Source organism: Phyllobates terribilis, unplaced genomic scaffold (assembly GCF_046119375.1).
Source record: "Phyllobates terribilis strain yellow unplaced genomic scaffold, ASM4611937v1 Scaffold_1__5_contigs__length_1240528914, whole genome shotgun sequence".
Taxonomy (NCBI): Eukaryota; Metazoa; Chordata; class Amphibia; order Anura; family Dendrobatidae; genus Phyllobates; species Phyllobates terribilis.
Genome location: NW_027362761.1, coordinates 710,362,506 through 710,506,684, shown reverse-complemented (window position 1 = coordinate 710,506,684; position 144,179 = coordinate 710,362,506). Strand labels below are relative to the sequence as shown.

General features: G+C 44.6%; 1 protein-coding gene across 2 annotated transcripts; it reads right to left on the bottom strand.

Moving 5' to 3' along the window:
- Positions 1-29,856: 29,856 nt before the first annotated feature.
- APC2 (APC regulator of WNT signaling pathway 2) lies at positions 29,857-127,501 on the bottom strand. Of its 2 annotated transcripts, none has more exons than XM_073686260.1 (16): positions 127,363-127,501; positions 126,454-126,523; positions 100,679-100,837; positions 95,677-95,761; positions 76,321-76,507; positions 65,199-65,307; positions 63,947-64,060; positions 54,395-54,475; positions 54,133-54,219; positions 53,603-53,981; positions 52,922-53,017; positions 52,558-52,697; positions 52,193-52,270; positions 51,983-52,099; positions 50,481-50,695; positions 29,857-35,498 (listed from the first exon to the last, which is right to left on the bottom strand). In XM_073686260.1, the coding sequence occupies exons 2-16, from the start codon at positions 126,457-126,459 to the stop codon at positions 30,320-30,322; spliced, it is 7,032 nt and encodes a 2,343-aa protein (XP_073542361.1). In that variant the 5' UTR covers positions 126,460-126,523; positions 127,363-127,501; the 3' UTR covers positions 29,857-30,319. The 2 variants fall into 2 exon arrangements, with proteins under 2 accessions (XP_073542361.1, XP_073542362.1); XM_073686261.1 differs by lacking the exon at positions 127,363-127,501 and adding an exon at positions 127,015-127,079.
- Between the last annotated feature and the right edge of the window lie 16,678 nt (positions 127,502-144,179).

Genomic DNA, 144,179 nt, shown 5'->3' with positions numbered 1-144,179 from the left:
CGAATGCCTAGCCAGCGGTGTGTTCTCTTGTTGGCGATATCTCGCAAGTGCTCTCCCAGCCTCCTTCTGAACTCTCTTTTTGTCTTACTGACATACTCAATGCCGCATATACAATTAAACTTATAAATGATGCCTTTGGATCTACAGTTAATAAAGGTTCTAATGTCAAACGATTTGCCTATAATATTGCTTTTGAACATTTTGGTTTGTGCTATAGACCCACAGGCAACGCAGCCACTACACCTAATACAGCCTTTCACCGCACTCTGAAGCCAGTTCTTCTTGATATCTGGAGCGTAGTGGCTATGAACAAGGCGATCCCTCAATGACCTGCCTCTTTTATATGTGACCTGTGGGGTAGTTTGGACAAGATCCCCAATGTCCTCATCAATTTGTAGTATCGGCCAGGGTTCTCTTCAAATATTTTTAACCTGATCAGATTTGTTCGAGAAGGTAGTAATAAATATGCATACACTCTCCCTCTCACCTTCTCTCTCGGGGGGATTCAAAACACTGGACTGACCTTTCGCCCGAATCTCTTTGTAAGCCTTAGTCAAAATTCTTTTGGGGTAACCCCTGTCCACAAATTGATCTCTCAATTCAGCAGCCTGTCTCACGAAAGTCGTGTCGTCCGAATAATTTCTCAGTCTGGTGAACTATCACTCGGCGTCGGGCACCCCTGCGTACTATGGGACCCGTGAGCGGAGGAGTGCGGTGCCGATGCCAGCACCCGCCCCCCTGCTGGCTCAGGGCCCCGGCAGCCGGCACAATACTTACTTCTCCCCGTGCCTCCGCTGCAGCTCCGGTGTCTTCCGCGTCCTCTGACTGTGACGTCTCAGGTGACGTCTTTCCACCACGCCCTCTGCTGAGCCGTTGCAGGCAGCGCAGATCGGGAAGACGGCGGCGCGGGTAAGGAGTCCGGTCGGAGCAGGTGAGAACTGAGGTGAGTATTTGATTTTTTCTTTATGTATGGACGCATGGGGAATTATATGGGGGGGAATGACATCCTGCATGTGGCATTATATGCGGGGGAAGTGACATCCTGCATGGGGCATTATATGGGGGGGGGAATTACATCCTGCATGGGGCATTATATGGGGGGGAATTACATCCTGCATGTGGCATTATATGGGGGGGGATTACATCCTGCATCGGGCACTATATGTGGGGGAAGTGACATCCTGAATGGGGCATTATATGGGGGGGGAGTGACATTCTGCATGGGGCATTATATGGGGGGAGTGACATCCTACATGGGGCATTATATGGGGGGTGAGTGACATCCTGCATGGGCCATTATATGGGGGGGGAGTGACATCCTGCATGAGGCATTATATGGTGGGTGGGAGTGACATCCTGCATGGGGCATTATGTAGGGGGGGAACAGCCTGCATGGGGCATTATGTAGGGAGGGGGAGAAACAGCCTGCATGGGGCATTATGTGTGTGGGGGGGGGAACAGCCTGCATGGGGCATTATGTGGGGGGCCATTATCCTGTATGGAGCGTTATATGAGGGCCAGTATCCTGTATGGAGCATTATATGGAGGCCAGTATTCTATTCTGTATGGAGCGTTATATGGGGCCCATAATACTGTATGGAGGACTTAGTGGTGCCCATAATACTGTATGGAGGACTATGTGGTGCCCATAATACTGTATGTAATACTATAATGTCCGGTCTGCACTGTGCGCTGCGAGGATTTGCCGGTTTCTGAGCTATTGTAGAATTTACTATAAAATCTTTGGCATTGTACTATATATATATATATTTCTCTGCAGTATCTTTGCATCATGAATCGTGGTATGTGTTAAAGGGGCCCACTGAGACTCTTTCGCCCAGGGCCCACAAAAACCTGGAGCCGGCCCTGGGCGCATGGGCTCCCCATCGCTGTACCCCTGAGCTGGTGGAAGTACTTACCCCCGAAGACAAAGACGTTTCTCGTTAGACAAGAGTTAAGGGTTTCAAGTACAAATTCCTTGTGTTTCACGAATCGCCGAACCCTACTTTTCAAAAAATAGTCGGCTGCAAATAGCCATTTATCATGTGGGATTGATGAGTAATAATAATAATAATAATAATTTTTATTTTTATAGCGCCAACATATTCCGCAGCACTTTACAATTTTAGGGGGAACTTATACAGACAATACAGAATAAGCATATCTCATGTCGAAAGGAGTGAGGGCCCTGCTCGCAAGCTTACAGTCTATGAGGAAATTTACAGTCTATGAGGAAATAATTGTACATAGACGTCTGTGTATACATTATGTATGTGATACTGCAACTGGTGTTTATACATTATATAGATGATGCTGCGACTGCTGTGTATAGCCGCAGTATAACCTGTTTACATATACACTACAAGAACTCTACATCGATGCTAGCCAGCATCATGTCAGAGTCCAAGGTAAGTCCGTCTATTTTTCTGAGCAGATCGCCAGTGTCACAGATATATGAATTAAGGCCGGTAACAAAAGGTTTAAGGACCCTGTTCAAATACACCCCCAGGTTCTGAGTCACGCTATCCACCCCTGCCACTATCGGGTGGCCTTTCGACGGGCATGTGCCCTTATGGATCTTGGGCAGGCAGTAAAATGTGGTCACAATGGGGAACTTAGTACATAAGAATTCCCGTTCCTGCCTGCTCAAGATCCGATTGTACAAACCGTCTTTAGCCAGTCTATCTAGTTCCAATTGGAACTTTTTCAACGGACTGGCTTCGAGAATATTATAACAGTCTCTGTCCTGTAGAAGTCCTTGACAGACCTGATAGTAGTCAGCTGTATCCATGACCACCAAAATACCCCCTTTGTCAGATGGTTTTATGGTGATCATGTTGTTCTTCTCAAGACCATATAATGCCATCATCTCTAATTTGGTCATGTTAAAGCATCCCCTTTTAGGCTCTAACTCGAGTTTCCTAAGGTCATTCGATACAAGTTTAAGGAAAACATCAATTGGACCTAAATCATATTGTACTGGTGGCATCTTAACGCTTTTTGCCTTGAGGTCAGTAAATGGACCACAGCCCTCCAAATTCGGGACAGGTTCATCAAGACTGAATAGGAGTCTGATATCTTCCAAAAGTTCGTCAGACACCCCCAATTCAGAGCAGGTCTGTTTATTTTCCCTTATGTAGTGCTTGCGCCATTTAAGTTTGCGGACAAACAAATTTAGGTCTTTAACCGTATTAAAAGAGTCGTAGTCCGTTGTGGGAACAAAGGTCAGCCCTTTACTCAGAACCGAAGTCTTAATGCCGGATAGAACCCTGGAGGATAAATTAACCACCTGCGAGGCCATTATGGATGAGGGTTTGAGAAGTTGAAGCGACTCCTTAAGGGATATCCTTCTAAAAAATGCCCTCGTGGTGGGGATCTTCTATTATTGTTTCTCCCCCTTGCCCTCTCCCTCTTTGCCTGCCTCTCTGATTCTTAGATTTGCCCTCAGTATCCGATAGTTCTGTGTCGGTAGAAGAAATGTCAGTGTCAATATTTCTATTACCTCTATTAGTAGGGAATGTATAAGCCTTGTTATCTTTGAATTCTTGTAAGTCCCTAATAAAATAATGATGTTTCCTTTCTTTTAAATGAAACTGGAAACTTTTTAGTGTGTTTTGAAGTGACACTTCTTGGCAAAATCAGGTTCAGTGGAGAATTTTTTAGTAATGTCTATTTGGGTTTTGACTGCCTCATTCAGGACTAGTAAATTCTGATTTTCTTCCTCCAAAAGTAACTTCATGAAAGTGGGAAGCAGGGTAATCCTCAAATTACGAGGGACTATCCCTGCCTTTATGTAGCTTTCTAAGCTTTGGACTTCAAAAATCATTCAGTAATTGTGAAACCTCTCACTGGCATGACAAGGAAGGTGTCTGATTTTCCTAAATGGTCAAATGCCACCCAGCAGGCTTTCTCCTCCCTAAAGAGTTGTTTTGCCACAGCACCTATACTCAGTCAACCCGATGTTTCTCAATCTTTTATCGTTGAAGTTGATGCGTCGGAGGTGGGGGTTGGGGCTGTGTTGTCTTAGGGTCCATCCCCTGGTAAATGGTGTCCGTGCGCTTTCTTTTCCAATAAATTATTTTCGGCTGAGAGAAATTATGACGTGGGTAATAGGGAGCTTTTGGTGATTAAATTAGCGTTCGAAGAATGGCGACATTGGTTGGAGGGGGCTGTCCATCCTATTACTGTTATCACTGACCATAAGAACCTGTCATATCTTCAATCTGCTAAACGTCTCAGCCCTAGGCAAGCTAGATGGTCCATGTTTTTTACTAGGTTCAATTTTGTTGTCACTTTCCGTCCAGATGCTTTGTCCTGGAGCTTCCCTGGTAGTGGTGATCATGAGGACCCTGCCCTGATTTTGCAGAAGGGGCTAGTCATTTCGGCATTATACCCTGACCTGGAGGGTGAGGTGTTAGAGGCTCAGGGGGATGCCCCTGCCTCCTGCCCTTTGGGGAAGTTATTTGTACCATCTAATCTGCTCCGCAAAGTAATTAGGGAAACAAAAGGTACGGGAGGCCCAGCTAAAAATGGGAGTGTGATGGGTGCTACAAGTAGCCTGTGAGATACATATAGTGTGAAGCATGGAAAAAGCCACAGGCAAGGAAAGTCGAGCACACCCAAGATAACGAAAAATAATTGTAAACTTTATTGAACAATAATTAACCACTTTTAACAGCTAGACGGGTACCGAATTTGGCCGACAAACTGGTGAGGAGTCACTATAAGCAACCTACTACGGCCACATCAACGGACACTCGACTCAAAGGCTCCTACCCCTGTGGCGAGTGCTCGATTTGTCCTCTCATGCAGCCAACTAAGTCTTTCACAAATCCCATTGACCAATCGACTTTCCATCTTGGAGACTTTGTAAACTGTAAAACCCAGAATGTGGTTTATGCATTGATTTGTCCTTGCCCTAAAGTTTACGTTGGACAAATGGGTCACGAACTACACAAATGGGTTAAGAAACATATTTCCAACATTAACTTGGCAGATCAGGATTTACAAAAAGGAAAAAAGATTTCTACAGTGGCAGCACATTTTTTATACACGCATGGTGGTACTCCCCGCGGCGAGCTACGTGTGGTTGGACTTGAAAAGGAGGTCCAACCCAATCCACGTTGCTCGGATTATTTTAGTCAGCTCTTAAAATTATAATCAAGGTGGATTTACACCTTGGACTCTGTGGCGCCTAAAGGCATTAATGAGAACCATTCTTTTACAGGGTTTCTAATAAAATAAAAAGTCAAATAAAATAAAACAATATGTTGTCTCGATGATGTCCATGGTGGCCTACTATATAAAGTGTATTTTCTTTGGAGTCACTGATTCATGTGCTCTTTCAATAGTACTCTGTGACTTGGAACCTTTGATGTGTGTTTTTTCTGGGTTCCAATTCTGGCCTCTTGGCCGCTTATTGGAGTGTGTGGTTCAGTCTTCCTATATTTGGAAGGCTGATTCTACATTGCTGTGTTTTTGCATTCTGGTCTATTATGCACAAATGTTGTGATATTGTGTTTCTTTTAAATTGGGCAATAGGGACCTTTGGAGTCTCGGTTGAAAAAAATGTTTTTTGATTATGCTATATGCCCTATTGGTTGGGCTCTGGTTTTTGGATTAGTGTTTTTTTGGCTGATGATCCCTCTCTTATCAGAGAAGGGTTGTGTGTCTTCCCATTATTTAGCTGTGATGGATTTGGTTCACATGCATTTTCCTGGGTCCATCTGGGCATGGTGACCGTTTTGTATATCATCATTCATTTTATTATTTCTCTCCTTTTCTTTGTTTTATCCTCCTCTCCTTTACTTTATGTCTGTGCAGTGTTCTCTTATATCTACCTTACTGGGGCTACTATTTACAGGGGAGCTTGCATTCCACGCTGCTGAATCGCACACATCGCCTCCTGATGATATGCACTAATTGCTGCGCGCGCTACTCACCTGTGTCACTTCCGGCCGGAAGTGACGTCTATTGCGTTCCACCACTATCTGACGGTGGAGCGCATACTTCCTGACCCGTGTATAAAAGGACAATTCACCACACTTGTGGATTACCCCTGATGAAGCTGCCAGTGGGCGGCGACACGCATAGGGTACATGCAGCAGATAAACTACACTGACTCCTTGATTATGCATATGTATTGTGTTTGTGCATCTTTTACCTTATGTTCTTCTAGTACTAAGTACTGATCTGTTATTTACAACAGTCCATTAGTTTGTACACTCTTCTATTCATAGATAATTATAGGGCAAAGTAACATCATAACTCGGTGCTTGCTGGACATCCAGGTGGTAAGGCAACTGCGGACCTTCTTTCTCGTCGTTTTTGGTGGCCGGGGTTGCATCAGGATGTGGTTGAACATGTGTCTGCTTGTAGTATTTGCGCACGTTCTAAAGTATCGCAGTTCGTCTGGTCCTCTTCTTCCACTACCTATTCCTAGTAGGCAATGGACACACTTATCCATGGATTTTATTGCTGACTTATTGGTATCTGCAGGCAAGACTGTGGTTCTGGTGGTTGTAGATAGGTTCAGTAAAATGGTTCACTTCGTTGCATTACCGGCACTTCCAAACGCCAAGAGTCTTGCTCAGGTATTTATAAATGAGATCATGAAGCTTCACGGGGTTCCCTCCAATGTGGTGTCCGATCGGGGAACCCAGTTAGCTTCTAAGTTCTGGAAAGCTTTCTGTACTCGACTGGGGGTGTAGCTATCGTTTTCCTCTGCTTTCCAGTCGAGGACGAAGTGCATTAATCAGAATTTAGAGACTTACCTCAGGTGTTTTATCTCCAAGAACAGGGAGGATTAGGTTTCTTACTTACCGTTGGCCGAGTTTACTATTAATATTCACCAAGAATCTACCGGCAGGTCACCGTTCTTTGGTGCATACGGTTTCCATCCAGAGTTTGGTACTTTTAGAGGGGAAGGGGCTTTGGGAGTTCCTGAGGAGGAACATTTTGCTTCTTCTCTCTCCTGTGTGGTGGTGGGTTCAGAGTAATTTGAAGATCATGGGAGACAGGTACAAACGTATGGCTGACAGGAAACGCTCGATGTGAATGACTTTGTGTGGTTGTCTACCAGGAATATCAAGTTGAAGGTTCCTTCCTGGAAGCTGGGACCTAGATTTATTGGTCCCTATAAAATAACCGCTGTCATTAACTCAGCAGCATTTCGTCTTGAGTTACGTCAGGTCCTTAAAATGCACAATGTGTTTCACAGTTCTCTCCTCAAGAAATATGTGGAACCTCTTGAGTCCTCTCCCCTACCGCCGCCCACAATCATAGTTGATGGTAATTTGAAGTTTCAGATTTCGAGGATTGTAGATTCTCGTCTCCAGCATCGTTTCCTACAGTACTTGGGGTATGGTCCAGAGGAAAGGATGTTGGTTTCGGCATCAGAGTTGAATGCCCCTAGGTTGGTTCGTGCATTCCACACCTCATATCCTGAGAAACCTGGTCCGGAGGCCACTCGTAGAAGGGGGGGTACTGTCACGGGTGTGTCAGGTGTAATAGACAATCGCTCTGGATCTGGCTGTAGAAGGTCACTGCGCTTGGCATTACAGATGCCTTCTTGATCCTTCTTCCTTTAGGACACAGCGGCAACTTCCCTCCTGCTGCTGTTTGACACACCCTTGCCTGGGAGTTAAAGACACTCAGTTTTCTCCAGGGAATCGCCGGTGATACTTCTATGTACCTTTGTGCAGGCTTGGAGCACTAGCAGTCGGCTAGCTTCTTCTCTAGTGCCCTTGGAGGACAGTTGGCGTTACTACTCTGGTGTCTGCTCAAGCTAAGTTCATCCTCTTTGTTTATATACCTTGTTGTCTTTAGTTTGTAGTGGAGCCTGACCAGTGCTCACCCCTCCCCCTCCCTATCTAGGGCCAAGCTCTAGAGACATCCAGGGCTTAGGGTCCTGCTCGGCGATAGGGACAGTAGGGTAGGCAGGGTGATATTAGATCTGCCTAGGGGTCTCCACTCGCCCTTTCCCTAGTGTTTGGGCTTCCTCCCCCTCTTCCCTTCGTGTTGCACTTAGTCTTTCCCACACCTTGCGTTACAGCACCTGCCTCTAACAACAACAATTGACACTTGCTGCAATCGCCGCTGTTTAACCCCTTTTATGCTACTCAGTTACTGACAGAGGCCTTTACATGAAATCTGTCACCAGGTTTTTGCAATTTAATCTGAGAGCAGCATAATATTGAGACAGGAGCCCTGACTTCAGTGATGTATCCCTTACTGGGCTGCTTGGTGTGTGACTGTGCCATCTGCTCACAGTTTTATCAACAGGAGATTATCACTAGCGGACTAGTAAATATGCTGCCATGTAGTCCTCCATATTCATGAGCTCTGTATATCCTGCTTCCACCACTGATTGGCAGCTCCCTGTGTACACTGTGCATAGGCAGAAAGCTGCTAATCAGTGGTGTGGGTGGGGTTATACAGAGGTCAGCATTCAGAGAACTGGTAGATCAGCAGGTAACACAGGGATTTTATCAAAACTACAACAAGCAGCCCAGTAAGTGATACATTGCTTAAATCAGGGTCTCTGCTTCTACACCATGATGCTCTTCCGTGGGGTAGCAAAAACCTGGTGAAAGATTCTCTTTAAGTCACGACATCCCATTGGGAAGCCCATTGCCTGGCGCGGGTAAAAAGGGTACATAAAGTGTAATAATGTAAGACAAAAATAAAGATTTCAAAATATAAATAAAAAAAACACAAAAACATTCAAATAACCCTGATTTTAAAAAATAAGCATATTCGGTGCTTGCGTGTCTATAAGGCCACAGCTCTACTATCAGTATTTGATCAGTATTCGGTCAGTATTTTTTCTCAGGAGTGGGAGCCAAAACCAGGAGTGGGTGATAAATGCAGAATTGGTGACTTGTTTCTATTACACCTTTTCTCTGATTGCCCCTCACCTGATTTTGGCTCCCACTCCTGAGAAAAAATACTGACGAATACTGAACAAATTCTGATAGTGACCTTAGACCTCTGAAAATATAAAATGATTTAATCCAAAGGGTAATTTTTTTCCTTTTTTTAAGCTACCATTACCACACCGAGAAAGGTCCAATAAAAAGCTATAAAAAAATGACACTATTGAAAAACTACACCTTGGCAAGCAAAAGACAAGCCTTCACATAACTCCTTCAACGGAAAAATTTGAACATTATGGTTCCTGGAAAATGTTGACACAAACCATTTTTTTTTCTTTAACAAAATACTTCATGTGAAACAGAAATTTTAAATCCTTACAGAGATAAGAGCTTGCCATCTACTAGTCACCTTCACATAACGCCCTCTATGTAGCTGACCCCCTCCTTTGGAAACTAGGTTGTTCCGTTTGCGGTTTTTTTTGTTGTTTTTTTTTACATAAAAATGTGTATTTATTGGTATAAATTTTTTTCATTATTATTTTGTTTTTAAATATTTTTACAATTTTGTTTTTACTTTTTTATTAAGTTCCTCTTTGGGAATTTCACTTTTTTTATTTCGATCGCAGATATAATGCATTGCAGAAGCTTCTTAGACCATGCTCTGAGCATGATCCAAGAAGCTTTCGGTAGCTTGGGGACCCAGGGTCACCATGGCAACGATCGGGCCCCCGCTATGACGTTGCAGGTGCTGGCACCGTCAAAGCATGAGCTCAGCCACTAGCAGCGCTGATCTCCTGCTGTGATCGTGCTGGGGGTGCTGATATTTCAGCACCTGCTGCGCAATCATGCTGTGATCGGTCAGTCAGATTGACTGATTGATCACAGTGCCCTGAGTGCGGGGACAGATGGCATGGGTCCCCGCATCTCTTCCCGTGCCACTCAGCTGTCAGTGACAGCTGTCAGCATGGAACTGTCACTGCGTGTTTACATGCAGTGACAGTTTAAATGCATGACGGACATAGCACGTCATGATGCGGGAACTGACACCTGCTCATGACATGCTATGTCTGTCATTGGTCATTAAGGGATTAATCCAACCTTGTGTGTCGCAGAATTATTCAGTTCTGAATGCTGCGTGCATCCCGGTGCTTTGTGCAAAGGGCTGACAGCCGTAAAAAATGTGACTGTGGCCCACTATGCAGTTTAGCACTGCAGTCCACCGTGAATCTGTATTGGGCCACATTCATAGCCATTCATGTTAGACAACCCTTTTCTAAACAAACATCTGACTGCAGCATATTTATCAAAAAAAAAAACACTGTAAAAACTCCAGAAAATTATACACAGAAAAACATGGAGTTTTTTTAGGTGTCTGTAAGTCACCAACGCTTAGGCTGGGACCACACTACTATTTTGGTTTTGACACACATCTCATGTCCAGATATTATTTTATGCTGTTGATTCATTGCACTATAGAGTAAGTGAATGCTATAACGCAGGTTGTATGAATGCAAATGTTTTTTTCCACTAGTATGCTGTGTTCTTGCAACCACAATCATTAAATTGAATCTGTCACCCCCTGGGAGATATGAGACCTCTAATATGGGCATACAGGTTATAGTAAAGTAAATCTATACATACCTGTATGGCTAATAGTAGAGGTCTACTTGCAGAGAAATTTATTTTTATAAAATCGGTTTTCACATGCTTGGCGCCCAGGGGACACCAAGAAATCCCCGCCTATCTGCTTAGGAAGCCCAGAAATGACCTCCTATCAGTTTATTTTGCATATTCCCCCCTTCCCCTGCACGTCAAAGGCGCCTGTGACGTGCAGTCGTCTCACTAACTTCCCGCGCATGCACAAATCGCCCGATGATGGTGTCAGTAAAAACACCACCGCGAGCCACCCAAGACACTGGACGCACCGTACAGGAGACCGAGGGCCATGAGAAGGTGAGTATAATGTTTTTTTTTATATTTTTTACCATTTTTATTCTTTTTTTTGTGACCCCCTGTGATGTTGCCCAGGCCCCAGCCATCTCTGATTGGTGTGATCTATGTCATCATCGTTTGCACCAATCAGAGTACCTGACCGGGTGGTGACCGCCTATCACCCCCTTGTGACCGCCCTGCAGCTCCTCACTCTTGGTGAGGATTTCTACAGAGCGGTCTCACTCCTGATCGCTTTGTGCTGGGCCTTGTGGTGCCACAGCATTTGTGATACCACAAGACCTTCTCCTACCTGCTCCAGGCTCCTGCTCCGGTCTCCAGGCTCCTGCTCCGTTCTCCAGGCTCCGCTCTCCAGTCTCCAAGATGCAGTCTCCAGCTCCGGTATCCAGTCTCTTGCTCTGGTCTCCAGGCTCCAGTCTCCTGCTCCGGTCTCCAAGCTCCTGCTCCGATCACCACCCTATCACCCCCCTGTGACCACCCTGCAGCTCTTCACACTTGGTGAGGATTTCTGCAGAGCGGTCACACTCCTGATCTCTCTGTGCTGGACCTTGTAGTGCCACAACATTTGTGACACCACAAGACCTTCTCCTACCTGCTCCAGGCTCCTGCTCCGGTCTCTAAGCTCCTGGTCTGGGATCCTGCTTCGGTCTCCAGGCTCCTGCTCCGGTCTCCAGGCTCCGGTCTCTGGGCTCCGTTCTCCAGGCTCCGGTCTCCAGGCTCCTGCTCTGGTCTCCAGGCTCCGGTCTCCAGGCTCCTGCTCCAAAGCGTGCTCCTGCTGCTGATCCTGCTGCTCCTGCTGAAAGAAGAACAGAGAAGACTTTGGTAAGTCCATCTCTGATCTCCCCTCATCCACCCCAATCCTCCCCCCCCCCTCCCCCCTCTTTTTACCCCTCTTCCCACCCCAATCCCCCTCCAGTTTTTTTTTTGCGCGTCCTGCAGCGGCCGAGCGGTGACCAGTGACTACGTCACTGATCAACGTCCGTACTCGCTGCTTTTTAGGACTTTGTATTGTCCCTGTCAATTCTTCCCCCCCCCCCCCACTTTGCACCACGCTCGCCACTTTTTTTTCCACTAACCTTTTTCTTTTCTAGAGGGCGGTCGCGCTGTCCGATTGTGCGCCATGCTGGTGTGGCGCCCCTGAGGGTTCGGTCGTCACAGAGGTACTGCATCTCACCCAGAGGTGTAGTATCTCACTCTCAGGTAAGGAAGGAGTACAGCTCGGGACCCTAACACCTGCATCCAACACATACCCGCAGTGGGGGTAGGGCGAGATTGCTCCTAAGGGAGAGCACAGTCCCGGGTCCCTAGCTGTGGGAGGGGCTATGTAGTGGGTGTGGGTGGAGGAAGTAACTTAGGGGAGCACATGGAGGAAAGGTATAAATAGAGAAGCCATCTTGTTTAGAGAGATCAGTCCAGTCAGAACAGTGAGGAGTGAGTGAGAACAGTCTACAGTGAGTGGAGCAGGGCTCTGCTGGAGCTCTGCTCAGGCAGAGGGCCTGAGGAGAGGCCCAGGACTGAAGGAAGAGGAGAGGGAGCAGGAAGGGCTCCAGGAACAAAGGAAGGGACCCCAGGGGTACGGGCAGTGCTGGAGGCCACCCGTACGCCCAAATCTACCAGGTGGTGGAGGGGTCAGGCCACAGAAAGGGGACCGGTCCCTCAACTAGCAGTATTTCAAGTCCTGTAGCCAACAGTCCATATCAGTCTCACCAAGAAGGTAGCTATAGAGGACCCAGGGGACGGAACAGACATCGCCCCACAAGGCCCGCAGGTACCGGATTAGGACACTTGGTATGAGGTGCAGGCAGACAGCCAGAGAGAGGACATAGAAGGGGGTCCCGTTAAGTACTCCGGAGCTATCTGAGGTTTGCGCGAACCCCTCCCTGAGTAAGCGCAGCACGACTAGGGAAGTTACACTGGTACCTGTAACTTGGACTGCAATAACCGTGAGTAAAGACCCTGAGGACTGCACTCCATTGTCTCTGTGATTATTGCTGCGCCATCAAACCCTGCACTACAACTCCCAGCACAACCTATACCATCTACACTGCCCTGGAGCTAAGCTCTACCTGTGGAGAGCTGAACCAACCCTGCTGCACTAATACCAGCTCCAGAGGTTCTGCCCAGCAGCAGCTCCACATAGCCGCATACCACAGGTGGCATCACGAACTTTGTACATAAATCCCCTGTAAATATTCCCCTGTTGAATGACCGCCCTGGGTCATGGACCGGGTCACTGCCACTGTGACATATCCCTTAACGACGACCGGCCCGGCACCGAGTACCCCACGGCCCAGGGGGCGCATCATCTTTGGTGTCACGAACAGAATATGAGCCCACCCGTTATCACCGGGTATTGTGCGCCTAGAGACTGTGTTTTATACTGAATGTGGCGCCTGCCCCAGAAGAACGGGCGCAATTATGTGCGAGCCAAAAGACAACAAGAAACTGCCTCCCATCGTGGTCCGGGTTCCAGAATGGCGCCAAAAGCGAGGCCTGCCCCGAGCAACAGTGACCATGTATGTGGATGTGTCTATCAAGCTGGGGGTCCGCCCCAAAGTGTGTCCGACAGCAAGTTGCCATGGAACCGCCCCCAAAAGGGGAGAGGAGAGAAGAAACCTGGGAGACAGGGCGGAGTCTCCAGGAGTCCAGACAGACCGCACCCAGAGGGCAAGATGGAGAGTCAGGAGCCAGCTCCCATCTGTGGTCTGCAACAGGCAACAAGGCCTCTTACCTTGGAGGAGGCAATTGCAGAGCTATCCCTGGAGGATACTGAATTCCTCCAGACTGAAAACCAGGAGCTGGGCCGGAGGATGGAGAGGGTCCAGCAGAACGCCATCGCCGGCTGGAAAAAGGAGCTGCTGGAGAAGCTGATGATCCGGCAGCAGCCAGCGCTGCACTCCACCAGCAGCGCCCCAGCCCCGGAGGAACCTGAACGGAGCCAGGAGGCAGAGGACGGCACAAGCGCGGCTGCGGGAGCAGGGAAGGAGAGACTCCCTGTCCCGGGAGCTGAGAGTGCTAACCTGCTCTTGGGCTCCCCGGCGGAACCTCCGATTCCGGGCACCTGCTCTGCCGATCTGCTCCCCGGTCTCCAGGCGGAATCTCCCGTCCCGGACATCTGTTTCTCTGACTGGCTCCCATGGCGGAAACCCCGTACCCGGGCGCTTGCTCCGCCGATTTGCTCCTGGGTCCCCTACCGGAGCCACCTGCCCCCGCACCCAAGTGGGTCTACGGAAACACTGCCTATGACTGGTCCGCCCGATATGAGGACCAGCAAGGACCCACGCTAGCACCTGCGCCTGCACCTGTTAGAACCCTCCTGTTGTTTTTTTTTCTATTTTGTGGTCACGTGACCTGCTGCCTATTTATTCCAGCTCCGCCCTTCTGGCTTTGCTGGACTTCAGTGTTACTTTGACTCTTAATCTAGCCAGGTACCTATCTCTATAGTTTGCTTGGTCTTTGGACCTCAAAGTATTTTTGTCTGTTTGTCTTTTTGCTCCGCTACAACTTCTGCTTGGAGGTGTCCAATTTTGTCCCAGTCCTTAGTACTTTTAGGGACCCCTCCCTTATATCTATAGGTCTGCGTTCAGACTAGCTGAGGACGAAGGCGGGTCTGTTCACAAGGAACAGGTTGCCCGCTGCATCGTAGGGAATCAGCTTAGTCCTATTGTAGGGACAGTTTTCCTATCTTTCCTTAGTTCTTGTAGCAGATCATAACAGTAAGTCCAGCCCAAAATAAAAAAAATCCTAAGGAACGAGATCCGGAGATCAGCATGGTGTCTGTTCAGGAATTGGCTCAACGCCTACAGGGATTGTCTCTTGAGGTGGCCGAGCTCCAGCAACACGTGAGTAGCTGTCCTGGAGCGCATTTTGTTGAACCGAAGGTAGGACTGCCTGATTTTTTTTATGGTAAACAACAAGATTTTTTTTCCTTTAAAAATGCTTGTTCATTATATTTTCGTTTGAGACCCAGGTCCTCTGGGAATGAATCACAGCGCATTGGGTTTATCATGTCACTTTTGCGCAAGGAACCACAGGGATGGGCCTTTTCTCTCCAACTTAATGATCCGTGTTTTAGATCAGTGGAATATTTTTTTTCTGCTATGGGGTTGTTGTATGACGATCCTGATCAAGTCTCTTCTGCTGAGACACAACTGAGACGTTTAAAGCAGGGGTCAGGGGATGTTGAAAATTATTGAACACACTTCAGAAGGTGGTTTTCTGAAGTGAGATGGAATGATTTGGCGTTAAAATGTTTGTTTCTTGCTGGTCTAAGTGAAAGGGTTAAGGATCTGCTGATTGCTTTCCCTGCACCTGGAAACTTGCAAGAAGTCATGCAATTAGCTATACGGGTGGACAGGAGACTGCGTGCCAGGGTTAATGAGGAGAAAACTCCTGCTATAGCAGCTCCTAGTCATCAGAGGGTCTGCTCGGACGACGGAGAACCGATGGAGATTGGGGCAATGCCACTCCACTCTCTGGAAACAGACCGCAGGTTTTCCAAGGGATTGTGTTTTTACTGTGGTAAATCTGACCATTTTGTTAAGAACCGTGAGCTTCTGTTAAACAAAGAAAAAAAAAAAAGGTCAGTTACGCCCGTATTGCTTGTTTTAACTCTAAGGGAGTATTTCTTTCAGGGAGTACCTCATTGCAGGAGGAGTTGATTGAATTTCAGGTATTTGTGGATTGTGGTTCTACACTGAATGTGATTGATAAGGGATTTTTGGAAAAACTTAAATTGGAGCCTAAACCTTTGTCATCTCCTATTTCTGTGGTTGCTGTTGATAACACTCCTTTGAAATGTGTTACTCACAAGGTTTTTGAATTTCCCCTCACTATTAATGGTATTCACCAAGAGAATTTGGATTTAGTGGTATTAAATAATTTACCTTCTCCAGTAGTGATAGGTTTGCCTTGGTTAAAACTGCACAATCCTTTACTGGACTGGCCTACTAATGAGATTAAATCTTGGAGTCCTAAGTGTTATGATAAATGTTGTAAAGGTCGCATTGCTGCTGTGGAAAGAGGGGAATTACCTGTACCTATTCAGGATTTTTGGAAGTTTTTTTTCAGAGGAGGAGTCGCAAATTCTACCTCCTCATAGGGACTATGATTGCACCATTGAGTTTGTTCCTGGAGCTACCCTTCCCAAGAGTCGCTTATTTAATCTTACTATCCCTGAAAGAAAAGCCTTGGAGGAATACATACAGACAGGGGTGGATTAAGAATAGCCAGGGCCCCGGGCAGTTTAGAAGGTGTGGGCCCCCCCCCCAGGTACCCGATGTATCATGTGACCTGTCACTTGATCCCTTTTTGATAGATCATGTGATAGGTCATGTGAGTAAGGCTGTGTGCCCACTATTCATTTTTTAAGCATTTCTGCAGCGGCAATTCCACTGCAGAAATGCTTAAAAAACGCTTGGCAGAAGGTCTGCCATGTTCCCCAATGAAAATCCGCATGCACATGCTGCAGAAATTTCCGCTGCGGATTATCATTGAGGAAAAATCCGCAGCACTACCAATTATTTTGCGGAATTGCGGTGTTTTTGCCGCCATTGACTTGCCTAACATCCGCATCACTATATGTGCACATGCGGATATCATGCGGTTCAATGTGCGGATGGTACCCGGGTTTGGAGAAGAGGAGACTCTCCTCCAGACCCGGGTACCATAGTACCTGTAAAAAAAATAAAAAATATACATTATACTCACCTTCTGATGGCCCCCGGTGTCCTTGTCCGATCCGTCCTGGCTTGCCGGCAGCTCGCGATGGTCTAAAAGGACCTGCCATGACGTCATTTAGTCATGTGACGGGTCACACGACCGCTGACGATGGCGGTTGCGCGACCCGTCACATGACTAAATGACGTCATGGCAGGTCCTTTTTAGACCATCGCGAGCTGCCAGCAAGCCAGGACGGATCGGATAAGAACACCAGGGGCCATCAGAAGGTAAGTATAATATTTATTTTTTACCATTCTTTTAGAGTCACACTATATAAATCCATGCCGGTTGCATGGATTTATATAGTGTGACCAAGTTGTCAAGCACTTTCCAAGTGATGCTAAAATCGCTTGGAAAGCGCTTGACAACCCGCATGCAGAAATGCATGTGAAGAACGCTTCACTTCCGCTTGTCCCTAGCAGGAAAAACGCATGTAAAATCCGCATGCATTTTTTTTGCTAGGGAGATGCAGAAACGCTCAGGAAAAATCTGGAGCATTTCTGCATCATGGGCACATAGCCTAACACACAGGTGCTCTGGTGCAGATCTGTAGATGGAAAAAGACAGATAGTGGCGTGCATAACGCACTGCGCAAATGTTTCCCTTGTATACAGCACTATACATAGCACAGCACTATATAAAATAGAGCAGCGGGGGAGATTCATTTTCCCGATGGGCCACATGAGAGACCGTGACTGTTGTGGAGGCCGAACCAATAGGCTAAAATTAATTCTGCTCAATATTAATAGTAACTTATTAATTATAATAATTTTAATTTAATTGCATGACTTAATATTGAGCACAATTAAGTATGCGGACATCCCCTTATTTACAGTATGAGTCCCCACATAGCTCCCTATATACAGTATAAGCCCCCACATAGCTTCCTATATCCAGTATGGGCCTCCATATGGCTCCCTATATACAGTGTGAGGCCACACGCAGCTCCCTTTATACACTGTGAGGCCACACGCAGCTTCCTATATACAGTGTGAGGCCACACGCAGCTCCCTACATACAGTGTGAGGCCACACGCAGCTCCCTACATACAGTGTGAGGCCACACGCAGCTCCCTACATACAGTGTGAGGCCACACGCAGCTTCCTATATTCACTGTGAGGCCACACGCAGCTTCCTATATACAGTGTGAGGCCACACGCAGCTTCCTATATACTGTGTGAGGCCACACGCAGCTTCCTATATACAGTGTAAGGCCGCACAGAGCTCCCTATATACACTGTGAGGCCACACGCAGCTTCCTATGTACACTGTGAGGCCACACGCAGCTTCCTATGTACACTGTGAGGCCACACGCAGCTCCCTATATACACTGTGAGGCCACACGCCGCTCCCTATATACACTGTGAGGCCACACGCAGCTCCCTACATACAGTGTGAGGCCACACGCAGCTTCCTATATTCACTGTGAGGCCACACGCAGCTTCCTATATACAGTGTGAGGCCACACGCAGCTTCCTATATACTGTGTGAGGCCACACGCAGCTTCCTATATACAGTGTAAGGCCACACGCAGCTCCCTACATACAGTGTGAGGCCACACGCAGCTCCCTACATACAGTGTGAGGCCACACGCAGCTCCCTACATACAGTGTGAGGCCACACGCAGCTTCCTATATTCACTGTGAGGCCACACGCAGCTTCCTATATACAGTGTGAGGCCACACGCAGCTTCCTATATACAGTGTGAGGCCACACGCAGCTTCCTATATACAGTGTAAGGCCGCACAGAGCTCCCTATATACACTGTGAGGCCACACGCAGCTTCCTATGTACACTGTGAGGCCACACGCAGCTCCCTATATACACTGTGAGGCCACACGCCGCTCCCTATATACACTGTGAAGCCACACGCCGCTCCCTATATACACTGTGAGGCCACACGCCGCTCCCTATATATAGTGTGAGGCCGCACGCAGCTCCCTATATTCACTGTGAGGCCACACGCAGCTTCCTATATACAGTGTGAGGCCACACGCAGCTTCCTATATACTGTGTGAGGCCACACGCAGCTTCCTATATACAGTGTAAGGCCACACGCAGCTCCCTACATACAGTGTGAGGCCACACGCAGCTACCTACATACAGTGTGAGGCCACACGCAGCTCCCTACATACAGTGTGAGGCCACACGCAGCTTCCTATATTCACTGTGAGGCCACACGCAGCTTCCTATATACAGTGTGAGGCCACACGCAGCTTCCTATATACAGTGTGAGGCCACACGCAGCTTCCTATATACAGTGTGAGGCCACACGCAGCTTCCTATATACTGTGTGAGGCCACACGCAGCTTCCTATATACAGTGTAAGGCCGCACAGAGCTCCCTATATACACTGTGAGGCCACACGCAGCTTCCTATGTACACTGTGAGGCCACACGCAGCTCCCTATATACACTGTGAGGCCACACGCCGCTCCCTATATACACTGTGAGGCCACACGCCGCTCCCTATATACACTGTGAGGCCACACGCCGCTCCCTATATACACTGTGAGGCCACACGCCGCTCCCTATATATAGTGTGAGGCCGCACGCAGCTCCCTATATTCACTGTGAGGCCGCATGCAGCTCCCTATATATACACACACACATACATACACGCACAGACGCACACATCTACAAATACACACAATTCAACATACATAGATATATTCACATATATGCACACAAGCATACATTAGCACATATATACAACCTCAGCTACATACAAATACATTTTGGATGCTTTTACAGCCCTTGATTGGAGCATCCAGACACATAGGGCTCACCTGCTGGGAGGCTTGCCTCCGGTCCTGCCCATACTCCTGGATCCTGTTCTTCAAGTCTCCCGCGCTCCGTGACATGGAGACTGGCAGACATGACCGCGCACAGCGGGGTGCGTCATGCGGCTGCGTCTGCTATCCCATGATGCCGCTGGCCGGGCACAGCAGCACGCAGAAGTACAGTGCCAGCCGGTGGCTGCTAAGACTGCGGGCCCCTCAGTTGGTTGGGGAGGCTGGCAGACATGACCGCGCACAGCGGGGTGTATCATGCTGCGTCTGCTATCCCATGATGCCGCCGGCCGGGCACAGCAGCACGCAGATGATGCCGCCGGCCGGCGGCTGCTAAGACTGTGGGCCCCTCAGTTGGTTGGGGAGTGGCGCAGCTCCCCTCTGCTCTGCACGGTTAAGTGCGGTAATAGTCACAGGAGGTCTGGGGCTCAGGCAAAGAAGTCCCTGGATTTACAGCGACACCACTTGCGCTACCAATGGCAGCGCACAAAACATTATAGTGAGGGCAATCTGGCCATGGGCCCCCCGCAGTCCCGGGCCCCGGGCGGTAGCCCAAATTGCCCTCATTATAATCCATCTATGCATACAGACGAGCTTGGCTGCTGGTCACATTAGACCTTCTAAGTCGCCTGTGGCTGTTGGATTTTTCTTTGTAAAAAAAAAAAGACGGCGGTTTACGTCCATGTCTGGACTTTCAAGTAATTAATAAAATTACCGTACGCAATTCCTACCCACTGCCGTTAATTCCTGACTTGTTTAACCAGTTAGTGGGGGCCAAGTGGTTCTCTAAAATTTGATCTCCGGGGGGCATACAATTTGTTGCGAATGAAGGAGGGTGATGAATGGAAGACTGCTTTTAACACTCCGGTGGGTCATTTTGAGAATCTGGTTATGCCTTTTGGTCTTACCAATGCACCAGCATTTTTTCAGAACCTTATTAATGACATCCTGAGACTTTTGATTGGTAAGAATGTGGTGGTGTATTTGGATGACATTTTGATTTATTCGCCAGATCTGGAGTCTCATTGGCAGAGCGTACGTGAGGTATTGCAGTTATTAAGTGACAATTCACTTTTTGCTAAGCTGGAGAAATGCGAGTTCGCTGTGCAGAGAATTAGTTTTTTGGGCTACATTATCTCCAGCGAGGGCTTTGAGATGGACCTGGTGAAGGTTCAGGCTGTGCAGGAATGGCCTAGGCCTATTGGTTTAAAATCGATACAGAGATTTTTGGGTTTCACCAATTATTACAGAAAATTCATTAAGAATTTTTCTGTAATTGTTAAGCCGCTGACCGATCTCACCAGGAAAGGTGCGAATACGGTCCAGTGGACTACTGAGGCCATTGAAGCTTTTGTGTATCTCAAGGAGAGGTTCAGTTCTGCCCCCATCCTTATTCAGCCTGATGAGACAAAGCCTTTTTTGGTCGAGGTTGATGCTTCTTCGGTGGGGGTCGGTGCGGTTTTGTCTCAGGAAAACAAGGATGGGGTTCATCCCTGTGCTTTTTTTTCGAAAAAAAATTCTGAAACCGAACTTAATTACGATGTTGATAATTGGGAACTGCTGGCTATCAAACTCGCGTTTGAACATTGGCGTCATTTCTTGGAAGGTGCTAAATTTCCCATTCAGGTTTTCACTGATCATAAGAATCTGATCTATCTAGATGCTGCCAAGCGCTTGAATGCCCGTCAGGCTAGGTGGGCACTGTTTTTTTCGCGGTTTAATTTTTCTGTTACCTACATCCCGGGTACTAAGAATGTTAAAGCTGATGCTTTATCTCGCAGCTTTTCTCCCATGGTTAGTACCGAGGAGGAGGAGAGCATTTTACAGGAAGGAGTTGTGATAGCAGCATTGGACTCCGTTGTGGAAGATGGGATTCTGAAAGCCCAGGAGGATGCCCCATCTAACACTCCCCATGGGAGGTTGTTTGTACCTAGAATCTTTAGGAGAGAGTTGTTTGTGGAGTATCATGAGTCTCGGTTGGCAGGTCATCCAGGAATTTCTGAGACTAAGAGACTGGTAGGTCGCAGTTTTTGGTGGCCTGGGTGGCAGAAGGAAATCATTAAATGGGTGCGTCAATGTACGGTGTGTGCTAGATCAAAGGCTTCACATGCTCCTGCTGTGGGGTTGCTTTGCCCTCTGGAGGTTCCTAGTGCACCTTGGACACATCTTGCAATGGATTTTATTACTGACCTTCCTGTGTCCGAGGGTTTCACTGTCATCTGGGTGGTCGTGGACCATTTTAGCAAGATGTGTCACTTGGTTCCTTTCATTAAACTACCCTGCGCTAAGACACTCGCTAAGGCTTTTGTCAAGGAAATTGTCAGACTCCATGGCGTTCCCACCGACATTGTTTCTGATAGGGGACCTCAATTTGTTGCTCGTTTTTGGCGTGCCTTTTGTGACAGGTTGGGAGACCATTTGTCATTTTCATCTGGGTATCATCCTGAGTCTAATGGACAGACAGAAAGAAAGAACCAGGATGTTGAGCAGTTTTTGCGTTGTTTTGTGGCAGACAATCAAGAGGGGTGGTCTGAGTTTCTGCCACTTGCTGAATTTGCTCTTAACAACCATACATCCTCTTCTGCTGGGTGTTCTCCGTTTTTTTGTTGTACTGGGAGACATCCGTCGTTTGGTTCGTTCTCCAAATTGGTGTCGGCTGTGCCGGAGGAGGAGAATTTTTCCGGTGATTTGGAGAGAGTTTGGACTGATGTACGTTGTAACCTTCAAGAGGCTAACAAAAAGTCTAAGAAGTATTTTAACAGGAAACATCAAGAGGTTTTGTTTACTGTTGGTGACATGGTTTGGTTGTCCTCAAAGAATCTGCGATTGAGGATTCCTTCTAAGAAATTGGGTCCGAAGTTTGTGGGACCATTTAAGGTGCTTCAGGTGGTTAACCAGTCTGCTGTTAGGTTGGAGGTTCCTCCTCCTGGAAGATTAATCCGGTGTTTCATGTTTCCTTGTTGAAAAAAGCTGATGTATCGGATAGGGATGCCACTGTCACAGTTCCTCCGGTGGTGGAAGACGGTGAATATGAAATTTCTTGTATCCTGAATTCCAGAAGGCATAGAGGGAGATTGCAGTATCTCGTCGCTTGGAAAGGTTTCGGTCCTGAGGATAACTCCTGGGTAAGGGCAGATGATGTCTCTGCTCCTAGACTTATCAGAGCGTTTCACAGGAGGTTTCCTGATAGGCCTGGGCCTAGAGGAACCGGAGGATCCTCATAGAAGAGGAGGTACTGTTAGAACCCTCCTGTTAGTTTTTTTTCTATTTTGTGGTCACGTGACCTGCTGCCTATTTATTCCAGCTCCGCCCTTCTGGCTTTGCTGGACTTCAGTGTTACTTTGACTCTTAATCTAGCCAGGTAGCTATCTCTATAGTTTGCTTGGTCCTTGGACCTCAAAGTATTTTTGTCTGTTTGTCTTTTTGCTCCGCTACAACTTCTGCTAGGAGGTGTCCAATTTTGTCCCAGTCCTTAGTACTTTTAGGGACCCCTCCCTTATATCTATAGGTCTTCGTTCAGACTAGCTGAGGACGAAGGCGGGTCTGTTCACAAGGAACAGGTTGCCCGCTGCATCGTAGGGAATCAGCTTAGTCCTATTGTAGGGACAGTTTTCCTATCTTTCCTTAGTTCTTGTAGCAGATCATAACAGCACCCCCGGTTACCTGCCCAGGAGGAGAAGAGTTCCGGTGGGATAACCGGGAAGGGGACCTCATGGGGTTCCCGTGGGAGACGCAGGCCCTCCGGAGGGAAGAGTACTGCAGGAGGAAGCTCCTGCAGCTGGAGTGGGAACGTCACGACCGACAGGTGCGGTGGGAACGGATGGAGGCCCAGAACATGGAGGCCAAAACCCGGGCCCGCCAAGCAAGAGCTGCCACCCCTAGTCCCCGTCTGGAGGGGATAGTTGTCAAATTCGATCTAGATGCCGGGTGGGGCTTTGTGAGGGAACCGCACACCGACAGAGATGTGTTTGTGAACCGGCGGGATGTAGAACCCCACCTCCAGCAGGGGCATCCCGGCCGAAACCTCTATCCAGGTGACTACGTCACATTTACCCGTCACAAGGGCGAGCGCGGCTGGTATGCCCTGCAAGTGTACCGGGTGGCAAAAAAAAGAGACCTGCCCCCGCAGCCACAGGCTGAAGACCCGGCTGGGTCAGCCTGCAAAAATCAGGAATTTCCTCCCCGGAGGGAACCTCATTGCTAAACTGTTTGCTCTAAAAGCTGCTTGTATATAGTTACCTGGAAAAGTATGGCAGAGACACTGCAAGTTTGACTGATTTATGTGTGTGTTCATTTAGTTACCCGGTAAGGGTACCAGAACTTGTAGGCTGAGGACTCTGAGCAGCCAAAAACTCTCCATTGTAAATAGTTGCACTTCTTAAAGTGCCCCTTATTGGTTTTATATATACAAAGTTGACCTCAGAACAAAAACCCGTTTGGCGTGGCCGAAGACGTGGTCCAACACCTGGATCAATTATGTCCTGCAGCCACGCCCAGGGCCTACGTTGAGGGTTTTCAGACGGGTCCCTCATGCTCATGGTTGCTTGTTTGCACCCTAATAAAGAAAATGGACACCTAGTTGCAGATCGTGCTGTGACCTGGTAAAGAATGTTTAATAAGAAAAATGTTTTATGTGAAGAAATGTTTATAAGTGAAGAAAAATGTTATTTAAAAATTCTTATAATGTTTTGAAAAAAAAAAAAAGTGTAACCAGTAACGTTCATGAAAAAGTGCCTCCCATAAAGGGAAGAAAAGATGTTATGTTTATGATCTTCTATGTGATGCATCTAAAAAAATTTGTATGTCTGTAACATACCCTGTTTTTACTCTGTTCCAGCCCGCGGACGTGCTGTGTTTTACCAAGGGGGTATGTGGCGCCCCTGAGGGTTCGGTCGCCACAGAGGTACTGCATCTCACCCAGAGGTGTAGTATCTCACTCTCAGGTAAGGAAGGAGTACAGCTCGGGACCCTAACACCTGCATCCAACACATACCCGCAGTGGGGGTAGGGCGAGATTGCTCCTAAGGGAGAGCACAGTCCCGGGTCCCTGGCTGTGCGAGGGGCTATGTAGTGGGTGTGGGTGGAGGAAGTAGCTTAGGGGAGCACATGGAGGAAAGGTATAAATAGAGAAGCCATCTTGTTTAGAGAGATCAGTCCAGTCAGAACAGTGAGGAGTAAGTGAGAACAGTCTACAGTGAGTTGAGCAGGGCTCTGCAGGAGCTCTGCTCAGGCAGAGGGCCTGAGGAGAGGCCCAGGACAGAAGGAAGAGGAGAGGGAGCAGTAAGGGCTCCAGGAACGAAGGAAGGGACCCCAGGGGTACGGGCAATGCTGGAGGCCACCCGTATGCCCGAATCTACCAGGAGGTGGAGGGGTCAGGCCACACAAATGGGACCGGTCCCTCAACTAGCTGAGCACTTTATGTCTCAACAAGAAACCGGAGGCTGCAGTATTTCAAGTCCTGTAGCCAACAGTCCATATCAGTCTAACCAAGAAGGTAGCTATAGAGGACCCAGGGGACGGAACAGACGTCGCCCGACAAGGCCCGCAGGTACCGGATTGGGACACTTGGTATGAGGTGCAGGGAGACAGCCAGAGAGAGGACACAGAAGGGGGTCCCGTTAAGTTCTCTGGAGCTATCTGAGGGTTGCCCAAACCCCTCCCTGAGTAAGCGCAGCACGACGAGGGAAGTTACACTGGTACCTGTAACTTGGACGGCAATAACCGTGAGTAAAGACCCTGAGGACTGCACTCCATTGTCTCTGTGATTATTGCTGCGCCATCAAACCCTGCACTACAACGCCCAGCACAACCTATACCATCTACACTGCCCTGGAGCTAAGCTCTACCTGTGGAGAGCTGAACCAACCCTGCTGCACTAATACCACCTCCAGAGGTTCTGCACAGCAGCGGCGGCTCCACATAACCGCATACCACAGGTGGCGTCACGAACTTTGTACATAATTCCCCTGTAAATATTCCCCTGTTGAATGACCGCCCTGGGTCACGGACTGGGTCACCGCCACTGTGACATCTCCCTTAACGACGACAGGCCCGGCACCGAGTACCCCACGGCCCAGGGGGCGCGTCACTGGGCCTTTCGGTGTCATAGAAGCCTGTGACGCCACAATCGCCGCTTCTGCTACAGAAGACATCTTACAGAAGACAACCGAAAGACGACATGTGAAAGACGACAACTGTAAGTGGGATTTTTTGATCCCTCCTCATCCTCTCCAATCCCCCTCTCTCCCTTCCCCCTTTCTGCCACCAAGTGCTGATCATTACTTGATCAGTACTTGATCGCTCGACTTTTGTCATTTTTTTTCGTGCTTCCTGCAGCGGCCGAGCACTTATCAGTGACCACAGATCACTGATCCACACTCGTGCTCGCTGTTTTACACAGCGTCGTCCTTTGCACCACATCCACGCGCACATGCAGCAGCCACCGCGTGTTGATCGGTGACATAGTTCACCGATCTGCACTCGTGCTCGCTGTTTGCACCACCTACGGTAGTTCCTTTTTTTCTCTTTTTTTTCAGAAAAAAAAGTTCACACCAAGCACACTGACACACACACACACAATGTAAATAAAGTACTGACACACACGCACCACATAACAAAAAAAAAATGGCCCGCTCATCCCAAACTCGCTATTTAGCGGAGAAGGCATATGCTTTTCTTGCCTCCAACATTGACAGCGAGGGCGAGGATCCCACCTTTCTTTATTTCTCTGATTCCTCGTCGTCCTCCTCTTCTTCCTACTCTTCCTCCTCAGGTGCTGCTGAACTGCCACGCAGTCTCCCCAGAAGAGAAGATAAACCAGCGCCCCCCACTACTGACCCCGTATGGACCTCGCCCCCCGAAAATTATGAGCCACTGATTTCTGATTTTGTGGCAGAATCGGGAATCAAGTTTGACACCACCGGCCTCACAAAAACAGACTTTTTCAAAGTCTTTTTCTCTGAGGATTTCGTAAACCTCATGGTGGGCCAAACTAATTCATACGCTCATCAATTTTTGGAACAAAACCCCTCTTCATCATTTTCTAACTGGTCTCCTGTAGACGCAGTAGAAATGATGAAGTTTTGGGGCCTGGTCCTTCATATGGGGATTCTGAAGAAGCCAGAACTTCGGCAATACTGGAGTGCTGATGTTTTGTATAACACTCCAGTGTTCCGAATGGTCATGATCTGGAAACGTTTTCAGGCCATCCACAAGTTCTTGCATTACCACGATAATGCAAGGTGTCCTGCACGCGATGATCCGAACTTTGATAGTCTTTTCAAAGTCTGGCTGGTCATCAATCACTTCAACAACAAGTTTGCTGAAGTGTACGTGCCCCAAAGGGACATCTGGGTGGAAGAGTCCTTAATCGCTTTTAAGGGGCGGCTTGGATTCCGGCAGTACTTGCCCAGTAAGAGGGTCAAGTACGAAATCAAGCTGTATAAACTTTGAGAGAGTACCTCAGGGTACACACACAAGTTTAGAGTTTATGAAGGGAAGGACTCCCGGATTGAACCCCCTGAATTCCCCCCTGTTCTGGGAGTAAGTGGGAAAATTGTGTGGGACTTGGTGCACCCACTGCAGGATAAAGGTTATCACTTGTACGTGGATAACTTTTATACCAGTGTCCCTCTCTTCAAGTCCCTCTCTGCGCGAGGTACCGCAGCCTATGGTACTGTCTGCAAAAATCAGAGAGGCCTCCCAAAGATGCTAATTGGGCAGCTGCTCAGAAGGGGTGAGAACAGAGCCCAATGTAGCGACCACCTTCTGGTGGTCACGTACAAGGACAAGAGGGATGTCCTTTTCTTGACCACCATACATGGTGATGGCAGCACCTTCAGCACTGTACGAGGTTCCACTACACAGGTCATCAAACGAGACAGTAGTGGGGTACAACAAGTACATGGGGGGAGTTGATCTCTCTGATCAAGTCCTCCAGCCATACAGTGCTTTGAGAAATGCCAGAGTGTGGTACAAGAAGCTGGCCGTGCACATCGTTCCGATGGCAATGCACAATGCTTTCCTTCTGTCACAATGTGCAGGCCAAACTTCTGCGTATCTTCAGTTCCAGGAGGTAGTGATCAAGGCCCTGATATTCCATCAAAGTCTGCGTTCCAAAATCGTCACTCCTTCCCTTCCGAGCCCTGATGTGCGCCGAAACAATAGTTTTCTCCAACACATGGGGTATCAGCGTACTCAGGAAGAATTGGACAACAGATTTTCAGGTCTACTTTCTCCTGTTACCCTTGTAAAATATTTTTTTTTAACATTTTTGTGGAAAAAATGTTTTTTTTTTTATTTTCACAAGTCAACGTTATCATTTTCTGTGAAGCACCTGGGGGTTCAATGTGCTCACCACACATCTAGATAAATTCATTGGGGGTCTGGTTTCCAAAAAGGGGGCACTTGTTGGGCATTTCCATTGTTTAGGCACATCAGGGGCTCTGAGAACGTGACATGACGCCCACAGACCATTCCATTCCATTCCAAGTCTGCATTCCAAAGCGAAATTTCTTCCCTTCCGAGCCCTGCCGTGCGCCCAAACAATGGCTTTCCCCCACATATGGGGTATCAGCATATTCAGGAGAAATTGCACAACAACTTTTGGGGTCCAATTACTCCTCTTACCCTTGTGAAAATAAAAAAATTGGGGTCTAAAGTAAAATTTTAGTAAAAAGAGTTAAAGGTTAATTTTTTCCTTTCACGTTCGATTAATTGCTGTGAAGCACATGAAGGGTTAATAAACTTCTTAAATGTGGTTTTGAGCACCTTGAGGGGTGCAGTTTTTAGAATGGTATCACTTTTGGGTATTTTCTGTCATATAGAGCCCTCAAAGTGACTTCAAATGTGACGTGGACCCTAAAAAAAATGGTTTTGTAAATTTTGTTGTAAAAATGAGAAATCGCTGGTCAACTTTTAACCCTTATAGCTCCCTAACAAAAAAAATTTTGGTTCAAAAATTGTGTTGATGTAAAGTAGACATGTGGGAAATGTTAATTATTAACTATTTTGTGTGACATATCTCTCTGATTTAAGGGCATGAAAATTTGAAAATTGTGAAATTTTAAAAAAATTTGCCAAATTTCCGTTTTTTTTTTTTACAAGTAAACGCAAGTGATATCAAAGAAATTTTACCACTATCATGAAGTACAATATGTCACGAAAAAAAAAATCTCAGAATCAGTGGGATCCGTTGAAGTGTTCCAGAGTAATTACCTCATAAAGTGACAGTGGTCAGAATTGTAAAAATTGGCCTGGTCATTAACGTGCAAACCACCTTGGGTGGTAAAGAGGTTAAGCTGCTCTCATATTAGGTGGCAAAACTTGATGACAGATTCCCTTTAAAAAAAATATCCAAAAGATGTCCATATTTTCCTAACTCATATGGGAATTATCTTTTTTTTTGTGTGGATTTTTTGTCAATTAGTTGAAGTTTTTACCTACTCACAAGTTAGGTATTAATTGCTAGATCTGTGGGGGTTGCGGAGCTGTGCCCCCCACCTTTTGTGAGGAACTTCTATTCCTGGTTACATGGAGCGGTGGTCAAGCTTGAATAAAGTTGCAGTTCATATACTCAACCACTCCATTCAAGCATGGACAGAAGTCCTCTGCTCTGACGATGAGTGGGAGTCTCAACTTGTTATGACTTATCCTGTGGTTAAGCCATAACTGTATCTCACAGGAGCCCCTGGCTCAATTTCTTGTCCTGTCTCCTGGTAGAGCCCAAGGTTACATTTCAGAACCACATACTATAGCAAGTTACCACCGCTAGAAATTTCCTCCAATGACCATAATGAGATGGTATGCACAGTCACAACAATTTAAATTTCATAAACTGCAATATTTATTTTTACATTTCATACATTGAATAAACTAAAATGGCATTTCATCTATTCATAAAAGAAAGCTTGAAATGTAGATACTGAGATGCAAACTCCTGTATTGTGCTAACATTACAAGTGTAGCCTTTATCACCTTCCTTCCTGCATCAAATGCCCTTTAATGCCCATAACAAGATTAAAGCGAAGGCCCGCAGGGAATAATAGTCTTGATAATATTTGCAAATTGAAAGGAGTTGGCTCATTCACTCCATCTTTTCTTCTAGCATTATGAACGTGATTTATGTTTTTTTAAAGTAGGGTATGAATTTGTCTCTGACCTTGACTCAAAGATAGAACATAAATATCTCTACACGTGTTTAAAGTAAATTCTAAAATATTGGCACATGGCGTAGCTATCTATGTGACACAAAAGAGCAAAAATGTTTCATATATACAAAGTTCAGTACTCCTCCAACTTCTCAACTGGTGTCCTCCAGTGTTGTTAAATTGAAATAATTTTCATTTGGCAATATAAAAAAGAATTACTGAAGCATTTACTTCTGCTTTTCTTCAAGGTTAGCAAAAATGTATTTTCAGCCATGCTTTTTCTGGGTCCATATTCTTAAACTGAAACAACATATAAAGAATTTTATAGAAACGTGCAGCCTGCATTTGGATTAAGGCTTTGCTCAAAGCATTTTTAGGTCTTTTATTGGGTGTGATTGTAGGTAGCATAAGTAGGAACAATCAATGCAAGCCAATATTGTATAATGTCTTAGAAATGTGGCTTTTGTATGTGGTTTGTGTCATAAATAATACTATATAACTGTTTTTTTTCTGTAACAACAAAGCCTTAATAATACATCTTTCAATGGAATGGCAAGTTTTTGTTTTATTGCCCTTTAGAACATATGCAGGTTCTCCAGTATTCATAAAGTGCCAAATGACATTGCAACAAAAGTCTATGGTGTAGCCACCCTCAGGAAGCGTTTGTGGTACTATAAGTGGTAAGCCTTATTTTCAAGGTGCACTTTTGAAGGGTTGGTTGAAGTGAGAAAACAAACAATCCAGGCATCCAAGACCAGCACATCTAATCCAAATAAAATTATCTGTGCAGTTGTTTTTCAGAGCACCTAGACAAGACTTGTTCATTTCCACAATCACTCACTGGTCACCTTTCCTGCAGCTTCTTCTGTGACCGTCACAATAGGACTTGGCACATAATTAAATGGAGTAACTCTGGCTGCCCTACTGGGAGAACTGTGCCTGCTTGTGGGTAAGTTTACTACACCTAAGGCTACTTTTCCTGATTCAGGCATTGCTGTGGAAGTACCAGGTCTGTTTCTGCTTTCTATTGTGGGTGAGGTGCTAGAATTTGTCTTGTTAATAGTAAAATCCTCTGTCTGCACTACGGCATCACTTGTTTTTCTACGTGGCTCAATAGACTCCTCTGAAAGTGGTAGAGCGCACGCAGGCAACGTGCTTCTCAAAATATGTGGGATATCTTCATCTCTTATCCGTCTCCAAGTTGCTCTGCCTGAACCAGAAGGGCTGTCAATCCTTGGAACTCTTGTACTTACAGTTTTTGATGTGCCCTGGCCACCCCTACCTTCTGCACATGACCATGGGAGATTGATGTGAGGAGAGGAAGAGTACCTTTTGAAAGGTTCAGGTGGAGGTGGCATATTTTTGATAGGTAGGCGAGATGGACTTTCAGAACTTGTCCTTCGTGGAGGACGGTTTGGTGATAAGGGAACTTTAGGTTTTGAAGACTTGTGCACTTTTAGCTCCTCACATCGTGAGGAGCAGAGAAAAACAGCAGGTAAAGCAGCATTGCTTCGGGGAGCAACTCTGTGCTGTCGTTGTGATATAGAGAGGTCAGAATGCTGACGCCTAATCCCCCCTGCCGATTCCTTTATGAAGGTAAGCTGACGCAAGATTCCAGATTTCTCTGACTCACTGTTTCGCATTTGGTTAAGACGGCTGCCCTGAGCAGTGGGTCTTTTGCTAGGACTTTGTCGAGGACTTGTACTAATAGATTCTATAGCCAAAGGTGAAGGACCAGGTGGACCACGAGGACTTGGCTTTTTCATATAAGGAATTCGCACAGGTGATTTTTGTGTTTTATTGCCAGGACCCTGGGAGTTCCTTACTCCCACTGACTTTGGAGATGGTGGAGTCACTGGTGATTGTGCTTTCTGTGATGGGGTGGAATTTCTTAAGGAGCTACAAGTAGGACCAGTATTGATTCGAGCTGGAGGTGTAGCACTTCTTTTCGGTAAAGCCATATCAACTCCAATATCTGCAGACTTTCCTAAACGATGAAGACTTCTGGAACGCATACTGTTAGTGACTTTTGAGATTTCCTGAGGTGCATTATTCTGGTTTGATTGCTTGGTTGATGTTATTTTCTCTTGTGCAGGCATGTAGATCACTGTCCTTCCACGGTAAACCATGGGTATATTGGAAGATGATTTTTGGCTGGTATTAGCTACTTTTCTTCCTATATTACTTTTTGACCCTTCACTACTGCTTGATATTTGACTTGATGCAGAGATTTTAGAGCGCTGAGGTCTGTTTCGGTTTTGTTTATGCTGTCCATATAAAGGCTGCCGGGTTGATATAGAAGGGCTAGACATAAGTGAGTCTGAAGAAGGACCTCCGGAAATAGTTGAGGATTCCCTGGAAATAGAAGCAGATGCTTGATGTATCCAGCTGATTATGGAGTTAGCCCCTTCCTTGATTGCTTCCCAGTCCACACTGTCCAGATCAGACATATCGTCATTTTCTGCTTTGCTTTTAGTGACATGCAGAGTTTCCTCTCTGTTCTCATTATTCCTATGGTTATGTTTCCTTTTGCGAGCCGACAATCGTCTCCTTCTAGGCATCATTGAACTTGCACATTTTTCTTCATCTGATGTATGGCTGGGTGAGGATTCACGATTCCCAACATGATTACTGTATTTCCTTACTTGTAGCCTTGAAGGCTGCTTAATAGGTTTATCAATCATTTCTTGGGTATACATAGGCTCAAGATCACTAAGAGAGCTCATGGAAGAGCTGAGAGAATAGCAAGGCATTGGTTCATCCTCAATCAGATTACTAAACTGAGTAGTAGCTTGACCTTTTTTGTCTGCACGAATAGGTTCTTTGATTTCTTGACGTTCAGGGTACTTACATTTTTTTCTTGAGGGTTTTGATGCTTCTGTTTTCTTCCTTGGAGAATCTTTGCTTGAATTTACAATATTAATTTCATCTTCATAGAAACAGTAAACTTCTTCTTCTGTTGGTGTAGTGTGACAAAATGACTGGAAAGCTAAGTTCTCATGGGAATGTTCTCCTTGTTTTATGTCTAGTCTTCTTGGATGACTAGAAGAACTAGTACTTCTTTCAATATTTTGAATATAATGAGAAGGAAGATTGTGAAGTGCATCAAGGCTTCTACCTACGTCTGTTTTTTTATGTGTTTTCAACATAAAACTTGCATTGGAAGGTCTATTGAAATTGTTGCTAGTTTTTGGAGAACCAACACAGAAAATATTTTTTTCTTCTGCAAATGCTACATTTTCAAGGGAAATTTTTCTTCTTCCTTCTGTGTGATGATGACTATCTAACATAGTTCCATAGTCTCTAATTTCCATTCGGCTTTTCGGCCTATCTCTCTGGTCTTGATTTTCTTTAAAAGAATACTGAAGAGTTTCATCACTAAGAGAAGCAGCACTCGAGAAATTTACAGGAGTTCCCGCTGCTGAGTCTGTGAAAGAAGAATCATCATTAATTAAGTCTTTTTTAGAATGGAAAGTTTTTGCTAGCTGTGTATTAGCTGGAACTAACATGTACACTGGTAACTGGACTGGCTTTTTTGTCTGAGAGTTCACAAGATGTCCAGAAAGAACTGATGTTTTCATTTTACGTAACCTGGGAGGCATAGCTGAGTTGATGCATTCTTTTAAAATATCTATATCATCATCTGATACAAGTTCCATCTCTGACTTTTTCATAAATCCTAAAAGCCGTTCTTCACGGTTGTCTCCTTGTTTCTCATGTGCTACAAAGTTCAAACTGTTTTTCTCAGGAAATGGTGGAATAAGTTTGAGCTCAACATCTTTTTGAATATAATGTTCATGCAAGGGCAATGCACTTAGACTAGATGCACATGAGAAATTTTCAGTTGGCTTTTCCACGGTAAAATAAATCATTGAGTCAATATCCCTAGGAATCTGGAACCTTTCTTTGAAATCTGTTATTTCCATGAATTTTTTCACATTGTTTTCCCATTGGATATTAAACTGACTTGCTTCCTTTTCAAGGTGGATACTTGGGTCAAAGCTTGGTGTTTTGCTTCTGCTTGGTGGCATGGTCTGTCCAGGGCTGTCTGGCAATTCACTGGGACTAATTGTTCCACTGATCATCTCACTACATGGGTCACTTTGAATAGAACTAGCAATAGAGGGGCTCTCAAAACTACCCAAAGAACTGACAGAACTGCATCGGCTCATCACTAATGGTGTCTCCTGAATGTAGTTTTCTGAGGAGCTAGATGGAGTCATATCTTCATTCCTAGATGGTGAGGCATCATATGGAAAATGCTTGTCTGATTTTTTCAGAGGAATAGCAATGGGCTGAGAGATGTTGAGGGTGCTTCCTTCTCTCTCGACTGCTTTAGACTTGCCTGGTGTCCTCTTATCACCACTCGTGCAGCCACCTTCTTCTAGTATTTCCAAGGAAGAGTCACTATCTATCTCATTTTCACTGCGGCTTGGTCCATCCAGAAGGTTGTCTCCAGAAGAAAGAGAGGAAAGGGAGCTACAGCGGGAGAAACATATTGGAGTACCTTCTACTGCATACTTTTGCAGTGATTCCTGCTCTCCTGTTGAGGAGGAATGAAGAGAAGTCTTATCTAAAGGTTTTGAAAATGTATCAGAATTCTGTGATGAAAGCATCCATGCTTTCTTCTTTGCAGAAAGAGCCTGCTGAAAAATGTTGACAGGTAATCCTGACCCATTATTTGCTAAATTGTCAATACCTGAAATGTGCTTGTAAGATGGAGATAACTTTATAGTATGCACCAATGTCTCTCCAGAAAGTTTATTACTGGCATCATATACTACCTGCTCATTATTTTTTTCTGTGCTATCCATAATTTGAGCTCCTGGAAGAGAGTGTTTTCTTTTCCTCAGATCATAGAGTTCCTTTGAATCTTCTCTTGACGACCCTTGTTTCACATCACTTTCATTAGACTCCTTTCTCTCTGGCTTAATAACTAGTACATTTTTTAAATCAAGACGACTTGGCCGTTTCTGATACCTTTGAAACTCTTCCTTGTAGTCAAGTAAAGCAGCTCTGCTACATGGTCTCATATGTTCTTTTGGGCAGTATCCATCACTTGTGCTACCACTGTTTAGACTGTCATTAGAGAGGCTAGTGTAAGCAGTTTTTAAGCGCAAAAGTGCTTGAGCTCGACTTAAGTTATCTCTTCTCATCATTCCACTGTTGTCAGAAAATCTACAAGGAGAACAGGACTGAGCTCTGCCCTCATGTAGTTCATCTGAACCATATGGCCAGTCAATACAGTGATCCTCAGAGCTAAGACTGAAGCTATCATCAGAGGATGTGTGCATTGTGGAAATGTCTTCCACCAGTCTTTCTATTTTTGCTGCTGTACAAGTTGCCAGTTTCTCAGCAAGGATCTCATCTTGAGTCTTTTTCAACTCATGTTCATTGTTATCTGATTTTTCTGACTCTACACCCCTTCTTAATGAGGCAGTTTTTGACACAGTCTGTCCCTGGGTGATAGAGGAGTTAAAGTACATGGAAAGTACAGAAGAATTCCCTGTATCTGCACTGATAGATGTATTTGGAATTTCATCATCATCAAAGCAGCCAGAATCGGATGCATAATCTTTAACCAGGCTTTCTATGTGCCTTAAAGGTCCCTTTACTGGCTGAGATTTTAGCCCTTGTTTGTCCATAGAGTCAAAAGTCTCTGCTAAGTGCTTTGCATCAAGCTCAGCTTCTAGAGCTTTCTGTTTTCTCATGTAAAGAGATGGCATGCAAGACCCTGGTGAAATAACAGAAGCATCCTTGTACTTGAGAGGTCTGTGTGCCAACAAGTTTCTCAGGGCAGCCGCACTTCCCATGGCAATCATTTTGTGCTTGGAATGGATAAGATTGCGCAGCATGCTGACACCTCCCAAATCCCAAAGTAGTTCCTGGTCTTGAGGACACCTAGCAGATAGATTCCACAAAGTTCCACAAGCATTGCTAACAATGGTCAGGCTGTGGGATTTGAGATGCTGCAGAAGAGTCTGAAGACAGTTGTGATCACGCAGAATGTGCCTGTAAAAAAACAAATGAAAAAAATCTTTTTAGAAATTTAGCACAAAGATTCTTTAAACCTAATGAAACATGAATATTGTTGAAAGATATTGTGCTTATAGCTAGTAATATTTATAGCCATCAAGGTGTTGATGGTTATTTCATTGTCCAAAAACAATATATATGCAATGTAGGATGGCGGTAACAAGGTACCGTAGATCATCTTATTGATTTAATTTGTATTTGTACTCTATATTTTTGTTAGGCTGTGAAATCTTATAAAAACATTATTCAATACACAGCCAACTAATAATTTAAACAACAATACAGGATATTGAAAAAGGGGTTTCCAGGTGTATCGGTGCTCCTTAACGGGAATCTGTCAGTAGGATCAACTCTCCTAACTCGTCTGTATTGGCATGTTCAGGGTGGGCCATTTATATGGATACACCTAAATTAAATGGGAATGGTTGGTGATATCAACTTCCTGTGTGTGGCACATTAGTATATGGGAGGGGGGAAACTTTTCCAGATGGGTGGTGACCATGGCGGCCATTTTGAAGTTGGCCATTTTGGATCCCACTTTATTTGTTTCAATGGGATGAGGCTCATGTGACACATCAAACTTATTGAGAATTTCATAAGAAAAACAATGGTGTGCTAGGTTGTAACGTAACTTTATTCTTTCATGATTTTTTTGCAAGTTTATGATCACTTATAAAATGTGTTCAAAGTGCTGCCCATTGTGTTGGATTGTTAATGCAACCCTCTACTCCCACTCTTGACACGCTTATAGCAACACCGCAGAAGAAATGCTAACACAGGCTTCCAGTATCCTTTGTTTCAGATGCTGCACCTGTCCTGAGGAAGTGGTGTGATCACCACAAAACGCGTAGAAATAAAGTCTATTTTATCATTACATCGACTTGGATTCCTCTGGTACATAATTCTGACAGGCGAGCAGCGCAGTCTGATGCCCCATTCTCTTCACCCAACAAAGGATCATTGCTTCGGGGTTTGCAGCAGCCGCCAATGCTAAGTACAGTGGTTGTGTCTTACACAACCCTAATAAATGAGTGAATTTGATTTATCTTTCACATATATTCCTTTTATCTCGGATAAGACCCTATGTGCGCTCTATATTCCTTCTAGTTACCTTATGCCAAATTTGTTAAAATTCTCATGCTCTTTGCTTCTACCGTAATATGGAATGTTACCCCACAAATGTGGAGAGAAAAGCCGCAGCATATTTGCTACGTGTGAACATACCCTCAGGCCAGGTTCAGATGGCCATATGGAAAACTGCAGACTTAATTGGGTATATACACAACTCTGTGTGCGCTTCCACAGTATAGACAGGTGCAGGCAGGCCTGTATTTGCCATTAGGCTCTGGGGTCCGGTGCCTAGAGCGGTGGATTGGATTGCAGGGGGTGGCGCCTGGGTCGAGATGTAAAAAAATAAATTAAATCTCCCTCCTCCAGACTTTTTAAGAAAACCGGCGTCTTTCTGGAGGAGGGAGGGGGCGCGCCGCATTATTTGTATTTGTGTCCTTAAGATGCGAATACAAATGATCCTCCATCACGCCGGCACTTCCGGGGTCAGTGGAGCTCCAATCAGCTCCACTGACCCCACGTGGGATGGCGTGCACACACTGCTGACGTCACAGCAGCACGATGAGGAGACCTCATCACGCTGCCAACATCAGTGCAGAGTGCCACAGAGGAGAACAAACTGGAGCATAGAGCAGGTAAGCGGTCACAGAGCCAAAGATGCAGCCTGGAGGGGGGAAGTTATGGAGAACATGGGGGAATGTACGCTATGGATTACATGAAGAGGGAAGGAAGCTATGGAGAACATGAAGGGGGGAGGAAGCTATGGAGAACATGAAGGGGGGAGGAAGCTATGGAGAACAAGCGGGAAAGCACGCTATGGAGAGCATTGGGGTATAGGAAGCTATGGAGAACATGAAGGCGGGAGGAAGCTATGGAGAACATGAGGGGGGAGCTCGGCATGGAGAACATGAAGGGGGAGCTCAGTATCGAGTGGGGACAACATGAGGGGGCAGTAAAGAGGGGGATTCATGGAGTGGGGACAATGTGGACATCACAGCTCATATGGGAGGATGGTGTGGGTATAATTCAAAATGGGTAGGACAGTGTGGTGGTTTTCATTTATGAGGGGGTGGTGTGACTGTCATATTTCACTAGGGCAGACAGTGTGGTGGGAATATTTTATAGGAGAGAACTGTGTACCATAAGTGAGACAGTGTCGGGTAATTTATTGCGCAGGGAGCACAGTGAGGGACAATTATTTATTTAGGGGCACAACATAGGGGTTATTTAGGGCACAGCATGGGTGGGCATTCTTATTCAGGTACATCAGAGGTCCCCAACCGCCGGTCCGCGGACCAGGACCGGGCCGTTGGGGTTTTTCAGCCGGTCCGCGGGGAGAGGGGGCCCCTCCAGCCTCCAGCAGGGCCGCCATCAGGGCATGACTGCCCTGACTCCAGTATGGGGCCCGGCCGGTAGGAGCCCCCTCGGAGCCCCCCTCTTGTGCGTCTCTCTCCTCATGGGGCCCCCGGCCCCATGCTAAGCGCCGGGTCCGGGACATCTTAGCGCTGCGCTGCTGCGGCAGCACCTTCATGATTCCCCTGACTTCCGGTCATGTGACGGCGCCGTCACATGGCCGGAAGTCAGGAGAACCTGGTGTCAGCGATTTGGACGAGCGCCAGGATTCTGCAGGGATCGCATGGGGGTAAGTATAACAAGTTTTATTTTTTTTTAAATACAATTAACTAGGAGTGGGGGGAATGGGAGATGCACATGGGGGGAGGGGAGAGATGAGAGATGCACATGGGGGAGGGGAGAGATGAGAGATCCACATGGGGGGGAGGGGAGAGATGAGAGATGCACATGGGGGAGGGGAGAGATGAGAGATCCACATGGGGGGGAGGGGAGAGATGAGAGATGCACATGGGGGAGGGGAGAGATGAGAGATGCACATGGGGGGAGGGGAGAGATGAGAGATGCACATGGGGGGAGGGGAGAGATGAGAGATGCACATGGGAGGGAGGGGAGAGATGAGAGATGCACGGGGGGGTGAGAGATGCACGGGGGGGTGAGAGATGCACGGGGGGGATGAGAGATGCACGGGGGGTGGATGAGAGATGCACGGGGGGGTGAGAGATGCACGGGGGGGATGAGAGATGCACGGGGGGTGGATGAGAGATGCACGGGGGGGTGAGAGATGCACGGGGGGATGAGAGATGCACGGAGGGGATGAGAGATGCACGGGGGGTGGATGAGAGATGCACGGAGGGGGATGAGAGATGCACGGAGGGGGATGAGAGATGCACGGGGGTGAGCTGCACATGGGGGGGTGAGAGATGCACATGGGGGGGTTATGTTTACATAACTTTGTTGCCTTATGAAGGGCGGGGGGGGCCCCCAAAAATTTCTTGCACAGGGGCCCACTACAGTCTGTGTCCGCCCCTGGGATGAAGTAAATGCAGCTGAACAGCAGCTGTCAGGACAGCTGCCCTGTCCTGCTGCAGGGCGTGATGGGGCCTCAGTGATGCGGCTCCTGGCACAGCACATTATGTGGGGCTCCTGGCATAGCTCCTGGCGGGGACCTGGTCTACACTATATGATAAGTATGCACTAAACTCCAAATCCCTCCATTACCCCGCCCCCATATGACCAAAGCCCCGCCCACCCCACCCCCTCCTTGCTGGGCCATGGAAAAATGATCTTGCTTCAAGCCGGTCCCTGGTGCAAAAAAGGTTGGGGACCACTGAGGTACATTATAATGACACTGTTATTTTTAAGGTCACTGTTTTGGAATGTGCTGCAAAAGACCGGAGAAGATGTAAGCCTGCAGAGATGAGCTGTGGCTGTGAGAAGTCATCATGGAGTCAGGTACTTAGATCTAAGGTGCACGTACATTGGTCAGTTGCAGCCTTTAAACAACCGCTGAGCTGCTATAAGAAGCCGATCAGTAGTTGCTTAGTAACCTGTTTAGACAGGATGTGAACTAAATTTCATGAGCACAGAACGATCGTTAACATGATCATCCTGTGCACATAGAAAAGCATTGTTCTGAGCAGCACATGTGTACACAGGAGAACATGTTGCTAAGAACGATGATATATAAATGGAGTCTTTCTCCCCCAAAATGGCAATTATTCTGCATACACATTTATATAGGGGACATAGCCCAGGCATATACAGTTTTAACTTAGCTTAATATTTTATTTTGTATATGCAGATGAGGTTGCTTTTGTGCCCACTTGGCGTGGCGTATGCCTTGGTGCACCGTTACACCCTCCTATTTGCATATTAAAGCCATTCCCTTGTTATAATTGACAGAGGTCCTTTGGTAAGAGTAAGTGGTGTGCATTTCTGCGCTTGTGCCCTGATACTAGAGGAGTACAGTACCACTCTGACTGTCAATGTGAACGCGCACACAATGTGACTGTAGGCGCGTTCTGACGCCTGCTTGCTGCCTGCTTTTGGCTGCGGATTCAATGAGGAGGAAGGGCATTGAGGTGAGCAGACAGCACATCACAACGCCTTGTGCCCCTCCTCACTGAAGCCGCTCGCGACTTCCAGGTGCACCGAGTGGCAGCCGCAGACAGACAAGATCCTGGCGTCAGAACGCGCCCAGAGCCACGTAGTGTGCACACCTGCATTGACACTTGGAGCGTGCTACTGTGTCCTCCAGTCTGCAGACAAGTGAACTGATGTTAGCCTGTGTTCGCTCTTACCAACGGATCAGTAGTAAGACAAAGGACTGGCTTTAAAGGGAGCCTGTTACCAGATTTTCCCCATAAAAAGTATGGACAGCACCTATAAGCCCTCTGTTACAGCATTCTAGTATGCTATATATACAGTTAGGTCCATATATATTTGGACAGAGACAACATTTTTCTAATTTTGGTTCTAGACATTACCACAATGAATTTTAAACAAAACAATTCAGATGCAGTTGAAGTTCAGACTTTCAGCTTTCATTTGAGGGTATCCACATTAAAATTGGATGAAGGGTTTAGGAGTTTCAGCTCCTTAACATGTGCCACCCTGTTTTTAAAGTGACCAAAAGTAATTGGACAATTGACTCCAAGGTTATTTCATGGACAGGTGTGGGCAATCCCTTCATTATGTCATTCTCAATTAAGCAGATAAAAGGCATGGAGTTGATTTGAGGTGTGGTGCTTGCATTTGGAAGGTTTTGATGTGAAGTAAACATGCGGTCAAAGAAGCTCTCCATGCAGGTGAAACAAGCCATCCTTAAGCTGCAAAAACAGAAAAAACCCATCCGAGAAATTGCTACAATATTAGGAGTGGTAAAATCTACAATTTGGTACATCCTGAGAGAGAAAGAAAGCACTGGTGAACTCATCAATGCAAAAAGACCTGGGCGCCCATGGAAGACAACAGTGGTGGATGATCGCAGAATGATCTCCATGGTGAAGAGAAACCCCTTCACAACAGCCAACCAAGTGAACAACACTCTCCAGGAGGTAGGCGTATCAATATCCAAATCTACCATAAAGAGAAGACTGCATGAAAGTAAATACAGAGGGTTCACTGCACGGTGCAAGCCACTCATAAGCATCAAGAATAAAAAGGCTAGACTGGACTTTGCTAAAAAACATCTAAAAAAGCCAGCACAGTTCTGGAAGAACATTCTTTGGACAGATGAAACCAAGATCAACCTCTACCAGAATGATGAAAAGAAAAAAGTATGGCAAAGGCGTGGTACAGCTCATGATCCAAAGCATACCACATCATCTTTAAAACAAGGCGGAGGCAGTGTGATGGCTTGGGCATGCATGGCTGCCAGTGGCACTGGGTCACTACTGTTTATTGATGATGTGACACAGGACAGAAGCAGCCGAATGAATTCTGATGTATTCAGAGCCATACTGTGTGCTCAGATCCAGCCAAATTCAGCCAAACTGATTGGTCGTCGTTTCATACTACAGATGGACAATGACCCAAAACATAAAGCCAAAGCAACCCAGGAGTTTATTAAAGCAAAGAAGTGGAATATTCTTGAATGGCCAAGTCAGTCACCTGATCTCAACCCAATTGAGCATGCATTTCACTTGTTAAAGACTAAACTTCAGACAGAAAGGCCCACAAACAGACAGCAACTGAAAACCACCGCAGTGAAGGCCTGGCAGAGCATCAAAAAGGAGGAAACACAGCGTCTGGTGATGTCCATGAGTTCAAGACTTCAGGCAGTCATTGCCAACAAAGGGTTTTCAACCAAGTACTAGAAATTAACATTTTATTTACAATTATTTAATCTGTACAATTACTTTTGGTCCCTTTAAAAACAGGGTGGCACATGTTAAGGAGCTGAAACTCCTAAACCCTTCATCCAATTTTAATGTGGATACCCTCAAATGAAAGCTGAAAGTCTGAACTTCAACTGCATCTGAATTGTTTTGTTTAAAATTCATTGTGGTAATGTCTAGAACCAAAATTAGAAAAATGTTGTCTCTGTCCAAATATATATGGACCTAACTGTAAGTTCCAAATCTCCTTTGCAAGGCACAAAAAATAGCTTTTATTATATCCATAAATGGCGCAGTCCGGTCCGATGGGCGTCTCTGGTCTTGATCCAATGCTTCCTCTCTTCTTACGATCGCCTCCCTGTTTTATGTGGATGATGCATCCATATCATCATCACAGTGTGCCCCATTGCGCTCCTGCACAGTCGCACTTCTCTCTGCCCTGCTGAGAGCAGAGCAAAGTTTGGTAGTGCGCATGTGCTGGCTTTAACTACGTGTCATCAGCACTCTTTTGCTTTTCTTGGCTCATGCGCACTACAGTACTTTGCTCTGCTCTCGGCAGGGCAGAGAGAAGTGCGGCTGCGCTGGAGCGAGATTGGGTGACACAGTGACAATGATATGGATGCGTCATCCACATGAAGGAGGGAAGGAGGATGATGATTGTAAGAAGAGAGGAGGCGTTGGATCAAGACTAGAGACGCCCATCGGACCAGACTGAGCCGTCTGTGCCTTGCATGGGGGATTGAGGACATACGTACAGCATTCCAGTATTCAGTAACAGAGGACTTATACGTGCTGGCCGTACTTTACATGGGGAAAACCTTGGTGACAGGCTCGCTTTCATATTTAAATGTTGGGTCCTAACAGTGCACCAAGTCTTAGGCCATACCAAGAGTGCACAGAAGTGTCTTCATGTGCATATTAAATGTCGCTTTTTCAGCAAATATTACACAAAACTGTATATGCCTGGTATTAATTTAGTAGGGGCTATGTTCCCTATGTAAATCTTTATGCAGTCGAATTGTCATTAAAGGTATTGTCTGGTCTAAAACTACAAATCTGCAGTCACTCTATGTGACTGCTGACTTGTGAATCCTCACATCACACACTGCTTACTGTGAGGATTCTCCGGTGTCAATGTTGGGAACGGCAGTCATGTGACTGCAAGTATGTGATTTGCATACTTCCGGCCACAATGCACATCGCATACTTACTGTCACACAACCACAGTTCCCGATGCTGACACCAGAGAGTCCTCACAGCAAGTAGTGCGTGATGTGAGGAGTCACAAGTCTGCAGTCACAAAGATTGACTGCAGATTTGTAGTTCTAGACTGACAACCCCTTTAATGCTTCTTAAAGGGGTTGTTTCAAGTTGGAAAGTTATCCCCTCTGCGTGGGGTCGGACTCCCAGCGTTTCCGAGAACTGAAGCAGAGGTCGATCATCAGCACTAACGCTCCATTCTTTCTTGATGGGAGTGCGAAGATTACTGAACGCAGCACTCTACTGATCTTTGGGGTTCCCATTAGAATGAATGGAACAGTAGTGCGGATGCCTCTGCTCCATTCAACCAGGGCTCTTCAGGTCCCCGGTCCTTAGGATCGGTGGGAACCACTGCGCTTTTACCCCCAGTATTCGGAAAGTTATTCCATATTCTATGTATAGGGAATAACTTTCAAACTTGAGATATCTAAACTTTTGGGATTTTTTTTACGTTTTATGCCCATTCTGAGCATATCAGTGGGTCACCCAGTTCTGAGGCCCCCAAAGACCTCCTAAAAGACTGCAGCTCAGGAGACAGGAGAGCATACACACAGCGCACAGTGGATCCAGTGAGTAGAATTTCCTAGCCTTGTCCCATGAGCTGTGCACTTCTAAGAGGTCTTTTGAGCAATCGGTAGGGATCTCAGGTCCCACCCCATGATGCGCCTTCTCCATACTGAGCCAACTTCAGACTTACACCAATCTGCTGAGAATTAATGGCCCTAAAACATATAAGATATCTTCTAAAAGTTAAGTTACTCTTTAAATGTTTAATAAATCTCCTGTCTAGGACCAAGCAGTACTGTGATTCCCGTATGATCCGCAGTCTGTTGATGGTTGGTAACAACAAATTCAAGCATCTCTTTACCATTGTTTAAAACATACTGGGAGTTGTAGGTCAATGCAATACAATTGTATATGGGGCTGACCTGACACTACATTTGATTGCTGTACTTAGCTTGGCAATGTATTCATGTACTGATGGAGACTCTTGTGATGTATTACTATGCTGACAGTGATTGTGCTAATGTATTACTGTACTGATGGTGGTTGTGGTGATGTATTACTGTATCGACAGTGGTTCTAGTGATGTATTACTATATTGACGGTGGTTCTGGTGATGTTTTACTGCACTGACGGTGGTTCTGGTGATGTACTACTGTATTGTTGGTGGTTCTGGTGATGTATTACTGCACTGACAGTGGTTCTGGTGATGTATTAATGTATTGTTGGTGGTTCTGGTGATTTACTGTACTGAGGGTGCTTCTGGTGATGTAATCATGTAGATGTTGTAATCTTTAATTTATCAGACTTGATATAAAAACATTATAAGGTCAGTGTGCTGGATTAAAAATACAGCTGTCTAAATGTGTGTCACCTGAGCAAGAAATTGACTAAAGCCCCCATACACTATAGACAACTGTCCGATCGTTCGGCTGGCAGCTATCTTGCCCGACTCTCCCGTATACAGGATTGCTCACTCTGCCGAGCATTCCTGTGTTCTTTATGAGAACCGTTGTTGAACATCTCTGGCAGTAGCTTATTGTTAGAACTCTCCTGTTAGGTTTTTTCTATTTTGCTGGTCACATGACCTTTTTGCCTATTTAATCCTGCTCCGCCCTTCTGGCCATGCTGGACTTCATTGTAATTTCTATTCTTTAGCTAGCCAGGTTCTTTGTAACCTTTCTCCCTCAGTTTAGCTAGGTTCTTTTGACCTTTATATTCTATGTTGTGTGTTTGTCTTTTACTGCTACAATTTCTGCTAGGAGGTGTCCATCTTTCTAGCAGTCCCTAGTTCTTGTAGGGATCCCTCCCTCACATCTATAGGTCTTCGTTCAGACTAGCTGAGGACTTTAGCGGGTCTGATTGCAGGATCAGGTTCCCCGTTACATCGTAGGGATCTAGCTTAGTTCTATTGTAGGGACAGATCTCCTGTCTTTCCTTAGTGCTTGTAGCCTATCATAACAGTAAGTCCAGCCCAAAAATATCTCTAAGGAAAGACCTCCAGTTTCCATCATGGTGTCGATTCAGGATTTGGCTCAACGCCTGCAGGGACTCTCTCTGGAGGTGGCCGAGCTCCAACAACACGTGAGTAGCTGTTCTGGAGCGCATTTTGTGGAGCCAAAGGTACGATTGCCTGATTTATTTTTTGGTGAACAACAAGATTTTTTTTCCTTTAAAAATGCTTGTTTATTGTATTTTCGTTTGAGACCCAGATCCTCTGGTGATGAATCACAGCGCATAGGGTTCATAATGTCACTTTTGCGCAAAGAACCTCAGGGATGGGCCTTTTCTCTCCAACCTAGTGATCCGTGCTTTAGATCAGTGGATAGTTTTTTTTCTGCTTTGGGGTTGTTGTATGATGATCCTGATCGTGTCTCATCAGCTGAGACGGAATTGAGACTTTTGAGACAGGGATCAGGTAATGTGGAAAATTATTGTACTCACTTCCGTCGGTGGTCTGCTCAGGTGGGGTGGAACGATTCAGCTCTGAAAAGTTTGTTTCTTGCTGGGCTAGGTGAAAGGGTTAAGGATCTGCTTATTGCTTATTCTACACCTGGAAACTTGCAGGAGGCAATGCAATTAGCTATACGAGTGGACAGGAGACTGCGTGCAAGGGTTAATGAGAGTAAATCCTTTGCCATGTCAGCTCCTAGTCTTGAGAGGGTCTGTAATGACATTGGAGAGCCGATGGAGATTGGGGCGATGTCACCCCGCTCTCAGGAAAAAGACCGCAGGTTTTCTGAAGGTTTGTGCTTTTATTGCGGAAAATCTGACCATTTCATTAAGAACTGTGTGCTTCATATGAACAAAGAAAAAAAAAAGGTCAGTTACGCCCGTATAGCCTGTTTAAACACTAAGGGGGTATTTCTTTCTGCTACTACTGCAGCTCAGGAAGAATTAATTGAATTTCGGGTATTTGTGGATTGTGGTTCTACTCTGAATGTGATTGATGGGGGATTCTTGGAAAAACTTAAATTAAAACCCAAACCTTTGTCATCCCCTATTGCCGTGGTTTCTGTCGATGGCTCTCCCTTGAAATGTGTTACTCCCAAGGTTTATGAATTTCCCCTCACTATTAATGGTATTCACCAAGAAAATTTGGATTTGGTACTATTAAATAATTTGCCTTCTCCTGTAATTTTGGGGTTACCCTGGTTAAAATTGCACAATCCTGTACTGGATTGGTCGACTAATGAAATTAAGTCCTGGAGCCCTAAGTGTTATGACAAGTGTTGTAATGGGCGCATTGCTGCTGTGGATAAAGGGGAATTACCTGTACCTATTCAGGATTTTTGGAAAGTTTTTTCTGAGGAGGAGTCGCAAATTTTGCCTCCCCATAGAGACTATGATTGTACCATTGAATTTGTCCCTGGAGCGACTCTTCCTAAAAGTCGTTTATTTAATCTTACTATTCCTGAGAGAAAGGCTTTGGAGGAATACATACAGACGAGCTTGGCCGCCGGTCATATCAGACCCTCTAAGTCACCTGTGGCTGTTGGATTTTTTTTTGTTAAAAAAAAGGACGGCGGTTTACGTCCTTGTCTGGACTTTCGCGAGATTAATAAAATTACTGTACGTAATCCCTACCCACTGCCATTGATTCCTGATTTGTTTAACCAGTTAGTGGGGGCCAAGTGGTTCTCTAAAATTTATCTCCGGGGGGCATACAATTTGTTGCACATGAAGGAGGGTGATGAATGGAAGACTGCTTTTAACACTCCTGTGGGTCATTTTGAGAATCTGGTTATGCCTTTTGGTCTTACCAATGCACCAGCATTTTTTCAGAATCTTATTAATGACATCCTTAGACCTTTGATCGGCAAAAATGTGGTTGTGTATTTGGATGACATTTTGATTTATTCGCCTGATCTGGAGTCTCATTGGCGGAGCGTACGTGAGGTATTACAGTTATTAATTGACAATTCGCTTTTTGCTAAGCTAGAGAAATGTGAGTTCGCTGTACAGAGAATTAGTTTTTTGGGCTACATTATCTCCAGCGAGGGCTTTGAGATGGACCCGGTGAAAGTTCAAGCTGTGCAGGAATGGCCTAGGCCTATTGGTTTGAAATCGATACAGAGGTTTTTGGGTTTCGCCAATTATTACAGAAAATTCATTAAAAAATTTTCTATTATTGTTAAACCACTGACCGATCTCACCAGGAAAGGTGCTAATACGGTTCAGTGGACTACTGAGGCCATTGAAGCGTTTGTGTTTCTAAAGGAGAGGTTCAGCTCTGCTCCCATCCTTATGCAGCCTGATGTGACTAAGCCGTTTTTGGTTGAGGTTGATGCTTCTTCTGTGGGGGTCGGTGCGGTGTTGTCTCAGGAAAACAAGGATGGAGTACATCCCTGTGCCTTTTTTTCAAAAAAATTTTCTGAGACTGAACTTAATTACGATATTGGTAATCGGGAATTGCTGGCTATTAAACTCGCATTTGAACACTGGCGTCATCTCTTGGAAGGTGCTGAATTTACCATTCAGGTTTTCACTGATCATAAAAATCTGATCTATCTTGATGCTGCCAACGCTTGAATGCCCGTCAGGCTAGGTGGGCACTTTTTTTTTCGCAGTTTAATTTTTCCGTTACTTACATCCGGGGTACCAAGAATGTTAAAGCTGATGCTTTGTCTCGCAGCTTTTCTCCCATGGTCGGTGCTGAGGAGGAGGAGAGCATTTTACAAGAAGGTGTTGTGATTGCTGCATTGGACTCCATTTTGGAAGATGAGATTCTTAAAGCACAGGAGAATGCCCCATCTAACACTCCCCATGGGAGGTTGTTTGTGCCTAGGACCTTTAGGAGAGATTTGTTGAGTGTCATGAGTCTCGGTTGGCAGGTCATCCAGGAATTTCTGAGACCAAGAGACTTGTGGGTCGCAGTTTTTGGTGGCCTGGATGGCAGAAGGAAGTCATTAAGTGGGTGCGTCAATGTACTGTGTGTGCTAGATCTAAGTCTTCTCATACTCCTGCTGCGGGGTTGCTTTGCCCTCTGGAGGTTCCTAGTGCACCTTGGACACATCTGGCTATGGACTTTATTACTGACCTTCCCTCCTGAGGGTTTCACGGTCATCTGGGTGGTCATCTGGGTGGTCGTGGACAGTTTTAGCAAGATGTGTCACTTGGTTCCCTTCATCAAACTGCCCTGCGCTAAGACACTCGCTAAGGCCTTTGTCAAGGAAATTGTCAGACTCCATGGTGTTCCTACTGACATTGTTTCTGATAGGGGACCTCAGTTCGTGGCTCGTTTTTGGCGTGCCTTTTGTGACAGGTTGGGAGTTCATTTGTCGTTTTCATCTGGATATCATCCTGAGTCTAATGGCCAGACAGAAAGGAAGAATCAGGATGTTGAGCAGTTCTTGCGTTGTTTTGTGGCAGACAATCAAGAGGGGTGGTCTGAGTTTCTGCCGCTTGCTGAATTTACTCTTAACAACCATACATCCTCTTCTTCTGGGTGTTCGCCTTTTTTTTGTTGTTCTGGGAGACATCCGTCTTTTGGGTCATTCTCCAAATTGGTATCGGCTGTGCCTGAGGAGGAGAGTTTTTCCGGTGATTTGGAGAGAGTTTGGACGGATGTGCATGGTAATCTTCAGGAGGCTAACAAAAAATCTAAGAGGTACTTTGACAGGAAACGTCAAGAGGTTTTGTTTACGGTTGGTGACATGGTTTGGTTGTCCTCTAAGAATCTGCGGTTGAGGATTCCTTCTAAAAAATTGGGTCCCAAGTTTGTAGGGCCCTTTAAGGTGCTTCAGGTAGTTAATCAATCTGCTGTTAGGTTGGAGGTTCCTACCTCCTGGAAGATTGATCCGGTGTTTCATGTTTCTCTATTGAAAAAAGCTGATGTATGACATAGAGACGCCACTGCCACTGTTCCTCCGGTGGTGGAGGACGGGGAATATGAAATTTCCCGCATCCTTAATTCTAGATGGTATAGGGGGAGTTTGCAGTATCTCGTCGCTTGGAAGGCTTTCGGTCCCGAGGATAACTCATGGGTGAGGGCGGATGATGTTTCTGCTTCCAGACTTGTCAGAGCGTTTCACAAGAGGTTTCCTGATAAGCCTGGGCCTAGGGGATCCGGAGGATCCTCTTAGAAGAGGGGGTACTGTTAGAACTCTCCTGTTAGTTTTTTTCTATTTTGCTGGTCACATGACCTTTTTGCCTATTTAATCTTGCTCCGCCCTTCTGGCCATGCTGGACTTCATTGTAATTTCTACTCTTTAGCTAGCCAGGTTCTTCGTAACCTTTCTCCGTCAGTTTAGCTAGGTCTTTTGACCTTTATGTTCTATGTTGTGTGTTTGTCTTTTTACTGCTACAATTTCTGCTAGGAGGTGTCCATCTTTCTCCCATTCCCTAGTTCTTGTAGGGATCCCTCCCTCACATCTATAGGTCTTCGTTCAGACTAGCTGAGGACTTTAGCGGGTCTGATCGCAGGATCAGGTTCCCCGTTACATCGTAGGGATCTAGCTTAGTTCTATTGTAGGGACAGATCTCCTGTCTTTCCTTAGTGCTTGTAGCCTATGATAACACTTATGACTTAGAGAATTAAAGGATCTACAATCCGAAACAATCCGGACATGCTGGATTCTTATCTTCCCTGATAATCATCAGTCAAAGCCACCCATACACTTTGGACTGTCAGCGAAACTTGTTGATATTGGCGGGTTTAGTCAAATTTAGTCTGTGTATGGGGGTCTTAACTACTATCTGAAGGGTATGAGCACTGTCAGGGTATGTGCACACAATGACTTTTAAACATCTGCGAATGTGAATCTGCGAATAAATAGTTTCATTTATTTATTTCTTTAATAAACTAGTAAGCGGCTTCAAAACAGAAGACGCCCATATAATGAACTGGTCTCTTCTTTTACCACTTCATGTCTTAGGAAACCTGAAATGGTTAAAAAACTCAAAGAACTGAACATATGGACATCGAGTCATCTTGCAGTGTATAGGTTCATTGCTTTTACCATATATTTAGCACTTTATAGGGCAGGTTACAGAGCGGATCTGACTGAAAAAGAATCTGTGTGCATACCCTTAGTCTGACTGATCAGTAGGGGGCGTACCACTTAAAGTGCCTAGTGGAGCATGAGTGCCAAACACGGCCCTGGGTACAGGAGTTGCCTTCTGTTACATGCACTAGTGTGGTCTGTAAAATTAACCAGACACGAAAATCGCTAGTTTGCAGTGGCACATAAACTATTGTTGGCCAGTGCACTGTCCATGTGGTGTCGTTTGAGTACATGGACAGCACGTGTTACCAAAAACATGCTTGTCTAAACAAGCACTTAAGGCTGGGGCAAGAGTGAAGACACCAGCATTGTATAAAAATTACATACCTTATATGAGCCACTAATTCACAATGCTAGTTTAAACTAAAATGTAAAATATACTTAATTGCGCACACAGAAGAAGAGGGAAATGGTAGGACAGTCCTTACCTGTAGTCATCACGTGTGGCAATTAGACTGGATACGTTTCTGAGGATACCTCCTCCACTCTCTATGATAGACAAAGAGTTGCTCTGACACTTGTAAGTCAGGGTGCTCACCAAAAAACCAAGTGATCCATCAACGGAACAGACAGATGCCTTGTTCTCAGTGCTATGGGCAGACAAATTCCACAAGGCGCTCAACACACTTTTCAATGTAGACTCCTAATATGACAAAAATCACCTGTAAATTATTATACCAAAAGTGTTCCATAAGACAAGTACAGTTATATGAAAAAGTTTGGGCACCCCTATTAATCTTAAGCTTAATGTTTTATAAAAATTGGTGTTTTTGCAACAGCTATTTCAGTTTGATATATGTAATAACTGTTGGACACAGTAATGTTTCTGCCTTGAAATGAGGTTTATTGTACTAACAGAAAATGTGCAATCTGCATTCAAACAAAATTTGACAGGTGCATAAGTATGGGCACCCTTATCATTTTCTTGTTTTAAATACTCCTACCTACTTTTTACTGACTTACTAAACCACTTTTTTTGGTTTTGTAACCTCATTGAGCTTTGAACTTCATAGCCAGGTGTATGCAATCATGAGAAAAGCTACTTAAAGTGGCCACTTGCAAGTTGTTCTCCTGTTTGAATCTCCTCTGAAGAGTGGCATCATGGGCTCCTCAAAACAACTGTCAAATGATCTGAAAACAAAGATTATTCAACATAGTTGTTCAGGGGAAGGATACAAAAAGCTGTCTCAGAGATTTAACCTGTCAGTTTCCACTGTGAGGAACATAGTAAGGAAATGGAAGAACACAGGGATATGCTGGCACCGGGAATCTTGTTAAAGTGGAGGAATGCATGGATTCCACTCAGTATCAGCAGATTCTTGACAATAATGTTCAAGAATCAGTGACAAAGTTGAAGTTACGCAGGGGATGGATCTTTCAGCAAGACAATGATTCAAAACACCGCTCCAAATCTACTCAGGCATTCATGCAGAGGAACAATTACAATGTTCTGGAATGGCCATCCCAGTCCCCAGACCTGAATATCATTGAACATCTGTGGGATCATTTGAAGAGGGCTGTCCATGCTCGGCGACCATCAAACTTAACTGAACTGGAATTGTTTTTTAAAGAGGAATGGTCAAAAATACCTTCATACCGGATCCAGGAACTCATTAAAAGCTACAGGAAGCGACTAGAGGCTGTTATTTTTGCAAAAGGAGGATCTACTAAATATTAATGTCACTTTTCTGGTGAGGTGCCCATACTTATGCATCTGTTAAATTTTGTTTGAATGCAGATTGCACATTTTCTGTTAGTACAATAAACCTCATTTCAAGGCAGAAACATTACTGTATCCAACAGTTATTACATATATCAAACTGAAATAGCTGTTGCAAAAACACCAATTTTTATAAAACATTAAGCTTAAGATTAATAGGGGTGCCCAAACTTTTTCATATAACTGTATCTCCTTAGACATGCTTCTTACCTTGCTGGCACGTAATGCACATTGCATTAAACTGACAACACTGCCTATTTCACGCAAAATCTTCTTACTGTTGATATCTGCTCGCCACGACAAATTTCTCAAAATACTTGATGCCACCTGGAAAATAATCATATAAAGTAAATATACACTATATGCACAATGTATCAAATAATGAACAAATAATGTGCAGAAAATATACAAAAAATGTACCTGCTGAAGTTCTTCACTCTCAGATGCCAAGTGAGCCACAATTGCCTGCATGCAGCCACGTCGGGAGCACAAGGTAGCCTGTGTGATAGGAAATAAGTAGTGATAACAGTTATTGTCATTACCCACTGAAGATTTCACATATAAAACTACACAAAATTTCATATAAACTGACATGTTCAATAACAGAGAAGAATATTATTAGTAATGAATGTTTGCATATTCAGTAAGTATAACTTCCCTCTAGTGGTGACTATATACAGCCAGAATTATATAGTTGGCAATGAACGTCTTAGTATTATGATCAAATGTATACATCAGACATATGCTATAATGCCAGAGTTAATGCTAAGCTATTCTTCACTTACCTTGTTCACCACATCTCCAAAAGTGAGATTGGTGAGTGCCATCCCTGCATAGCGCCGCAGTGCCAAGCTAAGGAGATCATTGGTCATACGGTGCATCTGGTAGTCTACCTCTAAAAGCTCTGCAATTGATTGCAGACCACCTAAAAATCCAAAACAAAGAAAATGAGATACAGCTTATAAAGTCTCAGGGTATATTTTCTATATCTGCATTTCTCCTACTGCAGCCATAGGACTTATACATTCTTCTGGAGAATCTATCCTCCATGCTGCTGCCTTTCTGTCTGTGCAGATACTTATTGCATGCAGGTAAAGATGAATCTTTAGGAATTACAAAGATGAAAATGGTTCAATATGAAACACTTACCTAGCTCATTCATTGCTCTTCGATATTCTTCATCAAATGATAATTTCATAATGGCACAGCTGGCTTGACAGATTTGGGGTTCTATGGGCACTGGTGCTGAAAGAAAGACCTTATTTGACTTCTAGGATGTCTTCCTTATATACTCTTGTTAAGTGTATACCACAGAATATAGGAACTAAAAGACCTGACTTTCCATTCTTTATATTCACATTTCTCAAATCATCAAACAGTTTCAAGAATAAAAATAGCAATGTAGTCTCCTATCAACGACAGGGATATTACACACTGAAATGTATTTTTTTATATTTATGTCCGAATGCAATGAATATTAAGGTTTTGAAATTTGATCCATTAGATGGAGGGATTTGCAGCTAATTCTCACACTAAATTCTTAAATTTTATTATTATATCTATTAGACGTTCAACAACATTGCTAAGTTAGGCTGTTCGTATAATTTATTATTAAATCCCTTTACACTCTATCACCAGCCCAAAACAGAACAGGGGTATGGGGATGAAAACTACTCAAAAACACCTGATTGGCAAAATAATGTTTTGTGAGCCAGGCAACGGAAACCAGAGTAGAGAAGCCCAGCATAAACCAGACACATAACACTGAATGTGACCTAAACCAGGCAGGGGATCTTACTGACAGGTTGCCTGCAATAGATATAGGTATACCTGGACTACTATCATGCACACCATCCTTCTGCTCATGACTTAGCATCCAATCCCAGCAGGTCTCTGTGTATGAACGTATCTGTTCCAGAATGTGGAGGACTCTCATCTCCTTTTTAGCTTGACCTTCATCTGGTTGGGAGAAGATGACATTGTGAAGAGCAGCATTTGCTCGCATGCGGGCATCTTTGAAACTCTGTGATTCAAGCGTTCTTCCATCCCGTTCTGTTTCATGCAGGATCTGCAGTAGTAGTGGGAGACAGCCAGATCTACGCATTGCCTGACAACTGTCTTGTGAGCTGGACATGGCCAACAAAGTACGTGACATGTCATCTTTATCACGTGTGGCCAACATGGACAAAAGCCAGAACACAACCTCAACCTGCAAGGAAGAGTAGGTATTGTATTATTCAGTATTACAATTTGTGCAAGAATTTGTCATTGTACACACATAAGTTCACTTCTAAGGTCAATACATGCTTTTACTCATCTGCCTAAAAATTTTAATGTTTTTGCCTTCATTATACAGTTACCTTGTTTTCCGGTTGAGCAGAGTTGTCCTCAGCTTGGGAGATGGTCTCTGTAAAAATTTTCTCTGTAGGTTCATGACTTACGCTGGGCTGTGAAAGATAATTATATACATAGTACATGAATCCTCTTTCATGTGTTAAGGAATGTTGGTGTGTGGCATAAATCAGCAGAAGGATTTTTATAGAGCCCTCTTCTGTATAGAAATGCTCCATACAGATAACCTAAATAACAATGTAATGTTTCTCCTTGTAGGAGGGTTTTTACCTCTGTAGACTGTTCTCTGTTTTCAATTTTCCGTATTTCTTCCAGCTGCTGCTCTATTTGCTCCACACGGGACGCTCGAATCTGTCAGACAGAAATATGTGTCAGGGTTCTTGTTTGTATTGTGTTATATAAAACGATATCAATCCAATTATTACAATAAATCTAATCATATGGTTTATGTTTTATTAATAAGATAATAACAAAATATAGATCCATTTATCCAGAAAAGATAGCAGTCCAAAAAAGATAGCAGTTTTTAGAATGGCTTACTGTTTCCTATGATTTCATTTAGATGGGAAATAGTGGACGCATGTTCCATCAGGTTCCATAATACAGAACCTTCCCAAGAGTATTTTCTACATATTTCTGAACTGCTAGTTCTCCATGCACATAGCTTTGTCATGTGTATGATGCCCTACTGTACATGAGTTGTGAGCACTTGTCAACCACATAAGAACTATTTAACAACTTAATACGTTGGAGTCGCTCCTTGTTATATCTTCAGTTCCATTTTTATTAGACCTAGTGTGATGGCTCTAGGTGGCGCTGCTTAGCCATGTGAACACTGATGTACTCTACAGCAGCTTTTACAGAAAAGACCCAACAATACAGCACACGTTGGTTCGATAGAGGAAGGTGCTCCCACCATTCGCACCCCATAACGTGAACGCACAGCATAAATCGGATGCCATGGAATTTAAAGGGAGCATGTCATGTAAAATAATCCAATTAACCTGCAGATATGGGGTTAATCTGCAGGCTAATAGTGTTCTGAAGCCGTGCGGGCACAGCACTGAGGGCCCCGCTGCCGGAAGGAAATGAACTTTATTCCCCTCTGGCAGCTTTACTCTTTCAGTCACAGAGGTGTTTCACTAAGTTAGCCACCAAAGACATATGGCTGTAGTGACCTTTAAAGGGGTTGTTCATTACTGGACAACCCATTTTTAAATGGTAAAGTGCCCTAGATAAAATAAAGAAAACACATACTCCCCTCCTGGACCGGCACTGTTCTAGTGATAGTGATGTGTATCCCATAAGCAAACCAAAGAAAAAAAGGTGTGCATATATAGGGATCAGCGGAAATAAATTAATAATACACATTTTTATTACACATGATTCATTACAAACAAAAGACCACAAAAGTTAAAAACAATTAAAAAAGTCTCATGGCTAGGAAAAATCAATAACAGCTTGGTATGACTGTAACATTCCCTGACCCGGCCCAAATCGTGCCTATATAATGCTAGCTAGGGGGTACATGAATGAACTACCCAAATAGTGGAGAGCACAATATAGTGTACATGCTGTAGGGAAAATACCCTAATCACAGATACCAAATACCAGCGATGTAAAAGCATAATAGCTCTCCACAAACAAATGGTATATAAACAGTGGCAACAAACAGCAAAACTTAGTCCTCCATGATTAGTAGCCCCCTAGACACACAACATGGTTAGAGCAGGAAATGAGAACCTAGCCCCGGGGCTAGGTCATTGAATGTTACAGTCATACCAGGCTGTTATTGATCTTTTCTCCCATGGGGCTTTTTTTTTAACTATTTTTGTCTTTTGTATGTAATGAATCATGTGTAATAAAATTTGTATTATTAATTTATTTTTGGTGATCCTTTGGTTTGTTTATGGATAGTTAGTGTGCATAAGGTAAATCCCATTATCTATTCGGTGGTGCCCGCTACATTTCTTTATCTCTACAGTGATGTGTATCCCAGCAGTTACATGATGTTATGTCTTGTGACTGCTGCAGCCAATGGGCAACCACTGATCGACTGCAACCTTCTGTCAAACTAAACTGTTCTGTCTGAAGGAACTGTGAAGGCTGCAGCTCATCAGCATCTGCTGCTAGAATTATTTCCTACTATTAGATTGTTTTGGGTAATAACTTTACTGTATATTCAAATATTGTCATTTATTTAATCATCTATGTATTATATTCTATCCCTTTTCTGACATACAGGAGCCACTACAATCTGAAAAGTAATAGTAGGAATAGTGGATTTTATTATTTCATGATTTGCTTTCATAGCTTTTTCACAATGTTCAAAATAACCTGAGCACCAACACTTTAGCTAAGTGTCTGTTTATGAAAATTTAATGAAAGTTTCCATCAAGTAACTATCCATCCAGCTTTTAGACTATATTCTATTCCTTTTTAACTTTTGAATCTTAAAAAAGCTTTATGTATGGTTTTGAATCATCTGTTCTTTCTACCTCTATTAAGCAGTTAAACTAAACTCAATAGTTGCTGGGGTGTTATACTCCCATTTGTGTACAACTATGACTGAGCAACCTAGACAAGATACAAATGAGCTCACTATTTACCATCAGTACCTGATATCCCTGGATTTGGAATTATTTATTTATTTTACTCACATAGCGCCAGTAATTTCACAGCGATGTACAGACATGATCAGCAATTACACTCATTCTACTAAGTATAAGGTTACATGCAGGTGCCGTATTACATCCTAATAGTATGAAATTGTGATATGGTAGCCGAAGCACTTTGTGGGACCCTACTTTTCCTTGATATGTCTTTAAACATCATTGGATTCTCTATTAAGGAGGTATTCTGCCTTATACACACAAAGTGCCTTTGGCTCCATCCTTCTAAACATATTCTAAGTGCATAACTTCTGGATCCAATCCAGTACGGTTGTGTTCACACTGCATTTTAAACCTTCCATTGGAGGTATACTTTGGAAAGACTCCAAACACGTACCTCTGACTGAGAGCTGGGATACATACAGTGGTTACGGAAAGTATTCAGACCCCTTTCAATTTTTCACTCTTTGTTTCATTGCAGCCATTTAGTAAATTCCAAAAAGTTCATTTTTTTTCTTATTAAAGTACACTCTGCACCCCATCTTGACTGAAAAGAAACAGAAATGTAGAAATGTTTGCAAATTTATTAAAAAATAAAAATTGAAATATCACATGGCATAAGTATTCAGGCCCTTTGTTCAGTATTGAGTAGAAGCACCATTTTGAGCTAGTACAGCCATCAGTCTTCTTGGGAATGATGCAACAAGTTTTTCACACCTGGATTTGGGGATCCTCTGCCATTCTTCCTTTAAGATCCTTTCCAGTTCCGTCAGGTTGGATGGTGAACGTTGGTGGACTGCCATGTTCAGGTCTCTCCAGAGATGCTCAATTGGTTTAGGTCAGGGCTCTGGCTGGGCTAGTCAATAATGGTCACAGGATTGTTCTGAAGCCACTCCTTTGCTATTTTAGCTGTGTGCTTAGGGTCATTGTTTTGTTGGAAAGTGAACCTTCGGCCAAGTCTGAGGTCCAGAGCACTCTGGAAGAGGTTTTCATCCAGGATAACTCTATACTTGGCCGCATTCATGTTTCCTTCAATTGCAACCAGTCATCCTGTCCCTGCAGCTGAAAAAACACCCCCATAGCATGATGCTGCCACCACCATGTTTCACTGTTGGGATTGTATTGGGCAGGTGATGAGCAGTGCCTGGTTTTCTCCACACATACTGCTTAGAACTTTTTGGTAATAATTCTATCTTCGTCTCATCAGACCAGAGAATCTTATTTCTCATAGTCTGGGAGTCCTTCATGTGTTTTTGAGCAAACTCTATGCGGGCTTTCATATGTCTTGCACTGAGGAGAGGTTTCCATCGGGCCACTCTGCCATAAAGGCCCGACTGGTAGAGGGCTGCAGTGATAGTTGACTTTGTGGAAGTTTCTCCCATCTCCCTACTGCATCTCTGGAGCTCAGTCACAGTGATCTTGGGGTTTTTCTTTACCTCTCTCACCAAGGCTCTTCTCCCATGATTGCTCAGTTTGGCTGGACGGCCAGGTCTAGGATTGCTGGACGGCCAGGTCTAGCAAGACTTCCGGTGGTCCCAAACGTCTTCCATTTAAGGATTTTGGAGGCCACTGTGCTCCTAGGAACCTTGAGTAATGCAGAAATTCTTTTGTAACCTTGGCCAGATCTGTGCCTTGCCACAATTCTGTCTCTGAGCTCCTTGGGCAGTTCTTTTGAGCTCATGATTCTCATTTGGTCTGACATGCACTGTGAGCTGTGAGGTGTTATATAGACAGGTGTGTGCCTTTCCAAATCAAGCCCTATCAGTTTAATTAAACACAGCTGGACTCCAATGAAGGAGTAGAACCATCTCAAGGAGGATCACAAGGAAATGGACAGCATGTGACTTAAATATGAGTGTCTGAGCAAAGGGTCTGAATACTTATGACCATGTGATATTTCAGTTTTTCTTTTTTAATACATTTGCAAAAAATTTCTACATTTCTGTTTTTTTTCAGTCAAGATGGGGTGCAGAGTGTACTTTAATGAGAAAAAAATGAACTTTTTAGACTTTACCAAATGGCTGCAATGAAACAAAGAGTGAAAAATTTAAAGGGGTCTGAATACTTTCCGTACCCACTGTATATATTATACAGCTCTCTCCACCAGCTTTCTCAAAACTTTACTCAACAGGGCAGCAGGATTTGGAGTAAAGCATGCAAATCGTTTGCATGCAGTAAAATGACTCACCAACATAGGGAATAGAGAGGAATCATGACGGTGTGTGTGTAACACCCTGTCACCATTCGGCAGCCTGCAGTCACATAGAGTGGTTGCACACTTTGTTTCCTAGACCATGCAACCCCTTTATATTTTCAGCTACAGTCAATACTGTGTGTCACGACACAGCTGCTGGGTAACCAGGGACCAGGGGCTCCTACCCTGTCCCTAACACTAGAGGGAGCCCTAACTTGCCCTTTTCCCCAGGATACCTCTGAAGGTGAGGATGCCGGGGCCTCCACCCTCACCCTAACTCCTGAGTAAGCCCTCCGTCTGTTCGCTCCCCCCACCCAGAGAAGGGGGCACTACTGTGCACTGTAGTACACCAACCCGACAAACAGGGTTACAAAGACAGGGGTAAACAGAAAACTCCAGGCACACAAAATATTCACTCACATATAACAGAGGAAAGCACCGGGGTGTGAAGGTAGGGGAATAAACCAAAAATGGAGAAGGATAAGGAATTACCACGCGTACAAACCAGACTACAGTCACAAATAATTCCTTCAACACTCCTTCTCCCTCTGTTAGCCATGCAGCAAAAGCTAGCTCTGACAAGGATTTGTATCAGAGCCCAGATTACAAAGGAAAAAGGAGTGGCTAACCGAGCTCAGCTGTGAGCACAGGGAATTCCAACATGGCCGCTTAACTCCTGTTCTGCCGGAAGAAATAAACACACATTTAAAATGACGGAGAAGTGCTTCTTCTGGGAGCTGGAGTAGGAGCCATCCGACGCTGAGGTCTTCTGGCTCCACACTGTCGCGGTAACCCCTTGACACTGTGTGAGAGAATCTCATCAGATCCAGTCAGTGTGAGCCAATAATCAGGTTAGCAGACATTGCTCCCTTCATTCCCAGGACACTTTTTTGGGGCAAATTAAGGTAATATGGCACTATCCCCTGAAAAAACTCTAAAGGACGGGTGCCCAGTCTTTTGGAGTCTTTGGGCCACATTGGAAGAAATAGAGTTGTATGTCCACACATTAAATATTCACACACTAATGAAAGCTAATGGGCAAAAATAAGATCCATACATAATTTTCGTTATACCGCCACCACAGATAAGCAAGAAAATCCTAACATTATTGTCCTAATTATGCAGTGGCCCAATCGGAGAATATAATAAAATTGTGGAGAAAGTCCTAAGTTTGTGATCACTAATATAGAAAATATAGATATTAGTAATAAAATGTCATTGATTTTTTTTATTATTATAAAAGTAAAAGTGACTGGTTTTATGTTGCCCATTTTCTTTTACTTTTATAATAAAGATAATAAAAAAATTCCTTAAAGTAGTTGTCTCAAGGTTTGAAGGTAACCCCTATTATTAGGATAGGGAATAACTTCCCGATAAATTGAGGTCTAGGTTGAGGGTCAAGCGGTCAGGCCCCAATGATTGAGAAGTTATTCCATATCTATGATAACTTCTAAACTTGAGATAACCCCTTAAAACAGGTTGTCCTTGATAATATTTATTGCCCATAGTCTTCCATATAGAAAATCAGAAATACACAAATACTAAGGTATTGGTAAGATAATCTGAAAAAGCTATGTATATATCACATAGGATACATTGAGATCGCTGTATATTCATCACATTGTTTACATTGAGACTGCTGCATACGCCACTTAGTATAACTGAGACTGCTTTATACATCACATGGGGTACACTGAGATTTTGCTACATATACAAAAAAGAAAAAATAGGGCCCACACACCTTTAGCATTAAATTAATGCACAGGTGCACAAATATGCTATGTGGTCAATATACTAACATATGCATACACTATGCGTCAGCACACTGAGATTAATGAATACATGAACTCCAATGTTGCTGCAAATGTTAAAAACATAAAGGTACTTAGTTACCATTTCTTGATCAAAGAGCACAAAAGCCATCCAACCACGTCAAGGTGACATTTTAATATGGATGATCCCTAAACACTAAATGTCTTACCTCTCTATGTGCCAAACCAGCCACATGTGAATGGGGAGTGAAAAGGAAACCAGACATAGCTCCTATAAACCTTAAATGGGAAAAATGGGTGGATAAGGGTGCTGAACAATGGAGGGGGCCACCTCCCCAATATGTATTATGTATGTACAGTACAGACCAAAAGTTTGGACACACCTTCTCATTTAAAGATTTTTCTGTATTTTCATGACTATGAAAATTGTACATTCACACTGAAGGCATCAAAACTATGAATTAACACATGTGGAATTATATAGTTAACAAAAAAGTGTGAAACAACTGAAAATATGTCTTATTTTCTAGGTTCTTCAAAGTAGCCACCTTTTGCATTGATGACTGCTTTGCACACTCTTAGCATTCTCTTGATGAGCTTCAAGAGGTAGTCACCGGAAATGGTTTTCACTTCACAGGTGTGCCCTGTCAGGTTTAATAAGTGGGATTTCTTGCCTTATAAATGGGGTTGGGACCATCAGTTGTGTTGTGCAGAAGTCTGGTGCATACACAGCTGATAGTCCTACTGAATAGACTGTTAGAATTTGTATTATGGCAAGAAAAAAGCAGCTAAGTAAAGAAAAACGAGTGGCCATCATTACTTTAAGAAATGAAGGTCAGTCAGTCCGAAAAATTGGGCAAACTTTGAAAGTGTCCCCAAGTGCAGTTGCAAAAACCATCAAGCGCTACAAAGAAACTGGCTCACATGAGGACCGCCCCAGGAAAGGAAAACCAAGAGTCACCAGCCTCAGAAATCATAGGTTAACAGCAGCTCAGATTAGAGACCAGGTCAATGCCACACAGAGTTCTAGCAGCAGACACATCTCTTCAACCACTGTTAAGAGGAGACTTTGTGCAGCAGGCCTTCATGGTAAAATAGCTGCTAGGAAACCACTGCTAAGGACCGGCAACAAGCAGAAGAGACTTGTTTGGGCTAAAGAACACAAGGAAAGGACATTAGACCAGTTGAAATCTGTGCTTTGGTCTAATGAGTCCAAATTTGAGATCTTTGGTTCCAACCACCGTGTCTTTGTGTGACGCAGAAAAGGTGAACGGATGGACTCTACATGCCTGGTTCCCACCGTGAAGCATGGAGGAGGAGGTATGATGGTGTGGGGGTGCTTTGCTGGTGACACTGTTGGGATTTATTCAAAATTGAAGGCATACTGAACCAGCATGGCTACCACAGCATCTTGCAGCGGCATGCTATTCCATCCGGTTTGCGTTTAGTTGGACCATCATTTATTTTTCAACAGGACAAAGACCCCAAACACACCTCCAGGCTGTGTAAGGGCTATTTGACCAAGAAGGAGAGTGATGGGGTGCTACGCCAGATGACCTGGCCTCCACAGTCACCAGACCTGAACCCAATCGAGATGGTTTGGGGTGAGCTGGACCGCAGAGTGAAGGCAAAAGGGCCAACAAGTGCTAAGCATCTCTGGGAACTCTTTCAAGATTGTTGGAAGACCATTTCCGGTGACTACCTCTTGAAGCTCATCAAGAGAATGCCAAGAGTGTGCAAAGCAGTCATCAAAGCAAAAGGTGGCTACTTTGAAGAACCTAGAATATAAGACATATTTTCAGTTGTTTCACACTTTTTTGTTAAGTATATAATTCCACATGTGTTAATTCATAGTTTTGATGCCTTCAGTGTGAATGTACAATTTTCATAGTTATGAAAATACAGAAAAATCTTTAAATGAAAAGGTGTGTCCAAACTTTTGGTCTGTACTGTATGTGTCAGTATATTGGCCACATTGCGTATTTGTGCACCTGTTCATTAATCTAATACTAAAGGTACTAAATTTAATACTAAAGGTGAGCGGGCCTTTCTTATTTGTATGTACAGCAAAGTCTTAGTGTACCTGATGTGACGTATAAAGCAGTCTCAGTTATACTAAGTGACGTATTCAGCAGTCTCAATGTATCCTATGTAATGTGCATACAGCAGTCTCAGTGGATGTCAGAACCATGATTGGACTACATGAGGATATGATTTCCGTGTCCATTAGGGGTAACCCAGAATCATCAGATGAGTACAATATTGATACTTTTATATATTCATATGTCATGAACGCAACAGCATGTATTTGCTTGCCTATTTTTCAGTACAGGGAATTAATATAGGGGTAGTAATCGGTGAGTGGCGGTGGAACATTGATTTCTAGGGTGCCAACCTCCACGGAAAGGTAGGGAACAGTTTTAGGGATACCATTAGGGTTAGGTCTTATTTTCAGGGGATGTCTTATTTTTTTCCAAGAAAAGCAATCCACATTTTTTCTTGAACAAAAAATGAACATTTTTTCAAATATAATCATGACATCACACACACACTGCACTTACACATGTGTATACACATGCACAATGCACATACACAGGTAAATATACACACACTGTACATACCAGCAGGTCTCCTCTTCAATTCCTCTAGACTTCTGCAGTTAAAAGACCTTTGGTGACATCATGGTCACATGACCGTGATGTCACCAAAGGCCTTAAGCAGTCTTAACCTCAGAATAGAAATGCTGGGGGCCGCTAAGAGAGTGGGGGCCCTGAGAAATTGCCCAGATTGTCCCCCCCCTTACCCCTAACGCCGTCCCTGCATACCAGCCTGTCTACTTTTTAGTTCCTCTAGACTCTTGCATTTAAAGTACTTTTTGCAACATCATGGTCACTTGACTGTGATGTCACCAAAAGATCCTTAAGGATATTAAACCTTGGAATAGAAATACTGGCGGCCCCTAAGGGAGTGGGGGCCCTGGACTATTGACCAGTTTGCACACCACCCAGATGCTGATCCAGACTGTAACTATGGCTTATATTTCAAGCATACTCCAAAAATCCTGTAAAATCATGCTAGGGCTTAATTTCAGGGAAACACAGTAGCAGATGTAGGACCAGTTACAGCCTTGCATAAGGATCCAGGAGCCTCAAATTAAGCCACTGGTTGTCAGTGTTTTTTATATAGTTCTCCTTGTCGTAATAGCTCCCATTAATTAGACTTTGGTTTTATGCTTAACTCCTACCTGAGCTCTCTGCACCATTTCATCTGCCGTACCAAATCTTTCTTCCAGCACACAACGCAAGTGCTCTGACTCAAACTCCAACTGTTGTCGGATAAGATCGATCTGCAGGGAGAACTGAAAGAGTACACTTAGTCATCAGGATGAATAAGCATGAAATTAGAAAAAAAAAGCATTAGAGTATAGAGAAAAGACAAGCAGCACAAAATAAAGGCATACCGTATTTTTTGGACTATAAGACACACTTTTCCCTCCAAATTTGGGAGGAAAAGGGGGTGCATCTTATAGTCTGAATGCACCTGTTATAATGCTGACTGTGGTGTGGTGCGGGGCAGCGGCAGCAATGGAGAGGGGTCGCACGGCAGGGAGCGGGGTCGCATGACCGCCATGAATTCATTACGGCCGCACTAGACAGGAGGAAGTGGGCGGTCTCCCGTCCAGATCACGTGCTGCAGCGACGTTACAAAGAGGCAAAGTCGGGGGGACTGCACACTGTGCTGTTCTGTGTTGCTACGGCCCTGCCTCACCTCTTTGTAACGTCACTGCAGCACGTGATCTGGACGGGAGACCGCCCACTTCCTCCTGTCTAGCGCGGCTGTAGTGAATTCATGGTGGCGCTGCTGATCGCTGCCGTGTGACCACATTCCTTGCCTACTGCCTAGCACGGGTCCAGAAAGGAGAGGCAAGCATACAGTAGTTTAAGTGAAACAAAGCACATGCAGTAAAACACTGTACAACTGTGGTGAGCTATAACTCCCAGCATGCCATAGGAGCTGCAGGTCATGCTAGGAGTTATAGTTCTCCTCAGAGCAACAACATGACATAAATGTGGTGAACTACAACTCCCAGCATGCCATAGGAGCTGCAGGATATACTAGGAGTCATGCATACCAGGATGGGGGGCCATGTATACCAGGATGGGGATGGGGGCCACGTGTAACAGGAATGGGGGCCATATATACCAGGATGGGGGCATATATATATACCAGGATGGGGGCATATATATATATACCAGGATGAGGGATATTAGTATAGAATTGGGGGACATTACTACTATGTCAGTGTCAGCAGCAGACCCCCTCCCCCAATAACAGTGCATCATGACCACATATTTTGCTTCAATTTTTTGTCTATTTTCCTCCTCTAAAACCTAGCTGCGTCTTATGGTCCCGTGCGTCTTATAGTCCGAAAAATACTGTACTTAGAATTGGTGCATATGAATCAAGGTCCTTCTCTAAGTCTCAAAGCATCTTACCGTCTCAACCTGGGGCAGCTCCTCCAAGCGCTTGGACAGGCTTTGAAGCTGAGAGTAATACCATAGTTTCTCTTTTTCCTCCTTATCAATCTCTGCCAGCAGCAGAGCCCTGACAAAAGAAATATTGCATATCAAATATTGCATATCAAATATTGCATAACTGCTGCTTGTGTAAAGATTGTTGACTGCTAGAATCAATCCAAGCTGAACATTAATCCTAGATAACAATGTATCTTAATACAGATTGTAAATCTGCTGCTCATTTACCAAAATATGTGTACAATACAATAGTTGATAGTACTCATAACCGATACAGTGGCTTGCGAAAGTATTCACCCCTTTGGCTTTCTACCTATTTTGTTACATTTCAACCTGTGTCTAAATATTTTTGTAATCCTATTTGTGTGTGATACATCAACACTAAATAGTCTAAGTTGGTGAAGTGAAGTGAGAAAAATATAGGCTGTGAAGAATGGCACCAGAGAGATCCCGCAGAATCCCACCGCTGCCACCACTTGGGACGAATCCACACCTCGCCACCATAGGCGGATTATAATGAGGGCAATCCGGGCTACCGCCCGGGGCCCTGAGCCTGCAGGGGGCCCGCGGCTCCGGGCGGGGTGTCTAATGCCGGATTGCCCTCATTATATGTGCGGGCTGCTGCGGCACATACCGGTAGCAGTGGCGGGAGGGGGGGCCCCGGACCGCTCCCCCAGCAGTGGCGCACGGCCGCTACTTCTTCATCGGCCGGGCCAGCACTGCAGCAGTTAACTTCCCTGTGCTGGCCCGGCCGCGTCACTGCCAGGAGACACGGCCCTGTGCGCGGCCGTGTCTCCTAGCTGTGACGTCACGCAGTGCGCGCCCGGCCTGCACTGCTGCAACGGAGAAGTCAGAGCAGGCAGGAGGAATGGAGCCGGGGGATGGTGAGTCTGTGTGTGTATGTGTATGTGTGTGTATGTGTGTGTGTGTGTGCAGGCAGATATCATTGTGTGATGTCTGTTTATATGTATTTTTGTGTTTCAAATGTGTTTATGCGTGTATGTATGTGTCTGTATATGTTTGTGTGTGTGCGTGACTGCATGCGTGACTGCGTGCGGCCTCCCGCTGAGTATAGTTGGCGCCGTGCGGCCTCCTGCTGTCTCTGGGGGGGGCGCCGTGCGGCCTCCTACTATGTATAGATGGCGCCGTGAGGCCTCCCGCTGTGTATAGATGGTGCAGTGCGGCCCCCTGCTGTGTATAGATGGCGCCGTGCGGCCCTCTGCTGTGTATAGATGGCGCCGTGTGGCCCCCTGCTGTGTATAGATGGCGCCGTGCGGCCTCCTGCTGTGTATAGATGGTGCCGTGCGGCCCCCTGCTGTGTATAGATGGCGCCGTGCGGCCCCCTGCTGTGTATAGATGGCGCCGTGCGGCCTCCTGCTGTGTATAGATGGCTAAGTGCAGCCTCCCGCTGTGTATAGATGGCTACGTGCGGCCTCCCGCTGTGTATAGATGGCTACGTGCGGCCTCCCGCTGTGTATAGATGGCACCGTGCAGCCTCCCGCTGTTTATAGATGGCTACGTGTGCTCAATATTGATTCATACAATTAATGTAAGGCTATGTGCCCACGATACAGAAATGTTCCGGATTTTTTTTGAGCGTTTCTGCATCTCCCTGGCAGAAAAAACGCATGCGGATTTTACATGCGGATTGTACATGTGGATTTTACATGCGGATTGTAAATGCATTTTCCTGCCAGGGACATGCGGATGTGAAGCGTTCTTCACTTGCATTTCCGCATGCGGGTTGACAAGCACTTTCCAAGCGATTTTAGCATCACTTGGAAAGTGCTTGACAACTTGGTTACACTATATAAATCCATGCAACCAGCATGGATTTATATAGTGTGACCGTAAAAGAATGGTAAAAAATAAAAAATATATACTTACCTTCTGATGGCCTGCTGACGTCAGCGGTCGCGTGACCCGTCACATGACTAAATGACGTCACGGCAGGTCCTTTTCAGACCATCGCGAGCTGCTGGCAAGCCAGGACGCATCGGATAAAGACATCGGGGGCCATCAGAAGGTAAGTATAATATTTATTTTTTATTTTATTCTTTTTTTACAGGTTCTATGGTACCCGGATCCGGAGGAGAGTCTCCTGTCCTCCACACCCGGGTACCATCCGCACATTGAAACGCATGGATTCCGCATCTACAGATGCAGGGATGCGGATTCCATGCGTTCTAATGCAAGTCAATGGCGGCGAAAATGCCGCGCTTCCACAAAATAATTGGTAATGCTGCGGATTTTTCCGCAATGATAATCCGCAGCGGAAATTTCCGCAGCATGTACACAGCACATGCGGATTATCATTGGGGAACATGGCAGACCTTCTACCAAGCGTTTTTTAAGCGTTTCTGCAGCGGAATTTCCGCTGCGGAAACGCTTAAAAAACGCATAGTGGGCACACAGGCTAAAAAAAAATATTATAATTAATATTGTGCCAAATTAATTTCACGTGAACTATCACATGATCTATCACAGGGGATCATGTGGCATGTCACGTGATAAATCAGGTGTGTGTGTGTGTGGGGGGGGCCCGCGCCTTCTAAACTGCCCGGGGCCCTTGCTACTCTTAATCCACCCCTGCTCGCCACCCGCCTGACGTCACAATTACGTCAGACGGATCACAAGATACGGATCTGCCCTTTGCACGAACGTGATGTTCCACACCACCTCGGGGACACGTAAGGTCAGATTGATATAGTTCTACACAGACACCCCCTGTCCACACGGGTACAGGAAGGCACCGGGAGTGAGAAGAGGTGGCCCACACAGTCACTAACGTGGCACCACACTCGCTCACACCCCTCACAGGCTGAGAGGTCCCTTCACTAGCCCCAGTGAAGCAGAACCTTGTCGGCCTGGTAGAGCTGCCACCAGTTCCTATTAAATATAATTCCCGCTAGCAGACCAGGGGATTGTATCGGGCCAGGAACCAGCCCCGGTGGCGTGTTCGTTGGACCGAACAACGGACGTGAGAGTTTGTGAATCGAGATAAAAGAGCAGCCCAAGGTTAAATTATATATTTAATCGCCTTAATGGCACACTAGACAATACACTATGTACATAAGAGTTATACATACATAATGGTCAGAAATGCAAACACAATAGTAGTGGTACAAAAGATATAAGCAGTTATTGAGAGTTATTTACCAGTCAGATGGAAGGCCTGGCTTGTGGGGGAGGGGCTGCCACATGGGAGGCTGGTGGTCCCCTTTGTTGCAGGACTTCTCCCACATGATGTGTTGTCGCTGTTAGAACCCTCCTGTTTGTTTTTTCTATCTTGTGTTTTGCGGTCATGTGACCATCTACCTTTATATTCCAGCTCCGCCCTTCTGGCTGTGCTGGACTTCAGTGTTTAACTGTTTCTCTAGCTTGGTGCTTCAGTGCCTTTCTCTGTCAAGTTCGCTGGGTCCTCTGGGACCTCTAGTACATTTTTGTCAGTTTGTCTTTTTGTGTTCTGCAACAACTTCTCTGTTTAGGAGGTGTCCCATTTTTGTCCCAGTCCTTAGTTCTTTTAGGGACCCCTCCCTTAATTCTATAGGTCTTCGTTCAGACTAGCCGAGGACTAAGGCGGGTCTGTTCACTAGGAACAGGCAGCCCGCTACATCATAGGGATTCAGCTTAGTCTTACTGTAGGGACAGCTTTCCCCTATCTTAGTTCATGTTGCAGATCATAACAGTAAGTCCAGCCAAAAAAAAACTAAAAGGAAAGAAATTCAGGGATCAGTATGGTTTCCGTCCAGGATTTGGCTAAACGCCTGCAGGGATTGTCTTTGGAGGTAGCCGAACTTCAGCAACACGTGAGTAGCTGTTCTGGAGCGCATTTTGTCGAACCCAAGGTAGGACTGCCTGATGTTTTTTATGGTAAACAGCAAGATTTTTTTTTCCTTTAAAAATGCTTGTTTGTTATATTTTCCTTTGAGACCAAGGTCCTATGGGAATGAATCACAGCGCATTCGTTTTATTATGTCACTTTTGCGCAATGAACCACAGGGGTGGGCCTTTTCTCTCCAGCCTAATGATCCGTGTTTAAGGTCTGTTGAAGAATTTTTTTCTGCTATGGGGCTATTATATGACAATCCTGATCGAATCTCATCTGCTGAATCAGAACTTAGACGTTTGAATCAGGGGTCAGATGATGTTGAAAATTATTGCACACACTTCAGGAGATGGGCTTCAGAAGTTAAGTGGAATGATCCTGCGCTGAGATGTTTATTTCTTGCTGGTCTGAGTGAAAGGGTTAAGGATTTGCTAATTGCATTCCCTGGACCTGAGACTCTGCAGGATGCTATGCAGTTAGCTGTTTGTATAGACAGGAGGCTGAGGTGCAGGCTCAATGAGGTAAAGACTCCTGTAATGTCAGTTCCTAGTCCCCAGAAAATCTGCTCTGACGGCGGGGAACCGATAGAGGTTGGGGGGATGTCACTCCGCTCTCAGGAAAGAGACCGGAGGTTCGCCGAGGGATTGTGTCTTTATTGTGGTAAAGCTGACCATTTGAATAAGTATTGTGAGCGTCGTTTAAGTAAAGAAAAAAAAAGGTCAGTTACGCCAGTATAGCTTGTTTACGCTCTGCAGGAGTATTTCTTTCTGGGAGTACTACTCTGCAGGGAGATTTGATTGAATTTCAGGTATTTGTGGATTGTGGTTCAACACTTAATGTGATTGATAAAGGGTTTTTGGAAAACCTTAAATTGAAATCCAAACCTTTGTCATCACCTATTTCAGTGGTTGCAATTGATAACACTCCTTTGAAATGTATTACTCACAAGACTGCTGCATTTCCCCTCACTATCAATGGAGTTCACCAAGAAATTTTGGACTTGGTTGTTTTGGATAATTTGCCCTCTCCAGTTGTTCTAGGATTGCGTTGGTTAAAACTGCACAATCCTTTATTGGACTGGACTACTAATGTGATTAAGTCTTGGAGTCCGAAGTGCTATGATAAATGTTGTAATGGTCGCATTGCGGCTGTGAAAAAAGGGGAATTACCGGTACCTGTTCAAGATTTTTGGAGGGGTTTTTTCGGAGGAGGAGTCGCAAGTTTTACCTGCTACTCTTCCCAAAAGTCGCTTGTTTAATCTGACTATCCCTGAAAGAAAGGCCTTGGATGAGTACATAGAGACTAGCCTGGCAGCTGGTCACATTAGACTTTCTAAGTCGCCTGTGGCAGTTGGATTCTTTGTTAAAAAAAAGGACGGCGGTTTACGTCCATGTCTGGATTTTCGTGAAATTAATAAGATTACCGTACGCAATTCATACCCATTGCCGTTAATTCCTGACTTGTTTAAAGAGTTAGTGGGAGCCAAGTGGTTCTCCAAAATTGATCTCCGGGGGGCATACAATTTGTTACGAGTGAAGGAGGGTGATGAATGGAAAGCTGCTTTTAACACTCCGGTAGGTCATTTTGAGAATCTGGTGATGCCTTTTGGTCTTACCAATGCACCTGCATTTTTTCAGAACCTTATTAATGACATCCTGAGACCTTTGATTGGTAAGAATGTGGTTGTGTATTTGGATGACATTTTGATTTATTCACCAGATCTAGAGTCCCATTGGCAGAGTGTACATGAAGTTTTGCAGTTATTGAGTAATAATTCACTCTTTGCTAAGCTGGAGAAATGTGAGTTCGCTGTGCAGAAAATTTGTTTTTTGGGCTACATTGTCTCCAGCGAGGGATTTGAGATTGACCCTGTGAAGGTTCAGGCTGTGCAGGAATGGCCTAGGCCTATTGGTTTGAAATCTATACAGAGATTTTTGGGTTTTGCCAATTATTACAGGAAATTCATTAAGAATTTTTCTGTAATTGTTAAACCTCTAACCGATCTCACCAGGAAAGGTGCGAATACGGCCCAGTGGACTACTGAGGCCATTGAAGCATTTGAGTATCTCAAAGAGAGGTTCAGTTCTGCCCCTATCCTTATGCAGCCTGATGAAACCAAGCCTTTTTTGGTCGAGGTCGATACTTCATCGGTGGGGGTCGGAGCAGTTTTGTCTCAGGAGAACAAGGGTGGAGTACATCCTTGTGCCTTCTTTTCGAAAAAAATTTCAGAAACCGAACTGAATTATGATGTTGGAAATCGGGAGTTGCTGGCTATTAAACTTGCGTTTGAACATTGGCGTCATTTTTTGGAAGGCGCTAGATTTCCTATTCAGGTTTTCACAGATCATAAGAATTTGATCTATCTGGATGCTGCCAAGCGCTTGAATGCCCGTCAAACTAGGTGGGCACTTTATTTTCTCGGTTTCATTTTTCTGTTACCTATATCCCTGGTACTAAGAATGTTAAAGCCGATGCTTTATCTCGTAGCTTCTCTCCTACGGTCGGTGCCAAGGAGGAGGAGAGCATTTTACAGAAAGGAGTTGTGGTGGCGGCTTTGGACTCCATTTTGGAGAATGGGATTCTGAAAGCTCAAGATGATGCTCCATCTAACACTCCCCATGGGAGGTTGTTCGTGCCTACAGCCTTTAGGAGAGATTTGTTTGTGGAGTGTCATGAGTCTCGGTTGGTAGGTCATCCAGGAATTTCGGAGACTAAGAGACTTATCAATCGCAGTTTTTGGTGGCCTGGATGGCAGAAGGAAGTCATCAAGTGGGTGCATCAGTGTACTGTGTGTGCTAGGTCAAAGGCTTCACATACTCCTGCTGCGGGGTTGCTTTTCTCTCTGGAGGTTCCTAGTGTGCCTTGGACGCATCTCACAATGGATTTTATTACTGATCTTCCTGGGTCCGAGGGTTTTACTGTCATCTGGGTGGTCGTGGACCGTTTTAGTAAGATGTGTCATTTGGTTCCATTCATTAAGTTGCCCTGCACCAAGACACTTGCTAAGGCGTTTGTTAAGGAGATTGTCAAGCTCCATGGCGTTCCCACGGATATTGTTTCTGATAGAGGACCTCAGTTTGTGGCTCGCTTTTGGCGTGCTTTTTGTGACAGGTTGGGAGTCCATTTGTCATTTTCGTCTGGTTATCATCCTGAGTCTAATGGACAGAGTGAAAGAAAGAACCAGGATGTTGAACAGTTTTTGCGTTGTTTTGTGGCGGACAATCAAGAGGGGTGGTCTGAGTTTCTGCCTCTCGCAGAATTTGCTCTTAACAATCATACATCCTCCTTTGCTGGGTGTTCTCCTTTTTTTTGTTGTACTGGGAGACATCCGTCTTTTGGTTCGTTCTCCAAATTGGGGTCCGCGGTGACGGAGGAGGAGAATTTTTCCGGTGATTTGGAGAGAGTTTGGACTAATGTACGTTGCAACCTTCAAGAGGCTAACAAGAAGTCCAAGAAGTATTTTGACAGGAAACGTAAAGAGGTTTTGTTTACTGTGGGTGACATGGTTTGGTTGTCCTCGAAGAACCTGCGGTTGAGGATTCCCTCTAAAAAACTGGGTCCTAAGTTTGTGGGTCCATTTAAAGTGCTTCAGGTTGTTAACCCGTCTGCTGTTAGGTTGGATGTCCCTACTTCCTGGAAGATTAATCCTGTGTTTCATGTTTCCTTGTTGAAAAAGGCTGACGTATCTGATAGGGACGCCACTGTCACATCTCCTCCCTGTGGTGGAAGACGGCGAATATGAAATTTCTCGTATCTTGAATTCTAGATGGCATAGAGGGAGATTACAGCATCATGTCTCCTGGAAGGGTTTCGGTCCCGAAGACAACTCCTGGGTAAGGACGGATGATGTCTCTGCTCCTAGGCTTGTTAAAGCTTTCCACAGGAGGTTTCCAGATAGGCCTAGGCCTGGAGGATCCTCATAAAAGAGGGGGTACTGTTAGAAACCTCCTGTTTCTTTTTTCTATCTTGTGTTTTGCGGTCACGTGACCATCTGCCTTTATATTCCAGCTCCGCCCTTCTGGCTGTGCTGGACTTCAGTGTTTGACTGTTTCACTAGCCTGGTGATTCGGTGCCTTTCTCTGTCAAGTTCGCTTGGTCCTCTGGGACCTCTAGTACTTTTTTGTCAGTTTGTCTTTTTGTGTTCTGCAACAACTTCTCTGTTTTGGAGGTGTCCCATTTTTGTCCCAGTCTTTAGTTCTTTTAGGGACCCCTCCCTTAATTCTATAGGTCTTCTTTCAGACTAGCCGAGGACTAAGGCGGGTCTGTTCACTAGGAACAGGCAGCCCGCTACATCGTAGGGATTCAGCTTAGTCTTACTGTAGGGACAGCTTTCCCCTATCTTTCCTTAGTTCGTGTTGCAGATCATAACAGTCACGACCTCCCAAGGAAAAAGACACTGGGCTATAGCTGATGAAGCTCTTAACCCCTCTGGGTCACTCCCACTCCTGCCCCCTGGCTGGACCTAAATCTCCACCCCTGGTCTCTCTCAGCTACAAACTCCAAAAACTAAAATGGGCTATAGTTGTTTAATGGACAGTCCTAGGGAGCCGGTTCTGGTGTCATCGGATCCAGCCGGACCCCTGCTATGCGGGGAGACCAAACACAGTGGCCCTAGGGGTTTCTGAAAGGCTGTGCCGTGTATCTCCCCATCCCTATGCGCTAGACTGTTCTGGAAGCTAGAGTGACATTCCTTCTGTTCATATGATTTGAAAAATCTATTTGGTGTATCGCTGGGATGTATCGTATTCCAATAACTCGGTATTGAATTATACTTGTCTAACACAAAGGACATGCCGCATGGCTGGGGTTCACAGGGGGTCTTCCTGTGGCAGCTCCATAGCAGAAGGTGGGGGTTTTGTCACTCACTGTCCCTCAGCCCCCTCGCTTCTTGTTAGCTGCAGAAGTGTCCGATTACTGCTGTACATTGTAGACCTCTATGACAATGATTGACATGGGATTATATCTTCAATATCTTCACATAGGCATAAATTAAATTTATGGGATCAAAAAACTAAAAATTGGCATGTGCAGATATATTCATCCCTTTTGCGATGAAGCCCCTAAAATTTTTTTGGTGCAAGCAAATACCTTCATAAGTCACATGCTTAATGAAAGGAAGTCCACTGGTGTGCAATCTAAGTGTCACATGGTCTGTCAGTATATACACATCTTTTCTGAAAGACCACAGAGGTTTCAACACCATTAAGCAAGAGGCTCCAATAACCAAACAACATCATGAAGACCAAGGAGATCTCCAAAAAAGTCAGGGACAAAGTTGTTGAGAAGTACATGTCAGGGTTAGGTTATAAAAAAATCCCAATCTCTGATGGTCTCCCTGAGCACCATCAAATCCATTATCATCAAATGGAAAGAACATGGTACCACAACAAACCTACCAAGAGAGAGCCGCCCACCAAAACTCTCTGCCCAGGCAAGGAGAGCATTAATCAGAGAGGCAGCACAGAGACCAAAGGTAACACTGAAGGAGCTGCAGAGTTCCCAGAGACTGGAGTATTTGTCCATACGACCAAATAAGCCGCACACTCCATAGAGGTGGCCTTTATGGAAGAGTGGGCAGAAAAAAACATTTACTTACACAAAAAAATTGTAAATGCTCATTTTGAGTTTGCCAAAAGACATGTGGGAGATTCCTCAAATGTATGGAGGAAGGTGCTGTGATCAGATGACACCAAAATTGAACTTTTTGGCCACCAAGATAAATGCTGTGTCTGGCACCAAATCAACACAGCTGATCACCCCAAGAACACCATCCCCACAGTGAAACATGGTGGTGGCAGCATCATGCTGCGGGCATGTTTTTGGCAGCAGGGACAAGGAAAATTGTCCAAGTCTAGGTGAAGATGGATGGAGCGAAATACAGGGATATGCTTTAGCAAAACCTGTTACAGTCTGTTAGTGATTTGAGACTAGGACGGAGGTTCACCTTCTAACAAGGCAATGGCCCAAAGCATACTGCTAAAGCAACACAAGAGTGGATTAAGGGGAAACGTGTAAATATTTTGGAGTGACCTAGTCAAAGCCAAGACCTTAATCTAATTGAGAAGCTGTGGTCAGACTTGAAGATTTCTGTTCACTAGAGGAAATAACCTAACTTTAAGGAGCTGGAGCAGTTTTGACTTGAGGAATGAAAAATCCCAGTGATGAGATTAGATAGCTCATAGAGACTTATCCAAAGCGAATTGTAGCTGTAATTGCCTCAAAATCAGGCTTTTCAAAGTACTGACTTTAGGGGCGGGAATAGTTATGAAGGTTTCAATTATTTTGTCCTATTGTTGTTTGCTTCACGAAAAAAAAAAGAAAACCAGATATTTACAGTTGTAGGCATGTTCTTTACATGAACTTATGCAAACCCTCAAAAAACTGAAATTCCAGGTTGTGAGGTAGCAAAACACTAAAATGCTAAGGGGGTGAATAGTTTCGCAAGCCACTCTACATGCATAAAAGCCATATTATAAAAAGTTAAATTACATAAAAGTAGATATTTGCTTTGAAGATCAACCTTATGGTAAACAAAACATGCAAGTTTAAAGAGAGCCTGGCAGTATGATGTTGTAATGTGAGGTAAATACATGGCTGTAATGGTGCTGTAATGCAGATTAAATTGATACCTTTGGTGAAGAAATCCCCTTTATTGTTCTTCTTTAATCACCATTTGAAGACTTCTGCTAATTCGATTTCGGTGCACAGGACTGTATTCTGGGTCTTTTCCTCCCTGTCTTTGATTCCCCAGCCCACCTGCCTTCCTCTGGTTTTTGAATGACCTGCCTCCTCTGTATGAAATCTCAGCAGTGACCAGTCAATCAAAGACTTCAGGCAGAAGAAGGGTTTAGGGAATCACAGACAGGGAGGAGAAGACCACTGTACAGTCCAGCTCCTGTGCACCGAAATCTAATTAGCAGAAAACTTCAAATGCTGATTACAGAAAAAATAGAAAGCGGATTTCTTCACCAAAGGTATCAACGTAATCATCATTACAGCGTCATTACAGCCATGTGTTTACATTATAAAATTGTGATGACAGGTTCTCTTTAAAGTATACACAATACATATGCTAAAAAATTTTATCCATTTGATTTACATGTAAAACATCCAAACATAACTATTATAGGTAAGGGTAAATCAATGGACATTTGAACATACTTTCAATAAATCAATAGATGGTCTTCTTTCTCCATCATGAATTTTCCTGTCAAAAACTCTTTATTGATTTTTTGCCTTTGTAAAGTTCCTCACCTTTCCTTATCCAGTTCTGTTTTCATTGTCACACTGGACCGACTTTCCACACGGCGTTTCTTCTGAGAACTGTCTGTGTATAATGATGATGTTCCAGAAACCCGACCCAAGACAACAGAGGGATCAGGAGGACCAATCCCTGAAGATGTATACTGATTATATAAACCAGGAATATCACCTTGCAGAGCTGAAATAGAATGAAGCCATGTGAGTGTTAGTTAAACTTCTCAAAGAAGAAGGTTGTTAGAAAAGTCTGATTTACATAAATCAGTAATGCAGTGTTCATTTTTTTTTATTTCTTCTGTAACTAGCGTTCTAATGTATACAATTTGGCTAGTGTTGTAGTCTAGAGATCATGGATTCTTTTTACAAAGTTTGATCATCTGCTCTTATGGTGACATCCTGGGAATCACATGCTTTTTTGATCCCTTAAAGGGGTCACCAGATTTGCTTGTGTGATCAAACTGCATGGACTGTACCACACAAGTTCTCTACAGAAAAGTCAGAGAAAATGGTGATAGAAACTTTCATCACAGTTACTGATGATTAGAGATGAGCGTTGTTCGACTCGAACTGTTCGCCAATCTCAAATTTGAGCTGTTTTGGGCGGTGTTCGAGCCGTTCGGCGAACACGAACGATTTGAGAAAAATTCGGCTGTTCAAGGTTATGTTCGATAACTGTTCGTGCACCAAAATCATAACTGGATTTTTTCTCAGTAATGATGAAAATTAATGTTAATACGCAGTTTGAGTGTACAGCGGGGTGGGGGGAGGGGCAGGGGATGGATCTCTGCAGGAACAATGAAGATCTCCATTTTTTTTTTCTCTTTCCCGCATTTACAGTGGGGAGGTGCAATCTGTCAGCCTATCAGCAGCGCACACACGGAGCGAAGTGCTTTTTTTCACACAAGCAAGGGCATGTGTCATTGGCAGTGTATGTCACATGTCCTTGCTGTTATGTTCTGCTACCAGAGCTAAGGAAAGAGAGGAGATCTGTCCCTACGATAGAACTCAGCTTAATCCCTACGATGTAACAGGGGACCTGATCCTGCGATCAGACCTGCTAAAGTCCTAAGCTAGTCTGTACGGAGACCTATAGATGTGGGGAAGGAATCCCTACAAGTACTAAGGACTGGGAGGAATAAGGGACACCTCCTAACAGAAATAGTAGCAGACAGACGAACAAACAAAATATATAGAACATAGAGGTCAGTAGACCAAGCAAACTAACAGAGCAAGACACAGAGCACAGGCTAGCTAGAAAGTAGATATACAATGAAGTCCAGCAAAGCCAGAAGGGCGGAGCAGGCTTAAATAGGCCAACAAGGTCATGTGACCAGCAAAGGAAAAAAAAACCTAAGAGCAAGGTTCTAACAGTACCCCGCCTTCTAAGAGGGTCCTCCGGATCCCCTAGGACCAGGCTTATCAGGAAATCTCCTGTGAAACGCTCTGATAAGTCTGGACGCGGAAACATCATCCGACCTCACCCAAGAGTTATCCTCGGGTCCAAAACCTTTCCAGGCCACAAGATACTGCAAACTACCTCTATACAGTCTAGAGTTAAGGATGCGAGAAATTTCATATTCCCCGTCCTCCACCACCGGAGGAACAGAGGCAGAGGCGTCACAATCCGATACAACAGCTTTTTTCAACAGAGAGACATGAAATACCGGATTAATTCTCCAGGAGGTAGGAACCTCCAACCTAACAGCAGATTGGTTGACAACCTGAAGCACCTTAAAGGGCCCTACAAACTTGGGACCCAATTTCTTAGAAGGAATCCTCAACCGCAGATTCCTAGAGGACAACCAAACCATGTCACCAACAGCGAACAAAACCTCCTGTCGTTTCCTATCAAAGTAGTCCTTAGATTTTCTGTTGGCCTCCTGAAGATTACCACGCACATCCGTCCAAACTCTCTCCAAATCACCGGAAAAATTCTCCTCCTCAGGCACGGCAGATCCCAACTTGGAGAACGACCCAAACGACGGATGTCTCCCAGAACAACAAAAAAAAGGCGAACAACCAGCAGAAGAAGATGTATGATTGTTCAGAGCAAATTCAGCAAGTGGCAGAAACTCAGACCACCCCTCTTGATTGTCTGCCACAAAACAACGCAAGAACTGCTCAACATCCTGGTTTTTCCTTTCTGTCTGGCCATTAGATTCAGGATGATATCCGGACGAGAACGATAAATGAACTCCCAACCTGTCACAAAAGGCACGCCAAAAACGAGCCACGAACTGAGGACCCCTATCAGAAACAATGTCAGTAGGAACGCCATGAAGTCTGACAATTTCCTTGACAAAGGCCTTAGCGAGAGTTTTAGCGCAGGGCAGTTTGACAAAGGGAACCAAGTGACACATCTTGCTAAAACGGTCCACGACCACCCAGATGACAGTAAAACCCTCAGAGGGGGGAAGGTCAGTTATAAAGTCCATAGCCAAATGTGTCCAAGGAGCACTGGGAACCTCCAAAGGACAAAGCAACCCCGCAGCAGGAGTATGAGAGGACTTAGATCTAGCACATATAGTACATTGACGCACCCACTTAATGACTTCCTTCTGCCATCCAGGCCACCAAAAACTGCGACCCACCAGTCTCTTGGTCTCAGAGATTCCGGGATGACCTGCCAACCGAGATTCATGACACTCAACAAATAAATCTCTCCTAAAGGTCCCAGGCACAAACAACCTCCCATGGGGAGTGTTAGATGGGGCATTCTCCTGTGCTTTAAGAATCTCATCTTCCAAAACGGAGTCCAAAGCAGCTATCACAACACCTTCTTGTAAAATGTTCTCCTCTTTCTCAGCACCGATTATGGGAGAAAAACTGCGAGACAAGGCATCCGCCTTAACATTCTTAGTACCAGGGATGTAAGTAACGGAGAAATTAAACCGCGAGAAAAACAGTGCCCACCTAGCCTGACGGGCATTCAGGCGCTTGGCAGCATCAAGATATATCAGATTCTTATGATCCGTAAGAACCTGAACGGGAAATTCCGCACCTTCCAAGAAGTGGCGCCAGTGTTCAAATGCGAGTTTAATAGCCAATAATTCCCGATTACCAATATCGTAATTCAGTTCAGTCTCCGAAAATTTTTTTGAAAAAAAGGCACAGGGATGTAATCCATCCCCGTTATCCTGAGACAATACTGCGCCAACCCCCACAGAGGAAGCATCAACCTCAACCAAAAACGGCCTAGTAACATCAGGCTGCATAAGGATGGGAGCAGAGGTGAACCTCTCCTTGAGATACACAAAAGCTTCAATGGCCTCAGAAGACCACTGAACCGCATCAGCACCTTTCCTGGTGAGATCAGTCAGAGGTTTGACAATACTAGAAAAATTTTTTATGAATTTTCTGTAGTAATTGGCGAAACCCAAAAACCTCTGTATCGATTTCAAACCAATAGGCCTAGGCCATTCCTGCACAGCCTGAACCTTAACCGGATCCATCTCAAAACCTTTGCTGGAGATAATGTAGCCCAAAAAACTAATTCTCTGTACAGCGAACTCACATTTCTCCAGCTTAGCAAAAAGCGAATTGTCCATTAATAACTGTAATACCTCACGCACGCTCCGCCAATGAGACTCCAGATCCGGCGAATAAATCAAAATGTCATCCAAATACACAACCACATTTTTGCCAATCAAAGGTCTAAGGATGTCATTAATCAGATTCTGAAAAAATGCAGGAGCATTAGTAAGACCAAAAGGCATAACCAGATTCTCAAAATGACCCACAGGAGTGTTAAAAGCAGTCTTCCATTCATCACCCTCCTTCATGCGCAACAGATTGTATGCCCCCTTAAGGTCAATTTTAGAGAACCACTTGGCCCCCATTAACTGGTTAAACAGATCAGGAATCAATGGCAGTGGGTAAGGATTGCGTACAGTAATTTTGTTAATCTCACGAAAATCCAGACAAGGACGTAAACCGCCGTCCTTTTTTTTTACAAAAAAAAATCCAACCGCCACAGGAGACTTAGAGGGCCTAATGTGACCGGCGGCCAAACTTGTCTGTATGTATTCCTCCAAAGCCTTCCTCTCAGGAATAGTAAGGTTAAATAAACGACTTTTAGGAAGAGTCGCTCCAGGGACAAATTCAATAGAACAATCATAGTCTCTATGGGGAGGCAAAACCTGCGATTCCTTCTCAGAAAAAACTCTCCAAAAATCCTGAATAGGAACAGGCAATTCTCCCCTATCCAAAGCTGCAATACGCCCGTTACAACACTTGTCATAACATTTATGGCTCCAGGATTTAATTTCACTGGTAGACCAATCCAGTACAGGATTGTGAAATTTTAACCAGGGCAATCCCAATATTACTGGAGAAGGCAAGTTATTCAACACTACCAAATCCAATTTCTCATGGTGAACACCATTAATAGTGAGAGGAAATTCACAGACCTTGAGAGTAATATTCTTCAAAGGGGAACCATTCACAGAAACCACAGCAATGGGGGATGATAAAGGTTCAGGTTTTAAATTGAGTCTTTCCACGAATCCCCCATCAATTACATTCAGAGTAGACCCGCAATCAACAAACACCCGAAATTCCATTAATTTTTTCTGAGCAATCGTGGAAGCAGCTAAAAATATACCCTTGGAATTTAAACAGGCAATACGGGCGTGACTGACCATTTTTTTTTCTTTCTTCATACGAAGCTCACAGCCTTTAATCAAATGACCAGATTTTCCGCAATAGAAACACAAGCCTTCAGAAAATCGACGGTCTTTTTCTTGAGAGCGAGGTGCCACCGATCCAATCTCCATCGGTTCACCACTGTTAGTACACACATTCTCAAAACCAGAAACTGACATAGCAGAGGATTTGCTCTCATTAACCCTTGCACGCAGTCTTCTATCCACCCGTATAGCTAATTGCATAGCCTGTTGCAAATCTTCAGGTGTAGGATAAGCAATTAGCAGGTCTTTAACCCTTTCACTGAGCCCAGCAAGAAATAGACTTTTCAGAGCAGAATCGTTCCACCCTGTTTGAGTAGACCAACGACGGAAATGAGTACAATATTTTTCCACATTACGTGATCCCTGTTTTAAACGTCTCAACTCAGCCTCAGCTGATGCGACACGGTCAGGATCATCATATAATAGTCCCAAAGCAGAAAAAAAAACTATCCACTGATCTGAAGCATGTATCACTAGGTTGCAAAGAAAAGGCCCACTCCTGAGGCTCTTTGCGCAAAAGTGACATTATGAACCCTACGCGCTGGGATTCATCCCCAGAGGACTTAGGTCTCAAACGAAAATACAATAAGCAAGCATTTTTAAATGAAAAAAATTCTCGGTGTTCACCAAAAAATAAATCCGGCAAACATACCTTAGGCTCCAAGAAATGTGCTCCAGGACAGTTACTCACGTGCTGACGGAGCTCGGCCACCTCCAGAGAGAGTCCCTGCAGGCGATGAACCAAATCCTGAACCGACACCATGATGGAACAGAAAAATCTTTCCTTAGAGAATTTGCTGGCTGGACTTACTGTTATGTTCTGCTACCAGAGCTAAGGAAAGAGAGGAGATCTGTCCCTACGATAGAACTCAGCTTAATCCCTACGATGTAACAGGGGACCTGATCCTGCGATCAGACCTGCTAAAGTCCTAAGCTAGTCTGTACGGAGACCTATAGATGTGGGGTAGGAATCCCTACAAGTACTAAGGACTGGGAGGAATAAGGGACACCTCCTAACAGAAATAGTAGCAGACAGACGAACAAACAAAATATATAGAACATAGAGGTCAGTAGACCAAGCAAACTAACAGAGCAAGACACAGAGCACAGGCTAGCTAGAAAGTAGATATACAATGAAGTCCAGCAAAGCAAGAAGGGCGGAGCAGGCTTAAATAGGCCAACAAGGTCATGTGACCAGCAAAGGAAAAAAAAACCTAAGAGCAAGGTTCTAACACTTGCCCTATAAGACCAAGCCATTTTCCCCGTCGCCACCATTTTCTCACTGCTGCAGCTGCGTGTTAGACGGCACCGCTGTTGCTGTGTGCGCTATACCTTGTTAATTTCAAGCCAATTTTCGCACAAATCTACAGATAGCTTGGGAGTAGGAAATAGTTGTGATTGCAGTCCTTTTCAGGACTAGGTTACATCAGTTCCTATCAGTTTTTGCCAGGCAGGTCTGTGCCAGTGCTGTGCAAGTTTTTTTCACAGCATTTGGCTGAATCTAGCAAAGCTAATCCTTTTTGGCCTATTGCAGAGTGTGTTAGTCAGTGGAGTAGCCTATCTGTGTTGCAAGATATACCACCTGTGTATAGAATACCAATTTTTTTAATGCACCTAGTGAAGTAAAATCTTTTGGGCATAGCATCATTCTATTAGTCCATCTATACTAACCTCCATAAGGTTGCAAATTGAATATAATTTTTTTCTGCATCTAGCTCTGAAAAAATATTTGGGCTTCTAGCAGTGTGTGGGACTTGCTCTATTAGTCCATCTATACTGACCTCCATCAGGTTGCAAACTGAATATATTTTTTTTCTGCATCTAGCTCTGAAAAAATATTTGGCCTTCTAGCAGTGTGTGGGACTTTCTCTATTAGTCCATCTATACTGACCTCCATCAGGTTGCAAATTAAAAATAATTTTTTGTCTGCATCTAGCTCTGAAAAAATATTTGGCCTTCTAGCAGTGTGTGGGACTTTCTCTATTAGTCCATCTATACTGACCTCCATCAGGTTGCAAACTGAATATATTTTTTTTCTGCATCTACCTCTGAAAAAATATTTGGGCTTCTAGCTGTGTGTAGGACTTGTTCTATTAGTCCATCTATACTGACCTCCATCAGGTTGCAAACTGAATACAATTTTTTTCTGCATCTACCTCTGGAAAAATATTTGGGCTTCTAGCTGTGTGTGGGACTTGTTCTATTAGTCCATCTATACTGACCTCCATCAGGTTGCAAATTAAAAATAATTTATATCTGCATCTAGCTCTGAAAAAATATTTGGCCTTCTAGCAGTGTGTGGGACTTTCTCTATTAGTCCATCTATACTGACCTCCATCAGGTTGCAAATTAAAAATAATTTTTATCTGCATCTAGCTCTGAAAAAATATTTGGCCTTCTAGCAGTGTGTGGGACTTTCTCTATTAGTCCATCTATACTGACCTCCATCAGGTTGCAAATTAAAAATAATTTTTTGTCTGCATCTAGCTCTGAAAAAATATTTGGCCTTCTAGCAGTGTGTGGGTCTTTCTCTATTAGTCCATCTATACTGACCTCCATCAGGTTGCAAATTCAAAATAATTTTTTGTCTGCATCTAGCTCTGAAAAAATATTTGGCCTTCTAGCAGTGTGTGGGACTTTCTCTATTAGTCCATCTATACTGACCTCCATCAGGCTGCAAATTAAAAATAATTTTTATCTGCATCTACCTCTGAAAAAATATTTGGCCTTCTAGCAGTGTGTGGGACTTGGTCTATTAGTCCATCTATACTGACCTCCATCAGGTTGCAAATTAAAAATAATTTATATCTGCATCTAGCTCTGAAAAAATATTTGGCCTTCTAGCAGTGTGTGGGACTTTCTCTATTAGTCCATCTATACTGACCTCCATCAGGTTGCAAATTAAAAATAATTTTTTGTCTGCATCTAGCTCTGAAAAAATATTTGGCCTTCTAGCAGTGTGTGGGACTTTCTCTATTAGTCCATCTATACTGACCTCCATCAGGTTGCAAACTGAATATATTTTTTTTCTGCATCTACCTCTGAAAAAATATTTGGGCTTCTAGCTGTGTGTAGGACTTGTTCTATTAGTCCATCTATACTGACCTCCATCAGGTTGCAAACTGAATACAATTTTTTTCTGCATCTACCTCTGGAAAAATATTTGGGCTTCTAGCTGTGTGTGGGACTTGTTCTATTAGTCCATCTATACTGACCTCCATCAGGTTGCAAATTGCATATAATTTTTTTCTGCATCTAACCCAGCCAATAGTTTTGGCCTAATACCACAGTTTGGCCACTCAGCTCTGCTCGGTTCCCATCCATTGTTTTTTTGTGCAAACAACTCCAGAGTTGTGAATTAGTTAACCACCAAAATGAGTGGAAAAAGGCCTGCTGCTGGTGGAAAGGGGAATAGGCGTGTTGGGAAGGGGAAAAAAGGTTGTGTCCGTGGGGTAGGTGTTAAAGCAACAGTAACATCTGCAGAAGAAAGACCATCTTCCAGCCAAACTAAAATGTCTACTTCTTTTAGCGGACAATGTGATAAGATCCCTTTCTTACGGCCACGCCAATCGCTACAAATTCCAGATGAGGCACAAAAACAGCAGGTGCTTCAACGGATATCAAGTGCTCCTTTAAGTGGGCTCTCCTCCACATCAACTTCAACATCACAAATACTCCAGTCCTCAAAGGTGTCACCCCAATCGCACTTGCTTCCTCACAGCTCCCAAATCTCCAGCTGCCCGTCTGAGTATGAGGTAGAACAGATGGTTGAGTCTGCAGAGCTGTTTACTCATACTATAGCCTGGGAATCAGAGGTCGACTCCAGCGCTTCTGTGAATCCAGACGAGGAAATGATCTGCACTGATGCCCAGAATCTTTATGAGTCGGATCCAAGACCAGACGCAGAAGGTTCTGACCATAATGTAGACCCTTATTCCCAAACTGTAACTCCTGTTGGTGGAGACAATGAGGAAGACGATGATGAGACTCAAATACCTGATTGGAGCGACAACTTTAGTTTTTTGTCAGGGCAGGATCAGGTTGGCTCTGAGGACGACGGGTGTGATAACGCACAGGGTGATGATGATGAGGTTGGAGATCCCACTTACTGTCAACCCACAGTCAGCCAAGAGATGAGGTCAGCAGAGGAGGTGGAGGAAGATGCTAGTGACGACGAGGTCAGGTTGCGCCTTCCTGGACAGAGACGTAGTACTGGAAGCACGTCAACAACTGCATCCTCAAACACAACTCTGCCTCTCACCACAAGTCGTGGTGGCTCTTCAGGTCGCATGGGTGCTAAGCCTTGCATAGCCTGGGCATTTTTTCAGATCAATAAAGATGACCCAACTCGTGTTATCTGTAACATTTGTCAGCAAAAGCTAAGTAGAGGCCAAAAAATACATAGTTTGAGTACTTCATGCATGAACCGGCACATGGACATGAAGCATAAGTTGCAGTGGGAAGCTCAGTGTGCTACAATGCGGCCTAGCCGGCCGGGCCAACCACCGTCTGCCATATCTTGTGCATCCACGGCCTCTTCATCCTCTGTGACTGGGGGGACAGCAGTCACACCTGTTTTGGGGCACAGACCTGCCACCTCTTTACCCGCAACAGCCAGCGTGATTGGCAGGTCATCATTTTCTTTGGAGGTGGTAACACCAGCTGGTGTTGAGCGCTGTCCGACATCGATAGCACCACCTTTGGATCAAGGCAACCTAACATGTCCGCCTGCATCTTCCTCACAGACCGGCAGTTTGCCGGGGACACCCTTATCAACCCCGTCTAAGCACAATAGCCAGCCCTCGGTCCCTCAGATGTGGACAAGTAAAAGACCATTTCCTCCTAGCCATGAGAAAGCTAAGAGGTTGAATTTCACCATCTGCAAGCTCTTGGCTACAGAAATGCTGCCTTTCCGCCTGGTGGACACAGAGGATTTTCGAGACCTTATGTCCGTCGCAGTGCCCCAGTACCAGATGCCCAGTCGGCACTACTTCTCAAAGAAAGGTGTGCCTGCGCTCCACCAGCATGTCGCACACAACATCACCGCTTCTTTGAGAAACTCTGTGTGTGACAGGGTGCATTTCACCACAGACACTTGGACGAGTAGGCATGGACAGGGGCGTTACATGTCGCTGACTGGGCACTGGGTAACTATGGTGACAGCAGGACAAGGGGCTGCTGTCCAAGTCTTGCCGTCCCCACGAGTTGTGCGTCAATCCTCTTTATGTCAAAGTTCCTCCACTGCTTCTGCCTCCTCAACCTCCTCTCGGTCTTCCACCTGCACCCAAAGCCTGTCTGGTCATGCCACAAGCTTTCTAACTGCGCAGAAGGGATCCTGCACACCTCCTTACTATGCTGGCAGTAGGGCTCAACGTCATCAGGCGGTTTTTACTTTGAAATGTCTGGGAAATGTGAGTCACACAGCTGAGGAGTTGTGGTCAGCTCTGGAGAACCAATTTCATGAATGGTTGTCTCCACTGGACCTGAAACCAGGGAAGGCCGTGTGCGACAATGCTGCAAACCTGGGTGCGGCCCTTCGCCGGGGCAATGTCACACACGTGCCTTGTATGGCTCACGTGTTGAACCTGGTTGTCCAGCAATTTTTAGCCCACTATCCCAGACTAGATGGCCTTCTGCAGAGGGCACGGTCGCTGTGTGCTCACTTCCGCCGTTCGCATCCCGCAGCTCAGCGACTTACAGCTCTACAGAAGTCGTTGGGCCTGCCACTTCACCGGCTAAAATGCGATGTGCCTACCCGGTGGAATTCAACTCTGCACATGTTGCAGCGACTGTGGCAGCACCGACAAGCCCTGGTGCAATACGTTCTGACGTATAGCCTGGGCCAACGAGATCCAGAGGTGGGGCAAATCACGCTGGAGGAGTGGTCTCAGATCAGGGACCTATGCACCCTTCTGCACAGTTTTGAAATGGCGACGAAGATGTTTAGTGCTGACGATGCCATTATCAGCATGACTATTCCGGTGATTTACATGCTGGAGCACATGTTAAACAGAATTCGGAGTCAGGTGGTGGCACAAGAGGAGGTGGAGGAAGTAGAGGAGGAGGAGTTGTATGCGGAAGGGCTAACATCTGCAAGGTCCAGACGGTCGTCAGCACCAAGGCGGCAGGCATGTGAGGGTGGGGGAGATGGTTTTACCAGGGCGCATGGTAGCAGCCAAACTAGTGAGGAAGGTGCAGGAGCCCAGGAAGAAGTGGAGGACGAACTGATGGAAGACTCATCAGATGAGGGAGACCTTGATCACATTTCTGTTGTGCGAGGTTGGGGGGAGAGGACAGAGGAAGGAAGCATGATTGTTACCTCGCCACCAACACAACAGGGACTTGGTGCTCCTGGATGCGCAACACACATGAGTGCCTTCTTGCTGCACTACCTGCAACATGACCCTCGAATTGTGAGAATTAGAAATAATCCTGACTACTGGGTTGCCACACTGTTAGATCTCCGGTACAAAAGTAAATTTGCAGAAATTATTCCTGCCATAGAAAGGGATGCACGCATGCAGGAGTATCAGCAGAGACTGTTGCAGAATCTTACATGTGCTTTTCCACAAAACACCAGTGGTGCACGTAGTGAATCTCACAGTTCCAACTTGCCAACCGTGGGACCGTCAAGTGTTCAGCACTCAAACCGTAACAGAACCACAGTATCTGCTGGTAACATCAATTTTGCGGAATCATTTCACCACCTTTTTAGCCCATCCTTTGCAAGGCCACAGGAGACAAGAAGTCTGACACATAGTCAACGCCTAGAGACGATGGTACAGGAGTATCTCCAAGTAAACATTGAAGCCATGACTGTGTCACTGGACCCTTGCTCTTTTTGGGCTTCCAATCTGGATAAATGGCCGGAGCTAGCCACTTACGCCTTGGAGATCTTGTCATGCCCCGCAGCCAGCGTTCTGTCTGAACGTGTGTTCAGCGCTGCTGGTGGTGTGCTGACAGATAAGCGCACGCGGCTCTCCACTGATAATGTAGACAGACTCACGTTCATAAAGATGAACAAATCATGGATCCGAAACGACTTTTCTACCCCTGTGTCATCCTGGGGAGAGTAAAAGCTTGATGATTGGTTAAAATCACCCTACCAACCGTTTTAAGCTTTCAAATTACTAATCATGTTTATCTGTATCTTGGCTGGAAAATAATTTGGGCTTTGTAGCAGTGTGCAGCACTGATTCTATTAGGCCATCTATAATAAGCTCCACCAGATTTAAAATTAATAATAATTTTTAGCTGCATCTAGCCTGGAAAATAATTTTGGGGCTCCGAGATGCGCAAGACACATAAGTGCCTTCTTGCTGCACTACCTGCAACATGACCCTCATATCGTCAGAATTCGAAGTAATCATGACTACTGGGTTGCCACACTCTTAGATCCCCCAACCTTTTAATTTTAATAAAGACCAAAAAAATGGTCATTTTTGAAATTATAAGCATTAGCAGGTTATTAGAAACTGAAATCAAACAGTTTTCAACTCAAAACTTTATTCTAGGTGATGTTCCATTTTCACATAGGACCCCTTGTTCGAAAGGAGCTTCTGAACTCTCTCGTCCATTGAATTTGTCAGGTTTTGGATGGTTTCTGCTTCAATTGTTTTGCATGAGGACAGAATACCCTCCCAGAGCTGTTGCTTAGATGTGAACTGCCTCCCGCCATCATAGACACTCCTTTTGATGATGCTCCAGAGGTTCTGAATGGGGTAGAGGTCAGGGGAGCATGGGGGTCACACCATAAGTTTGTCCCCTTTTATGCCCATATCAGCCAGAGATGCAGATGTTTTATGTGCAGCATGAGATGGTGCATTATCATGCAAAAAAATGATCTTGCTGTGAAATACACGGTTCTTCTTATTGAACCATGGCAGGAAGTGCTGTTTGAGAAAATCCACATACATTATGGAGTTCATCTTTAGCGCCTTCAGGGATCCTAAAGGGGCCGACAATCTCTCTCCCCATGATTCCAGCCCAAAACATTACTCCACCTCCTCCTTGTTGGCGCTGTAGCCGTGTTTGCGTGGGGTGTCCATCAACCAGCCATCCTCCACTCCATCCATCTGGACCATCGAGCGCTGCACGGCACTCATCCGTGAACAAAACAGTTTTGAAATCAGTCTTCATGTAATGTTTGGCCCACTGGAGCCGTTTCTGCTTGTGTGAAGTGGATAGAGGAGGTCGACAGGATGGCGTATGCACAGCTGCAAACCTCTGAAGGACCCTGCATCTTGTTGTTCGGGGGACGTTGGAGGCACCAGCAGCTTCAAAAACTTGTCTGCTGCTATGACAAGGCTTTTTTGCCGCTGCTCTTTTAACCTGACGTAATTGCCTGTAGGAAAGAGTCCTCAATTTGCCCTTATCAGCACGCACACGTGTGTACTGTGAATCAGCTACATACTTCTTGATTGCCAAGACACTTCATCCTGATCATCGCACAATGTTGATTGTAGTCATGCCTTGACCTAAACACTCCACAATTTGTTGCTTCTCAGCAGCCGACACATCCTTTTTCTTTCCCATTTTGGCAGAAAATGTAGGCTGCTTAATAATGTGAGACAGCCTTCTTAAGTAGTCTTGCCTTTCATTGGACACACCTGCCAAACTAATTAGCACAGGTGTCTGCAATTGCTTACAGTGATATAAAGAGCCCTGACACACATCACCATCAATGAGTTTAACTGACAAACAAACAAATTCTTCCCTTATCACTCCTAAACACTTTTTGCATAATAATTTGGAACACAGTGTACATGTGCTTTTCCACAAAACACCAGTGGTTCACGTAGTGAATTTTACAGTTCTAACTTGCCAACCGTGGTCTGTATGGAGTTGTTCAATAAAGGGCCCAAAATTAAGATAACATAGATGGGAGAGGTCTCCATGAATAGGAATTCCTAAGTATTTGATACCCTGTGAGGGCCAGGCAAAGGGAAAGTTGGACTGGATGGAATCCTATATGGATTTGGGGAGGGAGACATCGAGGGCCTCAGACTTCGCTGCATTGATTTTAAAATTTGACCATGTAACAAAGTGATCTATTTCAGCCATAACAGCATGGATGGATATATGTGATTGAGTGATATATACTAGGACATCATCAGCAAATAGAGAGCACTTGTACTCGGTGCCTCCCACCTCAATCCACCTAATATTGGGGTTATGGCGAATTGATGAGAGCAGGTGCTCCGTCACTAGGATGTATAAGAGAGGGGACAGAGGACATCCCTGCCTTGTCCCATTGGTGATTGTGAAAGGTGATGAAAATGTTCTGATGCACCCCCTGGGCCTTGGGACACCCGTAGCCGGACCCTTTTTGGTGGATGCTGGTGGTTGTAGTCTTCGTGGCGGCGACCCGGTTCCGTGGCTCAGGGTGGTCAAACCAGTGGCGGAACTATTTATGTGGTTTTGATGTTTAAATGTCCGACTATGCCACCCGTGGATTGCGGTCAGAGTGAACCGCCGCTGCAGGGCAGACCGCTGAGGCTGGTGTTGTGGGTGCAGCAGAGCGTAGCATAACTCCCCACGGGAGGAGTATAGCCTCAGGGCAGTGTATGCGGAGGATGGGGGTGATGGTGCAGGGCAGCAGCAGTAACGACACGGAGTCAGTGATGCAGTCCAGGGCCTTTACCCACAGTTCTTATTATCCAGACCACGTCTGCAGGTAACGGCTGCCCACGTCGTACTGTGCTCACCAGGTGAGGGGCTCAGACAACTCCCAGATAACTTTGGAGCGCTTCACAGGACCCCCTTTGTGTGTCCTTTGTCTGGCCTTTCTTACCAACCCTTCTGTCCGGCTGCCTCGGGCCTCCTCTTGGTAAACTTGGCGCCAGTTTCCCTGACCCTATGTGGTGCCTTCCTAGCGGGTGTAGCGAGGGGCTGCGCCACATAAAATGTCACAGCCTCCGGTTTCTAGCTGAGGGTCGTTTCCTGCCTCCACTAGTTTCGGGGACCGGTCTCCCCCTTTGGCCTGACCCCTCCACGCAGGTGGATTCGGGCGTGCGGTGGCGACTCGCCCGTCCGCACCTTTGGGATCCCTTCATTCCTCGTTCCTGGAGCCTTCTCCGCTCCTCTTCCTTCCTTCTCCCTCTTCCAGGCCTGGGCCTCTGTTACTAGGCCCGCCTCCGGAGCAGAGCTCATGCAGAGCCCCTGCTCCCTGCCACTTCTGCTCAGACTTCTCTGCACTGAACTAAGATGGTGCCCACCTTTTATACTCCCTTCTCAATGCACCCAGGAACTGCTTCCTCCCTGCTCCTGCGCTACAGGGTTCCCCTTCCTCAGTGTTCCCTCCCCCCACTCCAGCCAGGTACAGGGACTGTCGTGCCCATCTCAGAGGCATATTGGTCGCCCTGCCCCACGGCAATGTGGTGTAATGCATGCAGGTGTCGGGTCCTGATCCACACTCCATCCTTACCTGAGAGTGAGATATCACACCTCTGGGTGAGGTGCAATACCTCTGTAGCAACCGAGCCCTCAGGGTGCTACAGTTCCACTTATCTTCAGCCTAGGTGACGTATTGTAATACAGGGCCGTGATTTTGGCTATAAAAGGGTCCCCTAGACCCCTACCCCAAGCTTTTTAAGAGAATCATATATGGCGTGCCAGGAGACTCTATGGAATGCTTTCTCAGCATCCAACGAGAGTATCTAATTACAAATTTTTAACTGCATCTAGCCCAGGAAATACTTTGTGCCTAGTAGCAGTGTCTGCTAGTCAGCGGATTATCCCGGCTGTTAAGCAAGCTACACCACCTGTAGTTTGGACACTTAATTTTTTCAAAGGAAATGCTTCGGGACCACGGGATACTCAGTGAAGAGCATCAGGAGGCACCCCAAGGCATAGGGGCTGGGACTGGCAGTAGGATGCCTTGCGGTGGACAGCCGAGCTCGATCCTTATAAAAGCTTTTTAACTGCAGCAGCTTTAGTGGACGCTACTGGAGCTGGAATTACGCGGCTGCTGGCATGAGACTTGCCCTCCAATAGATCCTTGTAAATGGATTTAAAGTGGATTCATTCAAACTAGAGAGACAATTTAAATTAAAAAGCTTAGAGCTGCCTCCACCACAGGGGGGCTCGCTCGACCCACCAGCGGACAGGCACCAGTATTGGGAGAGGGGGGCTGGCCGTCAGGGTTCACCGCGGCTCTGGCACAAACCCGGTGACACGGAGGTGGCACGGGCAGGAGCGGACTGAACGTGTCGGCTTCTCACTTTTTGGATTTTAGAAGGGCATGACATGCCTATATCTGTGTCTCCCCCTCCTTTTACTCCTCCACCTCTTTTCTTTTCGCATGACTATATGTACTTGTCACTTTTCCATGTGTTAGTTGTGTCTTCTGAGCAGTTTGTCAGCTTTTGGACACCTTTGAAGGTGGTTTCTATGTGTTTTTGTTTGCCTGCCATTGGTTTTAACGGTGTTCGAAGGTGTTCGACGAACAGTTCGACGAACCGAACCGAACTCGAACACTACGGGGGTGGCTCAACACTACTGATGATGATCAGACAGTTTCTCTCACACAGTTATAATGAAACATATCACAGTTTAGCTTTCATGACTGTATACTTATAAATACTTATAATCTATTAGGTTTTTTATCAACCTCTAGAGGTCCCTCATGGGACTGATAGTAGATCATAAAGAAAAAGAAAAACAACTCATATCTGAAGCTAAAGATATGGTTTGAGGAGAAAATCGGAAATTGAACTGCGGAGAACTGAGCTGACTATACAGTGGAGAAAATAATTATTTGATACACTGCTGATTTTGCAAGATTTTCCACCTACAAAGAATAGAGAGGTCTGTAATTTTTATCATAGATACACTTCAATTGTGAGAGACAGAATCTTAAAAAAAAATCCCGAAAATCACATTGTATGATTTTTACATAATTAATTTGTATTTTAAATAAGTATATGAAATAAGTATTTGATCACCTACCAACCAGCAAGAATTCAGGCTCTCACAGACTTGTTAGCTTTTCTTTAAGAAGCCCCCCTACTCTGCACTCTTTACCTGTATTAATTGCACCTGTTTGAACTTGTTACCTGTATAAAAGACACCAGTTCACACACTCAATCAATCACACTCTAACCTCTCCACCATGGCCAAGACCAAAGACACCAGGGACAAAATTATAGACCTGCACACGGCTGGAATGGGCCGCAGGACAATAGGCAAGCAGCTTGGTGAGAAGGCAACAACCGTTGGCACAATTATTAGAAAATGGAAGAAACTCAAGATGATTATCAATCTTTCTCGGCCTGGAGCTCCATGCAAGATCTTTCCTTGTGGGGTAAGGATGATTCTGAGAAAGGTCAGGAATGAGCCCAGAGCTACATGGGAGGACCTGGTCAATGACCTGAAGAGAGCTGGGACCACAGTCTCAATTAAATAATTAATTTGTATTTTAAATAAGTATATGACATAAGTAATTGATGACCTACCAACCAGCAAGAATTCTGGCTCTCGCAGACCTGTTTGTTTTTCTTTAAGAAGCCCTCCTACTCTGCACTCATTACTTGTATTAATTGCACCTGTTTGAACTTGTTACTTGTGTAAAAGACCCACTGAATATTAAAGAAGACTAGAGTGTAAGAGACAATCCGGTAAGAGGAACGGTGATAGAAAAAAGTGCTTCTTTAAGTATGAATATGTGAAACTTTGCAATGGTATCTTATTATAGTAAATTTCAGATGTATAACTAGAATATCAAGGTTTCCAGAGAAAATGTTGGTGTGCCTCTCCCATTATATTAAAAATATGATACCTCCTGTGCCCGTAGAATGTGGTTCAGCTATATCACTATGTATTTATCACAGTCATACAATGCTTTCATGCTTCCTGCACATCACTACGCTAGAATCTACACTGTGTTCCAAATTATTATGCAAATAATATTTTCTCAGATTTTCCCAAATTACCTATATGAATTGCAGTCATTGTAATTTTCCAGTCAAATAACTATTAGAGTACAATTGAAAGGTTTTTGTACAAACTGCCTATGATAACAGTATATTTAAAAAAAAATAAAAAACTCAAACTGCACTGAAAATGCATGTTCCAAATTATTATGCACAGCAGAGTTTTCAACCTTTTCATTTTAATAAAGAACAAAAAAATGGTCATTTTTGAAATTATAAGCATTAGCAGGTTATTACAAACTGAAATCAAACAGTTTTCAACTCAAAACTTTATTCTAGGTGATGTAACATTTGCACATAGACCCCTTGTTCGAAAGGAGCTTCTGAACTCTCTCATTCATTGAATTTGTCAGGTTTTGGATGGTTTCTGCTTCATTTGTTTTGCATGAGGACAGGATACCCTCCCAGAGCTGTTGCTTAGATGTGAACTGCCTCCCGCCATCATAGACACTCCTTTTGATGATGCTCCAGAGGTTCTCAATGGGGTTGAGGTCAGGGGAGCATGGGGGCCACACCATAAGTTTGTCCCCTTTTATGCCCACAGCAGCCAGAGATGCAGATGTGTTATGTGCAGCATGAGACGGGGCATTATCATGCATGAAATGATCTCGATGGTCCAGATGGATGGAGTGGAGGATGACTGGTTGATGGACACCTCATGCAAACACGGCTACGGCGCCAACAAGGAGGAGGTGGAGTAATGTTTTGGGCTGGAATCATGGGGAGAGAGATTGTCGGCCCTTTTAGGATCCCTGAAGGGGTAAAGATGAACTCCATAATGTATGTTGAGTTCCTCAAACAGCACTTCCTGCCATGATTCAAGAAGAAGAACCGTGCATTCCGCAGCAAGATCATTTTCATGTAGTGTTGGTGCTCGTCCATGGTCACAGCCCCTGTGACAGATATTGTTTTGCTTCTTATAAATTGTCATCTTCTTCCCATGCAGAACCGCCTCAGTCCAAAAAATTGGTGTGAAATAGTAAATTCTAAATAGGAAAAGAGAGGGGGGGCTGCAGTTTTTTTACTCAATGTTTGAGCAGGTGCAGATGACCATATAAATCGGATGCATGCTATTTGTGACTTTGACGGACAGTACTTGTACATGTCTGATTTTTTTCCTCTAACCAAGTGGTCCGATGAAAAAAATCACAGCGTGCACAATTTGCCTAGAAGAATCGGATGACCATCATCCATTCAAGTCTATGGGTTTGTGAAAAAAATCGTACCACACTCAGATGAGTGTGATCCGATTTTCACGGACTGACTGCATGGAGAAGGTGGAGAATTTTTTTTCTTTCTCCACCTCTGAGAAAATCGGATCCCACTCTGTTCACACTCTGATCAAAGTCTGGTCAGAGTCTGATCAGCACATTAGCATAATCGAAAAACGGTTATCTGCACTTGCTCTTTCAGTGAGAGGGCAGATGGAGCTGAAGGGAACGGAAATGAGGAGTTCTGAGCCCACATCTCTGACATCTTACAAGAAGTGCCCATCTACTCATTGTGTATTCAGACACCATCAAATGAAAGGAAAATTACCCAAAATATGCAGGTTATCTGCACAATCCTATTGCATATTTATTTTTAACTTTTCTACAAATACTCTTTAATAAAATTATAATTTCTTTGACAACAGTTATCATTGAATAATTTCTACTTAAATAAACTAAAAAGTCACTCGTTTTAAATAGTTTCTAAATAGTAACCATTATGTACCCTGTGTTAATCACCTTTCATTTGGTCCAGTCCATCTGGTTGCATTGTCGTTGTCCCTACATCCTGTTCAAGTTTGTCTTGAAGATGTTTTAAAACCTCCTAAAATCAAGATACAATAAAAACATGTTTACATTCTTGAAGAAGCTACAGGCTTATGGGTGCTTTCATGCCCTTTGGCGTCTGATCACATGGCATACATTCCATGATCATATTCTCATTTTCCAGACTGATCACACTGACTAGTCACGTAGGAGGGGAAATACAGCAAACTATGAGAACAGACACAGATAAAGGAATGGCTATAATGATGCCTTTGTTTGGGAAGTGCAAAATGTCATGGTCTTCTGGCCTCCAGGCCTAGTGTGGGCAACATTACATCCTTTTACTCCAAATGGCACACTCAAAAAACTGTGGTTTTACAAATGTGAGACTGTATTAAAAGATCAAGCGATAAGAGTTCATTATATTATGACACCTGGAAAAATTCTATGTCCCCTTCACACTAAATGATGTACAAAAATAACAGCACAACGTAGGAGGTCAGAGGAGAAGTAACGCTGTTGTTTTGTCATCGACCATGGAGGATTCTATTGAAGAGGTTTTCCACATCTGGGACAATACTGTATATATTTAAATGAAGTAGTTCCTTTTCTAAAATAAAAAAAACAAGTACTCACTACGTCCCACTGTTCCAGTATTGTTATAGTACGTGAGCCCTGAAGCCAATCAGAGACCGGTATTGGGCTACTGCGCTCTTACTTCCCTTGGTCGAATGTCAGACAAGTGGAAAAAGTGAGTGCACAGCAGCCCTATAGCAGATGATTGGCTGCAGAGCTCGTTTGGAATAACAGTGCCGCGCGAACCCCGGCAGACCCAGGGACAACATCACTGCAACAGTTATTAACTGTTATTTTTATTTTACAAGAGAGACTACCTCTTTAAGAGAGCAAAAAAAAACAAAGACAGAAACACAATACACAAATACCCTAGGACTGTCCCATAAGGGTCGCCGTGATGAGGTGGGATGGCTTTCGCATTATTTTGATCAAAATTATGTTAACTAAGTACCATTTATTATTTTCATGCACTATTGCGGTTTATTTATTGCAGGGTATTTGTGTATTGTGTTTCTGTCTTTAGTTTTTTCTGTTTAATGGCCATGTGTGAACATGCTCTGCATGCACACCAATTTACATTCCAGTTCAGTTCTTCAGGTTTTCTCTTTAAGAGAGCATTTAATTAAGGTCTGCTTTTTAAATTCTTTGTCTTACATGGAAAATATATACAGTCATATGAAAAAGTTTGGGCACCCCTATTAATCTTAAGCTTAATGTTTTATAAAAATTGGTGTTTTGCAACAGCTATTTCAGTTTGATATATGTAATAACTGTTGGACACAGTAATGTTTCTGCCTTGAAATGAGGTTTATTGTACTAACAGAAAATGTGCAATCTGCATTCAAACAAAATTTGACAGGTGCATAAGTATGGGCACCCTTATCATTTTCTTGTTTTAAATACTCCTATCTACTTTTTACTGACTTACTAACGCACTTTTTTTTGTTTTGTAACATCATTGAGCTTTGAACTTCATAGCCAGGTGTATGCAATCATGAGAAAAGCTACTTAAAGTGGCCACTTGCAAGTTGTTCTCCTGTTTGAATCTCCTCTGAAGAGTGGCATCATAGGCTCCTCAAAACAACTGTCAAATGATCTGAAAACAAAGATTATTCAACATAATTGTTCAGGGGAAGGATACAAAAAGCTGTCTCAGAGATTTAACCTGTCAGTTTCCACTGTGAGGAACATAGTAAGGAAATGGAAGAACACAGGGACAGTTCTTGTTAAGGCTAGAAGTGGCAGGCCAAGAAAAACATCAGAGAGGCAGAGAAGAAGAATGGTGAGATCAGTCAAGGACAATCCTCAGACCACCTCCAGAGAGCTGCAGCATCAACTTGCTGCAGATGGTGTCACTGTGCATCGGTCAACTATACAACGCACTTTGCACAAGGAGAAGCTGTATGGGAGAGTGATGCGAAAGAAGCCGTTTCTGCAATCACGCCACAAACAGAGTCGGCTGAGGTATGCAACAGCACATTTGGAGAAGCCAATTTCTTTTTGGAAGAAGGTCCTGTGGACTGATGAAACCAAGATTGAGTTGTTTGGTCATACAAAAAGGCGTTATGCATGGCAGCAAAAAAACACAGCATTCCAAGAAAAACACTTGCTACCCACAGTAAAATTTGGTGGAGGTTCCATCATGCTTTGGGGCTGTGTGGCCAATGCCGGCACTGGGAATCTTGTTAAAGTTGAGGGACGCATGGATTCCACTCAGTATCAGCAGATTCTTGACAATAATGTTCAAGAATCAGTGATAAAGTTGAAGTTACGCAGGGGATGGATCTTTCAGCAAGACAATAATCCAAAACACCGCTCCAAATCTACTCAGGCATTCATGCAGAGGAACAATTACAATGTTCTGGAATGGCCATCCCAGTCCCCAGACCTGAATATCATTGAACATCTGTGGGATCATTTGAAGAGGGCTGTCCATGCTCGGCGACCATCAAACTTAACTGAACTGGAATTGTTTTGTAAAGAGGAATGGTCAAAAATACCTTCATCCAGGATCCAGGAAATCATTAAAAGCTACCGGAAGCGACTAAAGGCTGTTATTTTTGCAAAAGGAGGATCTACTAAATATTAATGTCACTTTTCTGGTGAGGTGCCCATACTTATGCACCTGTCAAATTTTGTTTGAATGCGGATTGCACATTTTCTGTTAGTACAATAAACCTCATTTCAAGGCAGAAACATTACTGTGTCCAACAGTTATTACATATATCAAACTGAAATAGCTGTTGCAAAAACACCAATTTTTATAAAACATTAAGCTTAATATTAATAGGGGTGCCCAAACTTTTTCATATAACTGTATTCTTGTATCATGTTAGCCAGTAGATAGAAATATATTTAGATTTGAGAGTCCTCAGTGGTTGATACCTTTTAATGGCTAACTGAAAAGATGGTAACAAGTTGCAAGCTTTCCATACTACTCAGGCCTCATCATCAGGCTAGTATAATCCAAAATCTGAAGAGTCACAGATTTATACACAGTAAGACAAACAAAAAATGCAATAGGTAAGACAGGTGATGAAAAGCAGAGTTATTATGGAAGAACTGTTTATCTCTTCCATAATAACTCTGCTTTTCATCACCTGTCTTACCTATTGCATTTTTTGTGTGTCTTATTGTGTATAAATATGTGACTCTTCAGATTTTGTGGTATACTATGCCTGATGAAGAGACCTGAGTAGTCTCGAAAGCTTGCAATTTGTTACCATCTTTTCAGTTAGCCATTAAAAGGTATCAACCACTGAGGACTCTCAAATCAAAATATTTGTCTTACATGTAAACCATAATCCTAGATCATTTAGAACATAAAGTAACACATAACTATAGCTGCACCTACATCAATGTAAAAGAAGAGGCCTCAATTCAGATTTTGCAACTTTTGGCATTTTTACAGTAGTCCCAGCCAACTCCACCCACTTTCCGTCTAGTGGGTGGACCTTTGCTGCAAGGGGTATGGGATTTTGGGAGCACAGTCAGCAAATTCATCGTAATTTACATCACAAAAGTGGCATAAATCACGATCACGTCACTGCCTGGGGTGGATTCCCTGTACATAGCAGCTGTAAGATGCATCAAATTCGTTAAGAGGTGCACAGCACTAAATTAATTTAGAACATCTTACTCCAGTGTTCATCAGGTTCAAGACTGTTTAGTAGCATTTGTTTCATTGCATTTAATGTAAAAAATGAAGCCACTTTACAGATATCATTTCTGAAAGTGAACTACCATCTCGCTGGTTTAATTATGCTCGCAAAATTATTTAATTTTAATTAATTAAATTTATTTTATTAATTATTTTATTACTATTGACATGTTATATCTGAATATTGACATGATGCTGATGTTTAAATATGCATATTTGTATAGCATTTTACTGTTCTCTCTAGGTGGTGTTTCCCCTTTAAGTGATGGTTGCAGTAACAGCCTGGTAGTATGTTACATGGCTCCTGGGAGAACCGGTCCCATAATATTGGAAACGACTGATTGGTGTCTAATATGACGTGGCGCTGGGATATGCAGCGTCTGTCTGGGGTGTGTTTAGATATATCCTACACGAGAGATAGTTTGAATAGGACACTGATTAATGTCACACTAATCATGTTATTGGCTGAGACCACATTGAGTTGAAGTACGATGCATTGCGGTGGATTGCAGCTGTCATGCACCAACTCTGCTGCTGGACCACTGCGCAGCAGATCTGGGATTTCGTAAGAAAACTAGTATATTTTGTCTATAAGTAAAAAGGAAAAAAAAAACCTTGGTTTTCCTGTTAATGAGCAGTTCTGCTTCAAACTGATAATTAACATCAGAGTATGTCTAGCCAAGCAATTATGTAAATTGCCATTTGCAAATATGGCATTGTAGAAGGGTGGCTTCTCTTCACTGTTTACAAGCAGACATTATAATGTCATCTCATGCTACGAGCAAACTGTGGACATAATCACTACAGATTTCCATGCATGTTTCATGAAACGCTCTCACCATTCCACTAAACCTGAAATGATCTTAAAGTGTTTTTCTATCTTCTGGGACCTCATTGACATGTCAGAAGCTGATTAATTAGGTGGGACTCCCACCAAACATTAGAGCAAACAGTGAAACCATGTTGAGATCTTTGCCCCTTCAGCTTTTACTTAAAAATTTTCTCTATGGCCAAGTTATGTTAGTAGCAGTTTTATTCACATGAGTGAAACTATATCAGCAATGAAGTCAATGAATTTGCTGTCCACATAGCTTGGCAATACAGAAAACTCTGAGCAGAAAAGACATGGTACTTGTCATCATTTTAATGATCAGTGAGGTACAAGTTCCTCGAACCCCATCAAAGCCATCTAATGACACCACACCAGAGGGCCGTGTAGATATATTCTTCCACTCTCACCTTCATGTCAGATGTGTCATGTTCTAGGCGGCTCAGTTGGCTGCTGTTATCCTGCAGCTCTCTCCTCAGGTGGGAATTCTCCTTCTTCAGGTCCTCTACCTGGCGGACTAGCTGATCATATGAGGCTGGAGAGCCAGTTAATCCAATTCTTGCACACACCTACACAAATCATAAAGAACACACAAGTTTTTATATGTTGACTGTGAAAGGCCAATGCTAAAAGTACACACACAAAAATGATTCTCTTTTTCTGTATCTACTCCTGGCAGAAATCACTCCCTATTCCCTGCCTATCAGGGAAGGCAGGTCACTGACACGTGACCAGACACAACAGTCAGGCGGACAGGAAATAGGTAGTGAGGGCAGGAGAGCTGCAAGTGCAATGCCCCTCCCCAAAGCACTTGCAGCTTGTCTGCATACGATTTTAAATTTTGGATTTCTCAGAAACTTCACAACAGATTTCTACAATCAAGGCGTGGATCTAATCAGCATGAAAACGCCTGCACATACAGTACATGCCATTAGTTTGAGGTATAAAATCCTCATGACAGGTTCCCTTTAAAATACTCGATCGCAGATATCAGGCTCATTATAGTCTATAAACATACATCTCAAACGTTATGTGAACATCATTTATTAAATATTTTAAGAAATATAGTTTTCATTATCTAGAGTCTTAATGGCTGTGAAGACAAATCCTCACAATCCTTTGGCAATGAATGTGTTAAGCACTGCGGGTCTCTGCCAGCTTAGGAATTAATCAGTTCTGTAGCGCTACGGCTGTGATGTCACCGTCTGTGGATACAGAACTCAAATCGACCCCATTTATGTAAATTGTGGATGAAGGCCACCAATCACAGCACCCGGCTACATAGAAAATATCATGGCAACAACCAATCCCAACCTCGTGATGTGATCTCCAGCAGGAGATGAGGTGCACAGCAGCATTTTATGTGTTGTTTCCTAGCGACACACTTTAACCCCTTCAGGACCCAGCCTATTTTAACCCTAAAGACCTTGGCATTTTTGTCAATTCTGACCAGTGTCCCTTTACGAAGTAAAAACTCTGGAACACTTCAACGGATCCTAGCGATTCTGAGATTGTTTTTTCGTGACATATTGGGCTTCATGTTAGTATTAAATTTAGGTCGATAATATTTGCGTTTATTTGTGAAAAAATCAAAAATATGGAAAAAATTTTGAAAATTTTGCAATTTTCAAATTTTGAATTTTTATTCTGCTAAACTAGAGAGTGATGTGACACAAAATAGTTAATAAATAACATTTCCCACATGTCTACTTTACATCAGCACAATTTTGGAAAAAAAAAAAAATTTTTGGTAGGAAGTTAGAAGGGTTCAAAGTTCATCAGCAAATTTTCTTTTTTCCAGCAAAATTTGCAAAGCCATTTTTTTTAGTGACCACATCACATTTGAAGTCCCTTTGAGGGGTGTACATGACAGAAAACACCCAAAAGTGACACCATTCCAAAAACTGCACCCCTCAAGCTACTCAAAACTACATTCAAGAAGATTATTAACCCTTCAGGTGCATCACAGGAACTAAAGCCACATGGAAGAAAAAAATGAACATTTTTATTTTTCTAACAAAAATTTTCTTTTAGCCTAAATTTTTAAATTTTCACATGGGTAACAGGATAAAATGCATCCTAAAATTTGTTGGTCAATTTCTCCTGAGTACACTGATACCTCATATGTGGTCATAAACCACTGTTTGGGCACACGGCAGGGCTCAGAAGGGAAGGAGCGCCATTTTACTTTTTGAATGGAAAATTAGCTCCAAAAGTCAAATTGCGCTCCTTCTCTTCTGAGCCCTGCCATGCGCCCAAACAGTGGTTTATGACCACATATGAGGTATCAGTGTACTCAGGAGAAATTGACCAACACATTTTAGGATGCATTTTATCCTGTTACCCATGTGAAAATTAAAAAATTTAGGCTAAAAGAAAATTTTTGTGAAAAAAAAAGTACTTTTTTGTTTTCACAGATCATTTTGTGAAGCACCTGGGGGTTCCAAGTGCTCACTATGCATCTAGATAGGTGCCTTGGGGGGTCTAGTTTCCAAAATGGGGTCACTTGTGGGGGAGCTCCACTTTTTAGGCACATTAGGGGCTCTCCAAACGCAACATGGTGTCCGCTAACAATTTGAGCCGATTTTCCATTCAATTTGTTTGCGGACACCATGTCCCGTTTGGAGAGCCGCTGTGTGCCCAAACATTGGAGCTCACCTACAAGTGACCCCATTTTGGAAACTATACCCCCCAAGGCACCTATCTAGATGCATAGTGAGCACTTGGAACCCCCAGATCCTTCACAAATTAATCCGTAAAAATCAAAAAAGTGTTTTTTTTCCACTTTTTCATTTTTATGAATCAATTTGTGAAGCACCTGGGGGTTCCAAGTGCTCACTATGCATCTAGATAGGTGCCTTGGGGGGTCTAGTTTCCAAAATGGGGTCACTTGTGGGGGAGCTCCAATGTTTGGGCACACAGCGGCTCTCCAAAAGCAACATGGTGTCCGCTAACAAATTGTCGACTTAAATTGTTAGAAGACACCATGTTGCGTTTGGAGAGCCGCTGTGTGCCCAAACATTGGAGCTCCCCCACAAGTGACCCCATTTTGGAAACTAGACCCCCCAAGGCACTTACCTAGATGCATAGTGAGCACTTGAAACCCCCAGGTCCTTCACAAATTAATCCGTAAAAATAAAAAAGTGGTTTTTTTTCCACTTTTTCATTTTTATGAATCAATTTGTGAAGCACCTGGGGGTTCCAAGTGCTCACTATGCATCTAGATAGGTGCCTTGGGGGGTCTAGTTTCCAAAATGGGGTCATTTGTGGGGGAGCTCCAATGTTTGGGCACACAGCGGCTCTCCAAATGCAACATGGTGTCCGCTAACAAATTGTCGGCTCAAATTGTTAGAAGACACCATGTTGCGTTTGGAGAGCCGCTGTGTGCCCAAACATTGGAGCTCCCCCACAAGTGACCCCATTTTGGAAACTAGACCCCCCAAGGCACCTATCTAGATGCATAGTGAGCACTTGGGACCCCCAGGTCCTTAGGAAATTAATCCATAAAAATAAAAAAGTGTTTTTTTTTTCACTTTTTCATTTTTATCAATCAATTTGTGAAGCACCTGGGGGTTCCAAGTGCTCACTATGCATCTATATAGGTGCCTTGGGGGGTCTAGTTTCCAAAATGGGGTCACTTGTTGGTGAGCTCCAATGTTTGGGCACACAGGGACTCTCCAAACGCAAAGGGTTCCAATTTGTTAGCGGACACCATTGTGTAGTGCATGTCAGGTTGGTGTGCGGTGTGGTATATTGTAGTGCATACACCACACACACACACACACACAATCTCATACACTACAACACACACACACCAACCTGACATAGCCTCCTCAGCTGAGTACGCCCTAGACTGGGATGAGCGGGACGGGCGGGACATTTTGTGTGCTTTGTGCGTGTGTAAAAAAAAAAAAAAAAATCAAAACTTTATTATAGTGTGAGTGTACGTGTGTGTGCTTGGTGTAACCTTCTGCAGTCGACGTGTGGGGGCGGTCAGGCGTAGGGGCCGGTCAGGCGTAGGGGGCGGTCAGGCGTAGGGGGCGGTCAGGCGTAGGGGGGGGTCAGGCGTAGGGGGCGGTCAGGCGTAGGGGGGGTCAGGCGTAGGGGCGGTCAGGCGTAGGGGGCGGTCAGGCGTAGGGGGCGGTCAGACGTAGGGGGCAATACTTACCGCTGATCAGCGGTGGCGGCGGCAGACGCGATCCACAGGGTCCGCAGCAGGGGGTCCACAGCAGGGGGTCCACAGCAGGGGGTCCACAGCAGACGATCTAGGGTTGGGAAGGTGCTGGGAGGTTTCAGCCATCCCTCCATATCTGATTGGGGCTAGTATCCATGTGACGCTAGCCCCCCAATCAGATCTGGGGGGAGGGGGGAACAGAGGTGACACTCCCCCCAGCCAATGGCTGATGCTGTAAGCATCAGGCAATGCCCAGATTTAAATATTACACCAATTTTCATTGGTGAAATATTTAATTCATACCGATTGGCAGTTTCACTAAAAGTGAAAATGAAACAGCCAATCGGAGGGGTCCCAGGCACGGGGGGGTTAATCCACCCCCCGGGGGGTCGACTTCAGGATGTCCAGTTGCAGTAGCAACTGTGACACCTGAGCGACCCCGCTCGCAGGCGCTGCAGGGGCTCTTTCCCTCCATGTCACAGACGCTGTGACATGGGTCGGGAACGAACTGTTTTCCATGTCACAAACGGTGTGACACGGGTCGGGAAGGGGTTAAGAAATAACATGGCTACTCCTTGTGCAGGAATGTAAGATTTTCTTGGGTTTTAAATCACGTCATATATATTTCTACAAACAGAAGAGAAACACTTTGTCCTTCCATTCCAGAAAAGATAAGTCTCTGAAAAAGACAAGTGTCTATTGCTGTAACACTGATGGCTCTGGCAGCGGGCATTGTATTGATGCCAGACACATAGCGTCACCACCCAAGATAATCAGTCCAAACAATATACAGCCCATTAATGCAGCCGTATGGGAGGCATCTCATTTCTGTACTCAATCTTGGGGGTCTAGTGATTTACAAAGATCTAAAAACGAATACAGCACTGTGATAAGAAAGTAAATAACGTTATAATTAGTAACACAACAATAAATGGTATATTACATAACCTTTATCTCATAAATACCAGGTACAACAGGTCTAATTATACATAATGCACAATATAGTCATTTCTATGTCACGACTAACTACTAAATAGCCATAAAGGAGGTTCCTCTCTCCTGAATTGCCATACTAGCAGTCCTCTTTGTGGCTGCATTGACGGTGCCCTGGCTAGATACATAATCACAAGTGAGCTCGGGCAGCATCCAGCACATGAGCAGGAGTAGCCAGTACAACTCTCTTGACTGTGCATGCGCTAGGTACCGATTGAGCTGCCATGTGATAATGTATCTGTAGCGCCCCGAGGGCTCGGCCGCTACAGGGGTATTGCACCTCAAACCAGAGGTGTGATATTCCACTCCCGGGTAAGGATGGAGTATGGACCAGGGCTCAGTTAGCTGCATACAGCACACACACCCCATTTCCGAGGGACAGTTCAACGGTGCTCCCATTAGACAGAAATGCAGGCACGACCGACTATGTCCCTGGCTGGAGTGGGGAGGGGAAAGTACACCCAGTGGTGTAGGAGCAGATAGGGGTGGGTCACTGGGCATAGGTAGGAGCCCATTGGTTGCTAGTCACCTGGGCTCATGGTCAGAGGGAGGTATAAAAGGTGGGCACCATCTTAGCTCTGGGAGAAGTGAAGTTCAGTCTGTTCAGTCAGTGAGAGGAGAAGACGGAGTAGAGGCTCTGTAGGAGCTCCACTCAGGAGCGGGCCTAGAGAGAGGCCAAGGAAGAGAGAGAGAGGAGGTGAAAGGGAGCTGTGATTAAGTCTCATCCCAGCTCCACGAGAAAGGAACAGAAAGGAACAGAAAAGGAGAAGAAGAGACAGAGAAACAGAAGGGCTCAGGAACAAGAAGGTGGAAGGGACCCTAAGAACCCACGAGAATACAGGGTGAAGGGTCAGGCAGATTAAGGGTGCTGGATCCCAAGTTGGTGGAGGAGAAACTACCCTCAGCCAAAGACCGGAGGTCGTGATCATTTATTGGTGCGACACCTCATCAAACCTGCTAGGAAGGCACCATATAGGACAGCGGAGAACGGGGCCCACGTTTACCCGCACAAGTCCGCGGCAGCTGGACAAAAGTGGGTCACTGGTGAGGCAGGCCAGAGAAAGGAAAGAAGGGGGTCCTGTGCCATATTCCTGAGCTGCCTGGGAGTTGACCGAGCCCCTCACCTGGTGGACACAGCACGGCTCGGGCGGTCACTACGTGTACAGAGGTGACCCGGAGTACCTGAACTGTGAGTAAAAGACATTGGACTGCAGTACGTTTTCTGTGTGCTCTTTCGCTCCTCCAGCACTAACGGTACTGGGACTCCCACCACCATCACTCCCACCATCCACTACACTGCCCTGGGGTCGCACTCTTCCCGTGGGGAGTCACACCATCCCAGCTGCATACATCATCGGCCCCAGCGGTCTGCCCTGCAGCGGCGGTTCCTAATAACCGCAATCCACGGGTGGCATAGTCGGATATTATCTAAAACATCTAAAAGACTGCCACTGGTCTGACCACCCTGAGCCACGGGACCGGGTCGCCACTACTACCCCCATCGTCTCCCTATTGCCCGGTTCCGAGTGCCCCACGGCCCAGGGGGCGAGTCATATCTAGGTAAGAGGTACATCAATCAAGCCAGACAGGGGCGGCCAGCACGACTGCTTTCAGTCAAAGATTCCTAACCATATCAATGAACAAATGATCCATAAGAAGCTGCCCCCCTTAAAGTGGTTGTCCGGTCCAAACTGATAAGTCTGCAGTCACTCTGTGTGACTGAAGACTTATGAATCCCCCCAGTGCACACACTGCGCTGCGGAGATTCGCCGGTTTCAGACCCAGGACTGGACTGTATGTATTATGCATCCTCCCGGCCAGTGGGTGGGGTCTCGCTCCATACACTTGTATTGACGCGGAAGTCTAGTGGGCTTGGTCGACTAGAGGACGTGGCCTCGCTCCTTACAGGTTTGTAGAGAGCAAGGCCGTGCCCTCTGACCGGCAGTATGTATGACTTTTTTGTGAATCTTGTATATAATTTGTATACATTTTTGTGCAGTTCCTCCTAACTCTCGTGAATCTCTATGTTGCAGATGGGAGAGGGAGACCCTCCAGCCGCATGGGGATCTTGGTGTGGGTCTGGTCCTCTGAAACCATGTTATTGATGATATCTGATTGGTGTCTTCAGGAAAAGGAATGCACCTGCACAGTCCACACAGATGTTCCTTGCAAGTTTGGGTCTGTGCTTCAGCAAATGGAGTTGGGTAGTTGGATAAAAATAAACTGTTAAGACTTTGCATTTCTTCCACATCTGCCTAAAACATTTGCAAAATTATATGTAATATGACAATATGAGCATGAATAAAAAATAAAGCATTGTACAAAAGTGGAGATCTTATGCTGAAACCCAATTTAAAACTGTGATTAGCCAAGAAAAATATAATTTATCTGTTTTAAGAACGTGAGAACAAGACTGACACTCGCAAATGGAGACAGAAAATAAATATAATAAAAATGAACAGATATACTAAGTATATAACAGCTAGAATAGAAAGATCACAAATAAGGGGGGGGGGCTACTTTCAGCAATGCAAGCAGATAGCTCACACAGAACGTAAAAAAATCATTAGACAGATAGAATTAAGATAATGAATGACCCTGGAGATAAATTCTGCATAACAGAAAATAAAAAGTGACACACAGGGGGCCGAGGATCTTCCCATGCCTCAGCCCACAGGCGATGCCAGTGTGACCCGCAGCTCTGCTAGTGCCTGAGGTGGACGCAGTCATGCAGGGAATCATAGAGAAATGCTGGCATGAGGCTTTGCTGAGTGACCATCTGGGGCACATGTAGACATTAATGAGTTCTTTAAATTAGCTGTTTATATGAAGAATCCCAAGGGCCTTGCATCTGTGTGTGTGCAGTGTAACATACAATTATGGAAATGGAGCACAAATGCAAACAAAGGCTCAATAGTATTTTGCTATACAGTCTTTACTGAATAGGTACCAATGTAGTCCTATGTTCTGCGCCCATTCGCGCTTTTCTGTTCACCAGTATTATTCTCCATCTGCTAACAACATGTACTGGTTGCTGAGCAGTTAATGCCTGAGTTCCCTGGGCAGCTCGGACCAGCGGAGAAAAGAGAAACAAGAAGCCCATTATAAGAACAATAAGAGAGTGACCACCCCATTCTCCACAAATCCTGCTCTTCTCACTAGCTTTACTCTGCCTGATAGATCATTAAGAATACATTTACAGATCAGCCCATTCAGGGAGAAGGGGAAAAAATCATAAAAATGGAAACAGCAAAATGGGTGAATGTTTCAGCACTCTGGACAGATCCTGCAATATTAGGAATATTTAATATCAGGAAAAGGACGCTCCTTCAGGGGCTGTTGAGATATATAATGACGACTGTATCTATATAATCAGACAGCCATATACATAATATTCCTAAATGGCCTGAAGGCTGAGTAAGACTCGTCACATGTATTATTAAGCAATTTTATAAAAAAAGAAGTGAACTAAATAATACCAAAACATCAAGCATCCATTTCATGTCCAACTACTGTTAAACAAAGACATGACGTAATGCATCAAACCCCAGCGGGCAAATAACAAAATTGCATTCCTGAGGAGTCAAAGGGTCATGAGAGAAGGGGCACAATACTGTCACTATAAGGTCCTCGGATTGCAATCATCACTGAGGGGCAAGTCTGTGCCAAATGCACACTTCACACATTCAGCACCAATATATTGATTTCCATTGAAAGAAGCTAATCTTGTGGAATCCCTATGGAAAGATAAAGCTTAATGTGTTATATGCAAATAGCTGGTAAATCAGCTCTGAACTGACAGAACAAATATTTTATGTTGCATACTACACTGCACCTCAGCCCAGCACATCCTCTGCATATAACTCTGCAGCTATTTTTCTTATTGCTCTTTCACAGTGTTTTCCTCACTGTGGGATATTGGTGTAAATGCAGACTGTGCAGTAGATGTCTTTAAGTAAACACAATACCAGTGCCAACTATGAATTGAAATATTGGTAAGCAAACTATTGTCAAAGAAATTCAACATTTCTCATCTTATCTCTCCCCTAGAATGAACAGCCAATAGGATATACTGCTGTCTGTAAATCAACCACTAGTGGTTATATGTAGTATATGTTACTATATATGTTATATATATACTGTATATTTATACAGTGGGGAAAATAAGTATTTGATACACTGCCGATTTTGCAAGTTTTCCCACCTACAAAGAATGGAGAGGTCTGTAATTTTTATCGTAGGTACACTTCACCTGTGAGAGACAGAATCTATAAATAAATAACAGAAAATCACATTGTATGATTTTTAAATAATTAAATTGCATTTTATTGCATAAAATAAGTATTTGATCATCTACCAACCAGCAAGAATTCTGCCTCTCACAGGCCTGTTAGTTTTTCTTTAAGAAGCCCTCCTACTCTGCACTCATTACCTGTATTAATTGCACCTGTTTGAACTCGTTAACTGTATAAAATACATCTGTCCACATAATCAATCACACTCCAACTTCTCCACCATCGCCAAGACCAAAGATCTGTCTAAGGACACCAGGGACAAAATTGTAGACCCGCACAAGGCTGGGATGGGTTACAGGACAATAGGCAAGCAGTTTGGTGAGAAGGCAACAACTGTTGGCACAATTATTAGAAAATGGAAGAAACTCAAGATGACTGTCAATCTTCCTCGGTCAGGGGCTCCATGCAAGATCTTGCCTTGCGGGGTAAGGATGATTCTGAGAAAGGTCAGGAATCAGCCCAGAACTACATGGGAGGACCTGGTCAATGACCTGAAAAGAGCTGGGACTACACCATCATAGATTAAAATCCTGGAAGGCACGCAAGGTCCCCCTGCTCACGCCAGCACGTCCAATCCCATTTGAAGTTCACCAATGACCATCTGGATGATCCAGAGGAGTCATGGGAGGAGGTCATGTGATCAGATGAGACAAAAATAGGGCTTTTTGATATCACCTCCAGTCACCGTGTTTGGAGGAAGAAGAAGGATGAGTACAACCCCAAGAACTCCATTCCAACCGGGAAGCATGGTGGGGGAAATATCATACTTTGGGGGTGCTTTTCTGCAAAGGGGACAGGACAACTGCACCGTATTGAAGGGAGGATGGTTGGGGTCATCTATTGTGATTTTTTGTCCAACAACCCCCTTCCCTCAGTAAGAGCATTGAAGATGGGTCGTGGCTGGGTCTTCCAGCATGACAATGACCTGAAACACACAGCCAGGGCAACTAAGGAGTGGCTCTGTAAGAAGTATTTCAAAGTCTGTGCAGTGGCCTAGCCAGTCTCCAGACCTGAACCCAATAGAAAATATTTGGAGGGAGCTGAAACTCAATGTTGACTGCCCCGAAACCTGAAAGATCTGTAGAAGATCTGTATGGAGGAGTGGGCCAAAATCCCTGCTGCAGTGTGTGCAAATTTGGTCAAGAACTACAGGAAACGTCTGACCTCTGTAATTGCAAACAAAGATTCCTATACCAAATATTAAGTTTTGTTTTTCTATTGTATCAGATATTTATTTTATGCAATAAAATGCAAATTAATTATGTAAAAATCATACAATGTGATTTTCTGGATTTTTTTTAAGCTTCTGTCTCTCACAGTTTAAGTGTACCTGCAATAAAAATTACAGACCTCTCCATTCTTTGTAGGTAGGAAAATCGTGGCTAACATGTAACCTCAGAATAAAAAACCTTTAATCAGAAAAATCTCTTTAAAAAGCGGACCAACATACATATTATTGTGAAAAAACACACACTAGAGGTACTGGACTCTATTGGTTTATCCCACAGAGCCCTACTGGCAAAAAGAAGGGGGTATCTCACATATCTAGTATACCATTCATCAAAATCAAGTAATCCATTCCTTTATATATGTAGAAATGATTAAATAGAATCATATAGCGAGTCTTTCAGTACTTCACAAGGATAAGTGCAACCCAGTGAACTAAGTGATTGTAGTGCATAATTAAAACAAACAAGTAGGATCACTCTTCCATAGACCTCTACACTGAATATACCACTGACCAGGTAGAAAAATCGCCAGTGTATCAAATACTTATTTTCCCCACTATATATACACTGCTCCAAAAAATAAAGGGAACACTCAAATAACACATCCTAGATCTGAATGAATGAAATATTTTCATTGAATTCTTTGTTCTGTACAAAGTTGAATGTGCTGACAACAAAATCACACAAAAATCATCAATGGAAATCAAATTTATTAACCAATGGAGGCCTGGATTTGGAGTCACGCCCAAAATTAAAGTGGAAAAACACACTACAGGCTGATCCAACTTTGATGTAATGTCCTTAAAACAAGTCAAAATGAGGCTCAGTATTGTGTGTGACCTCCACGTGCCTGTATGACCTCCCTACAACGCCTGGGCATGCTCCTGATGAGGTTGCGGATGGTCTCCTGTGGGATCTCCTCCCAGACCTGGACTAAAGCATCCGCCAACTCCTGGACAGTCTGTGGTGCAATGTGACGTTGGTGGATGGAGCGAGACATGATGTCCCAGATGTGCTCAATCGGATTCAGGTCTGGGGAACGGGCGGGCCAGTCCATAGCTTCAATGCCTTCATCTTGCAGGAACTGCTGACACACTCCAGCCACATGAGGTCTGGCATTGTCCTGCATTAGGAGAAACCCAGGGCCAGCCGCACCAGCATATGGTCTCACAAGGGGTCTGAGGATCTCATCTTGGTACCTAATGGCAGTCAGGCTACCTCTGGCGAGTACATTGGAGGGCTGTGCGGCCCTCCAAAGAAATGCCACCCCACACCATTACTGACCCACTGCCAAACCGGTCATGCTGAAGGATATTGTAGGCAGCATATCGCTCTCCACGGCATCTCCAGACTCTGTTACGTCTGTCACATGTGCTCAGTGTGAACCTGCTTTCTGTGAAGAGCACAGGGTGCCAGTGGCGACTTTGCCAATCCTGGTGTTCTGTGGCAAATGCCAAGCGTCCTGCACGGTGTTGGGCTGTGAGCACAACCCCCATCTGTGGACGTCGGGCCCTCATACCACCCTCATGGAGTCGGTTTCTAACCGTTTGTGCAGACACATGCACATTTGTGGCCTGCTGGAGGTCATTTTGCAGGGCTCTGGCAGTGCTCCTCCTGTTCCTCCTTGCACAAAGGCGTTGGTAGCGGTCCTGCTGCTGGGTTGTTGCCCTCCTACGGCCCCCTCCATGTCTCCTGGTGTACTGGCCTGTCTCCTGGTAGCGCCTCCAGCCTCTGGACACTACGCTGACAGACACAGCAAACCTTCTTGCCACAGCTCGCATTGATGTGCCATCCTGGATGAGCTGCACTACCTGAGCAACTTCTGTGGGTTGTAGAGTCCGTCTCATGCTACCACGAGTGTGAAAGCACAACCAACATCCAAAAGTGGTCCAAAACATCAGCCATAAAACATTGGTACTGAGATGTGGTCTGTGGTCCCCACCTGCAGAACCACTCCTTTATTGAGGGTGTCTTTATAATTGGCAATAATTTCCATCTATTGTCTATTCCATTTGCACAACAGCATGTGAAATTGATTGTCAATCAGTGTTGCTTCCTAAGTGGACAGTTTGATTTCACAGAAGTTTGATTTACTTGGAGTTATATTCTGTTGTTTAAGTGTTCCCTTTATTTTTTTGAGCAGTGTATATACTGTATACAGTACAGACCAAACGTTTGGACACACCTTCTCATTTAAAGATTTTTCTGTATTTTCATGACTATGAAAATTGTACATTCACACTGAAGGCATCAAAACTATGAATTAACACACGTGGAATTATATACTTAAGAAAAAAGTGTGAAACAACTGAAAATATGTCTTATATTCTAGGTTCTTCAAAGTAGCCACCTTTTGCTTTGATGACTGCTTTGCACACTCTTGGCATTCTCTTGATGAGCTGCAAGAGGTAGTCACCGGAAATGGTTTTCACTTCACAGGTGTGCCCTGTCAGGTTTAATAAGTGGGATTTCTTGCCTTATAAATGGGGTTGGGACCATCAATTGTGTTGTGCAGAAGTCAGGTGTATACACAGCTGATAGTCCTACTGAATAGACTGTTAGAATTTGTATTATGGCAAGAAAAAAGCAGCTAAGTAAAGAAAAATGAGTGGCCATCATTACTTTAAGAAATGAAGGTCAGTCAGTGGGAAAAATTGGGAAAACTTTGAAAGTGTCCCCAAGTGCAGTTGCAAAAACCATCAAGCACTACAAAGAAACTGGTTCACATGAGGACCGCCCCAGGAAAGGAAGACCAAGAGTCACCTCTGCTTCTGAGGATAAGTTTATCCGAGTCACCAGCCTCAGAAATCGCAGGTTAACAGCAGCTCAGATTAGAGACCTGGTCAATGCCACACAGAGTTCTAGCAGCAGACACATCTCTTCAACAACTGTTAAGAGGAGACTTTGTGCAGCAGGCCTTCATGGTAAAATAGCTGCTAGGAAACCACTGCTAAGGACAGTCAACAAGCAGAAGAGACTTGTTTGGGCTAAAGAACACAAGGAATGGACATTAGACCAATGGAAATCTGTGCTTTGGTCTGATGAGTCCAAATTTGAGATCTCTGGTTCCAACCACCATGTCTTTGTGCGACGCAGAAAAGGTGAACGGATGGACTCTACATGCCTGGTTCCCACCGTGAAGCATGGAGGAGGAGGTGTGATGGTGTGGGGGTGCTTTGCTGGTGACACTGTTGGGGTTTATTCAAAATTGAAGGCATACTGAACCAGCATGGCTACCACAGCATCTTACAGCGGCATGCTATTCCATCCGGCTTGCGTTTAGTTGGACCATCATTTATTTTTCAACAGGACAATGACCCCAAACACACCTCCAGGCTGTGTAAGGGCTATTTGACCAAGAAGAAGAGTGATGGGGTGCTATGCCAGATGACCTGGCCTCCACAGTCACCAGACCTGAACCCAATCAAGATGGTTTGGGGTGAGCTGGACCGCAGAGTGAAGGCAAAAGGGCCAACAAGTGCTAAGCATCTCTGGGAACTCCTTCAAGATTGTTGGAAGACCATTTCCGGTGACTACCTCTTGAAGCTCATCATGAGAATGCCAAGAGTGTGCAAAGCAGTCATCAAAGCAAAAGGTGGCTACTTTGAACAACCTAGAATATAAGACATATTTTCAGTTGTTTCACACTTTTTTGTTAAGTATATAGTTCCACATGTGTTAATTCATAGTTTTGATGCCTTCAGTGTGAATGTACAATTTTCATAGTCATGAAAATGCAGAAAAATCTTTAAATGAGAAGGTGTGTCCAAACTTTTGGTCTGTACTGTATATAGATATATATATTGATATATAATCTCCAGCATATATATGAGCTATTGAGTTCAGTGTAGTTTGCATGTATACCGCCTTCTCAATCTATACAGCAGCCAGGGCAAATGTTATCCAGCTTTTTTGGAATGGCGTAACATTAGTTTAAAGCACACAACATAGAGAAGGAGCAAAAATTAAAACTATCTTGCCACTTATATCATCTTTTTTTCTTTGATCCCACTGAGACAAAAACTGAACTGTTCCACACACTTTCTATAAGGCTGTTTGTTTTGAAAGTATGAAGAAAATCCTGCAGAACTACAATCAAAAGCAATGTGGGAAAGTTTATCTGCTATTTACATTTATCATTCATGTTTAGATATAGTGTTTTCTTCAGGTCCACACTGTAGATTTTGGTTTCTGATTTTTATGCTTAAAAAAGAAGTGGACTTAAAAACGGGGGTGTATAAGTCCTTCCGTTATATTTGTATTTCCTTTAACAACCATTAGATTCCAATACACAAATTACCATGCGTTAAGCTGGCCAACATAGGCTCTCTAAATGGTCCTGACCCCCACCAAGAGCCGTGAAGTCTAAGGATTGTCTCTCTCTTCTGTCTAATAAAGCTTGTAAGAAGAGAAATATGGAGACCCCCCAGCCCACAAACTTCCATTATGTTACTCCATTTTGCATCTCGTAAAGAGAAGTATTCAAGTACTTCTCTTTACTGCTGACTCTTTGCCATTATTTTACATTATGCACATGACAAATACATCAATTCGTCAGCAAATCAATGAATAGCCATTGATCCGGAAAAAGAAAATGAGGCTGCAAAACAGTACACAGAATATTATATATTAAACCTCCATGCTAAGATAGGACTGCTGAAAAGATCAGCATGGATTAATCATGTAATGTGACGTAGGATATTGTCTTCATGCCATTCCAATGTTTGTGCATATATGGGATTGAAAGGATGACTCTGCAGCCGATTTGCTACAATTACCAAAATTTTGTGTAGGATGGACAGTTTTCCGATACAGGGATCAGTAATAATCTACATTATATACTTTATGTTAAGAATACTTGTCCACTGGGTTGATGATGCTCTTTCTTGTAGCTAAGCATATCATTTAGAGGCTTTTCCTACATATATCAGTCTAAATATGTACACCTAAAAAGATGCTTTTTTAAGTGTTTATTCTTAAGGATAGAGCATTGCAGAAAATTGGCGCAGCACAACAAAAGTATTGGAGACTTATGGAAGGTTAAGTTCAAGGTAGTCGTACACTAGAGGAATTGTAGTCGACGCGTATTAGAGGAATGGCGGTGCTCTGACTTTCACTGGTGCCAAGTGTTACAGGAAAACAGTCAGGGCTGTTAGATTTCAACAGTCCCTATCTTTTTGTTCTGTTTGTAAGTTTAAATTGAATTACAAAGTGAATGGGCATTCAAACCAGTAATTGTCACAAAGTAGATTGGTTTTGTGGTTGGATAGATTCTAGAGACGAGCGAGCACTAAAATGCTCGGATGCTCGTTGCTCGGGTCGAGCAAATCGTAATGCTCGGGTACTCGACCAGAGCAACAAGCCCAATGTAGGTCAATGGGAAACTTAAGCATTTTTCCGTACACATCCATACAGTGCTGAAATGACATGGGAACAGCATGGGGAAGACCCCTGTAAGCATCTCTGACTCCCAGATCACTGCCTAAAGCCCCCGTCTCACATAGCGAGATCGCTAGCGAGATCGCTGCTGTGTCACGGTTTTTGGTGACGCAACAGCGACCTCACCAGCGATGTCGCTATGTGTGACACTTTGCAATGATCAGGCCCCTGCTGTGAGGTCGCTGATCGCTGCAAAGTGTCCTGGACCATTTTTTGGTGGTTGCTCTCCCGCTGGTCAGCACACATCGCTGTGTGTGACCAGCGGGAGCAGCGATCAGGCTGGTAACTATGGTAAACATCGGGTTACTAGGGGCACACGCGCACCTAGTAACCCGTTGTTTATCATGGTTACGAGCCTGCTAAAGTGAGCGGTAACCTCCCGCTCACTGTAGCAGAGTGGTAACCATGATAAACAACGGGTTACTAGGTGCGCGTGTGCCCCTAGTAACCCGATGTTTACCATAGTTACCAGCCTGCTCCTGCTTCAGCAGGCTGGTAACCAGGAGCAGGACATCGTGGAAAGATTCTTTCCACGATGTCGCTGCTCCCCTGATCGTTGGTGAGCCTGCCTGTTTGACAGCTCACCAGCGACCACATAGCGACGCAGCAACGATCCCTGAAAGGTCGTATCGTTGTCGGGATCGTTGCAGCGTCGCTAAGTGTGACGGGGCCTTTAAACTGTGGTCATCAGACGTGATCCTATATTACTGCGGTAATAATACAGATATTTTTGGCAACGTGACAAATATTAAACTCCATTTAAAATGGGCAAGGGGCGTGACAAGGGACGGGGAAGTGGACGTAATGGTGATGGTGATGGTGCACGCAGAGGCCGAGGCAAGATGAAGCTGTGCCTGCTGAGGGAGCTCAACAAGCACCCACATCATGTCGACCAAGCTTCCTGTACCACTTTCTAGGGGGTCGCGGAACACCACTATTGAAGCCAGACCAGTGTGAAAAGGTTATTGGTTGGATAGCAGATAAATAAATAATGCTTCCAGTCAGTTTGCAACCACCACCACCTTGTCTTCCACACGATCCTGTCTCAGTAGCCGTGAGTCTGGACCACATTATTATTATTATTTATTATTAGAGCGCCTTACATGTGAAAAAGGGGTATACATAGCAAAAACAATTACAATAATCTTAAACAAAAATGTGACGGTGACAGAAGGCGAGAGGACCCTGCACATGAGGGCCCACAGTCTCAAAGGGATGGGGAGAACCCAGTGTATAACGACAGGAAAAGGGAAGGGTGCCCTACAAGTGGGGAAAGGGGGAGTGGAGACCCCTAAACAGCTCAAATGACAAATCCTAACTCCCCTATGGACCCTAAATAGGTTCTGCAACTATTGTCGAGCAGGAAACCTGGCCCTAGCTGACCTTAAAGCTAGGCCCTAGGTAGGGAGGGGGAGGGGTGAGCACTAGTCAGCCCCACTGCAAACTAAAGTACACACAAGGGAAACAAACAAGGGAATACTCTTAGCTTAAAGATGACACCAGGGAAAACAAGGCAACAACCCACAAAGGAACTCCAAGAAAATTCTGTCCAACTACTAGAATTCCAAGCCTGAATAGATAAGAACAATCTATCACCAGGCACTCTCTGGAGAAACTGAGTGTATATAACGATACACGGGTGTGGTAATTAGCAGCAGAAGATGAGGATCACCACTAGGTGGTGATCCTCATATATAGGATATATAACCCCCAAGAAAGGTGAGGATCACCGATGGGTCTTAGAGAGAGAGGGATCATGAAAAGATCAGGAAGATGTTTGCAAGGCCAAACGCAGCGAACTTCTAGAGCTGGACCCCGTATGATTGTCTGTCAAACTTGACACACCTGTGACAATAAGAGGGGAGTAGAGAAGGAAATCTTATGAGGATCGGAGGTTGCGTGCAGGTAAGTACCAGGAGACTAGGTCACAGATGTATGGAGGAGAGAGGTTGTTGATGGTTTTGCATGCCAAGGTTAGGGTTTTGAACTGGAGTATCTGGGCAGTAGGGAGCCAGTGAAGGGATTGACAGAGAGGAGAGGCCGGGGAATAGCAGGGGGACAGGTGGATTAGTCGGGAAGCAGAGTTTAGGATAGATTGGATGGGTGTGAGGGTGTTAGAAGGGAGGCCACAGAGCAGGAGGTTGCAGTAGTTGAGGTGGGAGATGATGAGGGCATGCACTAGTGTTTTTGCAGTTTATGGTTTGAGGAATGTGCGGATCCGCGAGATTTTTTTTACTTGGAGTCTGCATACTCCTCACCCTGATCCTCCTTCCTCCCACATGCCAAGTGCCCGGAGATAACTCATCCCACACTTGGGCACTCCGAAGAGCTGTTCTCTTCATCTTTCCATTTATAGATTCTGGCCTCTGGCTTGGTCCGCTTCAAGCAGGGTAACAGAAGATCGCATGTAGCGATGCCCAAATATTTGAGCAGCTATGGTCATCCGAAGGTGACGGTGGGAAACTGGAATTACTGTCGCAAGAGGTGGATGATGATGTGACATAATAGACAGAAAGTCTGGAGGAGGACCAGGGTGTGGAAATGTGGTGGACGATGAAGTTGATGGGCCGAACACCAGGGTCCAGAAACAGTGTCTGTGGGTGACACCACTGCCTCTTCCCCTGTTGTACGTGCACTCCAAGCCTCTGTCCATGATGCAGGCGAAGATGCCTCCCACTCTGCACCTGTCGTTTCACACTTGCAACCATCACCGTCAGCAACCACGTCCACATCCTTGTCCCAGTGTAGAATTTAGTTGTCCCTACCCCAGTCCTTGAAATGCAAGCGCAAATACACAGCCACCAACTCACAGGCCATAACACTAAACTGCCACATTTCTCGACTGCTTGCATTAGAAATTTTGCCTTTTAGGCTTGTGGAGGCAGAAGCTTTCCACAACCTCATGGCGGCTCTCCCTCTGTACTCAGCCACCACTATTTCTCCCGGTGTGGCGTCCCCACCTTATACAAGCATGTGTCCCAGAACATTTCCCGTGCCCTCACCAACGCAGTTACTGGGAAGGACCACCTAACCACAAACACGTGGTCAAGTGCTTGTGGCCAGGGACAGTACATCTCACTGACAACACACTGGGTTAATATTGTGGAAGCCGGGACACAGTCAGACCCTGGGACGGAACACGTCCTCCCGACGCAGAGGATTGCGGGTCCTGGGTCAATCAGGGTTGCCCCCACATTCTACAGCTCCTGCACCTCCTCCTCTTCAGCCTCCATCTCTGGATTAGTACCGCGGAAATATCTGATATGTCTGCCACCCACGGTTTTGGGCATTGGCCTTGTACAGTCATGGCCAAAAGTTTTGAGAATGACACCAAAATTATATTTTCACATGATCTTCTGGCCTTTGGTTTTTATTAGTGTTTGTCTGATGTTTATATCACATACAGAAATATAATTGCAATCATATTATGAGTACCAATAGGTTATATTGACAGTTAGAATGAGTTAATGCAGCAAGTCAATATTTGCAGTGTTGCCCCTTCTTCTTCAAGACCTCTGTAATTCTCCCTGGCATGCTCTCAATCAACTTTTGGACCAAATCCTGACTGATAGCAGTCCATTCTTGCATAATCAATGCTTGCATTTTGCCAGAATTTGTTGGTTTTTGTTTGTCCACCCGTCTCTTGATGATTGACCACAAGTTCTCAATGGGATTAAGATCTGGGGAGTTTCCAGGCCATGGACCAAAAATCTCTATGTTTTGTTCCATGAGCCATTTAGTTATCACCTTTGCTTTATGGCAAGGTGCTCCATCATGCTGGAAAAAGCATTGTTGGGCGCCAAACTGCTCTTGGACGGTTGGGAGAAGTTGCTCTTGGAGGACATTCTGGTACCATTCTTTATTCATGGCTGTGTTTTTAGGCAAGACTGTGAGTGAGCCGATTCCCTTGGCTGAGAAGCAACCCCACACATGAATGGTTTCAGGATGCTTTACAGTTGGCATGAGACAAGACTGGTGGTAGCGCTCACCTCTTCTTCTCCCAATAAGCTGTTTTCCAGATGTCCCAAACAATCGAAAAGGGGATTCATCAGAGAAAATGACTTTGCCCCAGTCCTCAGCAGTCCACTCCCTGTACCTTTTGCGGAATATCAGTCGGTCCCTGATGTTTTTTCTGGAGAGAAGTGGCTTCTTTGCTGCCCTCCTTGAAACCAGCCTTTGCTCAAAGAGTCTCCGCCTCACAGTGCGTGCAGAAACAGTCACACCAGCCTGCTGCCATTCCTGAGCAAGCTCGGCACTGCTGGTAGTCCGATCCCGCAGCTGAAACAGTTTTAAGATACGGTCCTGGCGCTTGCTGGTCTTTCTTGGGCGCCCTGGAGCCTTTTTGACAACAATGGAAGCTCTCTCCTTGAAGTTCTTGATGATGCGATAGATTGTTGACTGAGGTGCAATCTTGTAGCTGCGATACTCTTCCCTGTTAGGCCATTTTTGTGCAGTGCAATGATGGCTGCACGTGTTTCTTGAGAGATAACCATGGTTAACTGAAGAGAAACAATGATACCAAGAACCAGCCTCCTTTTAAAGTGTCCAGTGATGTCATTCTTACTTAATCATGACTGATTGATCGCCAGCCCTGTCCTCATCAACACCCACACCTGTGTTAATGGATCAATCACTAAAACGATGTTAGCTGCTCCTTTTAAGGCAGGACTGCAATGATGTTGAAATGTGTTTTGGGGGTTAAAGTTCATTTTCTGGGCAAATATTGACTTTGCAAGTACAGTAATTGCTGTTAAGCTGATCACTCTTTGACATTCAGGAGTATATGCAAATTGCCATTACAAAAAATGAAGCAGTAAACTTTGGAAAAATTACTATTTGTCTCATTCTCAATACTTTTGGCCATGACTGTAGTACACTTAGTATTAGTCAGCGACCAGGTGTGAATAGGTTGAACAACACACAGTTGCCATACTTTAAATGGAGTATAATATCTGAAACGTTCCCTAAAAATTTCTGGATTAGTTCCGCAAAAATATCTGATATGTCTGACGACCACAGTTTTAGCCACTGGCCTTGTAATACACTTAGTATTGGTCAGCGACCTGGTGTGAACAGGTTCAACAACACACAGTTGCTTTAAATAGAGTATAATATTTGACATACTCCCAAAAATTTCAGGATTATTACCATAGTAATATGGGATCACGTCTGATGACCATGGTATTACGCACTGGCCTTGTAATATGCTATTCGTCAGCGACCAGGTATGAATAGGTTCAACAACACACAGCTGCCATACTTTAAATGGACTATAATATCTGACACGTTCCCTAAAAATTTTTGGATTATTACCGCAGTAATATGGGATCACGTCTGATGACCACGGTTTTAGGCATCGGCCTTGTAATATGCTATTGGTCAGCGACCAAGTGTGAATAGGTTGAACAACACACAGCTGCCAGACTTTAAATGGAGTAGAATATTTGGCACGCTCCCAAAAATGTGCAGATTATTACCGCAGTAATATGGGATCACGTGTGATGACCACGGTTTTAGGCAGTGGCCTATTAGTATGATATTGATCAGTGGAAAGTGTGAATAGGTTGAACAACACACAACTGGTAGACTACTGGAGTGTAATATTTGGCACGCTCCAAAAAATGTCATGATTATTACCGCAGTAATATGGGATCACGTCTGATGATGGACAAGTTTTGGCACAAACACCTATAAATGGCCTGCTATACAATAGGGTACTTCCAATACATAAACAAATCCGAAGAGAATGGAAGCAGACAACCCAAAATCAAAATCGCAATAATTTTTATTAAACATATATAATGAACAACTAAAATCATGATAAAATTATGCAAAATATGGGAGTGTGAGACAAAGAACCCCAGTCACCCAGAGACCAACACAGTAATAAAGCATGTAGATATACAGAACTCCTCCAAAACAGTAATGTAAACAATACATATATATATACTAATGCCACTGTTTGTCATTATTATGTATAAAATTCAGGACTCAACTTGTGATTTCTAAATTATACTGCTTTGCAGGAGTTCTGTATATCTACATGCTTTATTATTGTGTTGGTCTCTGGGTAACAGGGGTTCTTTGTCTCACGCTACCATATTTTACATAATTTTATCCTGATTTTAATTGTATTACATCTAATGTAATACATTTGAACAATTTAATTAAACTACTATATACACTATACTATGACAGCCATACATGGGTCAACTCTTGGTCAATTAGACAGTTTGTTGCACATGGGCTATTTTCGTGATCCAAAATGATTAAGAGGCATGCATTTCTTAGAAATTTGGTGCATTTTACTCCAGAGCTGTTTTGATTAAGACCAGCGTATGATGCGCCAATGAAAATAAATATTTCTGTGCATGTCCAGACTTAGATTGGGATATGCAGGCTCAGCCGTTGGAGCAATACTTCCTATTTTACTTTTCATGGTGTGTCTAACAAAATAGCTAAATCGTTATTATTTCTTATTATTATGATTTATGCTTTAGTACATGAAATGTGAACACAGAATTTCAATTAACAGCAAAGGGACTGATCAGTATGACATCCGCCTACCCAGTCATGTAGAGATAATGACCCGCCTGACATTGACATAATACAACAGCATGATTAACATGATGACCAACCATGTGACCAAAACAAATTGCTTTCTCAAATGATGTATATCAACACTGCAAAATAACACTGCAAAATAATAAAATAAATGAATTAATTAATTTCTGTTCAAATTTGTTCACCAAATTCTACTGACAAAGAATGTAAATTCAGAAGACAATAACTAACTAAAATTGAAACTTTTGTAAAACATGTGAAATGTTATCCATTACCCTTGTCCAAAACATTTTCACACAGTTAAAGAAGATAAAATCTATATAGGCTGTATCCCAAGATGAACAAGCACATTATTAATTTACCATTCGGCTTAAAGAGAATACGGAGCAGTTCTATAATGGATAGGGGTTGTACAGCATGCAGTTCTCGGGAGGGGTTATCCAATTGTCGTATAAGGGAATAGCAGTGTATATGCTCTACTGTGATATTTCTGATTATTTTACTTTGACTGTGATATAACTCTGTGCATTATGTGCAAGTTTTATCACACATTTAATACCTCTGCGTTGACATACAGTAACTGCATTAACTATCCTTGTGCTATGACATCACTATAGCTTTCAGCTATGACATCACTACACTGTGTGTACAATTGTGAGCATAATAACCGAACAACTCAAAAAGTACAAAAATACATTTCTGACATTTAAAAATATGTCAGTGACCGATATAGCCTCCTTTCTTTTATATAACAATCATCAGCCTTCCATCCATGGAGTCTGTCCCTTTCTTACAGTGTCCATTTTAGGACATGATCAGATATCAAAGTCAAACATCACAATGATGTCAGTTTGAGGCTAAATACCCTGTCTGAGAACTGATTTTGATAACTGATTTTGATATATGACTTTGACAAGTGACTTTTACAACTGTAATAATAAAAAAAGAGTCACTGTTCGCTGATGGGACTTGAACCCAAAACTCTGCGCCCAGAAGCCAGTGCACTAACCACTGAGCTATAAACTCAGTTGAAGAAATCTAGGCGTTCTATTTGGTTATGTGATTTTCAGTGCAAATCTGTCTCAAACTGATTGGGACTTCCAGAAATACCTCCTCCAAGCCAAATTCAAATGATATTTGATTTTGATATGTGAGTCTGATGTGTGACTTTCTTCAAACATCAGAATCAGAATCACTGTTTACCATGCAAATAGACAGCGTGTCTGAAACTCTTAACAACTCAGGATGACAATCAGAATATCAACTATTAAATGTAAAACATCCTTGTAGTTTGTGTGCTAACTAGGCAAAATTAAGAAGATATATATTTCTACATCTATTGGGATTTGAACCAAGACAATATCGTTTTGGAGGCTGATGCTTTACCATTCAGCCATCGGCTCAAGTATTTTTTCTTGTCTTATGAGATCAACCATGAAAATACTCAGGGTGACTAAAAGTCATTGTGATTCTGATGTTTGAAGAAAGTCACATATCATATTCACACATCAAAATCACACATCATTTGAATTTGGCTTGCTTGAAGTCTGTGCATAAATCCCAATAAGTTTCAGACAGGTTTGCACTGAAAATCACATAACCAAATAGAATGCCTAGGTTTCTTCAACTAAGCGTATAGCTTAATGGCAAGTGCACTGGCTTCTACCCATAGAGTTTTGGGTTCAAGCTCCAGCAGTGAACGGTGCCTTTTTTATTATTATTATTATCATCCTTTCAGACCAAAACTATGTGTGACACAGATGGCTTACCATTAAACTATAGGTTCATTATTTGATTATTTAGGTAGTAATATATAATAAGCAAACAATAAGTTAGGTGTCAGAGTAAGTTGTCAAACTCACATATCAAACTCATATATCAACATCAAATTCACATATCATTAAACTCACATATCTTTGACATCTGACTTTGATAAGTGACTTTTACAGCATAATTTACAAAAAAAAATTCTTCTGCTCTTACAATTTGAACCTGAGTGCACCACTCTGTGAACCTGAACCCTTACCATTCAACCATCAGGTTAAGTGATAGTGACTAGTAGCTTTTCTTTTCTTATGAGATCAACCATGAAAATACTCAGGGTGACTAAAAGTCATTGTGATTCTGATGTTTGACGAAAGTCAGATATCAAAATCATACATCATTTGAATTTGGCTTGGAGGAGGTATTTGTGAAAGTCTTAATGAGTTTCAGACAGGTTTGCACTGAAAATCACATAACCAAATAGAACGCCTAGATTTCTTCAACTGAGTTTATATCTTCTCAAGCGAGCTTATATCTCCATGGTTAGTGCACTGGCTTCTAGACATAGAGTTTTGGGTTCAAACCCCATCAGCAAACAGTGACTTTTTTTTATTATTATTACAGTTGTAAAAGTCACTTATCAAAGTCATATATCAAAATCAGTTCTCAGACAGGGTATTAATCCTCAAACTGACATCATTCTGATGTTTGACTTTGATATCTGATCATGTCCTAAAATTGTCACTATACTTTCTAAATCTGCTGACAATCAACTTTTTGGGCAGCGCCAACCACAGCCTCCCAAACACTGTTCAGAAAGATGTACAGTTTTCCTTCACTGTACATTTCCTGTTTAAGAAGGGGACACAAGTTCTCAATATGGTATAGGTCAGGTCTAGTCATGAGCGAGCACGCTCGTTACTCGAGATGTACGAGCATGTTCAGGTGTTTTCCGAGTATCTTTGGCGTGCTCGGGTGTTATGTTTGAGTCACTCCGTGTGCATGATTTGAGACTGTTTGGCAGCTTTAACACATGTGAGGAATGCCTGTTTCTTAGGCATTCCTCACATGTAGTAAAGCTGTCAAAGTCAACCTTTTATGTGTCTTCACAGCATTAATACTTATGTACCTTCACTGTGTCTGCTATTACTGCTTTATATGAATAATGCTCACTAACATTACAATATATGGACACTTTTGAAAATTTGCAGTCAGATGACATTTGCTTGATATTATTTTTGTCAGAGACTTTTCGAACCAATATAATCAATATTAACAGCAAGTTATATAAATGTTATACATAGGCAAGTGAAACATGGGAGTTATTCACTATTGATCCAGGCAGCACTGCAAAACTATGCTGTATCCAAGGTTACTGCGAATAATTAGATATAGGCAATATTAATCAATCATCTTGTATCACAGAAGTACGCCATACACAGCAATGTATTAGGCTGGCATTAACAAATCATTCAACACTTTTAAGTTATCTGAAATCATAAAGGCCTATTCATCTATAACAAGAAACATAATAGATAAATCATCTTGATAAAATGTTTTCACCAGCCTCCAGCAATCCCGGTGAAATCTGTGGCAAGTTATGGATCTGCAAGGCAGACAGTGAGATGTTTCTTCCTATTAAGTGTGCTCATGACAATAGTTTTGTCCTGGTTATCTACTGTCTACAATCATGCTGGGATTTTATTCATGATCTCAATGCCTCATACCTCCATTGCAGACTCAAGTCAGCTTGTCGCTCAGTGTAAATACCAAAGGGAATCAGCCAAATTCTTCATTCTGGGGACAAAATACAAATTTCACACATGTAAAAACAGATTGTTCACTGATCAGTACAAACATTCATTGCCACAAATCCACTTGCGTCACTCCAGGACCTGTCCATGGCCCAAATCTTTCGCCTTATAATGGACTTCATACGGTAAAATATAACCTCCCCTAACAAATAGTAAGGTTACTACTATTCTAGATCTCCAGAATCTATGGTGCTTTATTCTACCAAATCTTATAAATGTTTCCTGAAAACCCTCACCATCAAGCCATGGTACAGACCTGACTTCTAGACATGGCTACACCTTTGGATCACTGCCTCTCGAGCCTTCTCCTCTAATGCATGTACACGGTACAGTATGTCTTAGCATCTCGTACCCTCATCACAAGCAAACACATTCACACAATCATTACATGTGTCCTCTATCGGGTGTGCCGCACTACAGCCCAACATCACGCTCTTGTATTCCTGCATATATTAGAGGCCCATTCCTCCTTACCTCTCGATTTCTTTGTTTAATGGCTAGATAAATCGGTTCTATGCCATCGTCACTAAGCCCACCCATTTCCATCCAATGCTAATCCCTATTACCTCCCACCACTTTCCCTCAAATATCTATTTATACCTGAATGCATACACTACACTGAGTCACGGGTCAGAATCTAGCTATTTTCCACCATTATTAATCTGACAGCAGCAGAAAACAAGATGAATACTAAGGATTGCAAATCAAAAGAATTGCAAATAATCAAGAATAAAATGGAGATAGCCCCACATTCCTGACAGAGACCTAATATTTTCAGCCACTTCCTAAGAAGGTAAAAGAATACACCTGCGTCTTACTCACCTGCTACGATGCAGAAATGCAGAGGATGCTGAGAGCCCTTGTATTCTCAGCAGCCTCCATGAGTCCTTCTTCTCTATCTCTCCCTCCACCCGTCTCACCTCCCCCTCCCTGTAGGCTCAAGCCCTCCTCTCTGAACACATCTCTCCTCCTCTCTCCCAGTGTCTAGTGCTCTATACTGTACATTTCATCATCTTTCTCCCACCATCCTTCCAGCTCGTCCATCTTATCACTAATGTTCCTTACCAATTCTGTAATATCAAGTCTACAGCATTCTTCCTGGTAGGGTAATGAGACCCCATTTATCAATATGAAACACAACTCTAAACCGTCCCATTCCAAAGAACATATCTACATTTGTACAATATGCATATTTTACTCTTCCACCCCTAGTCCTCTGATTAAATAATATTATGTGTTTGCTTTTTAACTTGAATTTGCTTTTGCTACTGAAACAAATGAGCTCGCTACACAATTTCAAGCATTTCCTCAGGAGAGCTCCAAACCTATAACAGCTCCCTGGAGTCAACCCTAATACAAAAGAAATGATTAGGAAATCATTTTATTGTCTTCTGATATATACGGATTGTTAACTAATTCACAATTAGGGATTCATCTATATCTACATTGGTATTTATTTGATCAGGGTCAAAAGAATTTTTGACATTTCCACCGAGCCACACTGGACCGTGTAATAGCATGACATTCTGTATATGGGCTGGGTCTTTATAAGTTAGGAATAATTAGGTACATTTCTCCAGGATGTAGTTATGAATTGAAACTATTTTTATTTCAATTTATTTACATAGTTATATTGTTACATAGTTACATAGGTTGAAAAAAAGACATACTGTAACTCCATCAAACTGAACCTTTTTCCACCAGTTATACATTCTCTATTGCTAGATTATTTACAACCTACAATGCCATTTAGGTCACTCAGCAGGGCCCCGGCGGAGGGATGTAAGGGTGTAGAGGGGGCTCCATTACTCTTCAGGCAATATGAGAACATATATGCAGACAGTTAGGAGAGTGGGGGAAACTGCATGTGCTTATAATTTAAATTGAGAGAGAGGGGTATTTTATTGTAAAAGAGTGCATATTATTATGTCCCTAGAGTTTATTTTACTGCAAAGGGTTTTGTGCGTATGAATCACATACATAGGAACCACATATCAGTATAATTACATTTACCCATTAAATTATTAATATAATCGTAAAATAGCGCCACCCACCCAGATTATAATCAGAAAATAATGCTCCTCACCCCTGAAGTATAATAACAAAATAATGCCCCTCGCCCCCATAATATAATAATGAAATAATATCCCCACTCCCAGAGTATAATATTAAAAATAATGCTCCTATCCCCAGAGTATGATAATAAAATAATGCCCCTGCCCTGAAGTATAATAATAAAATAATGTCCCTAACCCCTGGAGTATAAAAATAAAATAATACCCAAATCCCTGGAGTATAATAATAAAATAATGCCAGCCAGCCCTGAACTATAATAATAAAAAATAACGCCCTACCCCTAGAGTATAATAATAAAATAAAGCCCTCCACAGCCATCATCTGCTGCAGGGCTGGTGTCACCACTCAGTGCACCCAGGCGATCACGTGATGACCGATCGATCCGGCATGGGGAGGGGGGACACCTGTCAGTTTAGGGAAGCAGAGAAGGGAGAAGCCACAGGAGGCCGGCCTCCAGGGATAATCATTCTGGTCGCATTGTCCCTGGTCGGTTATATTGAATGTATGCTTTATCTGAAGTATATTTTGTGGCAGAAATAATGTGTATTATGCTCTTCTGCAGCAGCTGAGGTGTGAATTAAGAGGTTCTGCAGCAGCTAAGATGTGTATTATGAGGTTCTGAGGCAGTTGAGGTGTATTTTGAGGTTCTGCAGCAGCTGAGGTGTATTATGAGGTTCTGCAGCAGATGGGGTATCTATTATGAGGTTCTGCAGCAGCTGAGGTATATTGTGAGGTTCTTCAGTAGCTGAGGTGTATTATGAGGTTCTGCAGCAGATGAGGTGTGTATTATGAGGTTCTGCAGCATCTGAGATGTATTATGAGGTTCTGCAGCAGCTGAGGTGTATTATGAGGTTCTGCAGCAGCTGGGGTGTCTAATATTAGGTTCTACAGCAGCTGAGGTATATAATATGAGGTTCTGCAGGAGCTGAGGTCTATAATATGAGGTTCTGCAGCAGCTGAGGTGTATTATGTACAATGCATTGAATTTTTTTCTGTGGCTTTCAAAATCCTTGACTTTTTTTCTTTTCATAATATACAAGAAAATCAGAGACAAATCTGCAACAATACCCACGTGGTTCGGCGTAGACTTCTATTACAGATTTCCCTTAAAATTATTTGCAGCATTGACAACTGGTGTAAGCCCAGAATGGTTGATAATGGAGTTAATTGAGATAAATATGGTGGCGTTCTGCCATAAACAACGCCCCCTGTCCTCGTGTATGTGTATGGTGCTGCACTTCAGCCCTGGTCAGGTCAGCGGAGCTGAGAGGCAGTGGCAGATAAAACCCGAAGAGACTTTATTATGCAGGAAAGCAGATACTTTTTTAAATTTTGTACCATCCCCTTTAACATCTGTATTTTGGCCCTTTCTAGCCCTGAGTACCTGCAGAGCAGGCGCCGGCTCCATCGTGCATTGTCTGCTGTTCTCATCTTGTATAGTAGATATGGATCCCACAAACTGGGCCATGACAGGCGCCGCTCTCAGCCAAGAGATGGCAGAATTCTCACCCATGTGTATAGGAATTTATACCACGTCTCCAGAAAAGTAGCAGCGCCTATATACAGTGGGGAAAATAAGTATTTGATACACTACCTATTTTGCAAGTTTTCCCACCTACAAAGAATGAAGAGGTCTGTAATTTTTATTGTAGGTACACTTCACCTGTGAGAGACAGAATCTAAAACAAAAAAAAACTGAAAATCACATTGTATGATTTTTACATAATTAAATTGCATTTTATTGCATGAAATAAGTATTTGATCATCTACCAACCAGGAAGAATTCTGGCTCTCACAGACCTGTTAGTTTTTCTTTAAGAATCCCTCCTACTCTGCTCTCATTACCTGTATTAATTGCACCTGTTTGAACTCGTTACCTGTATAAAAGACACCTGTCCACACACTCAATCAATCACCTTCCAACCTCTCCACCATGGCCAAGACCAAAGACACCAGGGACAAAATTATATACCTGCACAAGGCTGGGATGGGCTGCAGGGCAATAGGCAAGCAGCTTGGTGAGAAGGCAACAACCGTTGACACAATTATTAGAAAATGGAAGAAACTCAAGATGACTGCCAATCTTTCTCGGCCTGGGGCTCCATGCAAGATCTTGTCTTGTGGGGTAAGGATGATTCTGAGAAAGGTCAGGAATCAGCCCAGAACTGCATGAGAGGACCTGGTCAATGACCTGAAGAGAGCTGGGACCACAGTCTCAATCAGTACCGTTAGTAACACACGTCTTTATTGATTAAAATCCTGCAGGGCACACAAGGTCCCCCTGCTCATGCCAGCACATGTCCAGGCCTGTTTGACGTTCACCAATGACCATCTAGATCAGGGGTCTCAAACTCGGCTGGGTATATGGGCCGCACATGGAAAAAATTTGAATTTGGGGGGCCGCATTCTTTGTTCAATGTGACATTTTTAGTGATACCATTTTTTTTGTATACACCTTTTGAACATTTTTGCCGTGTTTATTTTTTTATGGCTTGGGTCGTTATGGATGTGGCGATAATAAACGTGCACTTTTTTGTGTTTACTTTAGTTTACATATAAAACAGCATTTTTAGTGCCCAATATTTTTTCATGCTTTATTTTATTTTTTATTTTTTTTACAATTTTATTTCCCCCAATTGGCCACATACAGTAATATTGTCTTAGAATTAGCATCATATAGTAATAATGGAAAACATCTTGTAGTAATGTTCCCCATCCAAGTCCCCATCTTGTACTAATGTGCCCCATCCAGGTCCCCATCCTGTGGCAACGTTCCCCATCCTGGCGCCCATCTTGTACTAATGTGCCTCATCCAGGTCCCCATCCTGTGGCAATGTTCCCCATCCAGGTCCCCATCTTGTGGCTCTGTGCCCCATCCAGGTCCCCATCTTGTGGCTCTGTGCCCCATCCAGGTCCCCATCTTGTGGCTCTGTGCCCCATCCAGGTCCCCATCCTGTGGCAACGTTCCCCATCCTGGCGCCCATATTGTACTAATGTGCCTCATCCAGGTCCCCATCCTGTGGCAATGTTCCCCATCCAGGTCCCCATCTTGTGGCTATGTGCCCCATCCAGGTCCCCATCTTGTGGCTCTGGTCCCCATCTTGTGGCTCTGTGCCCCATCCAGGTCCCCATCTTGAGGCTCTGTGCCCCATCCAGGTCCACATCTTGAGGCTCTGTGCCCCATCCAGGTCCCCGTCCTGTGGCTATGTGCCCCATCCAGGTCCCCGTCCTGTGGCTATGTGCCCCATCCAGGTCCCCGTCCTGTGGCTATGTGCCCCATCCAGATCCCCTCTTGTGGCTATGTGCCCCATCCAGGTCCCCGTCCTGTGGCTATGTGCCCCATCCAGGTCCCCGTCCTGTGGCTATGTGCCCCATCCAGGTCCCCGTCCTGTGGCTATGTGCCCCATCCAGGTCCCCGTCCTGTGGCTATGTGCCCCATCCAGGTCCCCTCTTGTGGCTATGTGCCTCATCCAGGTCCCCATCCTGTGGCTATGTGCCCCATCCAGGTCCCCTCTTGTGGCTATGTGCCCCATCCAGGTCCCCGTCCTGTGGCTATGTGCCTCATCCAGGTCCCCATCCTGTGGCTACGTGCCCCATCCAGGTCCCCTCTTGTGGCTATGTGCCCCATCCAGGTCCCCGTCTTGTGGCTATGTGCCCCATCCAGGTCCCCATCTTGTGGCTATGTGCCCCATCCAGGTCCCCATCCTGTGGCTATGTGCCCCATCCAGGTCCCCATCCTGTGGCTATGTGCCCCATCCAGGTCATCGTCCTGTGGCTATGTGCCCCATCCAGGTCCCCATCTTGTGGCTATGTGCCCCATCCAGGTCCCCATCCTGTGGCTATGTGCCCCATCCAGGTCCCCATCCTGTGGCTATGTGCCCCATCCAGGTCCCCATCCTGTGGCTATGTGCCCCATCCAGGTCCCCGTCCTGTGGCTATGTGCCCCATCCAGGTCCCCGTCCTGTGGCTATGTGCCCCATCCAGGTCCCCGTCCTGTGGCTATGTGCCCCATCCAGGTCCCCATCCTGTGGCTATGTGCCCCATCCAGGTCCCCTCTTGTGGCTATGTGCCCCATTCAGGTCCCCGTCCTGTGGCTATGTGCCCCATCCAGGTCCCCGTCTTGTGGCTATGTGCCCCATCCAGGTCCCCATCTTGTGGCTATGTGCCCCATCCAGGTCCCCGTCCTGTGGCTATGTGCCCCATCCAGGTCCCCTCTTGTGGCTATGTGCCCCCTGTGCTGTTCTTCACACACATAAAATAGAAAAAAAAAAAGATGATTCTCACCTGTCCTCCGTTCCCTCGGCGTCCTTCCTGCAGATGTGGCCCGCAGGCACCACAGAGTCAGACCCCTTGACGATCCCGACCTGGTCCAGGAGGAGCCGCCGACAGCAGCGCTGCATTGCCGCACAGAGACTGTCTCCCAGCACAGCATTTCCAATGTCAGCCGCCGGCCAATCAGAGGCCAGCAGCTGACATCTGCATATGGCAATGACGTCATACTCGCTGCGCCGACACGCAGATATCAGCTGCTGGCCTCTGATTGGCCGGCGGCTGACATTGGAAATGCAGTGCTGGGAAACAGTCTCTGTGCGGCAATTCAGCGCTGCTGTCGGCGGCTCCTCCTGGACCAGGTCGGGATCGTCAAGGGGTCTGTGCCTGCGGGCCGCATAAAGCAGCCTCAGGGGCCGCATGCGGCCCGCGGGCCGCGTGTTTGAGACCCCTGATCTAGATGGTCCAGAGGAATCATGGGAGAAAGTCATGTGGTCAGATGAGACAAAAATAGAACTTTTTGATATCAACTCCACTCGCCGTGTTTGGAGGAAGAAGAAGGATGAATACAACCCTAAAAACACCCTACCAATCATGCAGCATGGTGGGGGAAACATTATAGTTTGGGGGTGCTTTTCTGCAAAGGGGTCAAGACGACTGCATCGTACTGAAGGGAGGATGGATGGGGTCATGTATCGCAAGATTTTGGCCAACAACCTAGTTCCATCAGTAAGAGCATTGAAGATGGGTCGTAGCTGGGTCTTCCAGCATGACAATAAACTGAAATACACAGCCAGGGGAACTAATGAGAGGCTCCGTAAGAAGCATTTCAAGGTCCTGGAGTCTCCAGACCGGAACCCAATGGAAAATCTTTGGAGTGAGCTGAAACTCAACAACAACAACAACAGACCCCAAACCTGAACGATCTGGCGAAGATCTGTATGGAGGAGTGGGCCAAAATCCCTGCTGCAGGGTGTGCAAACTTGGTCAAGAACTACAGGAAACGTCTGATCTCTGTAATTGCAAACAAAGGTTTCTGTACTAAATATTATGTTCTGTTTTTCTATTGTATCAAATGCTTATTTTATGCAATCAAATGCAAATTAATTATGCAAAAATCATACAATATGGTTTTCTGTTTTTTTATTTTTAGATTATGTCTTTCACAGTTGAAGTGTACCTACGATAATAATTACAGACGTCTCTATTCTTTGTAGGTGGGAAAACTTGCAAAATCGGCAGTGTATCAAATACTTATTTTCTCCACTGTACATGTGGGTCCCATCAGTGAGATCTGCATATACTATCCAATTATGCAATATCCATGGATACAAGTTCAGACGTAGTGGAATTAAACCCCTTTCTGACATAATACGTCCCCGTGCCTTGGGCCTTATGGACCAGGTACGTATTATTACATTTGGGCGATCGTGCCCGCACAGAGGTTGTGCAGGCATGATTGCTGCCAAGTGTCAGCTGATTCTGAAAGCTGACACCCGGCACTCAGTTCCAGGAGCACCGCTCCGAGCACTTTGACCCCCTAAATGCTGCGATCGCAGCATTTAGTGAGCGAGCAGAGGGACAAAAGCCCCTCTGCTCTAGGATCGGAGACTCCGCAACGTCATCGCCGGGTCCCGATCGTTGTCATGGTGACCTGATGTAGTCATGATGACATCCGGGTCACCAGGCACTAGCAAGATAGTTTGATTATGCGCAGTGCATGATCAAACTATCTTCTGTCTGCAGCACTAACAGGTCATAAGTAGTGTTGAGCATTCCGATACTGAAATATCGGGTATCAGCCGATATTTGCGGTATCAGAATTCCGATACTTTTAAAATATCGTATACCGGAATCGGAAGTTCCCATAATGCAATGAGCCAGTTTCATTTTATTCAGCCAATGAGGATCCTAAGAAGTGTGGGCACATCCTGTTAGGCATGTAGGCATGTTAACTAATGGCATGGCTGTGATTGGCTGCTGAAATTATGTCATGATGCACTATAAAAGCCGCCGCTGCCATTTTGAGCTCACTCTGCTGTGAATTCAGTTAGGGATAGGATGCTGTTGTTCTGAGGGACAGTTTTAGCTACCTATTTGCTCTATTCTGCATTAACCCAAGCTACTTTATAAATCGCTGTGCCTTGCAGCGCTAGAGCACAGTTCTCTGTGCTGTTCACCGCTGTCTGCAAGGTCTCTGTGTGTGAGTGCAGCTCACCCTGTAGTGTGTGCTTCAGCCACGTCTGGTTGTAGTGCGCTCAGCGTGCGTCACTGCCTCATACATTGTCCTTTTTTGCTAATTGATAATTTTTCCTGATTTCTCCTATTAGTGTGGTGGTTCCATCCGTATTCAGCTAAATTGGTTCCAAACACACTATATAGGAGTAGATAGAGAATTTTTTTTTTGTCTTGCAGCGCTAGTGCACAGTGCTCTGCATCTGCACTGTTCACGCCTGTCTGCAAGGTCTCTGTGTGTGAGTGCAGCTCACGCTGTAGTGTGTGCTTCAGCCACGTCTGGTTGTAGTGCGCTCAGCGTGCGTCACTCCCTCATACATTGTCCTTTTTTGCTAATTGATAATTTTTCCTGATTTCTCCTATTAGTGTGGTGGTTCCATCCGTATTCAGCTAAATAGGTTCCAAACACACTATATAGGAGTAGATAGAGGAGCCTTTCTGCAGCATTGTGCCCTGCAGCTCCAGCCAGATTAGTATTTGCCTATTTTTTGTAGCCTCATCTATTGCATTGTAGGTTACCTTCCTGCATTGTAATAGCTACAAAAAGTTTGTGATACTATCGGTATTACATCTTTGGGCACATCCAGTGTCTTTTTGTGACAAAAAAAACCTAAATAAAGTTCACCAAACACTCCACTTTACAGTTGTGTAGGCCACATTAGCTCATATTAAAGTCTAGTCCATACTTTATAAAATTAGTGTTTCTTATACCTGTTAGCAGCTGTTCAGGAATAAGCACACTAAGCCCTTAGTACTTTTCTGCCTATCTTTATCAGTCTACCAAGATGAAGAAGGCAGGGAGTAAGGCATGTGGTCGTGGAGTTTCTGCAGGGAGAGGACGTGAGGATTCTGTGCCTGCAGGGAGAGGACGTGGGGATTCTGTGCCTGCTGCGGGCACCAGTGACTCAGCATCCCCCAGTTTTACCAGGGAACAGACCTTTATGCATAGCTTTGTAGGAGCTAGCCGTACCCCACCGTTGTCGGATGGATTGCAGCTAACGCATCGACTTCAATTAGTTCCAGATCCTCTCAGGTCCTGAGCACTGAAGAGCACCCATCTGTCTCTTCACCACCTGCCAAATTGCCCAGGCAGTCAGAGAGCCCTGGACAGGAGCCATCTCTGCTTCTGTTCTCTGAATATCTTGGCTTGGAAAGAGGGGGCCAGCCAAGCTTAATTCGAGAATTTGAAGAGGAGGTAGTATGCAGTGATGCGCAACCATTTTGTCTCTCTGAATCTGAAGAGGCGGGTGGGCCAGTGCCTATGGTCAGCAGCACACCTCAGTACACATCTGATGATGAGACTCAGGTGCCACTTTCTGGTGCATACTGTGCTGTCGAGACTACCCAGGAGAAGCAGTTGTTTGAAGAGGGTGGTGTAGATGATGAGGTCCTTGACCCATCATGGCGTGAGGGACAGGAAGGTGGTGGGAGCAGCTCTGAGGAAGAGATTCCCCGAACGTGCCAAAAAGGAGGGAGAGGGAGGGGGCAGACTTGGTTGCCTGTAGCCTCCACTTCGGCACCCATTAGGAGCATGGCTCTTCCAAAATCCAAAGCGGGCGCTTCCAAGACTTGCAGTGCCTGGTCCTTTTTTGACACAGTTGCAGATGACATTTGCTTTGTCAAATGCAAGCTGTGTAATAAGAAGGTGAAAAGAGGGAAAAGTGTCAGCAACCTCAATACCACAAATATGTGGAAACATGTGCGGACCAAGCAAGTGGTGGAGTTACAAAAACACACTGAAGACCTAGGCCAACCTACAGCGCCACCTACCACCTCTTCAGCTCGTGTTGTAGCCTCTTCCTCCAGCTCACACACAGCTGGTTCGGCTTCCTCACAGGATCGCCATGGAAGAACCTCTGGCACTGTTGTACAGAGACACAGTGTAATTCCACCCACAGCACCACTTTCCCTGTCATCCTCACACTCCCAGGCCAGTCTACAGCCATCATTAGCACAGGCATGGCAGAAAAGGCGCCCATACTCGGCAAACCACCCCCGAGCACAGGCTCTGAATGCTGGCATTGCTAAACTACTGGCCCTTGAAATGCTACCATTCAGGCTGGTGGAGACTGACACCTTCCGTAACTTTATGGCGTTGGCAGTCCCACAATACAACGTGCCCAGCCGCTTTTATTTCAGCAGGCAAGCCATCCCTGCCCTGCAACAGCATGTGGAGGGAAAAATTAAACATGCGCTACAAAACGCCGTCAGTAGCAAGGTCCACCTGACCACCGATGCGTGGACCAGTAAGCATGGACAGGGACGATACCTTTCCCTCACTGCCCATTGGGTAAATATTGTGGAGCCGGATACAGATCTTGAGAGTGGCGCTGTATGTGTTCTGCCAACTCCAAGGATTGCAGGAATCCAGTCTGTACACATTGACTCCTCATACTCCAGTTCCTCTGAATCAGCGCTGCATGAGCCGTCACGGTCTACCTCCACATCGACCCGTGAACGGTTACCTATTATGATGACCGATATGAGCACAGCCGTGGCCAAACGTCAACAGGCCGTATTAAAATAAATTTCTTTGGGGAATCAAAGCCACACAGCGCAGGAGCTCTGGAATGCCATCAAGCAGCAGAGCGACATGTGGTTTGTGCCAGCGAATCTCCAGCCAGGCATGGTAGTGTGTGACAATAGCCGAAATCTGGTGGCAGCTCTGGGCCTAGGCAACCTCACTCACATCCCATGTCTGGCACATGTGCTCAACTTGGTCGTGCAGAGTTTTTTGAGGGACTATCCGGATCTTGATGCACTGCTTCACAAGGTCCGCATAGAGTGCGCTCACTTGCGGCGTTCCAGCAACGCAAGATCGCGCATTGCAGCTCTGCAGCGCCGATTACGTCTTCCGGAACATCGCATCATATGTGACCTACCCACCAGGTGGAATTCAACGTTACATATGTTGGAGAGGTTGTGTGAGCTGCAGGCAGCAGTAATGGAGTACCAACTGCAGCAGGCGCAAACAAGTCGCAGTGCGCGCCGTTCACACTTCACCACCACTGAGTGGGCCTCTATGAAGGACATTTGCCATGTTTTGCGTGCCTTCGATTATTCCACGCGGATGGCGAGTGCAGATGATGCACTAGTCAGCATGACTATCCCCCTTATCTGCCTGCTTGAAAAAACACTGCAAGCACTAAGGGAGGAGGTTTTGGAAGAGGTGGAGGATGAGGAGTCACAAATGCCATCAGCTTCTGTACAGTCTGCGCAACGTGGTTCCTCACAAAGGCCTAGGCAGGGGACACTTTGTGAGGAGGATGAGGAGGAGTCAATGAAGGAGGAAGACATCTGTCCAGAGGCGGGAGGTACACAATGCTCTAGTAGTCAGTATCTAGAGCGAGGGTGGGGTGATGCAGAGCAGGCAGAGATCACGCCTCAAGCAGGGGACAGCGTTTCTTGGCCAGTTGGCAGTCTGCAGCACATGGTTGATTTCATGCTGCAGTGCCTGAGAAACGACCACCGCATCGCCCACATTCTCAACACGGCTGATTATTGGGTGTCCACCCTCCTAGATTCTCGCTACCGGGACAACTTACAAAGCCTCATAACACCGTTGAACCGGGAGCGTAAAATGCGGGAGTACCAAGACGCACTGGTGCATTCCATCATGTTCTCCATTCCAACCGAGAGCAGTGCTGCTAGTGCTTTACAAAGCAGCTCAGTGCGTCAAGGCAGTGGAGGAAGCTCTGCACAAAGAGGGAGCAGAAGCAGCGCCTCAGCACAAGGCAAGACCAGTATGGCCCAAATGTGGCAAAGTTTTGTGTCCCCGCCGCCACAAATGTCTACACTATCACAGACGGCTCCAGTCAGCAGGAGGCAACGTTTCCGTCAGATGGTGACAGACTACATGTCTTGCCCTCTCAGTGTACTCCCAGACGGCTCGTCCCCCTTCAAGTTTTGGGTCTCTAAGCTGGATACATGACCAGAGCTTAGCCAGTATCCATTGGAGGTGCTGGCTTGCCCTGCTGCTAGTGTATTATCGGAACGCGTCTTTAGTGCCGCAGGTGGTGCACTAACAGACAGTCGCATGCGCCTATCCTCCGATAACGTTGACCAGCTTACTTTTCTGAAAATGAACAAGGCCTGGATCTCGCATGAATTTGCCAGTCCTCTTCCAGAATAAATAATTGGTTGGCAACAGTATCCAGGTCTCCTGTTGTGTTCATGTTTCTACCACCTGAACTGTAATCTCTGAGCTCCAACACCGCCAGTTGCTGCTCAGAAGTGCCGCCTGCACAGTCAATGCTTGCTGCCGTGCTATTGGGGTTCAGTAACGTCAGCTGATCCCCAGCTGTGTGTCCGGCAAATTCTCCTGCTCTGTCCACATCCACTGTACTACAGATTTAAAACTTGCTCCAATTACACCTCTGGCTCCTCTGCTTTTAGTATTTACCCTGGGCTCCAACACCGCTAGTTGCTGCTCAGAAGTGCCGTCTGCACAGTCAACGCTTGCTCCAGTGTTATTGGGGTTCAGTAACGTCAGCTGTTCTCCTGCTGTGTGTACGGCAATTTCTCCAGCTCTGTCCACATTCACACTGCTACAGATTTTAAAGTTGCTCCAATTACACCTCTGGCTCCTCTGTTTTAAGTATTTTCCCTGAGCTTCAACACCGCCAGTTGGCGCTCAGAAGTGCCGTCTGCACAGTCAACACTTGCTGCCGTGTTATTGGGGTTCAGTAACGTCAGCTGTTCCCCTGCTGTGTGTACGGCAATTTCTCCTGCTCTGTCCACATTCACACTACTACAGATTTTAAAGTTGCTCCAATTACACCTCTGGCTCCTCTGTTTTCAGTATTATCCCTGAGCTCCAACACCGCCAGTTGGCGCTCAGAAGTGCTGTCTGCACAGTCTACACTTGCTGCCGTGTTATTGGGGTTCAGTAACGTCAGCTGTTCCCCTGCGGTGTGTGCGACAATTTCTCCTGCTCTGTCCACATTGACACTACTACAGATTTTAAAGTTGCTCCAATTACACCTCTGGCTCCTCTGTTTTCAGAATTATCCCAGAGCTCCAACACCGCCAGTTGGCGCTCATAAGTGAAGTCTGCACAGTCAACACTTGCTGCCGTGTTATTGGGGTTCAGTAACATCAGCTGTTCCCCTGCTGTGTGTATGGCAATTTCTCCTGCTGTGTCCACATTCACACTACTACAGATTTTAAAGTTGCTCCAATTACACCTCTGGCTCCTCTGTTTTCAGTATTATCCCTGAGCTCCAACACCGCCAGTTGGCGCTCAGAAGTGCTGTCTGCACAGTCAACACTTGCTGCCCTGTTATTGGGGTTCAGTAACGTCAGCTGTTCCCCTGCGGTGTGTACGGCAATTTCTCCTGCTCTGTCCACATTCACACTACTACAGATTTTAAAGTTGCTCCAATTACACCTCTGGCTCCTCTGTTTTCAGAATTATCCCTGAGCTCCAACACCGCCAGTTGGCGCTCAGAAGTGAAGTCTGCACAGTCAACACTTGCTGCCGTGTTATTGGGGTTCAGTAACATCAGCTGTTCCCCTGCTGTGTGTATGGCAATTTCTCCTGCTCTGTCCACATTCACACTACTACAGATTTTAAACTTGCTCCAATTAGGCCTCTGGCTCCACTCTGTTTTTAGTATTTACCCTGGGTTCCAGCACCGCCAGCTGTTTCCCAGCAGTGTCTTTGGCACGGGTACTCCCTCCTGCCCAGCCTGGATCCAGCACACCAGCTGTTTCCGGGTAGTGTCAACGTCACTTTGCCTCCAATGCGTTGTCCTGTCGTGTTGCGGTCGGGTTAGCCGACTCTATGGTGCCTGCAGTTTAGGTGACTCCTATGTGGGCTGCGGGATCTGGCAATGAAGGCTGGTTCCATAGTGCCAATAAGACAAGCACCCCCTGTAGGACTGTGGGTTTCGGTAACTGCGGCCGGCTCGGGGCATTGCAACTTTTTTTTTCATGGGTACCTTCTGCTACCCATCCGGGTTCCAGTACCGTCAGCTGGTACTCGGCAGTGCCTTTGGCTTAGGTGCCTCCTTCTCGGTATCCAAGTTAAACCAACGTCTGGTGGTCCTTGGTAGTGCTTTGTGGCACAGGTACTTCCTGCTTAGTAACCGAGTTCCAGTACCGTCAGCTGGTCCTCGGTAGTTCAATTGGCTCTTGTACCTTCTGCTACCCATCCGGGTTCCAGTACCGTCAGCTGGTCCTCGGTAGTTCCATTTGCTCTTGTACCTTCTGCTACCCATCCGGGTTCCAGTACCATCAGCTGGTACTCGGCAGTGCCTTTGGCTTAGGTGCCTCCTTCTCAGTATCCAAGTTCCACCAACGTCTGCTGGTCCTTGGTAGTGCTTTCTGGCACAGGTACCTCCTGCTTAGTAACCGAGTTCCAGTACCGTCAGCTGGTCCTCGGTAGTTCCATTGGCTCTTGTACCTTCTGCTACCCATCCGGGTTCCAGTACCATCAGCTGGTTCTCGGCAGTTCCTCAGCCTTCTTGTACCTTCTGCTACATTTCCAAGTTCAAGCTTTTTGAAATGGCTCTTGGTAATCACTCTGGATCTCCCTGATGAGGACCCTGAAGACGAGGACCCTGAAGACCACCCCGAAGACGAGGACCCTGAAGACGAGGACCCTGAAGACCACCCCGAAGAAGACGAGGACCCCGAAGACGACGACCCTGAAGACGACCACCCTGAAGACCACCCCGAAGAAGACGAGGACCCCGAAGTCGAGGACCCTGAAGACCACCCCGAAGACGATGACACTGAAGACGACGACCCTGAAGACCACCCCGAAGAAGACGAGGACCCCGAAGACGACGACCCTTAAGACGAGGACCCTGAAGACGACGACCCTGAAGACCACCCCGAAGAAGACGAGGACCCCGAAGACGACGACCCTTAAGACGAGGACCCTGAAGACGACGACCCTGAAGACCACCCCGAAGAAGACGAGGACCCCGAAGACGACGACCCTGAAGACGAGGACCCTGAAGACCACCCCAAAGAAGACGAGGACCCCGAAGATGACGACCCTGAAGACGACGACCCTGAAGACCACCCCGAAGAAGACCAAGAAGATGACCCTGAAGAAGATGACCAAGAGGACAAAGAACAAGAAGACAACCACCAAGATACAGAAGAACAAGAGACAGAAAACCAAGAAGCAGAAGTACAAGAAGCTGCAGAACAAAAAGCGGAAGAATATTAAGCATAAGACTAAAAATCAGAGCAAAAGATATTATCTAAATTATAAGCAGAAGATGACTAAGTAGTGTATGGGGGTGAATCCGTTCCTCCTCGTGGTGCCCCTGGAAAAGACCTGCTGCTGCAGGCCAAACTGCACACGGACAAATCCTGTTGTAAATCTTTTGTGACGGGCAGAACGAAAGGTGTAATGTTCAAACTTTCATAGATAACAACTACAGGAATGCCTGTCACAAATAAGAATATGATGAAGAAGAAGAATATGAAGAAGATGAAGAAGTAGAATATGAAGAAGAATAATAGTTGAATAAGAAGAATATGAGGAATGTAAAAAAAAAGAATAATACGAAGAAGGTGAAGAAGAAGAAGATGAAGAAGGTGAAGAAGTTGATGAAAAAGATGCTGATGCTGAGGATGATGAAGGAGAAAATGTGGGAGAAGTAAAAAAGAAGGTGAAGAGCATGGAAGTAGTGAAACATAAATATCTGACAAAATATAAAAAAACTTAACATAGTCAATATTTCCGTAACTCAGAACGTCTTAAAAAAAATATTAATTCCTGCTATTCCATTTGATTGGGCTAAACCTCTATGCCTTTATTGTCTCCCCCACCTCCCCCAATACATTCTACATTATTCTTAGTTGTTTTCCTTCATGTAGAATTTACCTACAAGGAAAGAGAGGGTTTATTTTCATTCCGATATTTGTGTCCCATTGACTTGCATTGGTTTCCGGTATCGGAATCGGCGATATCCGATACTTTTTGGGTATCGGTCCGATCCAATCCGATATTTCCCGATATCAGAAGGTATCGCTCAACACTAGTCATAAGGTATAGCAGTGATCCTGCACTGTTATTGCTCCGGGGCTCGCTAGCTGGAGTGAGTCATTCTCCCAGGCTCCTATGCATGGATTACAGGTGGATTACAGCAGGGCACATCTAAGACAGGTGAGTATAAGGATTTTTTTTATTTTATTCTTATTTTTACACCAGGACACAGCGGGAGCAGAATACTACTCTCATCATTGTCCCTGATAATGAGGGCAGCATTCAGCATCTGGCGTTGGGGAACAGCGCTAACTGTACACTAATTCCCAGGCGCCGGTATGTGTCACACCGATGACACATAGATGTCATCCGTGTGTCATCAGTGTGCACGTTTGCGGGATGTCTTGCAGCCTGTGCAGCGCAAAAAAAATGGATATGTCAACGTGTTTTGCCCACGGACACGCGGTCCGTGGAAACACAGACATGTGCACAGACCCATTAATTTGAATGGGTCTGCGTGTGTATGTGTCTTCGGTATGTGTGGAAACTGTCACCACATGTACCGGCCACACTGACATGTGAAAGAGCCCTAACTCTGCTGCCTCATTATAGTGAATGGATTCCTCGCGGGTTCATCTGAATTATGTAGGAGCTGTGTATATGGAGTCTGCATACTATTATTGGAAAATCTGCACTCCAGGAGGCAGATAGCTCTCCGCCCCTCCCGAGTTTCACCGTGTGGCTAAGCAGTACTGTACAGCCACATATTGGGTATTTCTACATTCAGCAAAAATTGTGTGACAAATTTTGGTGCCATTTTTAACCATTTCCCAGTGTGAAAATGTAAAATCTGGGGCTAAAACAAAACTTTGGTGGTAAAAATGTAATTATTCTTTCTTCACCTCCCAATGGTGTAAATTTCTATGAGGCACATGTGGTATCAACATGCCCACTGCACCCCTAGATAAATCCATTGAGAGGTGTAGTTTGTAAAATGGGGTCTCTTATGGGGGATTCTACTGTTCTGGCACCTTAGGGGTTCTGCCAATGTGATATGGCACCGTCAAACCAGCCAGCAAAATATGAACTCCAATATGGCGCTTCTTCCCTT

Excerpts from the sequence above, each read along its gene's own strand:
- APC2 (XM_073686260.1), bottom strand. Across the intron at positions 95,762-100,678 it reads ATGACACATCTGACATGAAG|GAGGTTTTAAAACATCTTCA; the intron begins GTGAGAGTGGAA and ends TCTTGATTTTAG. Across the intron at positions 53,018-53,602 it reads TGTGCATGATAGTAGTCCAG|CACCAGTGCCCATAGAACCC; the intron begins GTATACCTATAT and ends TCTTTCTTTCAG.